The sequence below is a fragment of the Mytilus californianus genome, unplaced genomic scaffold (assembly GCF_021869535.1).
Source record: "Mytilus californianus isolate M0D057914Y unplaced genomic scaffold, xbMytCali1.0.p SCAF_38, whole genome shotgun sequence".
Classification (NCBI taxonomy): domain Eukaryota; kingdom Metazoa; phylum Mollusca; class Bivalvia; order Mytilida; family Mytilidae; genus Mytilus; species Mytilus californianus.
In genome coordinates this window covers 359,844-504,022 of record NW_026262688.1, presented here as the reverse complement: position 1 = coordinate 504,022, position 144,179 = coordinate 359,844, and the positions used below count along the sequence as shown (strand labels likewise).

At 32.1% G+C, this 144,179-nt stretch overlaps 1 protein-coding gene across 1 annotated transcript; it reads right to left on the bottom strand.

Annotated features, from left to right (window-relative positions):
* Positions 1 to 67,678: 67,678 nt before the first annotated feature.
* On the bottom strand, positions 67,679 to 136,129 carry LOC127736830 (uncharacterized). Its single transcript, XM_052247421.1, has 10 exons — positions 136,111 to 136,129; positions 130,173 to 130,520; positions 128,092 to 128,169; positions 127,716 to 127,823; positions 126,674 to 126,736; positions 102,485 to 102,547; positions 86,441 to 86,503; positions 75,597 to 75,635; positions 70,658 to 70,714; positions 67,679 to 68,322 (listed from the first exon to the last, which is right to left on the bottom strand). Exons 2-10 carry the CDS (start codon positions 130,393 to 130,395, stop codon positions 68,204 to 68,206), a joined length of 813 nt encoding a protein of 270 aa, XP_052103381.1. The 5' UTR covers positions 130,396 to 130,520; positions 136,111 to 136,129; the 3' UTR covers positions 67,679 to 68,203.
* Between the last annotated feature and the right edge of the window lie 8,050 nt (positions 136,130 to 144,179).

Sequence of the window (144,179 nt, the reverse complement as noted above, 5' to 3'; positions counted from 1 at the left end):
AAAACGAAAACAAACATTCAAATGCCCGGATGTGTATATCTTTTTCAAGCCGATCGAAAACCATGCATATATATGTCAGGATCGATTATATATCTTAGATTATTTCTTAACGGATAAGTTCCGATGCTTGTTTGAAGTATCAAAAAATGAAAGATATATTAAGCTATCATTTGAGTGCAAATTTCATAACATATATATGGGGGAACCAATAATTAATCGTGATTAAAGTTAGTGTACACTTTAACTCGGTTTGTACCGATTTGGTGCAAAGTGACATATATAGAAAAATGGGGGTATGTCACTTCAGAAATCAATATCTTTCTTATTCCTCAATAGTTTTTTACCACCAAGACCGTTTTGTGATCGCAATATATCGATCCTTCGTGTGGCATTAGTTTGACATTGCTAATATTTATACTTTTTTTTTTACATATACCTAAAGTTAAGGTGTACAGCTCAACTGTACAGTATACTGAGGTGTACAGTTAATGTCCATTTGTACCCCCGAGGTGTGCATCTTACTACCCAAATGTAGGTATATATATATATATATATATATATATATATGAGTTAATGATGACGTTTCCAAAAATGGAAAGAAAGAGAAAAACCAAACATAATTAATGACCATATATACAATATAAAAATAGGAAGATGTGGTATATTTGCCAATGAGACAACTCTCCAGAAGAGATAAAATGACATAGAAATGAATATTATAGATCACCACAAGACCTTCAACAATGAGCAAAATATATATTTTAAGTGCACTGGCTTGAAGTTTTCGCCCTTCACCAAGATCATCTTCTCATTTATCATAATCATCAACCATATAACTATGAGAAATAAAAAACAGTTTACGGATAGCTTGTATTGTTTACTTTATATAGATAGCATAGATTAAAATGAATACATTTCGTTCCTATGTTTAAAGAAATCGGGATGATTTCTAAAGAATATGTTGTGGAAAGATGTACTGTCATTTTTTGTTAAAAAAAGTAAATAAGTTGTGCTTTGTTTTTTTTAAGTGTCGATCGTAAACAACTCTCATTCATATACATATATATCAATACAGTACATGGGTATATGTGCAATTAAAATAACAATCACTTGACATAAGTATGATCTCAAAAACAGACATATATACTAGAAGTATGAATCGAGGAACAAATTGTTTTATCATTTCTGTATGTGCACATATTGTTTTGTTAGTTACTTTTATGTAAAAAGTAAAATAACGAAAATATCGAGCTCCTAGGAAAATTCAAAACGGAGAGTCTTTTATCAAATGACAAAATCAAAATCTCCAACACATCAAGCGAAATGCAAACAACTGTCATTTTCCTGACATATTTATAAAATTACGTTATAATTCACTTGACAACCTTCGACGTTAAATTATAGTCAACCATTATAAAACGGCAATTACCTTTATACGACCAAAATATTGCATCGTGTTTACGTCATATGTTTCCTGAGACCTGCTATTCAAACATCGTCGTCATGCAATTTCACACTAGTCAAAATATCACAATCAGTTATATAACAAAATCGACAGATTTACACACTGTTCAAATATTTTCATATCTTTAATATTAAATAGCACAAATATTTTCGCCCACATTTATATCTGTATAAATATAATGATCATTAATACGAAATTAATTTTATTCAAAGCATGCATTAACATTCTCTTAAACAATTTATATTTTTTAAGACCTTTACTAAATAATAACTTTTGTCGTAAAGTTTTGTTTTCAACCGATCCTCATTGTCAATTTCTAGATGTAAGTCAAGATATGAGTCAGACTTAAATGTATCTGTAGTATCCTTTATCTCTAGTTCGATGGGATAGATTCGTTCAACATAGTCACCAAATGTTGTATTATTTAATGAGGAACATCATCTATATAGCGGAACGTAAAGTTAAAGGATATTGCTAACTTCTTATTTTTCTTCCTAAGAAGTTCCTGTATGAAGTCAGCCTCATAATAATAAAGAAACAAGTCGGCAAGAAGTGGGGCACAATTGGTTCCCATTGGAATTCTGACAGTCTGTTGAAAAATACGTCCTCCAAACGTAACATATATGTTGTCAATCAAGAAATCAAGCATCTTAATAATGTCAGTTTCAGAGAATTTTTTGTTTGAATCAGAGTGATTCTTTACAAAGTAGGATTTATCCCTCCCCAAGACAAGATACTTGTATCTACGTTCGCCATTCTTTTTAATGAAACAAAGTAATACCAACTCTTTCAATTTGTCTTTTAGTTTGGAATGGGGAATACTTGTGTAAAGTGTAGAAAAGTCAAATGTTTTAATACTATTGCAAGATGAGGGAGTCTTAGATTGTATGTACTCTAAAAGATCTTTGGAAATTTTTAGTATCCACATCTGATTCACGCCACCTCTAGAATAGGCAGTTTCACAGTAACCTAGAAAATAACACCTGATTCCACCATTAGACCCTATCAGAAACAATACAGAAATCACAAAACAAAAAAAAAATATATACAAAAATTTAAATCATTCGAATAATCACTTCAACTAGAATTTAGATCGGTTTTGATGATTCGTGTTCTGATATAAGAAAAACACACAGTCACATAATTAATTTTATACATACTTATGAGTCATCATTTGACCTATTGTCTTCTTGTACATGTAGCATCGGTGCTCTATTTTGTCGTTCACAATTACCTTGATATTCGAAAAGAGTTGAATGAGTAATTAAATATTCTCACTATAATGATTTAATTGAAATTGTTTGAGTTTGAGTTGTATTTCTTTCTAATTTTGAAAAAGCATTTCTTCGGAGCTAAACTTGTACGGACAAATTGTATAATTTGAATTCAACCAATGCTAAGTTACTAGCTTTATGGTACTATCTGACACCAGTTGGACTGCATGCATGCATGTAGTATTAAAAAGGTGTAGTATGTACTGAGTATCTAGTCCTCTAAAAAAGTAAATTAAATATTTATCTAAATATTGATAGAAAAATATTTATTTTAAATGAGCATGTGCTTTGTTTCTTGACGTTAACATCTCCCTAATTTACATTTAACGAATAGTCTTTTCATTTCAAGTACAATAAGAATAAGGTTCGCGGAAGTATTCTGTGAATCATATTTATTTAATGTAGAAAGTCTTATAACAACAACACTGGAGGGACTGCTGCAGAAAATTTATTGATCGACATGTTTCGGTGCCTAGGGCACCGTCATCAGGATACAAATAATACATTGAACATACTTAAGTGTACAATCGGGTTGTCTTGTGACAACGTCATAGTATAGTAGTTGTTATGAAAGGGAAGTAATAGTGAAAGTATAAATAGAAAATGTATATAAATAGATTGTCAACATGAAAATGAAAGTAAATTAAAATTTTTACACCATATCCGGATTTCGACAATTAATGTTCAATTTAGGATAGACTATATATAATTACTCTAAATATCAGCACAACAATGTAGAATCTACTTATTTGCTGAAGCAAATTTTTGTTCTTCCCTCGTCGGAATTCGAACTCATGCTATTGGGATATCTAAACAACACCGCCTGCACTGTGTCCAGACCTCTAGACCACACGGCCACCTAGACTGAACTTAATAATTTAGCTTTCGGTGGCCTAGTGTTACCTTTCCTCGTCACTAGAATCTAGAGTTGTAAAACAGTACATGCTATTTTAGGTATGAAGACATATATATATATATATATATATATTCTATGCAGCACTAAAAAAATCTCCACCCCGCTAGTGCATAATTGCAAGTTTAATTTGCAACATAAATAACGTCTTTACTGTTGGTTGCTTATATGTCTAGTGTCAAATATTTCATTCATATTTAGAGCGAACATAGACGTTGCAATTTATTTTGTACAGTTAAATTATTCTAATAATTGAATTCTTGTGCACGAATACACTCCGGTGACGACTAACTTTATTGATTATATATTAGGATATTGCACCAGGAAAGACTACTTGATTTTTTTTTTAAAGAATTCATGAAAAGGATGACACCCTTTCATACGCTCAACCCTTTATATAATAGAGGCCGTTCGAAATAAAAATGGGAACATTTTGACTGCCACTGGAAACTGAGGGTATATGGATAAGGACAAAAAAGTTGCCTTGCGACAAACCACCGACGGACCCCTCAAGGGTTCTTAATGTGCTGAGAGAGGGATAGGACACTCTCCCTACACGATGTATCAGATTGAATGTTCCCATTCTAACAGGACATAGCTGCGTACTTTTATATCCCGTGTACCAAAAAGGACACCCCATTTCGACAAAGGTTCTACTACCGGTCAGAAAAAGACCATATTGCTATTCTCCAGTCAATCTTTGGGGATTGGAATATAGATGAAAGAGTGAAAAGAGTAGTCTTCAATGAAATAGCGATAACTAAATTTGATTTGTTATTAAATAACATTATGTAATTACGAATCACTTTTAAATAATGGTGGACACGTTTGTTGCCCTAGCTTATGTGTCGAAAACTTCATTTTGATGCGTGCAGGAACAGATTGATCTTCAAAGAGAGGTAGCACTTGTATTATGATGTGATTTGCCATGTTTGAGGGAATCGGGCACGTTTAGGGGATTGAACACGGTTAAGCACTTTGTTTTTTTTAAATGAACACGATTTGGTGTTCTTAAAAAGGCCAGGTTTTTGAGCTCTATAGCACCTAGATATGTTTTGCAGTTCCGTAACATCATATGTACACGTTTAGGGGAATCGGACACATTTGGCGGGACAGACACGTTTGTGCGTGTTTAATAAATTCTAGACATAGTTTGCGTAATTAGTTCATTTACCGTCCTTCCCTTCGCTTGTATCTACCAACCTCCTCAGCCGCTCCGTAATTTTCGTATCAAGGCTTTGAGATGTGAGCAGATATTATCAGTGAAGTCACAATGTGTGACACGATAAAGCTTACTTTCATACGTAAAACCTTCTGTTGATTATGTTAAAGACTAGAAATAGTACGATTAACAGATTATCGGATTTACTTCGTATACATTGTAGATATATTCAAATATAACCCGCTCGACACAATATGAAGCATTTTTGCTCGTTCGCTATGCTCACTCGATGTAAAGGTTCACATTGTGAATTGCGGCTAATATTTTGCGATGCCAATATGTATAAAACACAGTCATCTATACATAGCTAGTGAATAATCTAGTATCCTTGTTAATCCTGGTTAACTGTGTAAACTCGGCGTGACAGTATGCAAGTACAAATATTAAAATCCAACATTGATATTTTAAATTCGGTTATTTTGTTTACCTTTCTTGATATTTTCTTTTTTTTTGTATTTTGACTTCAAGTTGGAAGAGGCTTTAAGAGGCTTTTTCGAGCCGATTGTTATTTGCTAGAATTTTTTTTTGTGTGGATTCTTTTGGAAAAGTTAACTAAAATATGTGTACCAACCGATAAAACTACACATCACAAAAACAGCAGTCATGATGAAACCGAAAGGTATGAAAACTTCTTTCTCTGCAATAAAAAGAACAGCATCATTAGAATATATGAACATAAATAAAATAAAACACTTATATTATACATTTTTTCCAATTGTTTCGGATCTGATGTTACAATTTCGGTCTCTTTAGGAAGTGGACATGGTGATGACATCAAACAAGCAATCTAAAAACAGGGAAGCAGTCTACAAAACACTCATATGAAATCTAATACTTAGCAACACGAACCCATAAAAAATAGAAGTTGAACTCAAATGCATTGGGAGTACTAGTAACTGGTTTTAGCTCGACCAGCACCATCTGACGTGTTATGTTAAGGGTTTGTTTTACTTAAATCAGATCATGCCATCTGAGTTTTTGTTTGAATTGTCCAACTTGTTGTCTTGTCATGGCCTTTAATAGCTTTCTATACTGTATGGATTTTGTTTATTGTTCAATGAAGTATGTTAGCCTATAGATGCTTACAAACAGCCTTTCGACTCTGGTGCGTAGTTATTCCATTGACAAGCATACTATCTTCTTTTTTTGAAATATGTGTTATAATATTGTGAAATGAAACAGACATTGTGATCTTAACCTATCTAAAACAATTGAACACTGGAGACAGGGAAAGAAGAAAAAGAAGGAATCAAATAATATCAATATTTGGACAAATCAATCGCATAAAATGTGGTAGAATCTAGACACTTTGTTTGCAGCCATGTCGGTCTGCTTGTTTTATTTTCATATAGCCATATAAAAAGTGAAATATAACAATAATTGCAGAACTTTTACTAATAAATGAATTTTAGACAGAAACAGTCATTTTGATCTTAAAATCACCTGAAAAGTCTGAACAAAATATTATGGAGTTATTATGTTCAGTCTTTCAGTCAAGTTTGAGACTTATCAACTGCGTTAAATTCAGTCCTTTCTGGCAATTTGCTTACAGTAAAGTCAAGGTATTACCCTCGAAGAAGAAAAACAAACCTTGCCAGTAGTGGCATCGACACAGTGTGTGTAAAAACCTTTAAAGATATCAGAATTTTGTACTCCAGATGCGCCTTTCGTTTATATAGAACTTGTAGCTATGTGCTCTTAATCATATAATTATATTTGGAATTGCTTACATACATCCACTTCACTTTAACTGTAGCGGAAAGTTGTTTCATTGGCAATCATACCACATCACTTTATTTTTATGTATGATGTCAAAAGATCTTTTTGTCGACGTTTGCGCATAATGATTCCAAATTTGTGCTATATGTGACGTCCTTTAAGGATTGATGATTAATCTTTGTTAAGTTTTACCAAAGATAAATATCACCTTCTAAGTTATTGTTATAGCGGTGCATTATATATTATGTATTATACATGTTATAATGGATAATAAATATTAATTTTAAATGTAAGCTAGATATACATAGCTTCTTTTACCTTATCGAACCTTCCCATTCTAGGAAAACAATAAAGCGGTAGATATATGTGTGAAATCCTGGGAATAATCAGCAATAACAACATCAGATTTAAACAAACATAAAGTGAATCGCTATGTGTCTTGTTCGGTGACTATCTCTCTATGGTACATAGATTAAACATATACCACTTTCTCGTTTCCATTCTTTTGTGGGTGATGCTAAATTAAGATTCTACCATTTGCTTTTACTTATATTCAAATTTTAAATTAAAAAAACAAATATTTGCCTTTACAATCTTGTTCATCTCTTCCCCAAAAATACGGAATTAAGATAACAGTAAACAACAAAACCACTCTCAAAATTAGCTTCAGACAGTCTGAAAAATTAAGGTATTCTTGGTTAGTGAAATTAAAAAAAAAATAAATTGTTCTTTGATGATATTTTGTATTTTTGTCTTTCATTTTTGCTTATGTCCTTTCTCTATAGTTTGTCTTTGTGCCTTTTTGTTTTCCTTTGTTGAAGTAGTTATTTTGCTTTATAGTGATTAAGATTAAACCACAATGTTGACTGCTTTCCCCATTTTTTGACATTTTCACCTTATGTCTGTGTTTTGTTCACACATTGCTGTCAATATAATAGAACTATATGCTACTGTCTTACTAGTGAGCGATTTAGCTAGCTATAAAAACATGAGGAAATGCCTGTACCAAGTCAGGAATATGACAGATGTTTTCATTCGTTTGATGTGTTTAAGCTTTTGCTTTTACCTTTAGATATTTTGGAACTTTTGTTATTTTACTTTTTAGATATCAGTACCTTCAAATTATTTTCACACTTATTTTTTTTCTAATATTAGCATATCTAAGAATTACAAATAATGTTATCTGTAAACCGTGACAGAATGTAAACAAGCTTTGTTTGCACACATTCGAGTTTTATTTATGTCGTCAAAGATCACTTCACTATAATCCTAGCTCCGAAAATAAACTTGAATATAGGATAACTGATTACTTACTGTAAAACAGTTTTTGTTCTGCAAAGTTATAACAATCCTATACCTTGTCGTGTTTCCGTCTGAAAGCCTACAGACTGAAGCAATGATTTATGATTAAATGAATGGCAATATAATTATGAAATAAAAATATTAGAATACAATATAACCAGGGTGAAGTAATATATAAAATGTTTTAACTTAAACTTGATTCACTTCTTTTATTCATTTCTTGTTCTGTTGTCATTGTTTTGTTCTTGTTACGTTTACACCCTTCCTATTTATTCCTTAATTTTATCCATAAACGATTACAATAGATCAATAGAAAATAATGTTTATAAGACGTGTTTAGTAGACTTTTAAACACTATCGATTTGTGTTACTGGTTAGGCTCATTACTATCAAAAATTAAAATGTGGGTAACCATACTGATTAAGATAACAGTTTCAAATGATATCGTATTCAAAAATATTTCAGCAGATTTTTGTGGAGTAGCGACAGTTCTAGACGATCCGATATTAATGAAATATGCTGGTTAATCAGGCCTGTTATAAAGTTAATCTCTATTAAGGTAAAACTTGTCCTGTCAAATTCCTCTCCATCCTTTTTTAACCTCTATTTTAAATGAGGTTAGTCTTGATTGATCCCAAGCGTTACTTTTATATACATAGGCTAATGTGTGTCTTTGTGTCTTTAAAAAAGCGTCTAATTACACGTATTCCATATGGGCCACAAAACAGAACATATCAGCGTACAAATCATAGAACCAATGAACGTCCAAGCTAAAAATATTTCAGAGCAGGTACCTAAAAAAAATATGTTAAGATAATTGTTAGGCAGTACATAAATTTGAATAGACTATGTCATTCACCGCAGTAATAAGTTGTCCATAAGCATTATTATATCAGTAAGTATGCATAAATGTTTATGAAGACCTGTTGGTGACCTTCTGCTGTTGCCTTTTCTATGGTCGGGTTGTTGTCTCTTTGACACATTCCCCATTTCCATTCTGAATTTTATACTTTACAAGGATAAATGGAAAAGGTGAAACATACAATACAAGGAAAAAGGATACGAGTCGACAAACCCAAAGAACAAATAACGAAGATACCGTTTAATCGGAAAATAAATATAAAGGTCGAAGATATATCCGAATTCCAAATGATAAAACATTCGTAAAGAAAACACAACTAGTTTTGACGTCTATATGTAAGAGGCAAATTCATTTCCATATTTATGATTCAGTTTTTCTTACATTATATATTTATGTTCGAAATATCCCAGAACCAAAGTAGCATCTGTAGCCGCCATTTTAGTACACATAGTTGTTCCTTTTTCTGATGATAGTAGGCTCCGTCTTTGTGGAAAGACTGACAACATCAAAAGTATTGAGTTCTGAATTTGCATTTATTGTTTTCGGTAGATGATTGACAATTCAAAATCGTTTCGTATAAAATGTGGAACTTCGCGATGTTGAAGTATAATGTCTATGAAATTGCTTTAATTCTGTGACACCTTATTTGATCCGCCAACATAGGTTGAAATTTTAAATGATCTGGATTTGAAGTTTACGTACTTTTGTGAATTTTGGTAAACCATAGAAATAGGTTTCTGAAAATTTTAGTTCGAAATAAAATGCATCTTTGCTTTACGTTATTATGTCTTATGTTTATCTAGTGATTTTTTAATTCTGTTACATGTTTCTTTGTCCACTTTATTGTCTGTTACCTCATAAAGTATTTCATCTTGTAACTTATTAAAAGTGTAATGTGATCTGATTTATTTCTTATCAGTAGTTTATTTTCTCCTTCCTCTTTGTCTCCCTTATCCTCGTATGAAATATAACATATTCTCAATCTTCTGTTAAAAAATCATTAATGTTGGCTCCAAATTGTGTTTTACTCTTATTCGGAGTTAGTGTAAATCTTAATGAATCAATACCTGTGTAAAGGAGAATAGAAACACATTGACAATGTCATCACTTTTTGTTTAAGATAAGTACATAATGTATAAACCTCCTTTGTATGTTAATAAATAAAACAATGACCCAATGCGATTATCCTTTGTATTCTTGTATTTCCTATCATGATTTCCTTGATAGAGGGTTGCTTCTCACAAGGAAGCTTTGAAACCAAGAGTTCGAAATGGTGAAGTTGAAATCATCCCTTCGTAAATTTTACGGACGCCATCACGAGTTGGTTGACCGTTATGGAATATCCGTTTCACAGATGATATCGGATATGTTCCTTATGTCGTAACTACAATCCCGTTCCCTTTTCACGAATATGACCTACTGAATAAGACTATTTAGCGGGTTTGTAATAACATGAGCAACACGACGGGTGCCACATGTAAAGCAGGATCTGCTTACCCTTCCGGAGCACCTGAGACCACCCCCAGTTTTTAGTGGGGTTCGTGTTGCTTAGTCTTTAGTTTTCTATGATGTATTTTATATACTTATATTTATCTGTTTGTCTTTTTCTTTTTTAGCCATAGCGTTGTCATTTTATTTTTAGATCTATGAGTTCGACTGTCCCTCTGGTATCTTTCGCCCCTCTTTTATAATCTTTTTCTTCTTTTACAGGTTGTGAAACTAATCCTCATGCCATAGGTTTTATGCCTATTTTAGACAAACTTATATTATTGTGTTCATACAATCTAAAACAAAGGGAGTGACAGAGGGTAAATATTCAGCATTATTATACAAAAGCGACGGGCAAATAATCATTTTTTACCGTCCGTTTATTTCTTTCTTTCCTGATATAAGAGTACAAGGTAATATAGTCATCATACCTTTTTAATAACCGGTGTATACTATTCAATGGCTGGCGATCCCTTTAATATTTGGCGGTTAGAAAGCAAAAACAGAATGGGCATGCGCATGTATTTTGAAGAACAGAAATCCTGACGTGGCTACGTATTGATAAATCCTTTATTGATACGAACGCTAGAATTTAACAAGGGTTTGACAGCCAGAACAGGAATGACAATATTTCTATACTACAGTCAACCCCTTCAGTAGCACATTCTTTAAATGAAGTTCATGACGGTATAGTGTGAACAGTCCAGAGCATAAAGTATCAATTGAGACATGTAAACGCAAAACATCTGCTAAAGTTGAGAACTAGAAATATTTGTTTATAGATCCTAGCTCAAAGTCTTTAAAATGTGCTTGATATTTGACGGCGTACCTCATATTTATCGCAAATAGATGATAAAGCGTCCACAAATTTGAGCTTTTTAACATAAAAGTTTTATCAAAACAAATTAGAGAAAGGGCATACATGTCGTTAGTTAAACCTAGGCATGAGTACATCTCTTGTGTCTGGGATCCTCACGACAAAAAATCAAATCAATCAAATTGAGATGGTCTAGCGAAGAGGTGCTCGCTATACATGTAAAAGATACCACAATACCAGCTCTATCTCAAATATGCTTAAACACCTTTAGTGGCCTATATTACAAATGAGACGAATACAAACAAGACGAGAGGTTTCCTATGAAATTATAAACCAACATTTAGCAGTCTACCCTAACGATCTTCTCATTAAATCAGTAAGAAGAATAAGACATAAGCAAACCGACCACTATAAATAAATTCAAACTAATAAAGATTCTTACAAATTCTCATATTATCCGCATACAATAGTACAATGGAACCTACTTCCAACCTCAGCAAGCCTTTGTACAACAGTTGAAGGATTTAACGAGCAGATTTCTATATCTGCTCTTTCAGAAATATTCTATATACTGCATAACATTTACATAGTTTTACAAAGAAATATACATGGGTTAACAATCTTCAAATTAAATCACTGTAATATTTTGACTCTGTCTCTAATATGCTTGAACACCTATAGTGTTTATTTTTAATTTATGTTTTCTGTTCACCAATGCAATGTAACGTAAATGTTACTGAAAAGTTCATGTCTTAATTTGTAAATAAGTCACGCATGCAACGGCACGTTATAGTCAAAGTTGAATGCGGAAATACGAAGATAAATAGACATTTTCACACTCTTGGAACTTCAAATACATGGATGTGCTCCTTACGCTTAATTTTCTCCTATAAAGTTTTGAAGAACAACGTTTGAAATCGACGCCGGACGAGTTAACCGTACGGTTACCGATACAATTTGATGGTGTCTTAACTCTATATTGACATGTTTTTGCAGGCGTTGATCGTTACATACATTGTACCAGTTGACATGTAGAGTAGTTTGACCTGTAAATTTTACCGATTTTGTCGTATTTTCCATGGTGAATTTTTGAGTGTGTTTAATCATGGCTGACGATTTGCTAAACCCTTGAAATCTCATCCATTTTCTATTAATGCTTTATTACCCACTAAACGTCGTCTTTCGCGTATTTTTTTATTATTCAAATAAAAAAAAAAATCCTTCTTGGCTCATAATGTAAAAATATGTCAACGGCCTTTCAACCCCATTCATTTACAATAATTCTAAAGAGAAAGGTTATGTGTCTTGATTCTAAAATTGTGTCTAGCGATTATGTTCCCTGTAATCCTAACACATACAAATATGGCAACAACAGTATTTTTATGTGTCTTAAACATTCTTAATTAAAACGCACTTACCGATTCCAACTAACTTCTTCTGAGGGACTGAAAAATAGATAATTGTCATGTCAATATTAAGATAGAAGACATATTTTGGCGGGATGATGATAAACTGTTAAAATGAAATGTGTAGTAGACACATATTTTAAAGTACGTTTGAAATATCATGGTAACATTTGTAGCCTGCATGTCAATTAATGGTTATAGATTATTGATAAGTTGATCGGCCAGAGCAGATAACGCACATTATTTTTCAAACTTTGCAAGAAAAATGAATCGTTAAATTCTTTAAAACAATGCGAAAACAATTTTTTCAGCGGGGGACGAATACCCTTAGGAGGAATTGACATATCAACATTACGTATTGGATCTTCTTTCCAGACTACAAGATGCCCCAGTCATCAGTAATCAGAAGCTATTAAATTTCGATATTTTGACAGTCCCTAAGTACTATATTTGTGCCAATGTAAATTGTCTGTTAGCACTAGCTTGTACAAGGATGGATGTTCAAATCGTATTCTCTAAAATAGTGCAGTTTATATTTAAAAACCAAAGACATACACTTAAATACAGCCGATTTACTAATACAGTTATAGGACAAACGCCAAATTTCATCCTAAAATTTAGGAGATATCAAATTGCGCCATTTATTGATGTTAATTAATCCATTCAACATATTACAACCTTTTATCAGACTCCCTGCTGGTAGAGATTAGAAAGTCAGATGAATGGGAATGAAACTTTTATCTGTGACCATGGTAATCAGACCACTGACCATAGAGACAAATAGATTATGTCGGAAATAATATATTAGATCAGAATTTGTAGAAGAACACTATTTTATAGAACCTTAAAGAGTGAAATTTGTTCCAGGAATACAACATATGTGTATATAATATATATTTGAAATAATTAGTTACAGAAATGAATTACTAAATTAATAGTGACACAAGCATGTCAATTGCGATTCAAGGATTTTGAAAAGGGGAGACACCAAGGCATCTTTAGGAGTATCTGAATGTGAACCTGTTTAAGTCTTGAATTCAAATTATTGGAAAATATTTTTTATTTACATCATTATTTAAAAAATAATTCAAAATCGCTCGAATAAAAAAAGTTGAAAGACCAAAATAAAGTACAAAATTGAAGAGTAAAATTCAAAGTTCTGTAAACAGTTTATTTATAATAACATTAGTGCAAAAAAAAACTTATAACAGTAAAATATTGAAAAAAGAAAAAAAAATAATTCTCTGGATGCTGTCATTGTATAAAAGACGTGTCTGTCATTTAATAAATTCCGTGAAGGTTTAACAAAAATGTTGACATTTTAAAAAAGAAAATAACCAAAGAATGAATCTAAATGTTGATGACATGACTAGAGAAGGATTAGTTTAGTTTCAAAACAATATTTTATTTTTAATTTTTCAAAAGTGCACAAACGACAATTATACAATAGAAATACAGGGATTTGGAAACAAGAAGAACTTATATAAATCCTTTTCCCATAGAAGGATTGTTATGGTGTTATACCACAAAATCATAGTACGTCACATCGAAAAAGGGTTGAACAAAAATATTCCCTTGAATTTGACAGTTGTAGGAAATTAATCCTATATTAAAAAATTATGAGTCATAAACATATACATTTTGTTGTATCTTGGGTGTTTCAAAGCACCATTATTTTTTTTTTAGTGTTTCTATAGAATATTTTGGGAACTTGAGGTTACATGGTTACTAAAGGTGGTACACAGGAAAAAAAGGGGTGAAAATTTGATTGGTTAACTTCCAGTGATGGTTATTTTCTTATATGCAATGAAAGGTTATGTGAAATTTTGTCAGTAGTACTGGACAGGATAAAACTTTACTCATGCCAAGTATTTCTTTATTTGAAACAAAGATAAATTCTGCACAATTTTTTGAATAGTGCAAATTTAACAAAGACTAATAGGGGAAAAACAATGTGGTATAACACCTTATGTATAGCTTTGGCGACTTTAGTTGCAGGCTAGACAAATAGTAAATTGTAAAACTGGAAATATTGAAAATGTCAAGATTTCTTTTGGTGAAAGACATATTTGTAATGAATTTTGAACTACTTTATAAATTTTCATTATTTAGAGAAAACATTTTCAAAGTGTGTCTGTGGTACGAGAACATTAAATTCGATAACTTCTCAAGTTTCATTCCAGTATACAAAAAATATTTTACAAAATCAGTTATTTCTTAATCATATTTATATTGTAGATTAAGTTATACGCTTAAATATAAAAATAAAATACTAAACACAAATACTCTGTTTTCAAATGTTTGCATTGCCTTGTATTAACTTTAACTAAAAAAGGGGGGAGGGGGCCCTTGTGTATATAAAATTCAAAAGTCAGAAGAGTTTGCCACTAGCTGATTCTGATAATAATCTATTTATGTGGAACAGTACTTTTACAATCTATAGTACACATGTGGTCATTTCTGGTCAGTCATCTAAAATATTGTGGTAATCAGACGGTTTCCTGCTGTGAAGACAAATAAACAAGTGTTTGAATAAATGATTTATCAATAAGCTGTTAATTGGTTAATGTTCTGGCTATTTTGCTGAAGAAACTCAAAATCTGGCGTTTGTCCTATAACTGAATAGTATAACCTTCAACAACGCCGGTTTTCAATTCATTTTTTCTAAATTCTTCCACGATTTTATCTAAATGATCACAAGACACTGAAGTAGTTCAAACCATTAATTAAAAGTATTTGATCAAACAAAAAGTAAAGGCAACAGTAGTTTACCGCTGTTCAAAAGTAATAAATCGATTGCGAAAAAAAAACCAAATCCGGGCTACAAACTAAAACCAAGGGAAACACATCAACAGGAAAACAGCGAAACAACAGAAACTCAGATGTGCAACAAAAAACAAACGACAATGCAACATACCCAGAAACGAACTATAAGATAACAACTGCCATTTTCCTGACTTGGTACAGGACATTTTAAGAAAAAATGGTGGGTTGAACCTGGTTTTGTTGCTAGCAAAACCTCGCGCTTTTATGGCAATGTTAAATATACCACTAAAATGACAACATTACATGACCGGAATATTACATGACATGACTGTGGATACCTTGTCATTGAATATCAACGATTTGTTTCATAGGCTGTACCCTCTTATCTTAGATTTATTGTAGGTTATATTTATGGTTTGATTGTTGCTGTTAGTTAAGTACAAACACTTTAAATCTGATATAATACCTTTTAAAAAAGTTACATTTACAACTGCAACATCTATGTTTGTTCCATGGCAGCATGTCCACGGTCCATTTATGTTGTCATCAAGATTCTTTTTTACAATAAAGATTGTTGTATTTGTTTCCAAATCCTGGGTCATGATATTATTTGACGAAGTATGACAAGTTGAGACCGGAATAGATTGCTGGCAAAATCCCACCTCCTTGTTCAATGGGTTTTTAAATGTTACACCAAATTTAAGATAATTCACTCTACATTTAAAAGTAATATTATGACTTTGGACATCCCAAGTAAAACAGATTTTAAATATAAATAAAAATTTGAATTATACGTAAAATTATTTGTTAACGACACAAACATATCTTATATTTATGATGCAGAAATTAATAAAAAAAAAGAACACTTGAGTCACACATGCATCATGTGATGCGTTGCCATTAGCATGCTTAGTGGTATTTACTCCGTTGTTTCAAATTAGTAGCTCATGCTATCTACGGGCATGGTTTTAATGATACCTAATGGAGACAGGTCATAACTAATATGATGTCATTCACACTTACGATACAACTCGATTAGAAGCAATTTGTTTTTTTTTCCTGATAGTTTTGCAGTAACTTTTTTCGTATTGATGCTATACGATGATTCAATATGCCGCATACCAATGGATCAGTGTACAAAAATAATACACAGACCCTTAACCATACATAATCGATCACGGACATGATTGGAAAGGACAACATTACTTTTTTCATATTAAATCAGTCATTGCTAAATTTTATATATAAACGATGCGACGAGGATGAGCAAAACTGTTAAGATACGTCATTTTTAAAATCAAGAACAATTCTTCGGGTTTCCTAGAAAAGATGATTGGTGTTAAATTTAGCCAACGTTTATTGATTTCGGCTTTGCTATCATTCTTTACCATGTTCCAAAATTTAAATAAGAAATACCGTCCTTTATTAAATTGATAAAAAAAGAATCCGAAGGCGTTTCTATATATCATGTACCTTCACTTTCGTTTTCAGTACCTTAGATATATTATATTATAATGTTTAGGATTTAATAATGATGTCGCTAATTCCTAATAGCCCTTGAAGACATCGTCGCAAGCAACCATATCCATTAGTATCTGTGAAACAATGAAACCGGAAATTATGGAGACCATTTTAGAACAATTTGATGTCTAAATAGACAAAATGTGAATATGAATTTTTAGTGCAATTTCAGTCGTATTTCTTTTCCTATTTCCTGCATTACGTGGAAAAATTTATTAACGTTTTTTAAAAGGCTTAAGGTTAGTGCAACGGCACTATATGAATATATTATATAGAAAAGGATGTTGTAAAATCGTATTGACAAAATGTCAGCAGGACAAATTGCCTGCTTTTGTCAATTTGTATATCAAATGTATGGAAAACTATTTAGTTTATGTTAAGAATAGCTCAGTAAAACAGTTAAATATTAGACTATCAATTACAGCAGATAGAAAGTTGCTTCTTGGTGACATCATTCGTATAGCCATTCATACATCGACAACGCATCTAAACACGGAATATTGACATTAACACTAAACAAGGTTATTGTTTTAGCCGAATTATATTTTTCGTATAGTACTATCGTATATCAGTGTTCTTCAAAAATCTTTATTTTCATTATCTTTGAAGTGTATATTTATTGTATACCAGTACTCTTGCACAAATTGCTTTTTTGCAGTATCGCATATATTCTAGACGGACTGATATATATTGAATATGCTGGTATGTCTTTTTTATTTTAAAAAAACTAAATATTTTCTACCCCTGGGATAGGTTACTATAGCTGTATTTGGCAAAACCTTTTGGCATTTTGGGCCCTAAACGCATTTAAACTTCTTGTTAGGCCTTTTTAACATTTTTGGTTCCAGTGCGTCTTGCGTACAAAATTGTAATCGTAGAATCTATGATGACTTCTTTTTATAAATTCATAACGACATTTATATTGGTTTATCATTCCGTTGAACTATACCTTTCTAGTGTTCCAATCTTGATATAATCGGTGTTACAATAATAATTGATTGTATGTCCTATGAAAATGTATCCATTACATAAATTATAAAAACGTTTCTTAAACAAGATATTTCATGTCAACATTTCAAGTGACTCTAATAATCATTCAGGGCATGTAAACAGGCATAATTAATGAAGCTAAATATATATAATCTCATTTCATGTTGTGCATTTGAATAAACAATATATCAAAAGCTATCAAATCGTACAGATGGGTGCAGTCCTAACCTGTACAAAAGTTAACCTTAAGCCGACTTTTTGACTGCTTTTCAAGTTATTTAAGAAATTTTAAGCAGACAACCAAGTTAACTTCGTCGTGGGTAGACCAGACCCAGACCAGACCTGTGGACAAGTCTGCTATGAACCAATCCGGAGGACAGGTCTGCCCTAGACCAGACCTGAGGACAGGGCTGCCCAGAACAGACCTGTGGACATGTCTGCTTCAGACCGGATCTGAGGACAGGTCTGCTTATGGCAGATTATCGTGTTTAAGACTTTTCATATTAGACCTGAACTATTATTATGTATACAATAATCGCATTGTTCTTTTTCCCAGAATAGCAAATTATTTTACTCGTTAGACTGTATAGATAGTATACGCATTAAATATATATTTTTTTTCATTTCATATTTTTATATACATCAAACAATGGCTATAAAATTACACACTTGTGATCACATGCAGCTATCATAAAAGAAAGGAAAGTTTTCTTAAATTAGAAGATAGAAAGGTTATCCTACGCATTGGAAAAATATTTTTATATGATGGGATATCAACATAATTTTTTACAGACTCTTCCATAATATAACTCTATGCACTACATGGATATTTTTATGTTTGCCTTGGATTTACCAGTCTGTTTTAGAAAAATATGTTCAAATGAAAATTGTACAGTGTCCGGATACATAGGGTGTTGTATAATTATGAGCAATCATGTCAATTTCGACAGAATTGTCTTTACCGATTAAAAATGATATCTGGGACGTCCGAAAAAATATACTCGTTGTGAACATGAATGAAATATTTGCCACTTGACGTTTCGAAATCAACAAAATCAATCAACCGACATAATATACTAACAGTATACTATTCCCAGAAGATAACTTCTCATACTTTTCATTATGAAGGACACATGAAATCAGTCATGTCAGTGTTGGATAATGTCAAATAGTGAACTACCAACTTTAGTGACAGTTCAGTATTATGAATACAGAGATTTTTGAATGCTGCTATATATATAAACATAAAAAAATGCAATTATGTTCAGTTTTTGGTTGATGCGATCAAAAAAGTTTGTTATACAATTCAGCCTGAGGTATCAAAACTACTAAAATTGTGTTGCGAGGCAATATTTTTAACAAAAAGAGGACATGCTGGCAATTTTAATTAATACGGACAACATTTTGTAGTCATTGTGTTCAAATATTGCCATCATTAGTATTATACAATCTATCTTTACATGAAAATATTTCTGATTTTTTTATGCTGCTATATAAATAAACAAATAAACATTAAAAAAATGCAATTATGGTCAGTTTTTGGTTGATGCGATCAATAAAGTTTGTTATACGAGTCAGTCTGAGGTATCAAAACAAATCAAATTTTGTTGCGTATCAATATATCGAACAAAAGGAGGACAAGCAACCACTCTAAATTGATGCGGACAAAATTTGGTAGTCATTGTGTTCCAATAGTGCTGTCATTTATAATATACAAGCCTCCCTTACATAAAAATATAACAGATTTACTATGCGGTTACATGTATATAGATGTACATAATAAGTGCAAAAAGGGTCAGTTTTGGTTGATACATTCAAATAATTTTGTTATATTTGAGCCAGTCTGAGATGTGAAAACTGCTGATTTTTTGTTAATGTTTCAATTATTTGAATAAAAAAGGACATGCTTGCTCTGTTGATTGGTGCAGAAAAAAGAAATATTAGCAAGCCGACCATAAACATGATAAAAATCAGTAACTGTACACCAATATTGCTTTCAATTATCAGGATCATTTAAGTACTATTCGTTATTGGCATTGTTTATCGTTGTTTCTGATAGCAAAATTTATAAGATTGATGCTACATTTCAAATCCGATCAGAACTACGGATGTTAAGTTGGTTAAATATTCAACATTCATGATTAACATTTAACATTCATTTTTTTTTTATCTTATTTTTTTTTTTTAGCATTTATTTTCAACATTCCACATTCGATTTCAACATTAAAAATTCAATTTTTTTTTTGTTAAATCTTTTTTCCTTTTTTTTTCCCTTTTTTTTCAACATTCGTTTTCAACATTTTACATTCGTTTTCAACATTCAATATTCAACTTTCAACATTAGTTTTCAACTTTCAGCATTCGTTTTCAACATTCTACACTCGTTTTCAACATTCATTTTTAACTTTCAACGATTGTCTTCAACATTCCACATTCGTTTTCAACATTCGATGTTCAACTTTCAACATTCGTTTTCAATATTCAACATTCATTTTCAACTTTCAACATTCGTTTTCAACATTCAACATTCGTTTTCAACATTCGATTTACAACTTTCAACATTCATTTTCAACATTCAGCAATAGTTTTAAACATTCAACATTCGTTTTCAACATTCGGTTTTCAACTTTTAACATTCATTTTCAACATTCAACATTCATTTTCAACATTCGATTTTTAACTTTCAACATTCGTTTTCAACATTCAACATTCCTTTTCAACATTCAACATTGGTTTTCAACATTCACCTTTCGATTTTCAACTTTCAACAGTCTTTTCAACATTCAACATTCGTTTTTAACATTCGATTTTCAACATTCAACACTCGTTTTCATCATTCATAATTCGTTTTCATCAATCATAATTCGTTTTCAACATTCGTATTTTCAACTTTCAACATTCGATTTTCAACTTTCAATATTCGTTTTCAACATTCAACATTCGTTTTCAACATTCAACATTCTTTATAACATTCATAATTTGTCTTGACGTTTTGATAAAGAAAATGTAAATACCCGATCAATTCCCGGCTGACCATACGACCCCTATACGATGAGGTCGATCTTGTTTTGTCGAGATCGGGCTAAGTTCAATTATTGTTTATTTGGTCTAGCTAATCGAGTTAAGATCTTGTAGAGATCGTGAATTGGTCGCAATTGTCGAATATGCATTCAAGTAGTGCTCGGGTTGGAGTCGTGAAGGAGTCACAAAGGAGTCGTGAATTGTCGAGTTAAAGTCGTGTACAGCCGGATATCGGTCGGGTAGAAGTCGTTAACAGTCCCGATCAAGAATTTAGTTACGCTTGGTCGGGGAAATTTAGGCAATCGGGATCATCGAATTGATCTGATCGGCAGTGTGAACCTAGCTTAAATGACATTTGCGCTTCAAACACTTTATGGACATTTGCGCTTTAAACTGCGTTACACCTGAACTAAACTGACAAGACATTTGTGCTTTTACCTTTAATAGTTGTCTACCTGTAATCTTAAAAACAATTACTAAAATCTTCGTAAGATGTTCACATTTTCTTTGAAAGTTCTTCCAAACAAACGACAAAATGAGGAAAAACTATTCGGGTAAACCAGAAATATTATAAGAAATATAGTATACGTTTCTGAGAAAAACGATAGAGAAAATGAATCTTTTGTGGATGGAAAATTGAAATTGGAAACTATATTCCTCTTGTGGTTATTCTGTTGAACGAATAGTCCAAGGAACTGTACCTGTACCATTATAGTTTGTCTAAGATAGTTTTCATTTGTGAAATTTCTTTTTTAAACCAACTGCTGTACCTTTTAGAAATAGTCGTGATTGTTATACGAAACTTGCTCTACTCCTCACTCTTGGAGTGTTATATTCCGTCAGATACAAGCATGATGGAAAGGTTGATGATTGTAGCTATATATAAATGTATTTTTCTTTTACATTAATTGATTTTTTATATGTTATGTTGATAAAGCGCAATTGATCTTTTTTTGTGCGCAAATGTCTAAAATTTTAAGTGCACATAACCACTAAAAAGTGCAAATCAAAAAGCATAAACGTCCCAAGACGAACCAAACTTTATAACCAGAAAACAATGTTTATTTTACCAATTGATATACTTGCAACTAGTTGAAGTATGTTATCAGTTTAATAAGAACGGACATTAATGCTTTCATTTTTTTTCAAATTTATCAAAATAACTAAAAACGTGACTAAATAAGTGGATTTCCAAGATAAAACGACCTTCAGTAGCGTAACTTTTTGAATGTAAAAGTATAAATGTATTTGTAATGCTTAATGCATCCGCCCTGGATATATATGCATGTGTACGGATTTTTTTTAACTTAAAGTCAGAAACCTGTAAGTCAGTGGTTGTCGTTTGTTGCTGTGTTACATATTTTTTTTTTGTTCATTATTTTTTACATAAATTTATAGGCTGTTAATTTTCTCGTTTGATTTGTTTTACATTTGTCATTTCGGGGTCTTTTATAGTTGACTTTGCGGTATGGACTTTCCTCCTTCTTGAAGGCCGTACCATGACCTATAGTTGTTAATTTCAGTGTCATTTGTTCTCTTGTGAAGGATTGTCTCAATGACAATCATACCTTTTTTTTTATAATCAAAGGGTTGCTACCTTCAGTTTAAAGAAGCGTTGTTCTAGTGTACATCGTATGACAATGTTGGACTAATGCATGACTGTGCTGACATACACTAAAAATGTACCAAGATGACGTTATTTTTACTCGATTGTTCGATCACAACTGTTAAAACTTAGCTATTACATCTTATTGTACCAACTTAAGTGGAGAAATTACCAATCCAATATCGTGCCTCGCGATCGAATGCATGATGTCCAGCTTGAACTGTAATTTAGCCGATTAGGTTCTATTCTCAATCTTAAATTTGTATAAGAAATCAAAGCTTACGAAGGACAGACAAATAGACTGATATTGCAATAAAGCACCTAGTCGACGTGGTCCTATAAGATAATCAGATCCAATGGATTAAATGAACGATTAAAGTCCCATTCACAAAAAAAAAAAAGGGAACCTGAATGGGTCATCAAACTAAGAATTTAAATTAGCATATGATCACGTGTGTAATTCGGTTTATCGAGAGACAAGATCGTGAAGGAATACCTAACGGTGGTCAAACATTGCGATAGGATCGTGGAAGATCAGGTATCGGGTCGTGAATGTAATTAATTGAAATTTTACATCAAAATCTCTGAAAAATCTGTTGTGTTTTCAAAACGCAGAACAAATTCGAAAAAAAAATTATGTCTGTCAAAATGATTCAACTTTCTCAAAAATACTGTGCAGAAAGATAATTAAAATTTAGGAGAAAACACAAAAGGCCCAACACAAGGTTTATTAAAAAATAACACGTTTGAACCTATAATGACTGCTTTCCAATATATGATGATATATTTGAAGTTGAATCTTTGGTGTCACCGATAATACAATAAAGTAAAAGTTTTTTTTTTCCCTTGAAACCGTTCATTTTGTTTTTAAAAACACTGAATTTTGTAGAGTTATCATAAAAATTGATCGTGAAAGATCGGGCAACGCATTATCTCGATCGTGAAAGACAATGCGTGACCAGATAGACGCAGGACGTTTGTGTGTTTTTTTTTTTATATCTGTAACACTACAGGACATTTGCGCTTTTAACTGTGATACACCTGAACAAAAATGACAAGAAATTTGCGCTTTTTACCTGTAATAGTTATATTCCTGTAATCTTCAGAAAATTTACCAAAGTTATGAAAAGATGTTCACATATTCTTTGAAAGTTCATCCGAACAAACGAGAAAATCAGAAAAAAAATAATTTGGTAAACCAGACATATAAAAAAGAATATATACTATACGTTTCATGGGGTGCATTACATTTGCGCGCATTTGGGGATTATTTTCTGTTTACGTATGCGCGCAGTTTTTGCCTACATTTGCGAATATTTCAAAGTGAATAGCATTCTTTTTCATTACTTCACCGAATTGCAATTTAATGAATAATTTAACTCAGTTTGTATAATTACACCAAGTCACGGAGTTTCGCTTGTCAGGGGGGGGGGGGGGGGGGGGGGGGGGGAGGGGGTGATTTGTGTACGATGGAATTACTTTCCGTATAAACAAACACTATAGGTTGCATTTCTGTAAATTAAATATCATCAAAGCAATTTTCCATAGGAACTCCTTTCACGGCTAAAACTGTACCACTTTTATGAAGTTTTGAAAAAAATATATCCTAGAATGGAAAGTTCATATGCACTACTATTCTTTTCAAAGGTCAAAATATAGGGCTGTGCGGCATATTTTCAACGTGTATATGCCCCGAACTTCTAAGAGTTTAAACTTACATTAAATTGCTATACTACCCCAACCTTGACTTAAAGATTTCCACACACTTCAACTTGATCACTATGAATATGTATATTTACTGGTAACATTTCCAAGTTATGTCTCTACGAGATGAAACATGGAGATGATATCCGGGAACCAGTAGGTAAACAAAATTAATTGTCTATGAATAATATATATTTCCCCAAAAGAGGCGTGGTTTGAAAAAACAGCTGTATTTACAAAGATCAACCTTAAGTGAGGGGATATTTCATAGAGATGAATCGTAAATAATTTCAAAGGTATTTCGCCGGATTCCCATTTTCCTTCAAGTCTTTGAGAATCCAGCAGAATCCAAGCGTACTACGTATAATTTTGAGCATGTTACGACGTTTGAAAATAATACATTTAATCTTAAGATATACTATTTTACTAAAAAATAGTTAAATTAATAAATAAGTATAATCTACCTTATTTACCTTAGTTAATTCTAGAAGAATGCGCGCAAATACACTCGAAAGCTGTGCGCAAACTTGTTGATTTTTTTCGCGCAAATGTAATGGTAATGCACGCAAGTGTAATGCACCGGTTTCTCGGTAATCGATAGAGAAATGAAACTTTTATGGATGTAACAATTAAATTCTTGCCGAAATTCTTCAATAAGCTTTCTTATTAGTTGGTTAAAATTTGAAATTTAGTTTCTCTTGTGGTTATTCTGTTACATGGATAGTCCAATGAACTGTACCATCATAGTTTATATATCTAAGATTGTTTAAATTTGTGAAGACCGACATTTAATTTTTAAACCACCTGCTGTACCTGTTGAATTTTAGAAAGAGTCATGGTTGTTATAAGGTCTTTGTTCCCATCAACCATGGAAGTGTTATATTGACAGGAACAACAACGATTAATTAGTACTTATTTATAACCCAGGTAGCACTGTAGAAAAGATATGGAAGCTAATTAGTACGCTGTCGTTTATTTCTTTTGTGACTATCTGCGATGCCGCGGTCATAAATTGACAAATAGATACTTCTTATCAATCACGTGGTTTTTATCCAGATAGATCAATATCTGTCGGAAAACACCTTTACTTATTTCAACGGAGTCGGTTGAACTTTATTCATGAACAATTTATTTTGAACAAATCGACTGATGCATAAAATTGAAAATCGGCCTAGAATTAATTATTCTACAACAATTTAAAGTAGTGAATGACATTATTTTATTTCTTCAGGGGTTTAGTAAAACCTGTCAAAAGGGTGTGTTCCGGTTACTGCCGGGTCACGAAAATTTTCCTAATAAATATACACGGTGACGAACAGAGTAATGTATATAGCAAAGGACCTGGATTACCTTTGAAAGTAGAAAATTTTAGTTTTAAATGCGAAAATTAATCGATCATGGACTTAATAAAAATTATATAGAACAATATATATATTTGTTTAGGGGCCAGCTGAAGGACGCCTCCGGGTGCGGGAATTTCTCGCTGCATTGATGACCTGTTGGTGACCTTCTGCTGTTGTCTGTTCTATGGTCGGGTTGTTGTCTCTTTGACACATTCCCCATTTCCATTCTCAATTTTAAATATAGCTAAAAAAAAGACGCAGTTCGTTATTTATACATATATAAGTGCGTTTCAATTTTTTGACGTTTGTGAAATTCAAAACTGCTAAAAAATTCGTATTTCAACGAATTTTGTCCGATAATAAGCAGCCGGTGTCAATATTTCTATTTGTCATTTAAGAATGTGCCAATCATGACTTATAATTTGACACGTATTTATCAATTTGAGAAAAAAATACGAGACTTATAAAATGTTATGGAATAGCTGAAGCATCTCTGTCCCATAAAATATTTTATTACTATCTGTCCAAATGATAGCAGTAAATATTATTGAACAGTTGCAGTACTCAAAATATTTCAACACATCGGGCTCAGCTGAAACATTCGTATACCCACCAATGATCTTATCCTGGATTTAGAGCGGCGCTTAATAATTCCTACCGTTACATCTATTTCAAATTTCTCAGGACAATCATTTTAAAATTGTCTTAAATATGCATGAAATGTGTGCCACTGGAGTAAACAGTAATCATATAATCACAACTTGCAATTTCTTCCGAAAAATAAATCAATAAACATGGGACATTTATTCAATTAATATGGTACAAATTTCCATCGTCAATGAGTTTTTCTAAAGAATTAATGATGTCTCGCACAAATCCATCAATATATAAATCGGCACACTTATGCAGGTGTATAGGGTAACGTAATCTGCCGAGGTTTGCCGATTGCTTTTTTCTTAAGAATTTATCACAACTTTCTATTTCTTCGTTTATTTCCATAATCGCGGTAGCAACCGAGAATGGCGATATCGTAGGGCACCATACGCTAGTGTGTAAATAACGTGCTATGTTTCAAGTTAATAAACAACTTTTGAGTTCGATGCATATCCGTCCAAAATTTTGGTTTTAGTGAACATCATTCGTGCGTTTGGGGCCATCGTCACTTACGTTCCCATGTTAAGCGAATGGTTGGAAAAGTGTTGAAATTACTTTCGAAAGCATCTACTAACATTGTTCGCAGCTATCCCCATTACTGGACACTCCTATATCGTATTCTACATTTAAGACGAGTTGTTGTGATATGTTGTGGAAGTTGTTTTTTTAAAGGAAAACTCGACTCGTGATTTACAATGGTTTTACTGTTTGATAGACTTGAAAATGTATAACGGTATGGCCAATTTTACAATTTGTTATCATTTTTAAGACTTTTATTGTAACATGTGTAACAAAACACAAACAAAACGATATTTATAAATCAAAACCATGTCCATCACGTCATATCGAAGAAGCCCGCAAAAACAACGTTAACGTTTTCCTGAACTGTACGGACATTTAATAATGGAAGTGTACATTGATGTAGCATGCAAGAATAACGGCAAGCCATTGGCAATGGCCAGTTATGGTATATTTTGGGAACCAAATAACATCACAAATATAAATTGACCAGTTCCTGAATCTTACAAGCAAACAAACAATACTGGGGAACTGTATGCTGTCGTAAAATGCCTTCAACAAATACACGATAATCAAATATCAAACATTAGCATTAAAACAGACAGTGAATATTTAGTTAGAGGTATAACAAGTGACATTGTTTATTGGAAAAGCAACAACTGGAAACTTAAATCTTCCGGAAAAGATTTGAAAAACAAGGAGCTCTGGTCAGAAATAGATCATTTGTTATCGAATACAAGCGTATCGTGGGTGCACGTTGCTCGTGATTCTGAAATCGGTCAGAATGAAGCCGATAAACTCGCAAAACTTGCGTTAAACATAAAAACGTCGTCTGGAAACACCGGTCAAGCAAATAATCAGGGTACCGTAAATGGGTGTAACGACATTGAACTATAACAATAAACTACGCAAAACTAGTACTAAGGCAAACTCTCCGTCTTTCTGTACAATGTCAGAACGGATTTAACTGTCAACATCTGAGGAAGTTTTAAACTTAAATGATGCCCTTAACTGTCGTATTGACTCGTCAAACAGGCAGTTTTTAGAGATAAAAGACAAATTTGCATCATTAACAAACATAGTTAAAGCTCAAACCTATTCAGCTTTAACCTCCGTTCAAGAAGTCTTTACAGAAACACAGCTCATTAAATCAGAAATCGAGATAAACAATAAGGCATTTTTAAATAACTTTACAGCTTGTGGGACAAATTAAATGCCGTTTCTAATGAGATTAAATCTGTTAATTTAAAATCATTTCACATCAACGTAATAACAGAAACTGTGACAGAAACACCAAATCGAAAAAGAGAGGAAAGAATTTCTGCTACAAATAAAACCACACCTGGAACATACAGCAACGCTGTTAAAAGTGGATTACCAAGTAGCTAAAATAAGCCAGTTTCTTTAAATAGGACAAACCTCGGGGACAACCGTAATACGCCAAATCATACGTATATGGAAAAACAAAGGTCACAAACAAATTCTAAATACACGGACAGTGAAGTCAACTCTACTTATCCGCGTTTTCTTCGTTCTAGTGAGAAGAAAAACTTATTTCTTGTTGGGAGTTCAACTCTCAAAAATATGTCTCCAAGGAAAATGTCAACTGAACAAATCAGCACCAAAGTAAAGACTATTCGGGGATGACGGATCAGAGACATTGAAGACTGCCTCATTCAGTACAGCTCAGGAGGTAAACTTGATTGTGTAGATGTCATTGTTGTTCATGTGGGCACTAACAACGTATCAGATGGAGACTCTGTTCGCGCTATCATTGACGACTATAGAAATTTAATTTGAACAATTAGACGGAGCTTACCAAGAACTAAGCTGGTAATTTCCTCAATTCTACCGAGGCTAACTCATTATCAAGCTTACCGTACAATTTCTGATGTCAGCAACCGTCTTTTATTTCATTAGAGGAACAGCTTGTGGAAATTCTAGACAATACTTTAGACTTTCTATATGGAGACCATCCTAATCTTACTTTATTTGCAGACCATGTTCATACAAATGTTGCTGGTGCCAAAGTTTTAACATGTTTAAGTCATAACATTATCTCGTGCGTGAACACGTTGCTTAATGTGTCAGATTGTACATAAGAACCTCAATCAAGTTTTCAACCGGTGAGGTCAACAGGGAAGAGATTTATCCCATTCAACACCACAACAGTGTTCAGTCAAACGTACTGGTGGTAACTTCATTTTGGAAAATCTTATCAGTATTGTTATTTTGTATTGATGTACTGCAACTCATATTCGATTTTCTAACTCCAAATCATCTCCTTTTAAAAACCCTTTTATATTTCCACACAAGTCACTTAATATATGTCACTTAAACATAAATCATATATTGCCAAAAATTTCTGAAATTAAATATTTGCTATCAAAATCTAACACAGATATGCTGTGTTTAAGTGAAACATTTTATGTCAAATTCTGTCCAAAACAAAGAAATAGATGTTAAGTGTTATGATACTAACAGAAAAGACAGAAATGGAAAATCTGGGGGTGGGCTTTTAATTTATATTTCTAACATGTTAACCACAATTAGACGATATGATTTGGAAAAGGATGATATAGAGTTAATTTGGGTCGAAATTATTTTTGTTCATCAAAAACCTATCTTACTTGGTTACATATATAGACCACCAAATAATAATGCAGAGTGGATTACAAAATTGGAATCAATATTGACAAATGTTGATATTGAAGATAAGGAAATAATTATTTTGGGTGACCTTAATATTGATTTGGCGTCGGGAAAAATTCCAGCTAAATGGTCCCATTTGAAAAACATTTTTAATTTGTCTCAAATAGTCTCAGTTCCCACTCGAGTTACACAAACATCTTCCACTTTGGTAGACTATATTTAAAGTAATGAACCAGATACATATTCATTTTATTTCTGTTCAAAGTATTCTATCAGTGACCACTATCCAGTATGCATTTTTCACAAAAGAGGGTTAAAATCGAAAAAGAAAATTCACGAGTATATTACGTTCAGGTCTACTAAACATTTTAATGAAAATGATTTTATCAATCACATATCACAGTGTTCAATTAATAGTGTATTCGAAATTGATGACCCGGAAGAAGTATTGCTGTCATTTTTAAATATTTTTACTAAAGTATTAAATCATCATGCTCCATTCATTAAAAAGAGAGTAAAACGTTTGTATCAAAATGAGTGGATGAATGATGAAATTCTAGATAGCATGAGAAAACGTGATTTTTATAATAAGAAAAAAAAAATATGTATAGTTATAGACTCTGGAGAAACAAAATCAAATATCTCATCGAAAACTCGAAACAAAATTATTAAACCAATATCATAGAACACAAAAAGCGCAAAGTAGTAAATTATGGAAAAAACTTCATACTGTCAGCGGAAACGACAATCATACCAGTATTAAAATCATAAGTGTTTGTACCAAAAAGGAAATTACAGATCCAAAAAGCATTGCTGGTGTTTTAAGGCTTATTTCACAAATATCACAGATAATCTTAATATAAATCAAAACATCAGCAATAGTTGTGTTTTAACAAACTTGATGACTTCATATTGGGACATGTACCAGATAACGTGTATTTTTCTATACCACTTATGAGTTATGATTTTGTGTTTTTACAACTAAAAGCACTTGATGAAACAAAAGCAACAGGTCTTAATATCATAAGTGCAAAATTTTTAAAGATGTCTTCTCATGCTATTTCACTACCACTTTGTAACATTTTTAACTTAAGTATTAAAAAAATGTATTTTTACATCTTCATTTAAACTGGCAAAAGTCATACCAGTTTATAAAAACAAAGTATCAATACAGGAGGATGTTTTTAATTACAGACCAATTGCAATTTTACCTATCATTTCTAAAATCCTTGAAAAACATGTGAAAACACACTTAGTAAATTATCTTAATAAATACAACTTATTGTATAGAAAGCAGTCAGGCTTTCGCGCAAACCATTCTTTTCAAACTACGTTAACAGCTTTATTGGATCAATGGCTTAAAGCCATAGATGATGGCAATCGTGTTGGAGCATTGTTTCTAGATCTATCAAAAGCCTATGATCTTCTCAATCATGAACTGTTTATTCAAAAATTAAACAAATACAAATTTGCTTATACTTCGCTACGTTGGTTTAAATCATATTTGGCTGACAGATATCAGATGGTATCTATTTCATACCATTTTCAGACGTACAAAAACAAAAAAAACGGGTGTGCCTCAAGGATCCGTTTTAGGACCTGTGTTGTTTTTTTTTTTTTTATAAATGACCTTCCTTTATCTAATCCTAATCATAACACCGATTTATTTGCTGTTGATAGCACCATATCAGTCACTGGACAAAACAAAAGTTGCATCAGTCAAAAACCTAATACGGTTTTACATGATATTTGCCGCCGGTGTGATGACAATAAAATGGCTGTAAATGTATCTAAAACGAAAGCTATATATATTGGCTGTAAACAGAAGCTTTCAGTTACATCAAATGAAAACATTAATCTTGCCATAAATGGACAACAAATAAAAGAAAGTTCATGTGAAAAGTTTCTAGGTATTTTTGTTGATACATCTCTATCTTGGTCTTCTCATATTGATTATATAATAAAAAAAAAGTTAATTCTTCTTTAGCTTTACTAAAAAGGATAAAGAAATACTTAAATCACAAAGCTAGACAAATGTTCTATAACGCTTACGTTTTACCTCATTTAGATTATTGTTGTTCAATATGGGGAAACTGCAATAATTTTCTATTAGATAGTTTACTAAAACTGCAAAAGAGGGCAGCAAGAATAATTTTAGACGAACATGATTACACCAAACCTTCAAGCGAATTATTTCATGAATGTAACATTTTGCCGATTACACAAAGAATACATTGTCATGAATCATTACTAATGTATAAGGCAAAACAGGGCTTAGCTCCGGAATATATGCCCAGTCTTATTTTATCAGCTTCTGCAAATAAAAAAAAAAACAATACGAGATTTTCGTCTTCAGATAATTTCATAATTTCAAAACCAAATACAGAGCTGTATAAGTCTAGTTTTTCGTACAGTGGACCAAAAGTACGAAATGCTCTTCCTAAATTCCTTTTTTTTTAATGTCATTATTATGGTATGAAGAGAGCTTTATTGAAAATTGGTGTAATCCAAATGAGTTACTCTCTCTAAAAAAGATATTATTATTATTATTATTATTATTATTATGCTATATTGCACGAATAATTCAGCAAATTGAATTCTCATAATTGACAATCAGCCTTGCTATCATTAAGGAATGTCGTTAAATTGCGCGCGGCATCGCAGATGAAATGTTTGAATCGGTTCGTAGTAGTTCCTGTCAATATAATACTTCCATGCATCAACTATCTTGGAGTGTTGTCGTTTTCATCCGACAAAAGTAGATGGGGAAAGGTTGTTGCTTTTAGCTGTATATAAATGTATGAATGTGTTTTTTTTTTTTTATATAAACTGACTTTTTATGTTATGTTGAGAAAGCGCAAATGTCCTATTGAAAACGCGCAAATGTTCTCTTTTATAAAGTGCAAATGTCCATAACATTTTAGCGCATATGTCCTTTTAAAAAGTACAAATGTCCTCTCAAAAAGCGCAAAGCGCAAACGTCCCGCGCCGGACCAGACTTAATAATTAGAAAACAATAATTATATTTCTTTTACCAATTGATATACCTGCAATTAGTTGAAGCGTGCAATTATTTTGATAAGAATTGACATTAATGTTTCGTTTTGTTTCACTTTTTTTTTTTAATTTAACACTTTTCCTTCAATGTTTTTAAAATATCTAAATACGTGTCTCGAATAGTAGATCTCCAAGATAAAAGGACCTGCAGGAGCGTAATTGTTGGAAAAAGTAAAAGTAAAAATGAATCTGTAATGGTTAATGCATCCGCCATAGAAATATATGCATGTGTACGTTATTTTTTGTTTTTTTGTGTGCAAGAGATGTTACCTTCAGTAATAAGGAGTATCGTTCATGCGAACATCGTATGTCACTATTGGCCAATTTATTGTTTGTTTCGTGGCTGCGCTGACATAAACTAAAAAGGTACCAAGATAACATTCTTTATGCTCAATTGTTTGATCTGTCTGTTCCCAATAGATATACGTCATTATACCAACTTAGTGGAGTAATTACCAATCAACGTACCTCGCGATCGATTGTGCATGATGCCCAACTTGAACAGCAATTTAGCAAATTAGGTTCTATTCTTAATCTTAAATTTGTAGAAGAAATCAAAACTGATGAAGGGCGGAAAATAGGACCGATATTGCTATAAGGCACTTAGTCGGCTTGGTATTATAAGATAATCAGATCCAATGGCATTAAATGATTCACCAACAAAAGAGAACCGGAATGTGTCTTGCAAATCAAATATTCGCTATACCAATTAAAAGTATAAATTACCATATAATTAAATAATGAGTTGAACGTTATCGTAGCATCAGATCTTTCAAGATCCTCTTCACGATCTTCAAAAAGCGGTACACGATCTTTCACGATCAACAAAATAAGTTTTTTGTAAATATTTCCATTTTTGCAAAATTTCTGATTATAATAACACAAAATAAATGTAAGAACCATTTGAATCATTAAAATGGACTGACATTTTCCAAAAAAAATGCTGTTTAGTGTTTCGAATATTGAAAAAAATCTCGATTATTTACATATTTAATGTCATTGAAATGTCGAGTAGCAATCTGCCTTTTGTTGTTTTGTAAGATCGGTTTACTTTTAAACCTTGATTTTTCTCAGATACTGATCATTATGTTGAACCATTAATTTGACAGACAGCTTTATTTTTTTTTTGTAAATTTGTCCGTATAATTCATTATATTAGATTATTAATTGGTTTTGCATACGTCATCTCGATAAGATTCAATTCACGATCCTATGCTAGAGCTTTCACGATCTAGTCGTATTACTTGACTACCGTTAGGTATTCTTTCACGATCTTTTTTCCCGATAAACCGATTAAATATTGAGTTAAACGTTTTCGTAGCATTAGATCTTTCACGATCCTTTTCACGATCTTTTAATGTCATAGAAATGTCAAGCAGCAATCTGCCTTTTGTAGTTTTGTTAAAACGGTTTACTTTTAAACCTTGATTTTTCTAAGATACTGATCATGATGTTAAACCATTTGGCAGACAGTTTTATTTTTTTTTTTGTTAATTTGTCCGTGTTGTTCATCAAATTATACAAATAATTGACCTAGCAAATGTCTTATCGATAAGATTTCCTTCACGATCCAAACCAGAGCTTTCACGATACTTGACCACCGTTAGTATATATAAAAAATGAAGATGTGGTATGACTGCCAATGAGACAACTCTCCACAAGTGACTTAATGACACAGAAATTAACAACTATAGGTCACCGTACGGCCTTCAACAATGAGAAAAGCCCATACCGCATAGTCAGCTATAAAAGGCCCCGAAATGACAAATGTAAAACAATTCAAACGAGAAAACTAACGGCCTAATTTATGTACAAAAAAATGAACGAAAAACAAATATTTAACACATCAACGAACGACAACGACTGAATTACAGTCTCCGGACTTGGGACAGGCACATACATACAGAATGTGGCGGGGTTAAACCCTCCCCTATCCTGGAACTATAGAACGCCATGACTGCCTTATGTTGATGATCATCATTATATGCAGTGGTCACAGCATTTTATGCAGTGGTCACAACATTATATGCAGTGGTTAAAACATTATATAAAGTGGTCACAACATTATATGCAGTCGTGCCAACATTATATGCAGTTGTCGGAACATTATATGCAGTTGTCGGAACATTATATGCAGTGATCACAACTTTATATGCAGTAGTCACAACATTATATGCAGTCGTGATAGCATTATATGCAGTTGTCGGAACATTATATGCAGTGGTCACAACATTATACGTGTTTTGTTGATGAAGGTGATGATCAGTGATGGTGATGATGATGATTGATGTATGTGATGGTGGTGGTTCAGATTCAGTAAACTTCGGAAATTTTTTAATCGGAAATTACCGAATCCAGTCATAATTGATAATGCCCTGCAAACAAATTGAAACAGTTTTTGAAGTCATGCTATTAATAAAGTAATTCGATTAAAAACTTTAGAAGAAAAAAATTACACCTGCCATTGTCTGCAAATTGGACAGATATAATTTTATCAGTTTAGGGGATGTTCATTCTGAGGAAATTATGGAACTAAGAGTTGGATGGATTAACTCGTTCTGTTCGTCGTAAGAAATACGCATGGCATAATGTATGTAAAATAATGATAAATAATAATGAAATATCGAAGGAAAGTTTGTATGATATATGCCTCGAGTTCATTTCCTACTGAAGAACTTTAGATAGGTGCAACTTTATAGTGAGTTCTCAGTTTAAAAAAGCATGAATACACTGAAAATCGAATGTTGAAGACGAATGTTGAATGTTGAAAATGAATGTTGAATGTTGAAAACGAATTTTGGATGATGAATGTTGAAAACGAATGTTGAATGTTGAAAACGAATGTTGAAAGTTGAATGCTGAATGTTAAATGTTGAAAACTAATGTTGAATGTTGAAAACGAATGTTGAAATGTGAAAATCGAATGTTGAAAACGAATGTTGAATGTTGAAAACGAAAGTTGAATGTTGAAAACGAATGTTGAATGTTTAAAACGAATGTTGAAAGTTGAAAATCGAATGTTGAAAACGAATATTGAATGTTGAAAACGAATGTTGAATGTTGAAAACGAATGTTGAATGTTGAGAACGAATGCTGAAAGTTAAAAATTGAACGTTGAAAACGAATGTTGGATGTTTAAAACGAATGTTGAAAGTTGAAAATCGAATGTTGAAAGTTGAAAATTGAATGTTGAAAACGAATGGTTGAATGTTGAAAACGAAAGTTGGATGTTTAAAACGAATGTTGAAAGTTGAAAATCGAATGTTGAAAGTTGAAAATTGAATGTTGAAAACGAATGGTTGAATGTTGAAAACGAATATTGCCCGTTGAAAACGAATGTTGAAAATTGAAAATTGAATGTTGAAAACGAATGTTCAATTTTGAAAGTTCAAAATCGAATGTTGAAAACGAATGTTGAATGTTGAAAACGAATGTTGAGAGTTGAAAACGAATGTTAAAAGTTGAAAATCGAATGTTGAAAACTAATTTTGAATGCTGAAGTCGAATGTTAAAAGTTGAAAATTGAATGTTGAAAACGAATGTTGAATGTTGAAAATCGAATGTTGAAAACGAATGTTGAAAGCGAATGTTGACAAAAATAAAATAAAAGAATGACAGACAGAAAAACAGTCATAGGACCAAGTTTACTTGATTATGGTCCCGGGACTGGTCAGAGCAGTCCTTAATCCTGTCACATGTTAACTTTGAGCAGTCAAAATTACTGGCTATCAAAATAACTTGATGTACAGGTTAGGACTGCACCCATCTGTAGTTTTCACATTCGTGATTTAACATATCAAATTATTACCAATGTGGTATTGTAATTGACATTTGAATGTATTCTGGAAAAATAAAACATTATTAAGTTTAAAAACATATTCTAATATAACATACACTTACCTGTCGTGTTTATTTGTACCATTATAAGTAGAACTACGAACATATTCATTTTGATAACGAAATTTCATACCAATTATAAATAATTTGTAACGTTTTAAAGTCCATTTTATTATTATCACAGATGCACAGTTACAACAAAGAGATAGCACATTAAACTTGTTTTATGATAACATTTATAATCAGTAGTTAAACATTTGACACTATAAAGATTTATTTTCCCATTGATGTAAGTATACTATGTATAATACTTTGTTTTTTAATTTTCATATAATTTGATCTAACAAACAATACACTGATGATAATAAAAAAAAATACTGGACGTTTTGATCGAAAAAACAAATTTGAGTTTGACTAATGCTATGTCAATAGGCGGTCATTTATTTAAATTTTTAAATGTACTTGAGTTGTACTCATATAAAGCAGAAGCTGTACAAAACCTTCTGAAAGGCTGAAAGAAAAGGGCATCTTGTGAACTTCTAAAATGTCCCTTTCGAATATCTAGATGGTTTCCTGTAATTCAAATACTAACATGTATTATTTGATTGCATCTCGTATAACCAAGTAAACTCGACATTAAGAATTAAACTAAAACCCTAATGTCTTCTTCAGATATCAATATTTTCATTGATATAGATATAGTCGGACGATTTCAAATTAAAATCAATGACAATACGTTATGATTTTAATAAACAGTATTGATATTGTCATACTAATGAGTCAACTGTTTATAAAAAAAGAAATATTCATAATACTAAAGATTTCCTATCCCCGGCAAAGATAACCTAAGCAGTATGTAGCTAAAACTTGAGGGATTGCTAGTTCTGAATGCTCTTTAACTTCGTACCTTATTTGGCCTTTTTACTTTTTTGATTCGATCGTCACTGATAAGTCTTTTGTTGACGAAACGCACGTCTGTCGTACACAATTGTAATCCTAGTTTTATGATGATTTTATTATAATTGTCAACTTCCCATTTCACAGCATCTTATCGTACTCTTTGTATCATTGTATGGTTTTTACATATTCTGAATAATGTTTTACACGTCATACACTCTTGCAACATCACACAATACGGATGTCATTTAAAGGGGTATACTTTGACGAAAATGCTGTTCCAACAGTTCTAATAAGGAGGATGACTGCTTAGATAGGATATTGATATTCTACGGTAATTTGGCTATCTATTTCTGAAAGTTTATAGGAATTTGAAATACTTCGTATTTTACTCTACAATATCTTATACCCAGAATTAATTTTTACCATCCTCTCTAACGCCAACGATTTTACTATCTTGTGTCTTTAGACGTTCGACATGGTTATGGATGACTATAAGATGGCGTTTGACATGTTTGAACATTGAACTTCAAAAGCTCGTAATACCTTAAAAAAACTACCCCAACACATACAAGTCAAGTTGTTTTTTGTTTATAAAGATCTTATATTTCCTGAAACATATGTTACTATCTTGAAAAATAAAATAACTGACATACAACCCTCCCAAAGCCTATAACAAAAGCCAACTGCACGGGGTAGGCTAATGCAATATTGATAAATACTTTTATAAACATGTTCTATTGTGGTGACAATTGAACACTAAATTAATTTAAGATTAATTGCTGTGAATGAAATTAATGACATTTTGTAATCTTTTGATTTGAAATAAAACAATTAAAAATCTTTATTTTTCTTCGTTTTTTCCTTATTTTCTATATACATATTTTAATGTTTCTAAATTTATTTTGTAAAGTTGTTCCTCGAAAAAAAAGCAAGGAACAAATTACCAATTTACGTCAATAATTTTACTGTTTAGGCTATTTTTGGTAATATTCATTTGATGTGTTTCGGCACTTATACATTCCGTCATTGCGTATTGTGCTATGGTAAATTTTGTATTTCGTTTTGCTAATGTGCTTTGTCTGGATGGCTTTTTGGTTTTCTTTGTTGGCATATTTTTTTTATAGTGATTAAGATTATAAAACAATGTTGACTGCTGAACCCGTACTTTTTACCTATTATATCTGTTTGTTTTGATCACACATTGTTGTCAATATAAACGAAGTTTATGCGATCGACATACAAGTGCGAGGTTTAGCTAGCTATAAAATCAAGTTTTCTACATGCGAAAATGTCTGTACCAAGTCAAAGAATTCGACAGTTGTGATCCATTCATTTGATGTGTTTGTGATTTTGATATTGCCATTTGCTTATATAGTATTTTTTTATTTTAATTTTTTTTTAAAACTATTTCATTTTAATCTCGGCAATTCGATATTTCTAAATGATTGTCGTTCTCCTTTATCAGATCAAAGAGGACCTCTAGTATCATGTGAATGGAATAATAAGGCATGTTTCATTAGAAATACAAATCTTCTGGTACTGGTGTTTATGAAATCTTCTTAAATGTACTGAAATTATTGTAGATAAGAAAACTGTCACATGTGTAAACAGATCCTTTTAGAAACCATATCTGCTTTGAGCTAGAATTGTTCTATGTATTTTTTGTTGAACATGGCTTGATCAATCTGTGTTGCTTCTTCAGTGTAAAACACATCCAATCAACTCGTTTAAAAACAATCCATTGATCCGCGTTTAAATCCGACAAAACAGTTGTATTAAAAAGTAAATAGTTATATATTTTTATTGTTATAGAAACAAATATATAAAAAGAGGTGAATATATTAGTAAAGTATTATGCAAGTGAAAGCATTTTCTTCTTTTCATTATTAAGACTATCAATTAATTAATAGTCGTATGTAATGTCTCCTTGTGAAATATCTGGTATTCTTTTATTCTTTTCTAAATATTTATCTCAGACATAAGATGCCATTGTGACATTAAACTTATAATCCTTATAACAATAAATACAATACTTTACATTCTGTCGGTTTTTAATAGTCCTTAATTAATGTTGGCATGTATCATCCTTTTCATTTTAATTTGTTGTTGTAATGTCAGTATTTGTATTTATTTTATTTCAATTGTAGCCTACTAAATAATATCTTATATACATGTATTATATTGGTTTTTCTGCAATATATAGCAGTAATCACATACGTTTTTCGGCCTACCCAAAATGATATTATGATTACAAACCTCATGTATCTCACACAAATATTTTAACATTTCACTTCTTTTGCATAGCTCCAAAATTATCTTACAACTCACTTGTTTATGAAGTGACCATTTTCTTTGATGTGCTTAACTCAAACGGAATTTCAAAGATCAAGATTATAAGTGACCATTGACCATTTGATCTGACAGTAGGCTATTTAATCCCACGGTTGTTAACGAAGACCAAACATGTATATCACTGACTGTTTTCAAGTTGTAATCATTGGGAAATAAAACATCCCATTCTGTGGTAATAGATGAGCAAAAACAATAATTCTCCAAACTTTGTTTAGGAGAACAGATATGTTTCATTTGCAATTAGTCTTATGTCTTGAAAGGCTTGATTTTTGTTGCTTTGAACATACATTCACCATTTCGAAGAGGAAGACATGTAGCGTAGTGTCTAGAAAGTATATTACTTTGTACTTTGTACTTTATTTACCAATTATAGAATTTATGAATATATCTTCAGCTTTCGAAATTTGACAAATTGTTGTATTTATATATTTTTCTGTTTACTTCGAATGTTTGATATCGTTTTTTTTTTCCAACATTGTTGTCCTTTCTTTCAATAATTACAATGGAGGTAAGCTATTTCTCTTTCGGTTTATTCCAGATAAAAATGCCGATTACCTTCTTTATGTTTTTGATCGCAGATTACTTCATCCTGAAGATAGCTGGTAAGTAATATTCAGTGTAGCAATACAAATTATATCCTTGCATGCAAGTTATTGAATGTGAACCTATAGATGAAAGCATATCTACCAAAAGACGGTTAAAAGGTTAACATATCTTCCCTTAAATCTCGTTATATGCTATACCTCAGAATAAACTATAAACTTTACTAATAATTAATCAAATACAGATTGCATGAAGTCATTTGATATGACATGGTATGAAGATGACATAAAACACTTTGCTTAAACAGCGGTGTCTAAACTCGTTGATATATAAATGATACAGAATCTAATTTTTGCGACGTTTTCCATGTACTATGTTAATATTCCTAGGATTTTTGAATAAAGAAATCACTTATCATTACCATTAATTTGTAAATTTTTAGTTTACTTTAGCGCAAGGTAAACTATAAAAAATGTATACAATGTCCTTAGCTTTTTGGTCAAAAGTAATCAGACTGTCCGTAACTTTATGTTCCGGTGTGGTTAATTGTTGTTTTCAAAGTTTTAAGATTGATAATTTCAACAATTAAAGAACAACAAACACTATTGAATTATTTATTACCTTGTTTTATACAATTATGATATGCGTCAAAATTACCAAAAGAAAATAGAACATAGCTATTATACCCGAGTTTAACAGATTAACGGTTATATCTTTAGCATTATTCCCGATTTTTGGACACTTTGTTGATATATTAATCCAGTAAACCTGGTTAAGCAGCATTCAAAGTATACGTTGCAGAGAGTTTACATAAACGGATTATGATGGTGCTGCGAACTTTATCTTACATTCTTCTGGCTTTTTACATTGTTCCCTGTTTGTAGCCACAGAATATTTGACACGCGTTCCTCTAAACAATTTCTGAATTGTTAGACAAAAAAGTATGGTCTCTCCACCATACCTTTTAACATTACATCCACGAACATCGATTATTTGAAATTTACGACTGGGACTATTATACTGTAATATAGTATGTCCCAAGTTACGGAAATCATGTTTTAATTTCGGACATCCCAATTGGTATTATGAAAAAAAAACGAATAGTCGTTTTTTCAAGTTTCAGACATCCTAAGTGTTTTTACAAATCGTAATGTCATCGTATATTTAAGAAATAGTTCATGGGGGCTTGAATATATCGTGATTTTACCACGGGTTGGCCCTTTATGACAAATATTTTACCCTGAGCGATAGCGAGGGGTAAAATATCTGCATAAAGGGACAACCCGTGGTAAAATCACGATATATTCAAGCCCCCATGAATTATTTCGATTCTAATAGGATAAATACGGCAATTGTTTTGGATCGAAGCGCTCTAGATGAAGGATTCTTTTGCCGTTCCCATAAATAAACGCACTATTAAATTGACGTAAAAGACCGGAGCAAACTGAATAAATGACATGCTTAAACTTTTAACAATAACATATTTAGATAGGTTTGTATGAATGTAAATGATAATTGTACTTATATGTCTTATATGTATACAAAAAATGGCTTAAATAACACATTTTAGCATCGTTTGTTTACGTTTCCTTGTTGTGATGATTTTCGGTTTTACAAGCGTGTATTTTCCCGTAAAATGCTTATATTCTTACGTCATCGTTCTATGACGTCGGGTAGCTCATTCATAAAAAAGCATATGACGCGGGAGTACGATCGAAACAGCCCAAACAATATATTCATATTTTACCACGGGTTTGTACTCAAAGCGTTTGTAGAACGTCATGTTAAAATTTGGAATAATTAATTGAAAAGCGGTATACTACTGTTGCATTTATTAAATAACATTTTACGTTAAGAAGTTTCCGTTGAAGATAGTTAAATGTTTAGTAACGGAACATTTTTCTGGTATACAGGATATTGTTATTATATTGGACAGAAGGCTCCATTTTAGGCTGTGGGTAACTTAGGTTAATGCAGAGTGGTATAAGATATGACTTTTGTTTCTTTATGATATATATTACAATTCCATTGTATGATATCACTAATTTATTTAGTGTGTGTCTTGTTTGAAATGTATAATTATGCAGTTGTTAATGTATAACTGTTATCCTCATGTATCACTATACGTGTGTCTAAGTTGTAATATATTGGTCTTGTCTTGTCCTGTCTTGTCTTGAAACAACATTATTATTTCAATGCATTCAAATGAGAAGAAAAACACATCTTGAGTTAACATCTTAGAATCTATGTTGAGGCAAGACAAAGACAAGGCAGATCTTCAACATACAACTGTGATATAAGTGACAGGTTAAGGTAGCTATAAAAACAGGTGTAATCCACCATTTTCTACATAAGAAAATGCCTGTATCAAGTCAGGAATATGACAGTTGTTATCCATTCGTTGAAATGTGTTTCATCTTTTGATTTTGCCATTTGATAAAGGACTTTTAATTTTGAAATTTCATAAGAGTTCGATAATTGTATGTTATTTTACTTGAAACATGACATTCATCAATAAGACATTTTTAAAAGAAAATATTTTCATCTTAACATTTAACGTGGTAATTTATATAATATAAATGCATTCACGACACATTTTAAGACTACCTGGTATATAGCAGTTAAACTATTCATTAGATGTATGCCCTTAACTTTTAATATTGTTATATATTTAGGTACAAAGCCTGATTTATATCTACATGTTAACAGATATATAAACCTGGATGACATTGTATATCAATTCACATGCTCATCGAATTTTGCTTTTACGTCGTGTTCAATTGAAAGCATTTTTGACAATCAAACTCATGACCATATTAGTTTGCTACAATACAAATGGTGTATGCGATCCACAAATGTGTACGTGCTCAAATAACTGTATGGCTTTCACATGGAATATAACTGTGAAACAACAACTTGTATTGGCATCACCAATTTGCGGATGTGTTTCAAGAATTGAAGCAGATGGCAGCATATATTTTGCAACAATATTGATAAAACTTACATCTAAGGGTAAGTAATATTGCGCTCTGTTTAATGTCCTTCCTTTAACTAATACATCATTATTTCGTTTTTTGCATCTATGTATGATATTATTCGAACAGTAACCAAGTTGCAGAAATAGAAAAACATGTTAACAAAGCAATACTATAAGAAAGTAAATGGACAACACCATGACCAGAAGGAAAACACTACTAAAGACAAACTGTCCCCTACATACTACACATACTACACATAGAACTAAAGATTGATCAACAAGAACCCCGCGGTGAGCTCAATTGATTTGAAACGATTTGAAATGGTTATAAAACTATAATGTAATGATAAGTCTTAAAATCGATGAACTTAAATTGTCTATTAATTTTACTCAAACTATATTTTCCACATCAACTTTGTTGGTTATATGTGGAAATAAAAAACATGAAAATCATAATACCCCGGTCAAGGGCGTACATCGGTTTAGCGAGGATTCAGTCAGTTTATCTCCGTTTGCATAAAGTTACATACAAGAAAAGTCCATTGATCTTTGTTTGTATAAACCTACATAATCGAAGAGTCTGTTAATCTCTCATATACAATGCTGTTACATATATTGATTACTTAAGGACGAAATTGATAAAAACTAGAAGGTGGAAATTGTGAATATACAAAACATGCTATTTAAAGTTATCTTTGCTAAAATGTGTAAAATTATGTGTACATATGTGTTTCTACTACAATAAATAGGCTTTTGAACTAGAACTACAAGTGTTGGTGATATATAACCTGATGATGTTTATTTATATAAAAATAAGGAGATGTGGTATGATTGCCAACTGGATAACTATCCACCAAAGTTCAAATGAAGTGGATTTAGGCAATTATAGGCAACCGTACGGCCTTCAACAATGAGAAAATCCCATACCTTATAGTCGGCTATAACAGGTCCCGACATGAAAAATATGAAACAATTCATTTGAGAAAACTAACGGCCTAATTTATAACAAAACAATTAACACGTTTAACGTTATTATTGTAGAGAAACTTATTGTTCATGTTACAGTAGGTCTTTTAATTTAAATGCATAATTAACATGAATACTTTCTACATTCAAGTTTTTCATGTTTATGATTTGTGTGAAAATGAGGTTACGTTTTTTTTTTATTTTATTGTGTTTCTTTTTTTATTTTTGCGAAACTCTTACGATCATCCAAAGATTAAATAATTGAATTAACAGAATACATGAAATATGTTTGAAATATGTTGCATTACCAAATGTATGCTTCTGCTCTAACTGCCTAGTTGATGCAAGTGAGAAATAAAGATCTGTGTGCATACACATTTTTTTTTTAATTTTAATAGTATGAAAAGAATATTTATTAACGATCTTATCACTTAATAAATCATTTTGTGTCTAACCTTTGATTTTATCAGTTGGAAATCTATATATATGACCAATGATGCTAAATGTCATGCAAGTTTTCCACAGCAGGTTGTTTGCCTCATACTATAATGTCTACAGCAAAAGTCAAAGAAAGTCCTATTGTATTTATTTGTTCTTACCGTGACATCCGAACATAGAATGAAGTAAAAATAAACTATTTTATTTTCACCTGTATGGATATTGAATACAAGTAAATATATATTATAGTATAACCTGGCCCCAAAATATGTTCGTTGACAATTTTATACTCATCGTGTACGCTATTGGTACATTTTCTTTTCATTTAAAGCACGGTAATGTAGACAGATATTTTATGATAATGCATAAAATTAATATTGATTTCGAAATTCATCACATATAGATATTTAAGGGAAGAGCCTCAAAGTTCGAACTTCTTACGTGTAAACCAGTATGATTTTCACTGTACAAAGATAATGAAGAAATGTTTAACGTTGATTGATAGAGTATTACGTTTGATTTAATCAGGTTTCATGGACTTCACCCTTTTTGAATTTCCTATGGAGTTTGGTATTTCTGTTTATACTTTCTAACATGCTCCTGTCTTCGGACATGAACAAATAAAAAGAAGATGGCGGGGTTAAACATGTTTGAAACTCCTCAACCCTTCACCTATACGTGTTGTCTTGCTACAAACTAACTAAACAACCAATTGCAAAACAAATTGCATTGTTTGTTTTATCTTACCCTATAAAGTAAGTGTGTAGAATATTTTCAATCAATAAAAACTTTTCCAAAATGTGAATACAATCCGATAAAATCATTGGAATCTTGTTATATAGATAACAATGATTTCATACAAACCGATTACTATATATCAATAATTGTAGGTTTCGATAAAAATATCCACTGATCATTTGCAGTTATATGTAATAATCGTGCTACCTTAAACAATTATATATGTGTTAAATCATCTGTGAGATGAACATCATTGAGTCATCAGCTTTATACATATAAATCGATTTAACATATTTAGGAATACTGTTATCGAGACTACTAAAGATCTGCCATCAACACAAAATTCTCTAGACTAAATGTCTATATTCGGTGAATTTCTTTTGTTGCAGTATATCATATATGTTTTTCGTTTATAGATTACGCATATTATACACGAATCAGGCCGTTGGTTTTCTCGTTTGAATCGTTACTATACAAAATGATTGTTGCTCATTGTTGAAGGCTGTACAGTGACCTGTTGTCCCATAAATCTTTTTAATCTGGTATTTGAAGGATACTTTTTGACAATCATACCATATCTTCTTATTTGAACTACTTCTATCATTATCTTATGGCTGGAAAAGCATTTCTGATTTATCAAATGTGTTTTTACACTTTTCTGGTCTACATTAAAATAACTGCATATAAGTATGAATATGAATTTAAGCCAATGTTGGATATGCGTTAAAATACAAACCAGATATAAAATGTCATAGAAAAACAATCTTAAGGGGCTAGCTGAAGCCTACCTACGGGTGCGGGATTTTCCCGCTGCGTTGAAGACCAAATGGTGGCCTTTGGCTGTGTTCTGCTCTTTGGTCGGGTTGTTGTCTACTTGACACATTCTCGGATTCCATTCTCAATTCTATTAAACAATTGGTCATTCATTGAGCTATCATAAAATATAGTAATGTCAAACAATAATGTATATCTTTAGACAATAGGCAGATAGACACATATTAAACAGAAAACTAGATGATTAACAAACATCCCAAGCAATTGAATATTTCGTTTTCTTTTCACTTGTTAGGTTTATTTCAAAAGTGCGTTTACTTATGCCAATACGTGCACGTTTCAATTGCTACTACTCTTATAAATTAATATTTTATAAAAAAAAATCTGGTCGGAAGTAGAATGTGATTTGATAAGTGTGTTATGTTTATTTGTAGGTGTCACAGATTTCAACAAGACAATTCTTGCCATTTAAAGTTCAGATAATCTACCAGAAAAATCAACGATGACGAATACTTCCAATGAAACATCTTTTACAATAGGTATTACTCCTGTTAATTTCACCATTTTTGTAACAAAATATATGCAAATAAACACATTTTACACATAAATTATTGATAATGTCGAGTATATGTCACAATAACCAAAAAAACAATGGACACAATATATCGAACGAACAATACGAGCGCAATACGACAGAGGTAGGAGCAATTCTCTTAATTTGATCAACTATTTTGTTTCTGCATGAATTTTTGAATTAAAGCCATAAACCTTCATACATAACATTTTAAAAAGTACTGCAAAGTTAATCCTGATCGGCAAACTTACCTCATTGTCATATTATGTATCTCCGAAATGAGTTCAAAAAGTACAAAGCTCTCAGCTAATTATTCAAATCATGCATCTTCTTGTCCAATTATTGAATTTTCCCCAAAATATATGACTACATATATTACAGCTAAATCAAATGTAATAGTATTGATATTTGATAAAATAGGAAGTGTTCTGTATCATAAAAGGTCAGGGTAATGGTAAAAAATAACCGTTAATGTCAATGAACACAGGTTGACCATCAACATGTTCAATGGAAAGTGATTTGAATTATCAAAAACTATAAAAACAAGTTTGTATTATTCCCACTACAAACCAGTAAAAGTCTGAAATGGCCTTAATCTGTACTCCACTATATTGATTGATTTTGTACTTGACCAATACTCGACAGGTTCTCGACCTATTTTTTTCGTGCTGAACCATACTCGACCGAAGTCTGAAACAGTACTTGACTAGTCTGAACCATACCTGACCAAATAACCTCTACCTTTTAGTTAAATTTTAAATGTTTATATAACTATCTTTTTAACTGACATGACAGGTCTCAATAAAATAAAGATATTTTAACAGATTTTTACATCTTTACATGATTATCAGATTTATCAAATCCAAAAAGTCAAATTATCTAATTTTAAAGTTTGAGTCTTGGTAAAAAAAAAAGATTTTTTTTACCTGAAAAACACATCTGTACTGAGGGTAATAAAACCTAAATAATTTTCACATAAATTCATACATAAAAACTATATAGGCGTCATGGTTACATACAATAGTTATATAACTATCTTTTAAACAAAGGTAACAGGTAAACGGACAGAAAGTCACAAAATTGATAGGACAAAAAGTCACAAATAATTTGTTTAAAATTGTTTGAATATATAAGAGAAATTTCTTGAAATCATTTCCTTTTATCGCATATATTCATTCTACAGTTCAGGAAATTGTTCAAAAGCCTTGATAATTCCTTTTTTATTGCATATATTCATTCTACAGTTAAGGAAATTGTTCAAAAGCCTTGATAAATGAAGATTTATCAAATTTTAAACATGCCAAGGATATATTTCTTGACACCACGAAACCATTTAAGTACCAAGCCACTTTGACAAATTGTTTTCTAAACAATTATATGATCATTATTGATTGTTTTAGAAGAAATTTTGTTTACAAAGTTGCTTTATATATAATAATTCAAAACAATACAATACATGTTTTTAAAAATAAGTGTTTTCTTATACACAGAACATTTTTTCAAAACTGCATTATGACTTTTTGTCCTTTGACTTTTTGTCCTGTGACTTTCTGTCCTACATTGATGTAAAAACAGCCAACAAAATCAATGAAGTTGTTTAACCTTATATCAGAAATAAATCTATTCTATAACTAAAAGGGATAAACAATTAAAGAAATGATAAAAACTGTTCTTCTGATCAGGGGTAAACTATAAAGTAATTCCTCCTGCCTGGGGCACGGTCATTAAAAAGAGCACACCTGGTCATAGACTAATAAATTTTAAATAACATCCTTTTAAAATTAAACAGCACCCTGTTAAACTTAAATCACAAGGTCTTTTGAATTCACTAGAAAAAGAATACACGAGTTCAAAGGAAAAAAGAGTTTTATTTTTACCTGTAAAACACATCTGTACTGAGGTAATTAAACCTTATTAAAGTGGTTCTTGTGTGCCATGTCTTTCATTTTGACAAAACTCAATTAATCAACTTAAACTGCAACTTTGGCACACAATTCCTTTTTAAAAGGTTATCAATGATTGCTACTGAAGTTCTATAATATTAAATTCTTTGTGCTACAAAACAAAGGTGTCATTTTTTAAAAATTTATTAAGTTGCTTTATATACAATATTAAAAAAAAAATGTTGACTGCGTTATTAACTAAACTAGACCGACACCCTAAAAATTTATACCAGGCTTAAGTAAGTGTTGAAAACTTTCCAGTAACCATAAATATATCTGAAACATTCAAAAAAATTGAATACCATTGAAGATATTTAAATAATGGTCGAAAGTTTTATTTTTGATGTATATAATGCAATGTGAACATGATCGTGTATATAAACATTCATTTAATTGAAAACTAGATTCATTACATGATAGCTATTATTTTCAAAGTCCCTTTTAGTCATATTGTTCTTCACGTGTCTGGTTCTTTAAAATCATGGGCTTTCACTTATTTGGCTTTAATCGTTCCTGACGGTAAAAAAAGACTGCTTCGGACGTACCAAAATTTTTAGAGTTAGTTTCATATCGTGTAGCACTTGGTCGATACCGCTGCCGAATGGTTTCATCATATTGGTAGTCAATGCTTCGGTACATGATTTGTAACATACCTTTCTTAAGTTGTCAGATAATTAATTCAAAAATAATTAAGAAACTTAGATTATAACTTCCTCACACAAGTTTGACCATAAAATGGTTTGGTTATTTCTTCAAGTTCATTTTTTTGTTCAATAGCTTTTCACGTGTTTCGGTACTTTTACACCCTTGGCTGTTAAACATTTGACTGTGAGCGTTCCTGATTAAGATAAAAAAAAGCACATCGGGCGCATAAATCTTAAAAAAAGTTATTTTCATATCTAATAGCAATGGGTCAAAACCGCTGCTTGTGTACTATTAGTCACCGTTGGCATCATCAGCTCAGTAGCCGGTGCGGCGTTACTGACATGGCCCAAGAAATCTATTATTTATTTATTCATGTAAATTCACACCTCCCCTCCCCCCATATCCTACTTACAATTCTATGCATAAGAAATGCAAGATGGACCTTGTCCACACTATGGACTATATTTGTAGACAACGAAAATCAAAGGACGATAACTGTGTCCCCGGACCTCATGATTTATTACATACCTTTCTTTAATTGTCCATTGATGAATTTAAAATTTGTTAAGACACTTTGGTTCCAACTCCCTCAGTCTAATTTAACCTACGACGGATTTAGCGCTTAATTTTTAATTAACTATTGGTCAAATATCTCTAAGGTTTTTCGATACTAACACATCCTTGGCTTTTAAAGATTTGGCTATGCGCGGCCTAATGATGCTAAATCAAGAAATGCGGTTCCAATACATAAACTTTATAAAGTATTTTTTTTCATATTTTATATCACTGGGTCAGTATTATCAATCTCCGAATTTGTCATCAGCTAAGTCTTCAGTGCTTTGTTACTGTCATGAATTGGCAGCACAACTGCATAAATTGTCTTTTTATGAATTTAGAAATTATTTGGAAATTAAGGTTCCACCTACCTCAGGCAAAATTGACCTCAGATAATTTGAATTATTTTTAGTTCTCTCTAGGTCATACACCTCTTCGTGTGTTTCGGTACTTAAACATCTTTGGCCTTAAATGTGTGGATGTGAACTGTCCTGCTGAATTTAAATCCAGAAAAGCAAAATCGGACGCATACGATTTATCGATTGTAAACTATTATTGCCCGAGGGTACATGCATCATCAGTTCAGTGGTCAGTGCTTTGGCACTTGCATGATTTATAGTAATCCTTTCTTTTTTTCCGTTTGTGAATCAAGAAATTATAAAGGAATTAAGATTCAAACTCCCTCAGTCAAATTTGAATTTAGAAATTATGATGACAATTAGGTTACAACTCCCTAAAGCAAAAGTGACCACATATATATTTGGCTATTATTTTTAAGTTATATAGCTCTTCACGTGTTAAGGAACTCATCAAAGACGCTTTAATCAAAAAAGGAGGTAAAAAGCGCCAAATAAAGTTCAAAGTTGGAGAGCATTGATGAACCAAATTCCGAAAGGATTTGTCCAAAACGTAGTGCTTGCATGTGCCAAGTAAAGATATCTGGACGATGTATTGTTTGTTAGTGTACGTGTTTGTTTGTACTTTACATGGGAGGTAACGACATGGCTAACGTAAAATGTTATTTGTCGGGACGTCAAACTGCGAAATATCTGACATGTCTGACAAAAAGACATTTTTTGACTGATTTTAATCATTAGCTTGAAAACAAGTACATTGTCACCTTTTTTAAATGACATTTGTCTTAATAATGTGTAAAAATTATTTGTATTGATTGTTTTGAAGAAATCATCGATGAATTTTTAATTTGATGAGATAAATAAATAGCAAAAAATGTATATTTTTTTCTAAAATTATCCAAAAATTAATGAAAATGATCATTGCAAAAGTTTCGATCATACCTATGTTAACAAGACATTCTAAATGTGTTTACAAAATTCAGTAATTGCTTATCTTTTGAAACAAAAACGTAATATGAAGTTTGTCTGTCTAAATAATAGAAATTTCCATCAAACCGAGACATTGAGAAAATGTATACATTTACGGCCCCATTTTTCTTTAAAAGTACATGTAGCAGATACAGATATCCTTGTTTATTGTCTGCAAAATGTTACCGTGGGAATAAACTGTATCGTGTGCCCTTCAATGCACTCGATAAGAAAATGTATATCAATATTATAAATGTGTTTAATTGATAACTGATGTCTGCTAAAAACAATTAACAGTTTTCACAAACCTTTAAAACAGTTACAGTTCCCAAAAAAAAATAATATATAATAAACTTTTAATCATGACGCCAATGAAACAGTACAAGCAATACGAAAATGTTGCAAATAATTGCAAAAGATCTCTATATTTATCAACTTGTTAGCTAGCTCTTGACTATGAAAATTACATATGATGTGCGCATACTTATTTTTAAATATGAACACTGTTTTAATTAATATGAGCGTTAACACTTTTCATAAATTAAATTGTTTTTATTTAATTTATTACAGGATTGAAAATCATGACTTTGGTTTTATCTCAATTCTTTTTGATTTTACTCGGAGTATTGGTTAAACTATTAGTATCATTTTGTTGGCGTACAGTGAAAAGTCAAAATGGTAAGCTTAACATAGGAACTACAAAATGTATCATTACCAGAATCATTATGGCTATTCCTGACAAAACTAATATTTCCCCAATGACTTATGAAATCTGGTATATTGTATATTAAAAACAGCGACTTTACATTTCATTTTTAAGCTTCCCTAAAGTGATCCTATAAAGAAGAGAGAAATACCAAGGGGAAGTCATAAAGCTTAATGTAAAGAAAAGAAATATTATGCTCAAATAGAAGTAGGATCGTGGAAAAGTAGTCTACAAAATACACATATATAACCCCAAAAAACCGTATCCGTCAGTGACACCCGTTTGATTCGTCTTGCAGATAAAGCATATGTTATACAAATGTTAACCTAATAATGAAAGCGTCCATAAACATGTTAAAGCTTCCAGAGAGGAGACTTTTACTTTACCATTTTGGAGCTGTGGTTCAATTCCTTCATTGCAATTAGCAACCCACTTTGAAGAAAATTGCAGTATGACACGAATAAAAATTGTTTTCATTTGAGTAAGGACTTAACAAATTTTATATAAGGCAATTCCAAAATCACTGTTGCATGGGGTCTCAATGGTTATATCGTTGTCACCAATAATCATCAGCCGGGATAACTAAAACATTTTCAAATCATATTTTGTTTTAATTAACACCATGGAAATAAAATAAAGATTTCGTGTGTCTTAAGCAGTTGTCTGGATTTACCTTCAGGGACGCTCTAGCCTTAACATTTGAGAGCAAAGGATATATAGATACGTAAATAAATTAGAAGCTTAAAGCAAAAAGGGCCTTACAGGAATAGCCCAATGAATTTAATGTCAACTTTGCCTGAAAAAGATAAAGATGAATAACATATGCAAAATTGGGCATTTTTGCACATCTTGTAGCTTTAAAAAGTAGCACGGAGACCAATACTTTTGATTCTAATTTTGAAAAAAAACAAGGTTAAACTACAGCTTGGCAGAGTAAAAAAAAAAATTTCTGAGGAAAAATAATAACGATGATCCACCTACAATATTGTTTTTATTGATACTTACATTAATTTTGTTTCATTGAAATTAAGGTCAACGTCGACACAAATATCTTGTTTTAGGAGGAGATAACTCTGGGACTGAAATAATCAGGAAGTTTGAATTTTTTAATCGACAACATATGTATTACGATTAGAGGACTAGTTTTTCAACAAACGATAGGAATTCCTGTGAAAAACAACTGTGCTCCTTTGCCTGCTGGCTTGTTCTTTTATTAACATAAGGCAAACTTCATTAAGAAGCTTTATAATTATCCATGTTGTCCTATAACTACACTTTCCGCTAAATGATGTACCCTCACTAAAAAATTCAGGGTTCGTTGATTATGTTGAAACAAACTGTCTCATCAAACTTGATATAGACGAGACTAGACATAGAGTTACGTCTGTCCCACATCTTGACCAGCATCTACAAATTAACAGCGAGGGTCGGCTTAGAACAAAACTTTAACACAAAAGGAATGATTCCAAGTGTGTAGTTTTAGTTGTTCAATCCATGGTTTTCTATGTTGTGTTTTGTGAACTTGCTTGTCTTTTTGTCATCTTTTCTTTATACAACGGCGTTGTAAGTTTTTATCGTCTTAAGAGACATGATTGTGCTTTTGATATTTTCCGTTTATAGCATGATTTTGTATTTGACGACAAAAGACACAAAGTTAAGAACAGCCTAACACAATATCAGTATAACATTCTAAACCTTCGGAATTTGATCAAATTTATGTCACCAAGAGTCACTCTCACACTTTCGTAGCAACTTTGAAGCCTTCAACTTTCATAATCATTGTAATAAACCCCCCTTGTTCAAAACGCACGAGTAGTTTTTTTTCGTTTGCATCGTGTCGATCTGATGAGTCAAGCCCTTTTCATCTGCTTTTTGTTAAGTGTTCTTAAATGTGTCATATTTGTATGTCCCTGGCCCAAGTCTATAATTCAGTGGTTGTCGCCGGTCGCTTTCTGACAATAATTTTCCATTTATTATTTCCAAAAGAAAAATAAGGTTGGTCTTTCTCGTTTGAATATTTCACGTTTTGAAATTTCTGGGCTTTTAACAGCTTTTTATGCGGTTAATGTTTTGCTCGCTTTAAGCACTGTTGACTCACCTATTATCTTTGATGATATTTTACCCTGTCGATGCACCAAGTGTTGCTTCTTTGGAGTTTATGCGATTCCAAGAAGTTTGTGTTGATATTGATCTGTATATTGTGCATGGGTTTATGAAAAAAAGATAGGCAAAACTACCAAAGCGATTTTCAAACTAATATTTCAAAAACAAACTGACAATGCCTTGCAAAACAATTTTCTTTTCACGAATTATCAATTCAGAATGAATACACAAAAAAATTATAGTTTCCGTTTCAGCCTCTTGTTCATTTTTTGTTTCGTAAATAACTGGTAGAAATGTTTACATCAGTTAACTATTGTTACTTTTAATTTGTGGACCTTAAGACATTGTCTATTCATCAAATTAACGGTTAATCAAGTAATACCTAATTAAGACCGGCAATAGCATTTTTAGTAGTTTAATTTTGTATGGTGATTGTGCATGTCTGTATGTTCGTGTTGTAAGACAAATGATAGCCAAGAGCGAAACCGTTGGAAGGAAAATTCGGAAAGAAAGCCCAAACAAAATTATAAAACTAGGGATGATAATAATATGTCCCGGGTAAGTATTTCAAGCTCCACCAGTTGCATCTGTCGTTTTTCTCATGACAATCAAAATGTCTACATAGGAAGAAAGGATGAAGAGACCATAGTATGGTCATAGTCTAACGTGGTAATAAACGCCATTTAGAAGTTTCTACCATTAATTTACGAACATAATAATGAACAGGAGGTCGAACCGTACACTATTTGTTTTATTATTTATTTAATTCTGGAATAGTCATTCGTAAAAAGCACATTGTTTTTCAAGTCATTCTGTGTCGCCTTAAGAGTGTGTGCTTTCTGTATGCATCTAAATTTATCTGGGTCATCACTATTATTGCTCTGTACGAGAAATTAAGAAAACATAAAATACATGATATGTGCACACGTGTCTTTAAAGACTTTTAAGCATGCAAAGGAACGGATTTTTTTTTCAGCTCAAGTAAATGGTTTGGCAGATAGAAGAAATAATTTTGATATAAGCATTCTCGCGAAGAAAAAAGGTATGCTACTTTTACATGCAATACATGATTCTTATATGTATTTATTTATCATTTTTATTTTGATAAGATATATCTACTTGCATTATTTTAAGGTCATTTTGATTGATCATGGAATAAAACAATTTTGGATTCTTTTTGCATTTAAAGAAATACAAAGCAAACTACACATGCTACATGAATATAACTTTTATGAAACTTCTGCCACAGCAACAAATTAAGTCAACCAAGATAGGAGTCAGTCGCCCCTGCTACGTTTTAACTCATTGTGTCATTGACGTATGCATTTTGAATAATGAGAAAACAAACCCAGGAAATTTTGATAAGATTTTATCATTAATATGTGTTCTTTAACTCAATATAGGGGCCTCGTTGGACGAGTGATCTAAGTTGTTAAACAATAACAATCAATCAAATAATTAAGTCAGTAGATTAAAATGATTGATAATTCTAAAATACCCAAAAAAAAGAAATCGACGAAATTAACACAAAGTATGAAATCCAACATCAACCACAAACATCCGACTACTCTACAACAACTCAGTCATACAACCAAAGACAATCAACAACTTATGATTCAGATAACCTGATTGGTACCTTAAAGAAATGTGATGGTGGTTAACCAGATATCTGAGGCGAGCGTAAATCATGTAGTAATACATCATTGAACTTTATCGCAATATCCATTCACTAATTTTGTATTTTTTGAAAGCAATAGTATAGCCACTGCAAACAATCATCAATGTCTCTTCTCCTGTGTTTTGGTCATACACTTTTCTCGTTCCTTTCGGTACAGGATTCTAAACACGTAGTTTAAATCAACGTTTATATTATGTGAACAGATATGAATACAATCACAATATTTGTAAAGGCATAACACTTCTTTCGTATGTTAAGTACAAACAATGACATAAGCCGTAGTCGTTTTAATCCTTAAACTAAAGATATCAACAACACTACAAATGAGTAAAAAGCCAAACAAAAATATAGGTCAATAATAATATATTTTAAAAATGCTAAAAGCAGAAAACTAAAATAATTTTTTAAAACGAAAAGAATATGTGAAGTCCTTAATTTGATCGTTTTGTTCTTAGATTTTAGAACGATGAAACAGTGATGTTGTTTATATTGACTAGATTTATTTTAATCTTAATGAGTCGTTGAACACTAATAAAACATCCATATTCAAAGACCCAAAAATGCTGTTAAGCACCTATTCTACCACCTAAATAAATATGTTGTTGTTCATGCAGACAAATCCCCAAAACAACACAGTTCTAAACTGCATTACATTAACTGCTTGATAAATGGAAAAGGTATTAATAATTCATTTGACTACTCACAGATACTCACCATCAGTACGATTTCTACGGAAAACAACTATGCTCCTTTTCTTGCCGACTTGTTCTTATTTATGCAGGAGTTGTCATGTGGAAGCAATAGAAGCTAGCATTTCCTATAATTTCACGTTCCGCTATATAAATAATGTTCTCGCATCCAACACAGTTGGGTTACTATATTGAACGCATCTATCACATTTTGAAAAATATGTATTGATAACTAGAAAACTCATTCATGGATTCGGGCATGCTTCATTAGAATAACAAGATGCAATTAAGACCATAAAATGAAAAACATAAAGCAATGGCTTGATTCATTAACGGTACAAATCTATCTGCGTCAGATACCCATTTCGACAACTAAGGTCTCTTCAGTGATGCTCGTTGCCAACATAATTAAAAGTCTAAAACTTAAGACAAACGTGGAAAAGCTAATAAAACTAAAACTAAACAATCAATCAAGCAAAACTAGAGCTATGCATGAGGGTGAAACCTTTCTCAAAAAGATAGAGAAACAACAAGCAGTCCATAGTTACTAAACATAAAAAGTAATATTGAGCAACACGAATCAAATTAAAAGCCGTGGAGGAACTCAAAAGGATAAGCAATTATTATTGACAACTGACACGCTACTCGTACTTGATAAAATGAAGGAAAATATAGCAAGGGGGAAATTAAAATCACCTTTCCAGTTCCGACGGACTCTACAATAGAACAAAAAAACAACAGAACACGACGAAAAAGATAGCAGCAATGACAAAACACTACACATAAAGCTAACAACCGAGTAACCCACACCAAACCAAAAACCGGAGGGGACTTCAGATGCTCCAAAAGTGCAAGCAGATCCTTCTCTCCTAGTTGCATTTATCGTGCTACTCATTGCAAGTAAACATACGGTGTTAATGTACATAGATACATTCTGTAATGTCACAGTTGGTGTAAAGAAGACGGAGTAGTTAAAAATTAGAACATGGCAGTGGTGATCTGGGAAACGAATATAATAAAATAGTCAACCAAATGATAATGGCATCCAAACCGTCTAAGGGGTTACCATATGTTGACCAATTGGAACTCCTAATGTAACACATGCGTTACGTTTGGAGGACGTGTTTTTCAACAAACAATATGCATTTTCATCGGTACCAACTGTACTCCTCTTCTTGTCGACTTGTTCCTTTATTCATAAGAGGCTGATTTTATACAGAAGCTTCTTATGAATAACGAAAAGAAGCTAGCATTATCCGTTAACTTCACGTTCCAGTATATAGATGATGTCCTATCGCTAAACTTTGGTGACTATGCTGAACGCATCTATCCCATGGAACTTAAAATCAAGGATAAAACAGGTATAGTTAAGTGTGGCTTATATCTTGAAATACATCTAGAAATGGACAATGAGTATCGGTTGTAAAACAAAACTTTGCGAGAAAATAGATGATTTCAGATTCCCAGTTATGAACTTTCCATTTCTATGTAGCAACATTCCAGCATCACCTGCATGTTGACTATGTTGACTGAGTTTAATTGTGCGTATTGCTGTGTGATTGTTTATTCTTCATTGGCCAGAGGTATAGGGGAGGTTGAGATATCACAAAACATGTTTAACTCCGCCGCTTGTTTGCGCCTGTCCAAAGTCAGGAGCCTCTGGCCTTTGTTAGTCTTGTATGTTTTTTTAATTTTAGTTCATTTTCAATGAACTAGAACACTTTCTAATTCAGGGGCCAGCTGAAGCCTTCCTCATTGTGCGGATTTTCTTGCTGTTTTGAAGACCCATTGGTGGCCTTTGGCTGTTTTCTGCTCTTTGGTCGGGTTGTTGTCTCTTTGGCATATTCCCCATTTTCATTCTCAGTTTTATGTATCGCTCAGTTGATACAAATTTCCATTTCTAGCATGATTTCCCTGATAGACAGTTGCTGCCTACAAGGAAACTATTGAAACAAGAGTTCCAAGTTTTACGGACGCCATCTCGAGGTGGCTAGCCGGTATGGAACGGTTGACGATATTTTCCAATTGTTATAGCCATTATTCCGTGATCTTTTCCTCGAATGTACCGTAACGAATGATCACCAGGTTTGTTCTTAATGAGCAACACGACAGGTATCAGACGTGGAACTGAATCTGCTTACCCTTCCTAAGCACATTTGATCACCCTTTGTTTTGATGGGGTTCCTGTTGCTCAGTCTAAAGTTTTATATGTTTTGTTTTGTGTACTGTTGTTTGTCTTTTCGTCGTTTTTATACCATGACATTGTCAGTTTGTTTTCGACTTATGAGTTTGAATATCCCTTTGGTATCTTTCGCCTCTCTTTTAATGCACATGTTTTCTTGAAAGCAAAACAACTTCTATCAGCATGCAATGATTTAGTCAATGGAGTACTGTTCATTACTGTTTCAGACAATTCAGTATGTTGTTGATAAGTGCAGGTAAAGAAAAAGTACTGAACAGTCTAAACACAGACTGAAAAGATCTGTATTGGCTATAAGCAAATTATAAACACAGAACTGAATATAGCGCAATATATAAGTCTGAAAATTGAATAAATGACTGAAAATGGCTCAAAAATATATAAGTCAGTCGTTTTAGAGCTGTTTAGATCAAAATTACCGTTTCATATCGAAACTCGTTTACTAAAACACTATGGCACGTAGATAAAACGGAAGGGAAAACGGCAGTCTGAAAAACATCAAACTGAAATTAATTATTAAATTACAACAACATATCTATTAACTTGGCTAACCCACATAAACCCTGATATTAAGCGATACCGACTGTTAACCCGTGTTAGAATACGCATGTTCGATTTTATTGTGAGAAAACTATGGATAAACCATTTCCCCCTTAGTCACACAAAAAAAAAGACCCATAAAAACATATATGTCTAACAGTCTAATGATTAATGATGTGTATAATTTTCAGACAAAGAAAAGAAACATCGCATAACTAGCTGTTTGATAGTTAGGCTTTTTTTTTGGAATAAGCAGGGAAAATCCGAGCCTTATCGAACAAAAGGCAATGCGCAAGCAACGAATATGACAAGATCATAAAATTTGAAAAAGAGACAGGATCAACTCAACAGACATTTATTAACTTATATAGTTTAATATGTCAATTGTCCTTTCTATTTTATCTATAATTAGTTAAATCTTCTGAAATTTCGGTTAAATCATTATCATGATTTTGCACTTATGTATGAAGAGAAAAAAAATGATTGTCATCCTATATAAAAAACAAGAAGATGTCATTAGATTGTCAATGAGACAACTTTCAACCAATGTTTAAAGAAAATGTATGTAAGCAATTAAAGGCAACTGTACGGCCTTCAATAATGAGGAAAACCCCATACCGTATAGTAGTCTATAAAGGGCTCCGACTTGATTGGTTATAAAATTTGAAAATTTAATTACTCAAAAACAACTTATTGTAAATACACAATTTTTTCACAGAGTTAAGTTTGATTATAATGTTTTTTAAATTCATTGATATTTTCCACTTGTATCACATGTTTTGGAAATAATTCCAGAACGAGATTTCAACGAGACTGAAACGCACATGACGTAAGTGATTTCAATCAAACTCGATGTTGTCCAAGGGGATAATAACATCAGTACTTTAGAGGTAGGACAGGTGTTTAACAAATGAAAGTCTTTTAAGTAGAATGTAGCATTAATGTTTATAGACCCATTTATCTAATGATATACTGATTTAAAGAATATTCGGTATCAACAACCTAACAGCATTAACTCATTCACGCTGAGCCCATTACCTGACATCATTTCCGACTTAATTCTTTATAAAAATGAGAAGATAGGGTATGATTGCCAACGAGACGACTCTCTAATAGAGACCAAAAAAATATTAACAAAAAAAGACTTAAAAGGCAAATTCGAAAAGGTTGAAGTCAATGAAACCTGACAAAATCAAACGCTCGACTACATCAAATAATGAAACGACCATCACATTTCTGAAATGGTACATTGTAAAATTGTGGGTTACAGCTGGTTTTTAGTTCCGTAATATTGACAGAGCTGGTTAACGTGACAACAACAGCAAGCTGTGCAAACATCAGTCACAGACATACAACACAACTGAGTATAACATCCGGCCAAACCTACAAAACAAATCGGAAAAAAGAAACCAGTAAAATTTGCTTGTAGCCATAATGAAATATGATAAAATACTTCCCGATAAAGAGCAAGTACAATATAGATACAGGGGTTTACAAAAGGAAAACAGCACTCTTAAAACCTCATGCATCCGAATCTCATCTCAGCGAACACCAAAAGCCAAAAACCCGAAAGCTGGATGCACAAATACAGAGCCACCGTAACTCTATTGTCCGCAAATTGTCAAATATATCACCAGGAACCATAAGAGCTACGGATCTGCAAAAAAAAAAAATTGATCATTAAAAACCACTGGCTTTGTCTGAGTTGTCCATAGATATATATTCTACCCTAGAAATAAATGATATTTGCTATATTTGGCAAAACCTTTTGGAATTTTTGGTCCACAATGCCCTTCAACTTTGAACTTATATTGGTCTTTGAACTTTTATGAATCGAGCGTCACTAATGAGTTTTTTGTAGACGAAACGCGTTTGTAGTTTAAAAAAAGATAAGCCTAGTATATTTGATGACTTTTTTCTCGGGGCCCTTTATAGACTACTATACGGTATGGGGTTTTCCTCATTATTGAAGGCCGTACTGTTGCCTTTAATTGCTTACATACATTTTATTTTAACATTTTGATAGACGAAAGCCTCAATCATTTAAATACAGTTCCAGTATTACCTATTTCATTGTAGAACAAGCTTTATATGAGTTGCAGCAAATAAATCTGCAACACGATTTTTCATAGGACCATTTCATTAAATGAGAGAACTTCTGTTTGATAAGATTGTGTGGTAGTGTAGTGTACAGAGTCGAAAAACATAACTGTAAACGGACCATCAAAAGCACGTCATTTATCCAAAACATTCAAAGAGTTGTTGCCATTTCATATAGTTAATTCCACTATTTTTATGTGTTATATTATAAAAATTAATAAGTTCTTCAATAGAAGTAAGGCAACTAGTTTACAGCACAGAAAGATAAGGAGTAAAACACTAGCTAGAAGCTGAGATGAAACGAGATTTGCATTCATTGCATATTATGGTTTATATCTTTTTAAACATATTAATTTAAGAATTAAACACACATACACACACACACACACACACACACTCACACACACACACACACACACAGAGAGAGAGAGAGAGAGAGAGAGAGAGAGAGAGAGAGAGAGAGAGAGAGAGAGATAAGAATTATGAACAAATAAAATCAAAAAGGTACCTGGTATATAGTTTTGCAAGCCACAAAACGCGTTTCTTCTGCAAAAGAATCACCAGCGACACTCAAATAGAAAACTTTAAAAAGCCTAATCAAGAAAAAGTTAAAGAAAAAAGTCATCAAAGATACTAGGCTTATCTTTGTTTAAACTACAAACGCGTTTCGTCTACAAAAAACTCATTAGTGACGCTCGATTCATAAAAGTTCAAAGACAAATATAAGTTCAAAGTTGAAGGGCATTGTGGACCAAAAATTCCAAAAGGTTTTGCCAAATATAGCAAATATCATTTATTTCTAGGGTAGAATATATATCTATGGACAACTCAGACAAAGCCAGTGGTTTTTAATGATCAATTTTTTTTTTTTTGCAGATCCGTAGCTCTTATGGTTCCTGGTGATATATTTGACAATTTGCGGACAATAGAGTTACGGTGGCTCTGTATTTGTGCATCCAGCTTTCGGGTTTTTGGCTTTTGGTGTTCGCTGAGATGAGATTCGGATGCATGAGGTTTTAAGAGTGCTGTTTTCCTTTTGTAAACCCCTGTATCTATATTGTACTTGCTCTTTATCGGGAAGTATTTTATCATATTTCATTATGGCTACAAACAAATTTTACTGGTTTCTTTTTTCCGATTTGTTTTGTAGGTTTGGCCGGATGTTATACTCAGTTGTGTTGTATGTCTGTGACTGATGTTTGCACAGCTTGCTGTTGTTGTCACGTTAACCAGCTCTGTCAATATTACGGAACTAAAAACCAGCTGTAACCCACAATTTTACAATGTACCATTTCAGAAATGTGATGGTCGTTTCATTATTTGATGTAGTCGAGCGTTTGATTTTGTCAGGTTTCATTGACTTCAACTTTTCGAATTTGCCTTTTAAGTCTTTTTTTGTTAATATTTTTTTGGTCTCTATTAGAGAGTCGTCTCGTTGGCAATCATACCCTATCTTCTCATTTTTATAAAGAATTAAGTCGGAAATGATGTCAGGTAATGGGCTCAGCGTGAATGAGTTAATGCTGTTAGGTTGTTGATACCGAATATTCTTTAAATCAGTATATCATTAGATAAATGGGTCTATAAACATTAATGCTACATTCTACTTAAAAGACTTTCATTTGTTAAACACCTGTCCTACCTCTAAAGTACTGATGTTATTATCCCCTTGGACAACATCGAGTTTGATTGAAATCACTTACGTCATGTGCGTTTCAGTCTCGTTGAAATCTCGTTCTGGAATTATTTCCAAAACATGTTATACAAGTGGAAAATATCAATGAATTTAAAAAACATTATAATCAAACTTAACTCTGTGAAAAAAATGTGTATTTACTATAAGTAGTTTTTGAGTAATTAAATTTTCAAATTTTATAACCAATCAAGTGAGTCGCATTAGCCAAAATGTTAAAAAAAAAGGGTGAGGGGTACAAGAAATGATTTTACCAGATACATGTACATCCCATATCAATTTATTCTTTTCAAATTTCTTAGATATATTTTTTTTCAATCATTTATAACAAAGAAGTTGAAATAATATGCTTTTTGTTCTAAAAAAGAGGAAAAATCCCAAATTGACAAAATTAACAACATGGTAAATTTGACACGAAAAAGCAACAAAATGTTATAAAAATTTCTTATATTAACACCTACCCATATTTTTTGTAAGTTAAATTTATTCAGATTGATCCATTTCATCTTCAGTGAAAGTATAAAAAAACGTTTAATTGTGAAATGATAATATCCAAAAATGGGTAAAAATTGATGAAAAATGGGAAAATCATCAAATTTGGGTACTTTCAAATGGCTGTAGCAAAAAAAGAAGTGCACCACCATGTGATTTGTTCTTCACCAATTATATTTTTACAGTCATATAAACTCAAAAATCATATGCATGTTAAGAAAAAAAGTTTAATTCTAGAAATTTTTGGCTCCTCAATAGTGTACATCCTTAAATACAGATAGAAAGACCAATTCTAACTTTGTTTCAGGAAAAAAGAATTTCCATCGTAAACGCGAATTGTTTGTTCTATGAAGAAATACATTTAACTTTGTTAAAAAATACCTCTGATTCTAATACAAAATTCGCTGAAACTGACATCATAACGATGCCAGATTTTTATGATCAACATATTTGTCATGTTTGTAAATTGTTTTTATGTTCTCCAGACAATCGGCACTGATATAGGAAGAAATTGTGTGACCCTTCTTATCGACTTATTTCTTTATTTGTATGAAGCAGACTTCATAATGTAGCTTCTAAGGAAAAATAAAATAAGCTGGTATCAGTCTTAAACTCCGCTATCCTCTAAATATAATAATTCAGAATGCGGTGACTACGTAGCTTTCAAATTGAACCAATGATTGGAAAACAACAAAAAGAGTCAAGTTTGCATCATGGTGTGACTTACATCTATAAATTGAGTCATTTTTTTTCAAATCTTGCTTTTTTTTTCTAGATTAACCTTCAAAGCTCAAAACTTTATATTGGAAACCCAGGGATCCGTAAATAAGCTGATACTTTAAGAGCTATATGCCACAAAGGAAATAAACAGAATAACCAAATTCTTCTAATATCAACTTTCTCTGTGTTGTAACCTCAGTTTCCCAATCATTTCGTGTCTTAGAAATTGGCAAGATACCGTCAGGGAATAACTGTACATCAATAACGGTACCACTAGTACTGTATATTGACATTGAGCCTTTTCTTAAAATATTTTACCACAGAAAGGATGATATCAGCTTTCTAATTAAAGACTTTCCATCTCTCTGTAGCAACATTCCTGCAGCGCCTACAAATTCAGCAACATTCCTGCATCGCCTACACATGCAGTATATATATATATATCTTACTTGAAACGACATTGATATCTAATTTGACCTATTATAATGTTCTTGATAGAAGGTTGCTGCTCACAAGAACGCTTGGAACTAAGTGGTTCGTAGTGGTAAAGTTGATGTCGTCTCTCCGAAATATTTACGGGTACCACTATAAGTTGTTATATCTGTATCACAGATGATCGCGGATGTTTGGTGGGGTTCGTGTCACTCAGTCGTTTGGCTTTTTTATGTAGTGTACTGCAGACTGTCGTTTCGTCGATTTTTGGTTTTTTTGTGATGCTTCTGTAGATCTCTTCAATCGATGATTCTATCTTTGGTATATACAGTTTTTTTTATCCTTTTAATCAAATATATGATCATGGGGATCTTTCACAGAAAAAAAATGCATATGTGACACTAAAAGTTACGGATGTAATTTTTAAAGTATTTTAACTGTTCTTTGGTAGCTGTCTCATTATGTTTTACCAGCGTGTGCCTTTTTCATATTCTACTTATTTTAACAGTTTATTGATACAACACCTACATTTTTTTGTACAAAGGTTACAGAAAGATTAAAGGACTTATTTTATGACTGCACAAAGTTATCGTTAGACAGGTCCGCTATTGCAATTATTTCCGAAACAAAACCTGCACAATCTTAATTTCGACTGGACAAATCTGTTTGAACAAGACATGTTCTAATGTTAACGGGTGGATGGTCTGTTTTCCAATGAGCTCGCTTGTGACGTCTTAGAATTGTTCGTTTATCAATTTGTAAGTTATTAAGAAACTTATGTTTCAACTCCCTCAGGCACAGTTGACCTCATATGTGTTTAGCTGTTAATTATATGTCCGTTTTGGTCAAATATCTCTTCAAATGTGTCGGTAAAGTAAATCCAGAAAAGCACTTTGGGCGCATGAAATTGATTAAGTGTGGTTTTCATTTCTAAAAATGTTGGCATCGATTAACAATAGACACATGCGTTCTTAAAATTGAAAAAATATTGAATATGATGGCATATTTAACTTGGTAACGCATGGTAGAGTGTGTAAAATAAACATGATAAATGACAACTTTTAGTGGTATACAGTTACTAGAATTTATCATCGGCTTTAATTCAGAGTGCAATCATTTCTCCTTTTTTTTAAATTCTGAATAGTCACTAAAATCAGTTGTCTTGTATCACAAGGTGGTTTGTATATCAGCAATGTTTGCTAACAGCGATCAGTACTGGACATATTTGTACTTTATCATGAAAAGTATATGCCTATATCAAAATCAGTAACTTTGATAACTGAGGATGGATTGTTGATGGTGGTATAATAAATAAGTAAAAATAGCAACTCAAGATATATTGTTTGATATAGACGAAAGCAATATTGGTCCTCAATGACACCACAATTATGTCAACTTTGATTTAAAGTGCAAACATTTCTTCTTTATTAAATACTGAACCGTCGTTAAGAATCAATTGTAGATATTGGTAGGAATCTGATGTTCAGTAGTTGTCGTTTGTTGATGTGGTTCATAAGTGTTTCTCGTTTCTCGTTTTTTATATAGATTAGAACGTTGGTTTTCCCGTTTGAATGGTTTTACACTAGTAATTTTTGGAGCCCATTACAGCTTACTGTTCGATGTGAGCCAAGGCTCCGTGTTGAAGACCGTACTTTGACCTATAATGGTTTAATTTTATAAATTTTGACTTGGATGGAGAGTTGTCTCATTGGCTCTCATACCACATCTTCTTATATCTATAGAACAAACATGTTTTCTTTTATAAATCGACACTGGCCATATTTGTATTGCCCGCATCAATAATTACTGCAATATTTGTACTTTATAAATACATTAAATGGTAGTTTAAACAAGTAAATATGGTAACTCGGGATGGATTTTATGATATAAAGGACAGCAATACTGGTACACAATGACTACATAATTTTCAAGTTTCAAATTTAAGAGTACAATATTTCCTCTTCTATACTGAACTGTCATTAAAAATCAGTATTTTTGATATCTTAGAATGGTTTTATCATATGTGATTACATTAATCAACACTCGCCATACTCATTTATATTAGTATTGTAAAATGAAAGACAAATGTCCGTATTATAAAGCAGTAAATTTGGTAACACAGGATCAATTGTATAATATAAATGACATCACTATTGGTCAGGCATGGGGCGAATTACATTACAATGTAATGCATTATATTACAATTACTTTGACAAAACCATGCATTAAATTACAATTACAATTACATTCATTTATCAAAGTAATGCATTACATTACAATTACTTTTGCAAAGTAATGCATTGAATTACACATTACATTTGTAAATTTTATTATTAGGTGAATAGAAAAATCAAACATTTTGAAAAACAACACGAAGTCACAAAAGATTCTAGCATATTCAGTAACTGTTCCATGCATTGAATTTAAGTATACATGTAAACAGACTATTAAATTCGGCTATTACATTTTTAATTATTTAAACTTAATGTTGACTTTACTTTTATAAATATACTTTTGTTTTTTTTTAATTTCAATCAAAATATTTAATTACTGAGAATTTCTTTCCTAATTATATAATAAACATAGAGCTTAATTAATGAACAATTGTCCAAATTATGAAAATATTGATTGTAAAACAAACTTATTAGTGTTTTATAACAAACTTCAATAATCTTTTATTTAATCAAGACAAGGTATTCTTTGATCTTATGACAACAATACAGTAATGCTTTTCAAATATCAATCTTGTTATGCAGGAAAATGTATGAAATAAAATGAAATAAAGAATATAATATTCAAATAATTAATATATTCTTAGTTAATCAAGAAATCTTAAATTCTGCTTTAGTTAAATCTCCAACAATATTTTGAAGATTTAATATGTGAAAACAGTAATGCCATGTAATGCAATGTAATGCATGAAATTACACAACTTTTTGCTAAAGTAATGCATTATATCACAATTACATGTAATGTAAAAATTGCTGCATTACACATTACATGCAATTACTTGGAAACATTTGCATTACAATTACAAATTTGCATTACCCCATGCCTGCTATTGGTACACAATGAGTACAAACATTTTGTAGGGTTTAAATTTAAAGAGTGCAAACATTTCCGAACTCCAAGGAAAATTCAAAACGGAAAATCCCTGATCATAGGGCAAAATCAAAAACTCAAACACATCAACGAATGGATAAACTGTCATATTCCTGACTTGGTACAGGCATTTCCTAATGTAGAAAATGGTAAATCAAACCTGGTTTTATAGCTAGCTACACCTCTCACTTGTATGACAGTCGCATAAAATTCCATAATATTGACAACAATGTGTGAAAAAAACAAACAGACATAATAGGCTAAAATGTCCTAAATAAGGGTACATCAGTCAACATTGTGTTATAATCTTAATCACTATAGAAACAAACAAATATGTCAACAAAGAAAACAAAAATGAAGGACAAGAATGCAAAAAAAAGACCATTGTACAAAAACACAATGACAGGATGTATAAGTACCGAGCCACGCCAAAAGGATATTACCAAAAATGGACTAAACAGTAAAGGTTAATAGTTTACAAATAAGAAAGAAAAGTAATTCGCAAGTTAAGTTCAAAAAGTAAATGCAATTGTCTTTACAAACTTCGCGTTGTGTTTTAGAATTTAAGAAATTGTACCAAAATGTTGACAATGTTGTTGCTAATAATTAATATCTTTATATTTCAGCATGACTAAATCAAATAAAACATAAATAAACATTTAATTAAGTGTAGATAGTACTCTGTAACTGATAATGGGAGACTATCCAATTCACATCCATATATATATTATGCAGACTCTCTCTCTCTCTCTCTCTCTCTCTCTCTCTCTCTCTCTCCATTGTTAAATGTACTTTTTGTTGAGACAATTAAAAGAAAAAAAAATTCTAACAATATTATGCACAAGTTATTTCAGTAAACTGTCACAGTTCAATGCCAAATCTATGCATTACTTTCATCTATTGTATTGCCTAATTGTATGTTTTGATAGTTGACTACAGAATGCATTCTTTCTCCTTCTCCTGAAGCACTATTTTCTGTTCTGGTCGAATTTCTATGCCCTATAATTACAATAAAGCCTTAAAGATTGTATAAAAGTCTACTGGTTTGTATTGTTTATAAATGATTTGATTAAACGAATTGAAATAAAATATACTTGTGTAGAAAACATACAGATATTGTCAAGATGTATCATTTTAATGACAAGAACAAACAAAGAGAATCTTAAATGTAACGCTATATACTATATACCCGTATAGATTCAATTAATACGCCGATATCATAGTGTTAAAATATATTATTTAATCAAAGTTATTACCAATTGTATTTTGCTATTATTATTATTCTATTACTATTATTAATGATTATTATTATTATCATTATTATTATCATTATTTTTAGTAGTAGTAGTAGTAGTAGGAGAAGTATTTATTATTATTATTATTATTATAACTTTTTGTATTGCAGTTTCAGAGAAGATCTTAGTAGGTCTGTTCCAGTTTTTACGGGGTCCGTAATTCTCATTTGACGCTAGTAGTGATTGTTTTGTCCCAAGTTTAGTCTTTGTCTTTTAATTTCCTTTTTTCTTGACTGAAGCTACTTTTTCGGCCTTTTACTCGGGACAGATCGATTCAGTTAGATCATCCTACGCCCTTACGTGAGAATTCAAAATACGTAGACGCCATACACTGTCATTTTCATTTTATGTTACATTATAGCTTAAAGTCTTTTGCTTAAAAGGTAGCTTAAAGACACCGTAATTTCCATTGTATCATTTTTCACCGGTTTGCCCAATAAAAAGATGGGGATCTCTGGATCAATACATGTCATATATTTCAAAATATTTCGCATTGTAATTTCAGAGAAAATCTTATCCGTTCGACCAGCCTTTCAAACAGTCTTTAAAGTCTCACTGTCATATATCTTCTTGTGTATGTATTACTATTGTTTATTTCCTTTCAACTTCGTCTTTAAAAATGAAAAAAAAATCAAATTTCCCTAATAAGATTACTATTAAAAATGGGAGTCATTGTTCGTCAGTATTACATTTTTTACATATTCCTCCATGTTGCTCTTTAACGGGCACAGATCAGTGTTCATTGGGAAAAACTACGCTCTATATATTTCTTGGCCGACCGTAGACTATTTACTCTAGGCACCAGCACTGACATTGCATACATACGCAGGTGATTGTGGACAATATGAATCATATAAGATTCATTTGCAGTGGTTTTCTCCGACACCAGAATGCTGCTTAACAATTTGATGTATTGCCTTCAAGATATACCTATGTCTTATGTTGCCCTTTATACACGTCATACCCAAGAACAAAAAAAAGAAGTAAAAAAATCAACTTGCGATTTTCGGATCATTTAAAGTCTAATTTGTCAATCTCAGCGTCAAGAATTTACTTTTTCGTTACACGTCTAGTAGGAAACTAATCGCTACAGACACCTTACATCTACATGACCTAGGCTTAGGACGATACGTAACTTTGAAAAGCAGTTATCTATAGTATAACATAATAACATTTATTTTTTTAAGTGATTAAATATATTTCATAAAATAATACATGAATTGATCCAGTTTTAATTGTGTGTTCAATAACATGAAACTGTCGATGCTCATAATGTACTTTGTGAAAATTTAAAAAAAAAGCGAAATTAAAAAAGTGCAACATTCAACTGAATAGGAAAGTTTGAAGTACTTTATTATTTGAAAACTTGTGGAATTTATCATATTTAGAAAAGCAAATGACTTCAATTATCAACACAGCCTGCAAAGTGGGGAAAAACATGTCCCGAGCATTATTTTTTAGTTGATATCCACTTAGCAAAATAAAATTTGTCCCTTATTAGATACTCCGGTCGTAAAATTTGGCATTTGTACATTTCTTTAACCTTGTAAATCAACTTCGTTTTCACTTATATCATAATTATCCAAATTTCCTAACACACTTTTTAAATGATTATATTCTAAGCAGAAACTTTACTTTGATTACACATTTATTAGACACTGATAGAAAAACATACAAAGACAAGAATATCTTTTAAAAACTACAATTTTCGAATGATTTTTACATGAACTTGAACTAAAGACAAGTGGTCATAACACAACAGTTATTGTATTATTGAATTGTTCTGTTTAGTTAACATATATACAATACATTAAGATTACAATGTGGCTACTTTGAAACTATGTCAGTTATGCTTCAGATTTCCTGCTAACAGCATTTCGAGTAACTTAAATATTCTTTTACACTCTGATCTGTTTCAAATTATTGCGCATGATAGATTGTGTTAGTATTTCATTTTTACGGCGATACGTTTATTCGTTGTTGTTTGGTAAACCAAAATTATATAATTTTTTAGATAAATAAGCAACAAAGAAACAAACCTGGCAAAGGTGAATAACGAACTGCATTATATGATGTGGTTGTACTTTGTTTTAGATCTATAAAAAAATATATAAATAAACAACCGATTGGTATTTATCATTTACCATTTAAATACATGTACAATTAATTCTAATCCATGGAATTTCATATCTTGAATTTTGTTGCTTGCTACAATATTCTTTTAACTTTCTCGACATATTAAACTCACAACTTTATCTTAAGAAATACAGTTGTTTGGTATTTGTCATTGTATTTGATTTAAAAAAAAAAGCATGGATGAGTTATATTTAGGGCTAATAAGTTCATTTCAGAAAGGGGGAATACATGTGTATTTTTAAAATTGTTCAAACAATATCAAATGCATAAGTACTTGATCATAATCCATTTGCCATTTATTTGTCATGATGGCTTTATATCTTCACTCAAATCTTGAAATTTACAGTTACTATAGGGTGGGAACTGAATTTTTCGACTAAAGAGATAATTTCAATTACCCATTGTAAACTTTCTATTTCTATGTATCTACATTCTAACACAGCCTTGATATGGAGTACCTATTTCCAATATGATTCCATATTCCATTAATCGTTCAAGTCTTATCATTCTTTTTTTCTTTTCTTGTTTAAGACATTTTACTTGAAATGGATAAATTGATAGAACAAAATATACGGAATAAATGTAAAAACATTAGAATACAGATTGTTAAAAGCGTTTGTTTAAACTCTTTTCCGACCCGTTATTTGAAAACCGTTTATATCGCAAGAGTAATAATAAAAGAGAGGCGAAATAGGCAGAGGGACATTCAAACTCATAAGTCGAAAATAAACTGACAACGCCATGGCTAAAAATGAAAAAGAACATCATACAAACAACAGTACATAAAAACACAACACAGAAAACTAAAGACTAAGAACACGAACCCCACCTACAACTGGGGGTGATCCCTGCTGCTCTGGAAGGGTAAGCAGATCCTGCTTCACATATGGTACCCGTCGTGTTGCTCATGTTAGTACAAACCTGGTAATAAGTCTAATTCGGAAGATCACATACGGGAAAAGGGGACGGGATTGTAGTTACGATATAATGAACATATCCGTTATCATCTGTGAAACAGATATTCTATAACGGTCAAGTAACTCGTGATAGCGTCCGTAAAACTTACGAAGGGATGATTTCAACTTCACCACTTGTAACTCTTAGTTTAATAGCTTCATTGTGAGTAGGAACCCTCTATCAAGGAATCATGATAGGAAATACAAGACCTGGAATATCGTATCAAGTGGGAGATATATATTGCGTATGCAGGCAATAAACGATAGGACATTTGATTGATAGACAAATAATTTTCTAAGCATACGTGATATTCCCATCAATTAACGATAATTCAACTAATCCATTAGAACAGAATTAAATTTGGCTTTGATTTATTTCTAAGTGTTTATTTGCATAAAACTGTCTTTAAGTACCAATCAGACATTTTAGATTTACTCTTTATTTCTTTTCTATTCTACCCATCCAATGTGAGGATAAGATAAAGCGTTTAAAGACATGTTTACCCGGAACTTTCTCAATGAACTGTTTCAGGTCAAGATCCAGTAATCCAGTGCTTGCTGTTTGGTAAATTTGGTTTGACAACCGAAAAACAAATGGAACAACCAAATGACTTTAGAGATAAAAGGAAGTGTCTAAAGGTTTATTATCATATCAATTTGGCAGTACATTAAATAATAGTGCATACACCTTATTGATGAATAATTGTGTGATTGATGATTGTAAAATTGAAATATTTTTTGTCTGCATTGATTACATTTTAACGAAATTTTAAAAGTTTGTTTTATTCTGTGTCTATTTTTCCTTTCAGTAGTATAAGTTTTCATCAATTTTGTTTGAATCAATAGCTTTTCTTAAGAATTAGACAGAATACGTCATGTTCCAAGAAATACTGAGTGAGCAATTAAGGAAAGGAACAATGAATAACAAAAAAGATTTTAAAAAACTTAAAAAAAAAAAAAAAAATTCATTGAGAGACTTGAACTCAACTCCTTCCCACCCCAATTTCTCTACAACAGTAACATAACAAATAATGTTAAAAGACGTATGCATTCGTTAACATGCCAATCCACGATTAACGTCTGTCTCACAGTGTTTGAAATTTTGAAAATCGGGCAAATAAGAAATGTTCGAGTACAAACTTTTTTCCCTGAATTTACCAGAAGGTTGTCAGTTCCCTTTTGATTTTGTTTTAAAACTCGACACTGTTAAGATCTCACTTTCAATACATGCAATTATAAATGTTTATCGTAGATATCACATTTAAGTTGTAACGAAAATTAATGTTATAGTACGAAGAAAAGGCTACCGTTGTTGTACCCAATGTATACCGGAAATCATCTCTGGTCCCAATTCGTTTAAATATTTTAATAATCCAATGAAAACTACGACGATTTTTTTCTTTCTTTTTTTTTTCATTTCCAACTATAAACCTACTTACGGCCTACTAAGATACTTGAACGGCATCAGTATTTATATACAAGGAATGTCAGGTATGAATATGATCAAGGGCCGCAGGAATGCTCATACATGTAGCAACAAATGATGAAAACATTTGGAAACAGTCATTTTTCTACACTTTTCGTGAATCTGGATGTGTTTACACCAACAACACATGGATCAAATCAGCGGAAGTTGACAAACCATTGAGGTTTGCAAAAATATAGGTTTCAAACTTTAGAATTACAGTATTACAATTTATGGCAAGTCACTTTAAATTGGAACTAAATATTGGGGGCCGTTCTCTGATAATTATTTTACTTTGTCCATTGATTCTAGACTATATTTATTTAGAAGTTGGTATACTTACTATTTTTATTTGTATAGCTATGAAGCAGTAAAATATTCTTGTGTGTGTTTGTACATAATTGGGAAGTTCGTGTTATCAGATACACAGATACAATAAGGTTGTTAAATGAATTAGTTACAGACTGTAATGTGTCCTGTAACGTCGTTAGAAAAATGCTGTGCGGTTCGTGGGTTGACAGAAGAATTCAGAAAACGCATTTTTTCCCCCATAAAACAATATACTTGTAGTAGTCCGAAAAAGCATTGGAGGGATAATTTTAGAACATAGAAGCTCTAAAGAGCCAGTGTCCCTCAAGAAGGTATGTGTGCATATTCAACGATGGAGACTACAATGTTGTAGACGAGAATAGAATTGTTGACAAATATATCTCTTTTTCATGATTTTGTATTGCTGATCATTTTTCTGTTAAGTTTCTTTCTTTTTTCTTATTTTTTTCCCACAACACAAAATAGGGTAAAACAATCTTCTTTTAAGGGCAATCACTCCCACAAAACGTCTACTAACTATATAACAAAAATTGACTAATTTGTAGATCTTGCTTTGCTTAACATTTTTTTTTTATTTTAAGTTTCCTTCTATCTTTTAAAGTTAAAAAGGTAATGGGCAATGACGACAAAAATTAAAAAATACGAGTCGACTTACGATTTGGACTATGCTGCTTTATTTATAGATCTTGTCTTGTTGATAATTGTTGCTATTTTAAGATCTACAGATGGGTGCAGTCCTAAACTGTACAGCTAGTTCACTTAATAAGCAGACTTTATGACTGGTTAAAGTTAACATAGGACAGGTGTTATGACTGCTGTGACCGGTCCTAGGACAGAATTTGTGTTAACTTAAAAAGCAGACTTGGTCCTAGGAATGTTTAATGATTGCCCGAAAAGTTAACTTCAGGACAGGTCCATGGCCAGTATTGAAGTTAACTTTGGACGAAGTTAACTTTGCCACAAGCAGTCCTACACACAAGTTAACTTATGACCAGGTCTGCTATCATAAGTCAAACCAGACCTGTTCTTATAAAAGTTAACTTTGGTTTGGTCCATGAAAAAGTTAACATGATCCAAAGTTAACTTTGGTCTGGTCTGCTCCTCTTAGATAAAGTTTACTTGATCCAAAGTTAACTTTGGTCTGGTCTGCTCCTCCAAGAGAAAGTTAACATGATCCAAAGTTAACTTGTAAACAGGACTGCTTTGATTGATGAATGTCATATGAGTATCGACCTCCGATCAGTGAAAATCATACGATCTTTGTCTTTTTTATGTGAAAACAAATATCAACTATGCTACAAGTAAAATCTGTTAAATAGCAAACTTGTCCACAGGTCTTGTCAGGTCAAGCAGACCTGTCCACAGGTCTGGTCTGGTCAAGCAGACCTGTCCACAGGTCTGGTCTGGTCAGGCAAACCTGTCCACAGGTCTGGTCTGGTCGAGCAGACCTGTCCACAGGTCTGGTCTGGTCAAGCAAACCTGTCCGCAGGTCTGGTCTGGTCTAGCTGACCTGTCCTGGGAACAGGTCTGCTCTATCAAACTTGTCCTCAGGACTGGTCTGCAGCAGTCCTAAAAAGCAGACATGAGGTCTGGTCTGCTAGGGATAAAGTTAACTTACAGGTCTGCTAAAATGTTCCCAAGTTAACCTATAGAGCAGTCGTAAGGACTGCTTTAAGTTAACTTGTGTACAGGTTAGGACTGCACCCATCTGTATCCCTGTCTTAAAGTTTTTAAGATAATTGGGAAAAGGAAAACATTGCAAAAAGTCTTCGTTGAAGGGCAATAACTCCCATTAGAAGTCATCTGACATTTTGACGTATATAGACGAAAGGTAGACTTCAAAATTCTGAATATTTCTGATCCTGTCAGATCTTCTCTATTTATAGCTGTTTATCAAACAAAATTTTTAGACAAAACTTGCATTTTACTCTTTTGTTCCATGTTTAGCCATGTCGGCCATCTCGTTGGTCGGCGGGATCATCGGACGCACTGTAGTTACCTATACCGTAGCAAATTCTATGGTTGAGCAAATTATGATAATAAACAAGGTACAAGTAGTTTTGAGAATCTCTATTAAAACTTAAAACTTACTTGTCGTGCTTGGACGGAAATCCCAAAATCGAAAGTCATCTGTAAACAATATTATTTCTATGAAATAATTGATACTGTTTAAAATAATCAGCAATATTTATATTTAATTCGCCTTTATCGTATTAAAGGTGTTTGATAAAAATGGTGTAATGCTATTTAATAAAAGGGATGTGTTGTTATTTTTGCGCCACATTTACGCATTGCGAAAAAAAAACACTCAATTTGTGAAAGCGCTGTTGCATATAATAGCTGGAGCTGATATTCCCCTAACCCATGGATCCCAATTATGGTCCCATTAGCCTAGTACACGGTGGGTAAGGTTGTCCTGCGAGAGAACGTTCTGTGCTGGTGATTCGGTCCTGACTGGTGCTGGTGATCATTAAAAATATGTAAACAAAGACGAAAATGACGAATTTTGACGTTTTCTCGCATAAAAAAATGGAAGGAAACAGTTGAGATGTTTTAATTTTGTTTCTTATCGGTTCATAGGCAAACATTTACAAATGTGACCCTCTAAACTGTTTCAGTAAGCGTAACACAAAAGTGCTCATTTTTAAAAAATCTAGTACTGAAAAATAAAACAAAAATGCTCCTGGAGTCCGCTTTCTCTACCCAAACCCACACGACAAAATTTTTTGTGGAAAACCTGTGCAATTTATTAAAATTGTGCATTTTCTCAGTTTAGACATGTCCTGATTCTGTGCTGGTGGGTCCTGATACGGTGCTGGTGATTTTGGGTAAACAGTTGGTTATGTTTGAAACAAACGTTACAGAATCAATAAAATTGGGCAGATAATTGTATTCAATCGGATTTGTGACTCCTACTTTTACTTTTGTGCATCCATTTGGCTGTTCAATAAGCGTTTTCAAATAATCGTAACTTATATTACATAAAAGGGCAACATCTTCCGTCCAATATCAGATGAAAATATATCTAATTAGAATAGTTTTATTTAAGATATTAAATGCCCTTAAATTGATAACTCTCTACATAATATGTTAACTAAAACAGTTTTAAAAGGTGCTTTAGGTTAAGCGACATGTATATTATAACGACAATAAACGTTTGACTGGTTTATTTCAGTCAAATATACGAGGTTAGATGATCTTACTACTGGTGCCTCTAATTTCTTCCTTAATATATACACTGTCTCCAATACATTTCGACTGGATAAAAAAACGACCTAGACTTGCTTTTCATACATGACTAATAAAAACTTACTAGAATGGAACAAGATGTGAACAATTGCAAGTCAAAGTATGACCTTCAACAACGAGCAAAAACCATAACGAATACTAGCTATAAAAATCACGGTAAACGATTAAAATATGAAGACCTTCGGCCTGATTTAAAATACAACTTTGAACAAAAAACAAACATGACAGATATCAAGCATCGACAACCACTGGTTTTGGGCACTCGTGACAGGGCTTATATAGATATAAGAAGATGTGGTATGAGTGCCAATGAGACAAATCTCCATCCAAGTCAAAATTTATAAAAGTAAACCATTATAGGTCACAGTACGGTTTTCAACACGGAGCCTTGGCTCACACCGAACAGTTAGCTATAAAGGGCTCCAAAAATTACTAGTGTAAAACCATTCAAACGGGAAAACCAACGGTCAAATCTATATAAAAAACGAGAAACGGGAAACACTTATGAACCACACCAACAAACGACAACTACTGATCATGTTTGTTTGCGCTCCACACCCCACCCAACCCCCTCCTCTCCTCCTTCATTGGTACAGTGGTGTAACAACACAACACTTAGCACACACAATAATAACATAAAGGCACAAATTATTGAACCACGAGTACTCGCAGCTACTGAAAGCTAGTTCAACTAATAGATAAACCATGTTCTCTTAGATTAAAATCTCAATCGGTAGACATCAAACAAATTTCGCAAAACTTAAGTTTACATTTTTAATTTTTGTTTTAGCAAAACTTTAAAACTGTGCAGTGAATCTTGTGCTCACAACAGTTATTGTCATAAATATGTATACATCAGACATTATAAAGGCATGTGGAAGATACTAAGTAGTATTTTACAGTTCAATTTATTGATCATAAAGGGATGGAGATTGCATGGAGGTTAACATAGGATAAGAAGAAATTGATAGTATTTTTGGCGAAAGACTTTAAACCTTCTCTGCATTAAATTCTGAAAGTTTTCTTGTTGCCGTATTTTACGATATCAATGTGTAGAAAACCCGATAATCTATACACATATATAAATAAACAAACTAAAGGCTGCAACTGGTATTTTTGCATTTAAAATGATTCATTGCAACAAGAATATTTGTATTGAATGGAAACTGTGTGGATCAAAATCTTGTATTGCTGATAAATGTTGCTGGACCAAGTTTCGGCATCTGATCTGAATTTTCTGAAAAGTGCAAGGTAGATAGACATTGGCCTGTTGAATATTTTTACTCGGTAAGTTTTGCTCTAACCATGCTAACTGCTTGAACTTTTGCGATATAAACTAAAAACTCAAATATATTTTAACAAACAGTGGTCATGTTTGTTGATGAATATTGTTTTACCTAGATTCACTCAGGAAAATTCATTTGGTAACATTTGGTCAAGCAATTTCAGAGAAGATTTTTTTTAATTACGGACGCCAAGTCAATAGCTCAGACGGCCCTTTGACACAGGTGAGCTTAGAGCGAAACGGGTTGATAACCAGTTGAAATTAAACCAAGTTTTGTAAAGTTTGTATATTTGGATAATTTAAAACTGTTTTTATGGCTTTTCAAAGTTAAATGTAGGTGTATAATTTGCATCTTATATACTTGTTTATACTCAATTGGTAGTATGAAGCTACGAGATATTGTAATTTTTGCACAATTAACAAAGCAGCCGATTTCGGTAGGTGCAAATACTTCTGGGTTTTTAAGATGCATAAGCATAAATTCAACTGAAAAAAAAACATGCACGAAATGATAAAATATTGATCTTAAAAAGCATTAATTTGCATCTCTGCCCTCGGCAACAGTATTTTTTTTTGGGGGGGGGGGGGGTGTCTAAAAATGGGCAATTATCTTATCGTAAAGAGACAGTCGAGTACACATTTTACGTTCAAGGCGTGTTTGCGTTGATTGTTTTTTCCTGAAAACGTATAAAATAAAAATAAAATGTTTGATATATCTGGCTTTAGATTCGATTTTTTCTTTATATTAAGGCTACATGTTAATATAATAATACTGAGAATTCACAGTACTTACCAAAAAATGAAATAAATGGATGAAGTGAAATACCTTTGTAACGAGTCATTACTACAGAGAAGGTGTGTTTGAAACACAAAAATTAAAAGCTTCGTGCTATTACAAATATTTAACTAAAAGTGTATTTCTTAGTGTGGTATTTGTTTTATCGTTCACTCATTTTTCACTCATTTTCAATTAAAATTTAGGCATATTTTATTTTTATTCAGGAAATATATTTAAAAATAGAAAATTAGGACACATCGTTCACTTACTCCCCCTTAATTCTTTATTAAAAATCCTTGACAACAGACTTGACTTTTGGATCTTTAAAATGCATAACTTAAAAAAATCTTATTTTTGTGTGTGTTTTCTAGGTTATCTAGTCTTCATTTTCTGACAAATTCTAGTCTGCCCTTCCATGAAATATTTAAATATTTTTTTTAATGTTTTATTGAACTTTCAAAAATTCCCCCTGACAACCAATCAGACAATAATTTTATGTTGACCAGAGGCTTACAGGTACAGCAAATGATGCTTAATAGCTAATCGATACATGTTTCTTTTAAAGTACAACTTTTAAATCTTACGGGAACCCCCCTTCCCCTCTTGGGAAATGTTTTTATGGTAAAATTATCAACTTCAGTAATAAAATCGTTCTTGATCATCAGCATCAAATTATTTTTTATCAACAATTTTAGAATTTCAAAACTATTCCAAGCTTAATAACTTTCACCGTGACCTCCCTCTTCCTTATTCCAAAAAAAAAAAATTCGCAATATTATTGTCATCCTTTTAGTAAACACTAAATTGTTACAAAGAAATCTGATTTCAGCTGCTAAGGACACATGATTCTTACGCGCAGAAACAAGGCTGAGATTCATTTGGTTGAATAAAAAGAAAAGTATCTACAGTATCGTACAAATTAGTCAGAGAAACAATATCCAGAATGCTTAGGCTACACTGCATGTATTATCTAAACTCATCTAAGAAATGTTCAGACTCACCTGATAGTTTGCCGTGATCAACTTAGGTTGTGCTTGATTTTCATATTATGAAGACATAATCTTTCAATCAGTTTAATTGAGGTCTCGAGCTGGCATGGGAGTAACTGTTAGTAGTCCCTTGTTAATTTATGTATCATTGTCATTTTTCTTAGTTTCTTTAGTTACCTTTTCTGATACGGACTCGGACTTCTTTTAAACTGAGTTTTACTGTGCGTATTGCTGTGTGTTTGTTTATTCTACATTGGCTAGAGGTATAGTGGAGGGTTGACATCTCACAAAGCATGTTTAACCCCGCCGCATGTTTGCGCCTGTCCCAAGTCAGGAGCCTCTTGCCTTTGTTAGTCTTGTATGTTTTTTTAATTTTAGTTCATTTATATGCTATGGAGTTTAGTGTGACGTCCATTTTCATTGAAGTGGTACATTTTTTTTAGGGACCAGCTGAAGCCCGCCTCCGGGTGCGGGATTTTCTCACTGTGTTGAAGACCCATTGGTGTCCGTCGGCTGTTTTCTGCTCTTTGGTCGGGTTGTTGTCTCTGACAAATTCCCCATTTCCATTCTCAATTTTATAAGAAAAAAAAGTCCTTTATTCTATATTTATGCTCTCCATTTTTATGCAAAACCTTTTACATTTTGATTTTTCGGGTCATTGTTGAAAGTCGTACGGTGACGTATAGTTGTTAACACCTAGATCATTTGGTTTCTAATTGAAATTTGTCCATTGGCAAACATACCAGATAATCTTTTTTATATAGGCATTGGATATTTTACACCGTATTTTTATGGTCATGCAAAAGGATCGTAATCCCGCAAATCGTATGCATATTTTCTTATCTCAAAAGGGGGCAAGAGGGGTTCAATTAACAGGTCAATATCTTTTTTATTTCGCTCATATCAGATTACAGTAAATTTAAAATATTGATAACCGATAACAGCATTTTAAATCATCTTAAATGAGAAAACAGTGAATTCAAAAATCAAAAAACAGTAAACAGGGGTATTTTTTTCCTAATAACAGTTCACAACAATGTCAATTTTAAGAAAACAGATAACAGCTAATTAGTCAATAACAGTTAACAGCACATATATCTTCAAAATAACAGTTAACAAAAGTTTAAAAATGCCAAAACACCTCAACAGAAAGATCTTGCACCCCCTCTCAAAAATCAAATAAAAAAAAACAGACTCAACTTTGCTCATATGAAATATCCACCAAATATATGCTAGGTATATTTTCTATCAATTATACAAATTTTCTGCATCAATGATCTTGAATATTTGCAACTTTTAACTAAAATATAAAGGCACAGAAACAGGACATAGGTGCACAGAACCAGGACCGTTTTTCTAATCACCAGCACATCGTCAGGACAATTTCGTTTGGCGAATTTACACGACTTTTTCAATAAAAACTCGTTGTAATATTCCTCGCATGGTACTTAGGAAGTATCAGAGAAACATTAAGCAACAGATCGGTTGTTTTATTGCTGTTCTTGTACAATGTAAACAAACCCACCAGCACAGAATCAGGACCCACCAGCACCAGTCAAGACCGAATCACCAGCACAGAACGTTCTCTCGCAGGACAACCTTACCCACCGTGTAGTATATCTGTTCGATTACACGCCAAATTTTATCAATAAAACGGAACTATAAACAACTGTCATACAAGTGGAAAGTTTAACTAGCTACAAAACATGGTCTTACCAACCACTTACAGCGGAAAATACTTGTTCCAAGTCAGGAATACAGCAGTTGTTTTTCACTTATTCCGTTAATTGATAGAGTTTTTTTTTGTCCGTTTTTATGGACTTCTCCTTCTTGAATTTGCATTGGAGTTCGGTATTTTTGTTTTACTTTTTTACTAGTTAAAACAACAACGCTTATCTTAAGCTTTTAAAGGCTTAAGTTAAATAAATTGTAAGAAAAACATGTCGAATTTTGTATTGTATTCGACGTATTTTGAATTTCATTGTTTGCTAATCGTGCATATTTGATATTAATATTGCAGAATTAAAGGCAAAGTAAAAAGAACGTTAGTGTAATCAAAGTGAACATCGTTCAAATGGAACTTATCAAAAACCTTCCATTTATTTTGTACGGGAACGGAAGGTAGTTTTGGATGATACAAAAACACAAAGATTGCAAACATCATGAACATGTGCAATCTTGAAGTAAATATTGAAAGGTCTTCAACGATTGTATTTAAATGCTTTGGTCTCAAAAAGAGAAATTGTCCTTCAAAATACGAATCTTGTGTAGATAATTTGAATTCGTTAATGTTATATCCTAAATCGTTGTGAATTTTACGACATAGATATTAAAAACAAAACGGCACCTGAAAAGTCTGATTTACTGAATTCCAGGACGTGGCATTGTCAATTTATTTTCGGTTTATTAGTTTGAATGTCCCTTTGTTAAATTTCGACTTTCTTTTTCATTAGAAATCAAATTTATAAGCATCAAAAGAAGTATTTTTTATATAATGTCAATATTAGCCACTTTTTTTTTTATCAAAAATCGCTAAATCAAAAAAGAATACACTTGTCGATCAGATATCATTTTAAAAGCGAATAAAAGAACACACTCATTATTTAAACATATTTTACTTATCTTTCGGCAACGGTCGTGTTGTCTTTTTTAAAAGTATACACAAGTCAACATGTCAAGCTGCGGAGTTATATTACTGAACTCACTCTCGTTTATTAAACTTAATCACAAATGACAAGAATCAAAAGAACAACGTTTTATCAAAGAACATTCATTCAGCATATTATTCTGATTATCCGAGATAGCTGGGTACATATCTTATCATAGTTCCAATAATGCAACAATCGTAGTTTTACCTCAATATTGAATATTTATTTTCAAATTGATAATCAGCAGGAAGCAATTGTCAAATAAGAATTGTTCACATGTCACTGGCACAAAAGATTATCTCATGTTGTAGCTTCCTATATAAAACATGCATTGTTATTTCACAACAATAGTATATATTTTTGGTGACAAATTGTCTACACTGAACAATGCTGTCCAAAACGAAAGCCGAATATGAAAAGTATGAGTGGGTGGCAGAATGTCCTCTGCTTCATACATGTATATGTAGGAAGCTTAAAATGTTTGGTAGTTAAAGCAAAGTACAACTGATTATCAATTATAAATTTCAACTTTAACTACGCGACAATCTTTGTTTTCTCTGTTGAAAGGCATCTGTAAATCATACGGCTTTATAAACAATAGCAGATAAAATTTTGAATTTGTTTTCATCAAAAACATTCTATTTCATTGACATAACACAAAATAGCAGAATGCAGGGTTGTCTATGATGTAAAATCAAAAGTTGATTGCGAATTAGCATTCAATATAATTTTTCACATAAATCATAATTTTATTCTCGAAGCATGTAAAATGAATATTAATATATATTTCTGTATACAAGGACATTTATTGCAACAATGGTGCCAATACTTAATAGACGCAAATCTGTGGTAGGAGACATAACAGCAACAAATAAAAAGCTGCGTCGTGAGGACATGATAAGCCTGTAGCCTTTTTAGCTAATATGTATGTGTTAAAAAAAAATATATATGTTTGATCAATTACAAATTATGTGCGCATACCTCAAATAGACCCCCCCCCCCCCCCCCCAAAAAAAAAAAAAAAAAAAGACATGCACACACAGTGGAGGTGGTTCCCATAAACACACACCAAGAATGCTTTGCCATAGTTTTGAACGAATAAAATTAGGTAATCGTCCAAAGTGTGAAAAATGTACAGTTTTTGACAATTTTTCAACGAGTGACCTTTTATCTCCGCTAAGTCATATCAGAAAATTATAATAAAAAAATAAAAGAAGCTAATCATTTCAATAGATATAAACAAGTCAACAAGGTTTCATGAGAACTTCTCAAATCGTTTTTGAGCTATTATCAGAAAACTGGAAAGTCCGAATACTCCAAGACATATAAATTAGAAATTTTAAAAAAGAATTGAAAGGAACTTATGCCAAACTATAAAAACAATTCACCACAAAGTTTCATGAAAATTTGTGAAATCTTTTTTAAGTTAGAGTCAGAAAACTGTTTTTCTTTACAAAACCCTATAACTCGGAAATGTAAAATCTAAAATGTATAAATATCGAAAGGGTGCTTACGTCAAAAGATATAAACAATTCACCAAAGTTTCATGATCATTGGTTAACGCGTTTTTTAGTGATTGTCCTAAGAGTTAACTAAGGATGAACGGACGGTATACCATGATACATCCTGTCCTAAGACGTGCGTATAAAAACCAACAAAAACAGTATTATTTGTTCATGCGATACATTGTTTCCCCAAAAATATACTTTCTTGTTCCCTCGATATATATTCTTTTTCTTAAACATATCTTTGCCTTTGCCAAAACTATATTCCATATACAATATACAATTTCATTACAATGTTTTGAGACGGTTCCTTGCATCGTCGATCATTTTACTTCTATGCATAAAAACACTGTAAAAGGAACATCATTAACTTTTAAACACAGAAATAAACAAATAATCCCATAAATTGACAGAAAATACGATTGATTGATGTTCCGTGTTAAACATACAGTTGAAATATCTCATGTAGACGAAAACAATATTATGTCGATTCTGAAAGGTAGGTCGACAACTGCAAATGCATCTTTTAAAAGATAGCGTGTTGGATAGGACAGACATTTTGCTTTGCAACACATTACCAACAGACCCATAATGACGATATTACAAGGAGTATTTAGCGTGCAGAGAGTATGGCATTGGCATCCACGAGGCATCTGATTTACATTTCCAGTCGGAGCGGACGTGGCTGCCTATTAATACATCCAGCACATCCGATGCAACTTCAGTAAGTGTTTTACTTCGTGATGTGGGAAGAATAGGTAGTACAATTTTCGTCTATACCGGTCAATTCAATGGGATCAAAAGAGAGAACGTATAGTTATTTACATACAGCAATTGTTATGACATACATGTAAAAGTACAACAGTATACACCTCATGTTGAAAAACCATTTTACGGACTCAACATATAGCACGAGACAAAAAGTGTAAATATTACCTAAAAGATATTAATAGTGTACATATATAACCTTATAAAACACTTATTCGACGATGAGCTATTTCGCCATAAGGCAAAGGATACACTGTATTCCACAAAAGACTCTTAACTGATTGATTGCTGATGTTGAAATCAACTTTTATTACTCTGTATTATGTCGTGGTATATACAAGCCAATCAAGGTCAGAGTACGATGAATGCACCTGCCACGAGCGGGTTCTAACTGAACCTCAGCGTTAACAGGCTAGTGATCGCTGTAGTTGAACTACTTCAGTACTAACAGAGCTTTGGTCAGAGTACGATGAATGAACCTGCCACGAGCGGGTTCTAACTGAACCTCAGCGTTAACAGGCTAGTGATCGCTGTAGTTGAACTACTTAGACAACCCGTCCACTGAGGCCCTATAACGTTACAAAATCTCTTGAATATTAGTTATGTGTCTGTAGTTTTGTTTGTTGATAGTAATGAATTTTTTTCCATCTTTGACATTTTCCTTCGAGTTTTGTATATTTACAGCATCAATCTACTAGTGTCTTTTATGATTCCAAAGATCTCAAAATTAGAATATAAAAACATTTGCCAAAAAGTATACCCTTAATTTTGTGTAACACTTAAAGAGCATTTCGATTTATAAATGTCCTGTCTGTCATAGAAATGAATTAAGGCTGTCTGTTAAGCATATTTTATACATGTTGCTACGTACATAATAGTGGTTTTTAAAATAAATACAAAGATGTTAAGATATTCCGAAGGTAACAACATGACAAATTAAATGAAAGTGGCGACGGGCAAAAACCCTTGTCCTTATGGTTTCACCCAGATTTCAAGGTCAGTTTTCAAAGAAATGTCAGATATAGCGTGTATGAGATTAAATGTTTGGTATTAAGTAACTTTAAGATGATCTCATTAGTACGCATGTTCATTGTGCAGATAACTGTTTAACAAATATGCAAAATTAACAAAGACATGTAATAGTGTAGGCAGGGATTAGTTTTCCTATGGCCAAAAATTCTTGCACCGATTCTTGTTAATGCATCGATTTATTTATTTAACATTAATGTTTTGGCTACAAATTGCAGGCTTGTCCTGTAATGGAAAAAAATAGTTATATCAGGGTCTACATTAAGTTTACAGAATAGAAAACAAAGGGCTAATATTACAGAAAATGGGTAAACAAATAAAGGAAAGAAAAAAATAGACAAAGTAATGAAGAACAGAAAATAATGTGCAGATTAGAGAATAAATTGCAAAATTTATAAAGAATCGAGAAAAACGGTTGAAAAAAAATTAAAAAAAAAAGATTTGAAGGAAACCCCGCCCAGACCCTTTTATGTTCTTGATATCTCAATCTATTGTTTTAAAGAAATCGAGACAAAGGGGGTCTGAGGATGTACACCAGTGGGATTTTAGATACGCCCTATATAGATACACAAACCAATAATTTCAAATTGATGTTCGTCATTTATATGAATTAGACATTTTAGTAATACTGCCATGCTAACTTTCACTTTCTAACACTAAACATGTATGTTCATAATTATTTACCTGGTTTATGCCTATTTTTCGGGGTATGAACGTGTAAAGACGGATTCTGTCTGATTTTTGGTGCTGCAAAGATAAAATATCATTATGAAATTTATTAAAAAATTCAAAATAAAAGTTACGTAATTTTCTTATAGTCGTTTAAGAAAGTAACATGTGATAATATGAAGAAATGTTTATTGTGTAAGACTTCATTTATATATTGGTATCTTTGTTTGGTTTTGTATGTACTGTATCATGGGCTTTGTGTTAGGTTTATGGTGGGTACTTGTATGACTATGAACAATACTCAAAGTAATCAGATATTTCGAAAGAAGCATATTAAATTATCTCTTCTGTACATTTACCCGTTTACAAGTAAAAGACATATCCTTCCTTGATATAAACGAGTTGGTGTTTTTACAAATCAGGTTTTATAGTACATGTGTTTTTATCTGCATTACGGTTGTTCTTTTTTTTATTATTAATCCTGACATCCCTCGTTGGGTTATACGACAAGACATACTTTGAAATATGGATTATCTATAACATATTTATGTATACATGCTTTTATTGTTTTATACAATCATAGATAAACTTTTATTTTTTCAGGACTCAGGACAATATGGAGCTTGACATAATTGACTGACACTAGCATATAGTTACAACCGGGTGCTGACCTCTAAATTTGGTTATGTTATTCTTCATTATTATCTTACTCGTCAGATAAGGTTACAAAAAAAATTGAATTATAAAGTTCAAATTACAAGAAAAAGAGGGAGATAAATCCCATCAAAACTTTTCATATTTCTTAATGAATATGCACAATTCTGAAAGCAATTTCTAATCTTCATTATTCATAATCAATATCAGTTTTTTAGTAGGGTCACGGTTTAATATCAAGATATTGAAAGCTTCATATATTTGACGAGTTCTACTATTAAATAGAGATAGAACAAAACTAGGCTATTTTAATAACTCTTAAGCTTATACGGGTAGCTCATTACGGAAGGCACGTTTAACACTTCTTTTTCAAATATCTTTTAGGCTAAGTAGAAATGGATCTTATTTCTCAAGCAACAAGTAATAAAACGTACAAAATACGCTAAAATTGCGCATACGGAACATTAGCCAGTGCGCACATAAAACCTAATTAAATATACTATGTTATAATTTGATACACCAGACACCAGTTTCGTCTACAGAAGACTTGTCAGCTGGTCATTATTACAGGTCTAATACAGAAAAGCCGGTTAATACAGAATTTCAACTGTCCTTAATAAAAAAAATTTAACTTTCGCTTTTTTGGTACAAAAAGATGTCAGAAAATAGATGTATTTTTCATATGCTATACTATGTTTTATTTAAGTATATACAATTATGGACGGTAGAAAGTGGGAATATCCAGAAATGTCAACAATGAAATATTATTTCTCTGAGGGCACAGTTCAAAGCGAGAGAAATGTGTAAGGTTGACAATCTAGAATATGCACCACTTTGAATGGGCCACATTTGTTTAATTATACCATAGGACCCTTCGAATCAGTGAAAATACATGTTAAGAAAGCTCTGGTACATGTCTTACTGTAGCAACACATAGTCAACACAATAAGCCTACGTCAAAAAACACTACCTGTGTGACGTCAAACGCGCGATTCTAAGCCAGTACTTAAAACCTTCCATCCTTTATGGGTGGATTTTACATAGAGAAATGGCCCGAGAACACAGTTATTCCGTAGTGCATTTCTTTTAGACAATAAATTAAAATCAAAAACATCGCACCTGCTCAATCTCAAATTTTTTTTTACAGTGTAGTATACTACTTTTGGGACTAATAATATCAAAATTATAGAAAAGTCTACCAGCTTTAACTCAAAATATGGACAATTCTATGTTAAGGGGGTCTATAATTCAAGTTGACAGCTTCAGACATACTAATTTTAGACCTTTTTTAACTGGACCAAATCACTACTGTACATTAAAATTCATCATCCAAATTTTTTTAACATGTAATTTCATCCCCCTACTTAATATTTCATGCATAAAATATAAAGAAATAAATTTCGAAAGTGTTTGAAAAAAATTGGCAAGTTATACACTGTACACACTAGGAAATATATTTGTAGACAACGAAAATCAAAGGACGATAACTGTATCCTCGGACCTAATATGATAGAAAAACTTGGCTAATTCTAATAAAACTTTGCATGACCTAAGCTTAGTAAATTATAAGATAGTTGGCCAAGTTTCATGGCCATAGGATATATATTATAGACACAATGGCCATTTTAATATTGAACTTTGGATGATTATTTTAGACGTTGAAATCGAACAATTTCAACTATTAAGATTGGGGCCTAAAAAATGTAAATATTGCAAAAATTTGCTTTTTAAGTGCCCTTTTATATAATGTATTATGTATTAAAAGCAACTGAACACTCATTTGATTTATCAGATTCATTACAATGATTCAAAAGTCAAATTTATATTAGCCTGTGCCTGAAAATGTAGATTTTCGAATTAAGGGGCCTTACATACACATACATTTTTTTCAACCAATTTAACATTTTTGAAGTTTGTTTACAATAAGTTATTCTTTCATACATATTTAATGAACTTTAATTGGAAAGAAAAGTTACAAAAAGCATACCACATGAGTATAACATGGTCTTAGGCCATGTAAGACTGAAAATTATATTGGGTCAATTTAGGCCGTAGCACAGATTTACATATAAAAAAGCATACTGAAGCTATAAGAAATAGAAGTTTGTTACTTTTTGCTCATTTCTATGTTAGGATGTCATGATACAAGAAGTCTGAATACAACAAGACTCTTGCATTCAACTTTTTTTGCAGACAGTATGGTCTGATGCACAGTTTTTTTCTCTTTTCAATGGAAAACTTGCATGAAGTTTTAGTCTCAACAGGCATATATTTCAACCACTTACTATCCTAATGAAGAAAACAAAGGTAGTATATGAAAGTAATAATAAGCACTTATCATTGTTAAGTGCTTTTATTACAGTTTTAGTGAAATATTATGATGGTCTTTAACTTTTATGTACAATGGTCTTCACATTACACGTGCATCAAACTGGCTGTTTGACCAGGACCATAAAAATAACACATTTTGCATATTTTTTCTGTGATAATCTACTTTTCTCTAGCTTCAGAGTTCACACATTATTAATGAAACTTGAATTAAGCATAGAAACACAAATATCAAAATATAAAAACCTGTCAGATAGAAAATCAGCATGCCTCTTAGGCATAAAAATGAAAACTGCTTTAAAATGCTTATTCTAGCCGTATAATGGCTAATTGGGACATTTTTACAGAATTTCTTTCAAATAAAGATGTAAATCCTTTACTTTTATTCAGTTTGACAAATTGAAACAAGCAAATCATTCAGAAAAGTTGTCAAAGTACAGAATCTACATTTACTGAATTCATCTCTTAGCCCAGAGAACATAGTTATTTCGTATTGCATTTCTTTTAGACAATAAATTAAAATTAAAAAAATCGCACCTGCTCTATCTCAAACAGATTTTCACAGTGTAGTATACTACTTTTGGGACAAATAATATCAAATTTATAGAAAAGGCTACCAGCTTTTACTCAAAATATGGACAATTCTATGTTAAGGGGGTCTATAATTCAAGTTGACAGCTTCAGACATACTAATTTCAGACCTTTTTTAACTGGACCAAATCACTACTGTACATTAAAATTCATCATCCAATTTTTTTTAAACATGTAATTTCATCCCCCTACTTAATATTTCATGCATAAAATATAAAGAAATAAATTTGGAAATTGTTTGAAAAAAAATGGCAAGTTATACACTGTCCACACTAGGGACTATATTTGTAGACAACGAAAATCAAAGGACGATAACTGTGTCCTCGGACCAAATAAAATCGTATAATTAAAAAAGCAAAATGAGGATATTAAATTTGATGTATGCCTTTTTGTGCTTCTTTGTTACATTTGTTTGTTTTGATAGTGATTAAGATGATTACACAATGTTGACTGCTGTACCCCTATTTTTGACATTTTTACCTATTGTGTCTGTTTGTTTTGTTTACGCATCGTTGTCATATAATGGAATTTGATGCGACTGTCATACAAGTGAGAGGTTAAGCTGGCTATAAAACCAGGTTCAATCCACAATTTTCTACATAAGATTATGCCTGTACCAAGTCAGGAATATGACAGTTGTTATCCATTCGTTTGATGTGTTTGAGCTTTTGATTTTGCCATTTGATTAGGGACTTTCCTTTTTTAATTTTTCTCGGAGTTTAGTATTTTTGTGATTTTACTTTTTTGTGACTTATAATGCCTTATATGTAAAACAAATGAAGACACTTTGTTGCCCTGAAAAAGGCCATTTGTGAAAGCTCACATCGGCACCAAATTGATATCAAATACTTGTTTCTTGGTCATTCCAGTCCACGGACCAGTTCTTATCTAGACGTTGCGATATTGTTTACATACGTAAGTGGAGTCATTTTGATAAGATAAAACTCGTGTAAAAATCGAGAGGATCAAATGTTTGTTTTTTTTTTTACCGGTGATTAAACTGTAATTCATCGCACATTATTTTTCTTTATGGGTAAGCGACATTCCTTGCATTAAAATGATAATTAACCGAAATAATTCATATAGATCATGTATGAGTCTTCCTACATTCGTGTTTATCCCCAGTCAGCTTTTGGTAAATAAAGGTGTGATCAAATGTGATCAATTGTGATAAAATTGATGTTTTCATATTAATCCTGTAATATGTCCTCGAACAGTCATATTGGGTCTCGATCAGCTGTATATATACAGCCAATACAGCTTACCTCGAACCAAAACGACCGTTGAACATACTACAGGATTGCAATGAAAACACTCATTTGAGAACACTAAAAGAAAATGTTCGTTGAATCTCGTGTCAACAGTAGAATGAAAATCAATATGGGAATATTTCGAATGAACTTGTTCTCCTCTACAGTATTTGAGATAATCTAAACTGGGCGACCATATGCTTAATTTCCACACAAAATTTGGTGATGATTACATATAAACTCCATTTGAAGAAAACTAAAAAATGAAGATGACCTTAAAATACGGATTCTCTATAATATAGTGATGTGAAGACAAGCGTTTTATGTTTTAAAGAATCAAAGATAAACTTGTATTATTTTTTAGAACTCAGAACGATTAGGAACTTGAAATATTTGGCTGACAATAATAAAGTTGAAATAGATGAAAGATCTTTGAAAAAAGATTAAAAAAAAATTCAAAATATGTTTTAGTTCAATTTATTCTATCTTAAACAAATTTAATTTTAAGTACTTTAAGACTGATCAGCCATTCCCTTTAAACGCTTTTAAACAGCGGGTAATACTTTTTAAACTGTCTTCTTTGTGATTATGCATCAGCGATGACTTAATTAGATTCAACAATTTGAAAAAAAAAACTTGTTAAATTTTGTTAAAAGTTTATTGACATTAAGCTCTTTAAATATTGCTGAATGGTTTTCTTTATTCCTACCGATAACTATATAATATATATATATTATCAATAAAGATTATTATACAAAATTATAATATTTGTGTCTTGCTAAACTGATTTTAGTAATTATTTTTTTGTATATTTATATATAATTTTATTTATGCATTACTCAATGTATCTATTTATTTCACTCTCTACTTTACTTAAGATTTTTGTTAACATTCGGAGGGTTGGGGTTGGGGAGGGGAGTATTTAGAGAAAAAAAATCGTAGTACGACAGTGTGTTTGTGTGTGTGTGTGTGTATTGCAATTTCTTTATACACGAATACGAGTATAGGATGTCATTTGATATGTTTCAATATAGGAATCAAATGAGATCTGGCGTATGTGTCAATAAGACAGCAACTAAATAACAAAAATAAACAAAAGATCGCTAGATGGCAGCAAATAGACTTCAACAAAAGACCGATGACCTATACAAAAATAAGGAATAGTGGTATGAATGCCAATGATAAAACTATCCACCAAAGTTCAAATGAAGTGGATGTAAGCAATTATAAGCAACAGTAGGCCTTCAACAATGAAAAAACATGCCATATAGTCCTTGTGCTTTTCGTTAAATTATTGAGAATAATAATTAATTTTAATGTAATTACCTTAATAGCAGATCAAACCAAATAAGTCAACGCAACAAGTTCAAATACATTATGCTTATTAAGATGTAAGTATGTAATGCGGGCCCGGTCAGAAAGCACATACCAGAAAGTAGTACATTTTTAACCTGAATAGTTCCTACGCATAGGTGTAACTTTTAAAATATGTAGACTATATTGGTAATTTTGGTATCAAATGAAAGCTGAATGACTGGTGATCACTTGTTGACTAATAATTTTGACTCATAAAACAAAATTGTAAAAGAGGTTACATTTTGCCAGTTTGTCGGATCTGATGTACCTGTTTAGGTACATCCAAAGTTCTAGGAAACAGTTCAGTATTATATGCAATTGAAGGTATGTTGAATTTTTCAGTACAAGACGCCATAAGGTGTTGCTTTGACATTTTATGATTGTCACTTTATTTGAACTTCAGAAAAAAGAGATATGCCTGCTTGAAATTTAGGAATTCAGCTTATAAAGCAATTGGGCCATAAATTAGTGGTGAATTTCCTTTTACAGAAAATCATCAGAAGTTTAGAATTTGTAACCATTCTAATAATAATTGGTCATATTTGATGTCAGATATTAAATTGTATCAATTTTGTTAGATGTACAATTCTGTATATTGAAAATTTCAGCTTAGTAAAAAAAAAAATCAAAAAGAGGAAAGTTTAAACTGTGATTATTTGTTGGAGGTATGTTATCGATTTAAAATCAAAAACCTTTTGGAAGGGTAAACGGTAGATTGTTCTGCTTGACTAATATACCTGATACTGATGCGGATACTTTAACGTATAACAAGACTTAATACCATTTTGATTTTGTATAACGGGACATGGCTGATTAGTTTGACTGAGCTTAATCATATATCAAAATAACTAGAATTACCACGATGAAATATATTTAATTGGTATTAAAATAATTTGAATTTGATTGAACATAAACAAATTTAATTTTTTTTTGACAATCGTTTTATTTTAAATTCAGTTATCTGTTTAAAGTGGAGCCAGCTGAAGCTCGCCTACGGGTATAGGATTTTCCAGATGGGTTGAAGACCCATCGGTGGCCTTGGGCTGTTGACTGCTCTTTAGCCGAGTTGGTGTCTCTAAGACACACACCCTTTTCTATTCTTTATTCTATTGATACCTAATTGATTGTCTGATTAATCTAAATCCTGGTGACCAAGTGGTTGTAAAAATTCACTGAATATACCAGGCTTATCATTTGGTACGCGATACGCGTGTGTCGATAACATAAAACTCAGCAGTGGTATAAATAGGCATTGGTAGCCTGTCATACCTTCATTAACTTTCCAAAACTAAAGAATTGTATACAGAACTATTTACATGAATTAGGTCTATGATAAGGATCATGATCATAAGAAGACTCTTTCCTACTGCCTTTTGATGCTGCAATGCTAGCTTTCATCCTGTATTCTATTTTATTATTAAAAAACAAAACAATATATAGTAAAAAACAGATACGTAGTTCTTTTTTATTGTCATTAACAAAAGTTAAAAAAAGATATTACAATAACATGTTTATAGTGTATGATACCATTTGTATGTAAGTATCTTTGTTTTGTTAAGTTTGAATTGTGCAGTAGGATTTATACTAGGTTTATGGTGTGCACTCGTAATAAATATACACGTAGTAAAAAAAAAATCGGAAGCTGTATACTGAATTATTTCTTCTGTACATATCCGTCTTTGACTGTTTAATAAGAAGGCTTATTTCTACTGTCTTGTTGTGTTGCAAAGTTATATATCATCTTACATAGCATTTACCGTTTCAATTAAACTCATCATAGATACCAAGCTTAACCTTATGGCCAGGTGCTCGTTTTGTATAGAAATAGACTCATCAGTGACGCTCAAATACAAACAAATAAAAAGATCAAATAAAGTCAGAAGTTATATAAAACTAAGCAAGTTTTACTTTGACCTCATCACACCTCATCTACACGTGTATATAGATATAAGAAGATGTGGTATGAGTGCCAATGAGACAACTCTCCATCCAAGCTACAATACGTAAAAGTAAACCATTATAAGTCAAAGTACGGCCTTCAACATGGAGACTTGGCTCACACCGAATAGCAAGCTTTAAAGGATTCCAAAAATTACTAGTGTAAAACAACAATTCAAACAGGAAAACCAACGGTCTTATCTATATAAAAAACGAGAAACGAGAAACACTTATGAACCACATCAACAAACGACAACCACTGAACATCAGGGTCCATGTATGTTCAGATTTTGGGATGAATCGGATGGTGATGATTTGTGAAGTCTGCTTTGTGCTTTACAAAATTGATGTAAACAATTCTTTTGATATCTTATACAGTAAGAGATTTACTCTTTTACCTTTTTAGTACTAAGAACGATAAATAGCTTAATATTATTGTTCTAGTTAAAACAGTACGTCGTCCTCTAAATGTCCTTATGGGACTCATAGTAATTATCTTTACACTTTACGAACTTCATATACAGGATTGTGTTCCTTACGCAGAAACTGCTCTAACAGAGTTATGAGGAGGAAAGATTAAAAATGACACTCCGTAAATTTTAGGGACATATACAATGTGTCTGTGTCTTAACTAACTAACTATTTTTTAACCACGTCGTAGATTGTGGTTTACCATCTACGTCGTCTGGACTGTTAAGTACCGAACGGGATCTATTCCCGAATATGACTGTTTTGCCGAGTGTGAATTTGCATTGCTATACGACGTGTCGCGTTATCTATACATCCAATATTCATGTATTTAGTTATGATGTTTCTTTTATAAATCCCGTTGAATATTGTGTTATGTCTTATCGTTTGTGATCTTAATTCTGTATTTTCGGTAGATTTCACATATGTCTTATTTGTCAATACAGTCTAGTTATTTGTTTTCGCTTAGTCGATTTATGACTATTGAATAGCAGTATACTACTTTTGTTTCTATCTAGTTATTTGTGGTTCATCTACCGCGTTTTTGTTTTATGTTGTTTCTTTGTAAGTGTGTTTGATCTAACATAATCTTGCCTTATATGACTGTTATTTTATTTTTAATTTCTATATGTATGTAAAAGTTAAGATACAAAATCAGCTATTTCATTTATATGATTTTAAGTTTAAAGCAACTATAAGCACAGGATGTTTTTGTTTATACACAGTTTTGATTTAGAAGAAAAACCGACATGGTTAAAAAAAACAAATAATAACACCATTACAAACACAGTTCAATTTTAATATTCTTGTAATGGTTAGAACATATATAAAATAACACCATTACACACCCAATCCCAATCTTATATTCTTGTTCGTGTCTATAAATAAAACAAATCTATTTCATTTTTATAAATTTATACTTCGTGTATGCTGTCCTGGTGTGCTGTCGTAAATTTATTGAAGGTGTCCGTTGTTATTCTGCGGTTAACATGTTGTTATGTACTATTATATTATTTATTCATGTATTTCTCTGTCCTGAGTTTCATGCGTTTATTTGTACTGTATTCCTGTCACGAAGTGTTGTCATTTTAGCGGTATTTATAATATTGCCATATAAGAGGGATGTTTTGTTAGCCATAAAACAGGTTCAGACCACCATTTTTTCATAAAATGTCCTATGCCAAGTCGGGAATATTGCAGTTGTTACCAAATAGTCCCTTTCTATGTATGTTAGTGTTTGTTTTTTGTTGCAGTTCTGTGTTTCTGTTTTCCGGCTTTTTCCTCTTATAGTTGATGTCCTTCCCTATGTTCAGTTTGTAATCCGGATTTGTTTTCGCTTAATCGCTTTATCGGCTTACTACTGTTGCTTTTATTTAACTCGTAAAAAGTTATACAAAGATGTTTTCATATCCCGTTTTAGCGTTTACGTCAAATTAGAGATGGAAGTGAATTTATCAACAGTTAGCTATTTTGTAGATTATTGAGCTAACACGAGTAGCTTTTCGCGGAACACATACTAAACACCTTCGGTTTAAAAATATTTGAAGAACAATGGTTATGAATTGATTTTTTTTTTAAAGCAAGGAATAACACGTACAAAATACGTTCAACTGCCTTAACAGAGAACAAGCTGGTGTGCATAAAACATGAAAGAAACCAATGCAAGATACCAAGATTATGGATTTGGAACGCTCGACGCTTGTTTCTACACAAGACTCATTACTGTTGCCCGAATCAGAACAATTGACGAGCAAAATCAAATACTCAAGTAAGCCATTAAACACCTAAAATTCCGAAAAGTTGAAGATGGGAAAACCTTAGCGTTTTAAGTGATTCAACATTCTAATAGAGATTTCCAATTAAATGACATTCCTCGACATAACCATCCTATCTGACCGTATCTCGGTCTATTGCAGTGATGGACGACGGAGGGGAGCATAAACTGCATGATATTTTTTTGCTCTTTCAATACACATACTTTGTTGGAATAGATGTTATTTAAAAATTAGCACACACTAATAGTTTAATTCTTTACAATTTTGTTTTAAAACTTAGGATGATTTCATTGAAAACAATCTTAAAGGGAATAATTAGTTCAGTTACCGTAATCAAATTCACCGAGCATTACTTCGTCATTTCACTTGACCCATATATTTATCTCACAAACGATGAATTTTTAAAGCTCATAAATCAAAATTAAGTTTGAACAAATAAAAATAATGGAATCTGAAGCGTGATTATATTTTCATTTTTAAGTTATTAGATTAAAACAAGAGTTTCAAACACGCCGGAATGTAAAAGGTATACACGACTTGCCTCTTCTTCTTTTTTAGCAGACTTCTATAATTCATTTCAAGATACTTTTGTCAAAGGTAAAAATTCAGATCACTGATGCATCTTTTTTTTCTGTAGAATTTTTTCAAATGGAATTTATGAGGACGCATCTGCAGGAAAAAATATGATTTCACTTTACTGAATCAGTTATTTTGTTTATATCTTGTCTTTAATTATTATATTTATATGATGCATGGATTCTAGCTAGAGCCCGTACAAACGTATGCGTAATTTGAAGTCAATGTTCTTAAATTGTATTTTTATGAAATATTTGGCGTTTAATTATACAAGTACGTATAAAAAACGGACATGCACGGACTATTTAATTCAATTTTGGCTAAGTAAGATGATCGCTTTAGTTTTATGACCAACTTCTGATAGCATGGGAATATTATATTTACTGGTCTGTGCATCCTTCCGTTCTTCCGTTCTTTTCAAAATATAAAACCTTTAAAATTATATATCAACTATGAGTTTGACCCAGATTAAGTAGTGCACTGAACATGGAAATATTATCATGTGGAGGGGCACGGTATCTCTAGGCCACACATTCTTGTTGCAAAAGTTCTGATTAATAAACGTTCATGTATATGTTTCTTCCAGATTCATAACTGTCTCTTTGGTTGCGCGCTCGCCTCGACATTAATCTCTCAAAGGTGTTCAAGGGAATAGAAATATGATCGCTATTGGTCTTGTTCCGATCAGCAGCTTAACCATTGCCAAAGTGGAGAGTTCGTTTAAATGTGCGGGATGTACAAGTACGCAGTCCATTCCGTTCAGAGTGGGGACGTTAAATTCGGTGCCTCTTTTGGATATAATGTCACGCTTTCTTCACGTTAATTATGCAAGAAATGTTTGCCACTGGACGTTAAACAACTAACTGTCAATCAATCGGCAGTAGCGTACTTTGAATTTTATTTCTGGTGAGGCAAATGATTTGATTCTTAGCAGTTACAGCCTCACCTTGGTTTAAAGGCGTCAATGTCAGTAAGGAGTGGACGGTTAGTTGAAAATATGAATCGCAAAATAGGTGTAGGTGATCATACTCTTGATAGGTCACACAGGGCAAAAAAATACTGTCTATGAAAAATCCAGATTTATGGATTCTATCATAAAATTATATTTCTAGTGCGCATTTTATCAATATATTTCAATGAAACTTCTGGTTAAAGGCTTAATTCTCAGTATTCAGTTAGGTATTAGAATTCAGATAGATCCTGATCGAAACAAAATAAAATGACAAAATCATAAGTACGACCTCCTTCACTTTACTGAATCAGTTAATTTGTTTATATCTTGTCTTTAATTATTATATTTATATGATGCATGGATTTTAGGAAGAGCCCGTACAAACGTATGCGTAATTTAAAGTCAATGTTCTTAAATTGTATTTTTCTGAAATATTTGGCGTTTAATTATACAAATACGTATGAAATACGGACATGCACGGACTATTAAATTGAATTTTTGCTAAGTAAGATGACCGCTTTAGTTTTATGACCAACTTATGATAGCATGGGAATATCATATTTACTTGTCTGTGCATCCTTCCGTTCTTCCGTTCTGTTCAAAATATAAAACCTTTAAAATTATATACCAACTATGAGTTTGACCCAGATTAAGTAGTGCACTGAACATGGATATTATCATGTGAAGGGCACGGTGTCTAAAGGCCACACATTCTTGTTGCAAAAGTTCTGATTAATAAACGTTCATGTATATGTATCTTCCAGATTCATAACTGTCTCTTTGGTTGCGCGCTCGCCTCGACATTAATCTCTCAAAAGTGTTCAAGGGAATAGAAATATGATCGCTATTGGTCTTGTTCCGATCAGCAGCTAAACCATTGCCAAAGTGGAGAGTTCGTTTAAATGTGCGGGATGTACAAGTACGCAGTCCATTCCGTTCAGAGTGGGGACGTTAAATTCGGTGCCTCTTTTGGATATAATGTCACGCTTTCTTCACGTTAATTATGCAAGAAATATTTGCCACTGGACGTTAAACAACCAACTGTCAATCAATCGGCAGTAGCGTACTTTGAATTTTATTTCTGGTGAGGCAAATGATTTGATTCTTAGCAGTTACAGCCTCACCTTGGTTTAAAGGCGTCAATGCCAGTAAGGAGTGGACGGTTAGTTGAAAATATGAATCGCAAAATAGTTGTAGGTGATCATACTCTTGATAGGTCACACAGGGCAAAAAAATACTGTCTATGAAAAATCCAGATTTATGGATTCTATCATGAAATAATATTTCTAGTGCGCATTTTATCAATATATTTTAATGAAACTTCTGGTTAAAGGCTTAATTCTCAGTATTCAGTTAGGTATTAGAATTCAGATAGATCCTGATCGAAACAAAATAAAATGACAAAATTATAAGTACGACCTCCTTCACTTTACTGAATCAGTTAATTTGTTTATATCTTGTCTTTAATTATTATATTTATATGATGCATGGATTTTAGGAAGAGCCTGTACAAACGTATGCGTAATTTAAAGTCAATGTTCTTAAATTGTATTTTTCTGAAATATTTGGCGTTTAATTATACAAATACGTATGAAACACGGACATGCACGGACTATTAAATTGAATTTTTGCTAAGTAAGATGACCGCTTTAGTTTTATGACCAACTTATGATAGCATGGGAATATCATATTGACTGGTCTGTGCATCCTTCCGTTCTTCCGTTCTGTTCAAAATATAAAACCTTTAAAATTATATACCAACTATGAGTTTGACCCAGATTAAGTAGTGCACTGAACATGGATATTATCATGTGAAGGGCACGGTGTCTAAAGGCCACACATTCTTGTTGCAAAAGTTCTGATTAATAAACGTTCATGTATATGTATCTTCCAGATTCATAACTGTCTGTTTGGTCGCGCGCTCGTCTCGACAGTAATCTCTCAAAGGTGTTCAAGGGAATAGAAATATGATCGCTATTGGTCTTGTTCCGATCAGCAGCTAAACCATTGCCAAAGTGGAGAGTTCGTTTAGATGTGCGGGATGTACAAGTACGCAGTCCATTCCGTTCAGAGTGGGGACGTTAAATCCGGTGCCTCTTTTTGGATTTAATTTCACGCTTTCTACACGTTAATTATGCATGAAATATTTGTCACTGGACGTTAAACAACCAACTGTCAATCAATCGACAGTAGCGTACTTTGAATTTTATTTCTGGTGAGGCAAATGATTTGAATCTTGGCAGTTACAGCCTCACCTTGGTTTAAAGACGTCAATGCCAGTAGGGAGTGGACGGTTAGTTGAAAATATGAATCGCAAAATAGGTGTAGGTGATCATACTCTTGATAGGTCACACAAGGCAAAAAGATACTGTCTATGAAAAATCCAGATTTGTGGATTCTATCATGAAATAATATTTCTAGTGCGCATTTAATCAATATATTTCAATGGAACTTCTGGTTAAAGGCTTAATTCTCAGTATTCAGTTAGGTATTAGAATTCAGATAGACCCTGATCGAAACAAAATAAAATGACAAAACTATAGGTACGACCTCCTTCACTTTACTGAATCAGTTAATTTGTTTATATCTTGTCTTTAATTATCATATTTATATGATGCATGGATTCTAGGAAGAGCCCGTACAAACGTATGCGTAATTTAAAGTCAATGTTCTTAAATTGTACTTTTTTGAATTATTTGGCGTTTAATTATACAAATACGTGTAAAAAACGGACATGCACGGACTATTTAATTGAATTTTTGCTAAGTAAGATGATCGCTTTAGTTTTATGACCAACTTATGATAGCATGGGAATATTATATATACGGGTCTGTGCATCCTTCCGTTCAGAATATCCTTCTAAATATTTCCCCCCCAACAAATATAATAAAAAGAAAGAGAAACTATTAAGAAAAACAGAAAAAAAAGTATAATGGAGCGTTCATTTGCAAAGTATTTTGAAAAATAATTGTCATAATTGTAAAGATTTGGGGATACTCAGTTTACGATCCACTATGTCTCTTAACTTTATACATTTAGCTTTTGTCAACATGTATGGATGATAATAACTGGAAGAACTATTAAGTAATAAAAAACAGCCAACCATCATATCAGTTTCACAGTTATTACCTCTTGTTTGGATCAGTTTTGTTTGCGAGTTATACTTTGTCTGTTACTTAAAAAAGATATTTGTATCTACTTTGTTCATTTGAGGATCATCCTGGATCCAAATCTTAATAAAATGGATAAAATATTCTAAGTTCACTTCAAGGGATATCAAATATTCCCTGGAAATATCTTTTGTATTTGGACTCCGATAACATTCCCGTTAAACAAATTAATACAAAACAATTCCTAATCGAACACACCTTAATTTAAAAAAAAACAAACATATATAGGGATTTCTTTATCAATACATTTTATAATAAATGAAAAATAGTTTTGTTTCTACATTAAATGGAAGCGATAGTTTTATTTGAATTTCCAACCATTATAAAGAGACAGATTCAGACAAATTCTGCTTTCGATATTTCTGAAATTGTCAGAAACATATCCTTCTAAATATTTCCCCCCAACAAATATAATAAAAAGATAGAGAAACTATAAAGAAAGACAGAAAAAAAAGTATAATGGGGCGTTCATCTGCAAAGTATTTTGAAAAAAAATTGTCATAATCAAAATCATGAAAGATAACTCGAATCGTATGTATGATAGGTATGGGATACGTGTGTTAATACGTGATCTTATGTCAGTAAAATAAGGCAGGAATCCGGAAAACCACGTGTGCAATATTTCTGTCATTTTTCGTCATGATAAAAAAAAATTATAATGACGAAAGTTCAAGTGTTTGATTTTAAAAGTCTTGAAATACTTTGTTTAAACTTAAGCGACGTATTTAATCAAATTCGATGATTGGCAATAACCCGTCCCATTAGGTCCGTTCGTAGAGTTACGTACGTATTTCATTTTATTTGAAATCTCTATTAGCATTTAATTACCGAAAATTACCATATCAATGTTTTTTTAATGTCACCATCGAATTCTGAATATTGAGTCAGTGTAACCTTCCGGGACTAAACGTCCAATATCGGTCGCATCGACCCGGTAGTTGCAAACGCATTGTTTTGGAATGCCAGAAGCGTGTTTCGTAAATAAACAAATAAATATTTACCTTGATTATGCTTGTAATTAATATTTTGATCGTTAGAAGGTTTATTCCTACTGTTTTGTTGATCTGCAAAGTGATATATCTAATTTAAAAAATATTCAAATTTAAGAAAACAAAATAAGTCTGTTGTTCAGTGGTTTTCGTTTCTTGGTGTGGTTTATAGGTGTTTTCTCGGTTTTTTTTTATATAGATTAGACTGTTGGTTTACCTGTTTGAATTGCTTTGAATTTCACTAGTCATTTTGAGGCCCTAGCTTGCTGTTCAGCGTGAGTCAAGGCTCCGTGTTGACGGCCGTACTTTGACCTATAATTGTTAACTTTTTATACATTGTGACTTGGATGGAGAGTTGTCTCATTGGCACTCATACCGCATCTTCTTATTCATATAAATTTTCTAATTCTCATCAAAGAAAGTTACAAGTGATAATAAAATAACTTTTATACATGCCAAGAATTCATTTATATATTAGTATCTTTGTTTTGTTTTATCTGTATTGTATAATTGGGTATATGCTGAGATTTGTTTGCATTGTATAATAATGTTTCTGATTCGTTTATTATTAGTACTTGGTATGCTATAAATATCAACATCAAAGGTCACTAACCGTTTTCAAGGAAAAACAAAATTGATTTGTAATATGTAATTCCAATTTAAATACCCTTTTTGCAGTAGATTGATTGCAAACTTGCATCTATTTTCTACCTAATTCAATATTTCATCAAAAAAGTGGAAACCCATCATTAAATGAATTTCCCGAGTAAATGTATGCGACTTAAAAAAAAAAGGGGGGGGGGGGTTCCATTTTAAAAAGATTTTTTTCAAATAATAAGAACAACGACTGTCAAAACTATACAAAATGTATAGCCAAATATGAAAAAAATATGTTTTTGTTAATATAACTATCTATTGTACCCCAATAAAAGTCTAACATTGTGTTTTGGGCATATATGTTGAATTCGGTACATGCAAAACTGCCAACAAAATTTCTTTCAAAACAGACTAATATTGGAGTTTAAACAGTGTCATGACATTTTGTTTTCAAAAAAATGTATAAATAGGAACATAAATCTTTAAACAAAAAAGTTTATAAAATAGATCTTTAACATCTTTAAGAAGACATTTTTTATAAATAGGACCACCTTTTATCTGTTTAAAAACTGAAAAAAGTTTCTGTTGTTCAATCCCAACTAAGTGACACAAAATAAGAAATTTTCTTCTATGCAGGATAGATTAACATTGCAATAAACATATGTTACTTTAATAAGAAACAACTTTAAAAAGATATTTTTGATGAATAGAACCGCCTTTTATCCGTTTAAGAATTGAGAAAGTTTCGGTTGTTCAATCCCAATCTAAGTGACACAAGATGAGACATTTTCTTCTATGCAGGATAATTTAAACTCACACTAGACATACGTTACTTTAACAAGTAATTCAGACTTCAAATGACTTTTGTATTGTGGGAACGTTATAACAAGGTTCTGACACTTGGCTGGAATATATATGTTCGTACATGCAAGGCTAAGCAACAAGATCTCGAATATCAACATTGGTCCAAAGTTTCACTATCGCGGTTAACGAACACGACACAATTTTTAAACCACAAGTCCTAATAATATTGCGAATATAAATGTTAAGCTTCGGACATTTGACTTGGTGTGCTGGTCGAATGTGTGTGTTCAACATGTAGCGTGCTTTTATTCAGCATCATAGGACATTTCAAAACAGTTTGTCATTGCAGAATACACTTTGGCCTTATCAATCTAAAATCGGGGACATAAAACAACTGTTACATTCTCCAACAAATGTCAAATGAACCCTGTCTAGAAAGGAATAGTCTAGGACGCTGCTTGCAACTCAATATCCTTCAACAAAAGTCAAGAAAAAACCATCTCTGGTCGACAGTATATACTTGCCATGATCACCTGATTGCAGTTTCTGGAAACTTGCCGATTGTCGTGATTGTTTTGCCCTACGGTCTGGTCTGTATGAATTGATTTGATATCTGAACTAGGGTTAGCATTGATATCTCACTGCTGATGGGTAAAAAATAGTTTCTGTAAATTTGTAATTAATGAATAAATAAAATTGAGAATGGAAATGGGAAATGTGTCAAAGAGACAACAACCCGATCAAAGAGCAGAAAACAGCAGAAGGCCACCAATGGGTCTTCAACACAGCGAGATAATCCCGCATCCGGAGGCGGACTTCAGCTGGCTCTTAAACAAAAATGTGTACTAGTTCAGTAAAAATGGACGTCACACTAAACTCCAAAACATGAGAAATGAACTAAAATTAAAAAAACATACAAGACTGACAAAGGCCAGAGGCTCCTGACTTGGGACAGGCGCAAAAATGCGGCGGGGTTAAACATGTTTTGTGTGATCTAAACCATCACCCTATACATCTAGCCAATGTAGAATAAACAAACACACAGCAGTACGCACAGTAAAACTCAGTTAAAAGAAGTCCGAGTCCGATGTCAGAATAGGTGACAAAAAAACTAAGCAAAATGACAAGGATACATAAATTAACAAAGACTACTAGCATTTACTGACATGCCAGCTCCAGACGTCAATTAAACTGACTGAAAGATTATGTCTTCATCGTATGAAAATCAAGCACAAATCCAGCACAATCCCTCCCGAAAAAACTAGGGGTTTAGTATCATATCATCATAAAATATATGAGAAGAACATAGCCCGTATCATGCCAACAACTGGTTTTAGAATAAATGTGTTTATTTCCGATGCAAAGACCATATGAGTGAATCAATATTACTACCAAAATATGCCATCTTTAATAACCTGACAACAGTATCATAACTATATCCATTTTGAAAAAGTCTGTTTAAAGGTTTGATTAGCTTTTGAGGTGAATCCCTGTAAAGGTTTACAATGGTTGTATGATAAGCTAACCTTTATCTAAATCTATGGTCTAGAGTATGTAATCCCTTGTCTTCCTTGAAGCTTTCTTATTACAATATGACAAATAATAAATCGATTTAAACTTTGACACCCATGACTTCGATTTCTGTTTTTTAGCCGGCAGCTATTTTGTCTTTTAATTATGTCTCTACGAAAAAGTTAAAGGCAACAGTAGTTTACAGATGTTCAATTTTTCAAACAATAACTGAGAGAATCCCATGAACTTCAAAAAGAGTTCAGATTGGTTGCGTCAACATCATGCAACACACGCCATGCGAATAAAAAATCGTCAAATTGTTACAAACTGGAATGGGACACAAATGGTAAATTTTTAGATCTGATCTGGTCCTAAGTATTTAGATATCTTAAACCACGAAAAGATGTTGCTAGTGAGTTGAGACACGATAAAGCCTAAAAGTAACACCATTCGTGATGGTGACCTTAAAACTTATTTTGTGTCTATTTCATTCGCCGGTTCTTCCTCATAAGTCAGTACTTATCTCCATATATGTATTTACACGTTCGACACACGGGTCTCACATGTGGAGCAGAATCTGCTACACTTTCCTGGAAACACTAGATAAACCTCGGTTTTCAGTAAAGTTCGTGTTGATTTTTAGTTTTCTATGCAGTGTTTTGTAGAATTTTGTTTGTCTCTACGTCGTTCTTCGTCTTTTGCCATGACGTTGTGATATTGTCTTTTATGAAGTCTGTACTGTGTCAACATGCACGAGCGTAAGGTATTAATTGAGATATGTAAACACCAAACGATAGATATAGTACTATTGTGAAATGGGAAATTGACATTTGGAAAGAAAAAATCGTCATGCGACATGTGACATAGATTTTTTTTTAAGTCGTCAACCAACAAAAGGTCTCTATATGAAGCTTATATTCTAGTTTCGGTAGTATCCTTTATCACAACTCGATGGGGTACAGCTACTGAACCACTCAATTTCCCGTTTTTCCGTTTTCGTTCCGTTTTTCATTCATTCCGTTTGCGTGTTTCATTCATTCCATTCATTTCGTTCATTTCGTTTGAGTTCATTCCGTGTTCCACTCTGTTCATACACGAAATTGCCTGATAACAAGCGTGATGTTCGGTAAACGTGTGAAGCTAATCATTTCGTTTTTGAACGTTTACAGCGTGTGTGAACGATAATATCATTCTGAAACAAAAGGTAATTTGATTCGCTTCACAAACAAATTTCGTATTTTATAATCACATCATCACATGTATTTTTCTTCATCAACAAAACCTACGACAACCACAACGTTCATACTAGTGTCATGAGTCATTATGATGGTTTAAATATTAAATGATAAATATGTTTGTATGATTTATCAATTTAAAAACTACAATTATAAGGTGACCGTAGAAAAATTGTCAGAAGGAATAAAAAAGCACACTTCATACAATACAATAAATGTTTGGTTTTAGAGTTAATTTTGAAAGAAAATACCATTAAAAAGTTGGCAAGGAAAAGTTAGGTCGGATAATTGTGTAACCATATACAGTACAAGTAACACTGGATTAGGAATGAGTTTAATAGGAATAAACATTCTAGTATATTCATTTTAAGAATATATGTTACGATTTACAAATTTCAAGAAATAAGATTTTTTAAAACTTAAGTTACACGGGAATTCTGCAGATATAACAATTTTTATCAAAATTAACAAATTGTACCTTAAATTTTGCTTAAAAGAGTGGAAACAATTGTGTGTCCTTTCTTCTCAGGCGATCTTGCGTAACTGAGATATTGACGGTAATACTACCTCGGATGATGGTTAGGACGGAAAAGGTTATCATTTCAGTCAGATATCTTTACATTTATCCGTTAAAATACATGCAAAAAAATGCAGTTCACATCACGTGCGTTCAACATATAAATTTTAGAAGTTAAAATTGTAAGAAAAGTTGCGATCACGATCTTTGTACACAAGTGAGTAATAAATATATATTCTTTATGTAAGTATACTGCATACTGAAATATGACGAAGTCTTCCATCAAAAACCTAGCTGTAGGGCAGTTTGATTTAATTTGTTTAAATACTAAATCAATTTAGATGGGTCGTAAAAAAATAAAGTCATCCCTGGAATTGTCCGGTTCCAACAGTAAAACCCTTCTTACAAGTGCGGGATGTATACATGAATAGCAGACGCGCCATTTCGGAGGAGGGACTTTAAATCCAGTACTTCGCGTATTCAGGATGCATTGTACAATCCCTGATGTTAAATAACACTTGTGACAACATTTTGATGGGATGTGCATGATATATTTGCCACTCAACGTTTAACTAGCAGCACACGATAAATCTAAACTCTAATCCGTATGATCTACAAATGTCTTAGTCTTGTGAGTTTAAAACGACAAAAAAAAAAAGAATATTACACGTTGCAATACTGACTCACGTATATATATATACATCTTATGATGGAGAACGTAATGACGGACAAACAGGAGAGACATATGTCTCTTAATTAAAAATAGCTAAAAAAAAAAAAAAACAAGTCAGAGACTTTTAAAACTCGAAATTGTATTGAAGTCAGCTGAATCAACAAATGGTCGGATATTTTTGACAAAAGTATTTCGGTAGAAGCGAAGAAAAAACCCGTCTTTTTTTTATACATCACCGTATATAGCTTCCTTGATGCCGTAAATAGCCGTCAACACAACGTTCTATTTAAAAAAAAGAGGCAATTATGACTATATTTTGACAAAAAACAACTATATCTTTTAAATAGAAAATACATGTTTAGTCCGACAAGTCAGATTTTATAGTTCTCATTTGCCTTTGCGCGATGAAAAATGGTACCAATGTATTCGTTTATAAAATTTTATATCATTTTCTGAATGTTGAATTAAAACAAAGTAAGATAACTGGCAATAAGAAACCACCGCACTAAGTCGGCTCACTTTATTTACAACAAACTGATAATTAATCAAACACTCGACAAGACTAATTAGCAGTTATCTGTTTGATGATGATATTTTAACCATGATTCCATAGTTATAAAACGAGATTTGGGAGGACCACCTATGGGGCTTTCCACTGATAAAGGGGACATCGTGATCGCCTTACTATATAGTACAGCTTGCACACTTGGTCTAGTAATGGACTTCTGGTATTAGTTATTATAGGTCACCGTACGGCCTTCAACCATGCATGAGCAAAACCCATACTGCATAGCAAACTATGAAAAGCTGCGACATAACAACACGTAAAAAATTTAAACCTCTTCATTTGTGCAGTATTAAATGGAAAAAGAAAGATACATTCAATAATCGTCAATAAGTCAGCAACCCAACAATAAATCACAATAAAGAGAAATACATAGGTCTTTACTGAGTTCCGTATGAAAGGTTTTAAACTTTACCGAGTCCAAAAAAATTAATGCACCAAAGATCTGTCATCAAAATTGTTGAATTAAAAAATGTACAAGCTAGTTATAAACTTTCACAGACATAGCTTTTGGTACTGCCAATTTTTTCACACAACGCTCAATATAAAAACCCTACAAATTTTGATTCAATAATCACTTTCATAGCAAATGCATTCTTTTAATTTGAAGAACTTCTTACATTATAATGCCGATTCTCTGAAATTTAACCTAATCAAAAATATATTAGGATTTTTCAATACTTCCAACTTTATTAGATTCTGAACAAATTTGAGTAATTCTCAAACCAAACGAAAACATGAGAACGGTTGTTACCTTAGCTAAAATGTCGATCGGCAGCAATACATTCTGACTTTCGGAAACAAGTCGATTCATTGGGATAATTTTTACATTAAGATATACAGATAAGGAAGTCTATAAGTTACCCCTGTACGTATTTTTTACTAGGACCATTTTCAAAATAAAAGTCCCTTAATCTTTATTAAATCATCACATGTACGTGAGTTACTTGACGAGTACAAGATTTCGTCTTTGCCGTATTACTAAACATACAGCTTATCAATTATTACTGCCAAACATCACTATATTGCATATTAGATATATCCCCCCCCCCAAAAAAAAAAAAAGAAAAAGAAAACAACCAACCACCACCATCATTACAACCCCCAACCATTCCTCATGAAGATATTGCGCTAAAAACAAGAGGCTCTCAAGAGCCTGAATCGCTCACCTGTATTTCAGAGAAGATTTTTAAATGTTAGCAAACTTGATGAACAAATTGTGTAAAATTGTCTTTAAAGGGCAATAACTCCTTAAGGGGTCAATTGACAATTTTGGTCATATTAACTTTTTTGTAGATCTTACTTTGCTGAACATTATTGCTGCTTACAGTTTATATATATCTATAATAATATTCAAAATAATAACAAAAAACTGCAAAATTTTGTTAAAACTACCAATTCGGTGGCAGCAACCCAACAATGGGTTGTTCGATTCATCTGAAAATTTCAGGGCCGATAGATCTTTACCAATTAAACAATTTTACCCCATGTCACATTTGCTCTAAAGATTTAGTTTTTGAGATATAAGCCAAAATATGCATTTGACCCATATGTTCTATTTTTAGCCATGGCGGACATGTTTGTCAATGGATACAAACTTCAGATACAATTTATAAACAAGATACCCTAAGGAACATTTAGTTAAAGTTTGAAGGTAATTGGCCCAGTAGTTTCAGAGGAGAAGATTTTTAAATGTTAGCAAACTTGATGAACAAATTGTGTAAAATTGTCTTTAAAGGGCAAAAACTCCTTAAGGGGTCAATTGACAATTATGGTCATATAACTCTTTTGTAGATCTTACTTTGCTGAACATTATTGCTGCTTATAGTTTATATATATCTATAATAATATTCAAAATAATAACAAAAAACTGCAAAATTTTGTTAAACTACCAATTCGGTGGCAGCAACCCAACAATGGGTTGTTCGATTCGTCTGAAAATTTCAAAGCTGATAGATCTTGACCAATTGAACAATTTGATCTCATGTCAGATTTGCTCTAAAAGCTTTAGTTTTTGAGATATAAGCCAAAAACTGCATTTGACCCCTATGTTCTATTTTTAGCCATGGCGGCCATGTTTGTTGATGGATCAAAACTTCGGATACAATTTATAAACTAGATACCCTAAGGAACATTTAGTTAAAGTTTAAAGGTATTTGGCCCAGTAGTTTCAGAGGAGAAGATTTTTGAAATAGTTTACGACGACAGACGACGACAGACGACGACGACAGACGACGGACGACGACAGACGCCAAGTGATGGCATAAGCTCACATGGGGCCCTTCGGGCCACGGTAAGCTAAAAAGTGGGGCGAAAGATACCAGAGGAACATTCAAACTCATAAATTGAAAATAAACTGACATTGCCATGGCTAAAAAGAAACAGACAAACCGACAAACAATAGTACACAGAACACAACATAGAAAAATAAAGACTAAGCAACACGAACCCCACCAAAAACTGTGGTGCTTTCAAGTGTTCCGCATGTGGCACCCGTTGTGTTCTCATTTTACCCACAATTTCCATTGGTAGCTTTGTTTTAATTTGTGTGTCAGATGCGAATTATTTAGTTTGGTTTTGAATGCACATTAAAGATTTGTTTTACAAAAATGTTTTAAAAGAGAAGAAAAAGAATGAATCCGTAGGCATATTTGCTTAAAATATAGAAAATATAATATGAATTAAAAAAATGTACAATATCATTATTTCACAATTACGTTTGGATAAAGAGGTTAAACTAGTATATAAGAGTATAAAAACAAAATACGATGCAACTATTATAATTTCACCGAGCGGAGCGAGACGAAACACACTTAAATCAATTGTATGCCAAAAACAAAACATTCTTGACGGTACCTCCTCCTTTTCATTTAATCCTGTTAATGTTTGTATAGTAATGAATTAATGTTTTTACTTTAAATAGTACTAGAATAATCAATATAATTATTTAGAGGAGTGTACCAATTTCAATGTATTTTGACCTTCTGTATATACTACGTTACGGTAGATGATTTTTTTCTTTATCGTAGGCGAATAATCATGATAATGTTATAAAAACAAAGGTGTTTATAATTTATATAATTTATATAACCTTTTTGTTTACCTACGAAAGTTTGAATTTGGAAGAATATTACTTAAATTTGAACTCTTTAAATTTCAAATTCCAGTTTTAATTTAAAAATAAAGAGATGCGTATTGATCGCCAATAAGACAATTACCGCCAGTGAACGCAAAGACATATAAATGAAATGGGACATGTGGGATGTGGTCAATACGTAAATGAGACGGCACCCGACCAACAAAATGACATCCTATAGGTGGCAAGATACAGTCTTCAACAATAACGTATGAGTGAAACAAATACAGATCCTAGAGTAAATAGTCAAGTTTCTTTATTACTTCGTAACTGACATTGCCAACCTTACACGCATACGAGTAATTTTATAACTTATAACATGGAATTGTACATGTTATAACAACAATGGTCTTTTGTGCTCACAATTTCAAAAATTAACTGGAAGGTGTACTTTTTATCTTTCATAAAAAACATCATTGGACCTTCCATCCAACAGTAAAACCAAGTATGGGTGAGCAGGCAGTATAGGTATCCAAATTCTGTTGAACACGGACGCTAAAGCCGATGCCTCGTGTAACATCGTGTAGGTACATTACTGTGCACTCTGCGAGTTAAAGAACGATTACAACAACACTTTGAATGATCGTATATATGTGGCCCGTTGTACTGGTCAAAATGTCTGCCCCTTATTAATATATCTTCATTGTCCAGTAGCTGTCAAAATTCTTGCCCTTCGACCCAACTTTGACGAACACACATAATTGAATTGTATGGTTTTTTTTTTCATTATTATTATTTCGTCCGGAATATAATGAAATATTTGCCACTGGACAATAGGAAAACATAACAAAATAAGCTAAGAATTGATCCACAAAGCTATCATATATTATCGTACTAAACAAAATTTAAAAAAAAATATGATAGTTTGTTACTATATAAGTATTTTTTTCGAAGTAATATGTAATATTTTGAATAAATACCTATTTTGTCGAAAATATAACGGTGTCGTTCAAATATTATTCAGTGGCACATCCAAAGGAAGGATGTTACGGGTGTTGGAACCCCCTTTTTGACGATCAATGCTTTTGAACGGGGACATATGATTGGAACCTCCCTTTATCCTGGGTTGGAACCCCCTTTTTAAAAAATGGCTGGATCCGCCCATGAATATTTCCTATTTTCATCATAGATATATACTAGTCAACAAAAGAAACGATACACAAGTTTGAATTCCAATCTATCATAAAATATAATAAAAATGAAAAACTGTTAAATTATCCAATGAAAAACATTCATTTACAAAGCAAATGCAAACGATATATGCATATGATTAAAAAAAAAATCTGACCAAATTGGAAAGTTAAAAATATCGATTTATTGAACACAGGGGTAAAATTTATTTTGCGGAAAATGATGAATTTCGAAGATGAGAATTAAGTTTTCAAATATCTGCAAAGGCATTCAAAAATCATTTTAAGCAGACCATGTTTACTGTGTATCATCGCCATCGGAAATTGGGTACCAACGAAGCGGAGAAAAAGGAAAAAAATAAATAAACAAGTTGTGAATTCCTTTAATTTAAACCATTTCTACCGTTTTGATGGGGTTGTCGCCTTTGAAACGAAATACTCATATATTTAGCTTTAATTTTGTATACCAACAAGTAGCAAACAAAGACAAGATTTTGTGTTATACTCCAAAACTGTGCACTTGGTACCAGAAAATTTCGAGGTCAATCACACTCCGTCGCCCCGTTGGCCTGATACTCAACCGTTTTTCAATTTTTTTCTAGACACATTTCTAGATTATGATAGTATGTCTTCAATTTTACGGAAATTCGCTATCAAAAAGACGTTTTCTAAATAATATGAACAAACAAGTTTTTGTCCATTGTACGGCAACTTGTATGACGTTGTACGGCGAATTGCAAAATAACAATTTTGTGTTGTACGGCGTCTTGTAATATATTGTAATGTAAAGATGATATTTATCACTACTATATGAGTATATCATCATAATACAGGGGTTATATGGTGTACATATAAATGAGTTACCAGGTTATAAATATACGAAATAACCTACATAGCTAAAAATGTTAAAAAAATATGCCGTTAACCTGATTCGGATGTCATTATTACGTACCGTTATTGGAAGTCAATTGAAGTGGTGTTTTGAAAGACAAAAATGCTTTCTTCGTCCTTCTTATGCTAAATGTATTCATATATCGTTTATTAATTGCTTACAACTGTAGTAAGATTTGTTGTAAGAAAATGTTTTCGAAAGTTCAAGACAACACCTACCATTGATCTTTTTTGGGCTGTTTTTCCTTAGATACCATGTTTTGATTTTAAATTTCTTCAATGAATAATATAATGAATTCCTTCTTTTAGAAGGAAAGTGAACAAAACACTTTGTTTCCATTGCAAATAAGGGGGAAATAGATAATAATGCATTGCGTTTCGAACTAATTTTCTAGTTTCTGTAAATCGATAAATTACTCTTTTTTTTTATTAAAGACGAAAAAAGTGTCTCAATAAGGAAAACTCAGAAGATGAACGGTAAGTGTCTAAATATAATTCTAAAAAATATCCGCAAAGGAACCAGCTTAGAGGATTTAGTTCGTTTGTAATACGTTTAACATCCAAACTACTATTTCGGCAACTATATATGTGTGGTTTCCAAAGACATATAGTCACAGCTTGTGTGCTTGAGGTGTATGCTCTTATGTATTTTTTTTTTTTTTAAAGTTATGTCGTATTTGTTCCTGAGACAACTTTTCGTATGTGTGCTACTGGTATATCATTATCTCACTTTGAGGCCAGTTTTGTACTAAAATTTTAAGAAGACGCACACCACAAATTCTTGGTCCAATTGTTTTCTATGTTAATTTTTTCAATTGATAGCATATTTGGGGTTTGGGTCAACATATCAGAGCGTACTGGTTACCGGAACATGTACTCCTTCCATGAGAAACAGGCAATACGCAATATAGGTCCTCCGTTTTAGATTTCATTCATACATTTTTTTCTGCAAAAGTTATCAGTCAAAGTGTTCTACCAGGATCAGCAGTCTTTCACCTTTCATTTGATACCTAAATTACCAATATATAGTTTACATAGTTTGATCCTTTCGGTAGTAAAAATTTTGTTTTAAATATTTTTGACCGGGTTCGAGTTGGTGTAACATCTTACAAAGACTTAACGAATTATTTGTCACTAGTATACGTACGTTCATCCCAAGTTATCTAACATATATATATCGATGTGCCCAGTGGTTATCTTAATGTTTGGGTAAATCATGACAGTAAATGTTTGATTTTTTTGCAAAATTTATTTTATTGATACAAATCCATGGCTCGTCAATTTACAAAGAATTCCGCAGCTAGGGGCCGTCTTAAAATTGAATTGCGGTGATAGTTATTGTTCCTTGTTGAAGGTATCGCTGTGACCCTGAGATGATTAGCAGCAATGGAAGCGCTGTGCCATTGTTTTTTGTGTGTTTTGCTGTGAATGTACATTTTGTACTGATTTACTGTTAATGACAAGGACTATCTATACTAAAAGTTAAAAACCTAGAATAGAAAGTGTCTGTTGATGGATACCCAATATACTTTCTTTTCTATTACAGATTTTTTTTTCAAATTTGCAACTTTTAATATTATGATACAAAAATGAAAGACTGTTGTTATTGCTGTTTGGCCTGAATTAGAATAAGTTCATGGAGAGATAGTGCGTGTGTGTGTGTGTGTGTGAGTGGGAAAGGGGGGAGGGGATATATTCGACCGAGTCCTCTGCTTGTAGTACTTTATCACGAATAAGATGTTTTATACATGATGTATTTCTAAATTTAACTTTTATATTGTGTCAAATAAAATGATACAATTCAATACTATAGCAAAACCTATATATTTGGTTTTATAGAACTACCTTAAAAATAAACATTTAACCTTTAAATATATGAAAATAATCAAATCTGTGAATCTAAACCATATTTTATTAATTTGTTAATTGAAAGTAATTACTGGTCAACATTTATACAATGTAAACGATCTATAAAGGAGCCTGTTGTTCAGTGATTGTCGTTTGGTGTTGTGGTTTATAAGTTTTCTCGTTTTCGTTTTTTATATAGACTAGACCATTGGTTTTCCTATTTGAGTTGATTTACACTAGTCATTTTGAGGCTCTTTATAGCTTTCATTTCGGTGTGAGCCAAGGCTCGGTTTTGCAGGCCGTACTTTGACCTATAATTGTTTACTTTTTATACATTGTGACTTGGATGGAGAGTTGTCTCATTGGCACTCATGCTACATCTTATTTATATATAAGGACATTTCTAAGTATTTTTATAACCTTTATAGATCACGTGTTCTTGTATGATTCTTTCTTTTTTTACGATACTAACTGCAATATTGCAGAATCTGTTGAAACAGAAATGAGGGGCATAGATCTTGTCTTCATGAGATTTTAGAAATAAGGGGAGTCCCATTTCATTGTCGTGTGGGGGAGGGATTTGAAAATAAATAACTTCGATTGGGAAGAGTTGAAAAAAAATATTCTGCAACAAAAAATGCAGGAAACAATTGTTTACAAAAGTGAAAAAAAAATCACGAAAAAATTAGCAGTCGTAGCAAAGTAGGAAAATAAATATTAATTCTGGATACAATTCTCCTGATTATTCATTTGAAAATAAAGTAATGTGGTATGATTGCCAATAAGACAACTATCCACCAAAGTTCAAATAAATTAAATGGATGTAAGCAATCATAGGCATCCTTACGGTCTTTAACAATGAGATAAACCCACACCGTATATATATATATATATAGTCTGTTATAAGGGCAATTGACTACATTAATACATTGCATCGCATATTTGACGAAAACTCTGATATTTAAGAAATATAATGTAATCTATAAAACAAATCGATAGTTATAGATAAAATTAAAAGGGTTTTATTCATGGACACTTCATGGATTTTTTGTTTATGTTGAACGGTTAAAATATTGACATAACATAAAATTGAGATGTGAAATGGGGAATGTGTCAAAGAGACAACAATCCGACCAAAAAGCAGAAAACATGTTTACACCTGGAAAAACCTGTACTTTTCTTTATGATGCTGGAGATCTAATAGGACCATGTAGCTAAAATATTGTGTATACCATGATCTATTGTGCCGTTAGACGAATTATATTTCTATTAACACTAATTTTTTAAAAGGACGGCATATAAATAAAATAAAACTAACAAGTTGCCATACAGTTGGAAAACAAGTTGCCGTACTGTAAATATGTCAACAGTAGCAAGTTGCCGTACCCTAGGCTGGATTCCTTTTTACCGATATTCTTTAGAAAACGTCTTTTTGATAGCGAATTTTAGTAAATATGAAGTCATACTATCATAATCTAAAGATTTGTCGGGAAAAAGAATGAAAAACAGTTGAGTATCTTGCTAACAGGGCGACGTAGGGCGATTGACCTCGAAATTTTCTAGTACCAAGCTAAGTGCACAGTTTGGGAGTATAACACAAAATCTTGTATTTGTTTGCTACTTGTTGGTATACAAAATTAAAGCTATATATATCAGTAATTCGTTTCAAAAGCGACAACCCCATCAAAACGGTAGAAATGGTTTAAATTAAAGGAATTCTTAACTTGTTTATTTATTTTTTCCTTTTTCTCCGCTTCGTTGGTACCCAATTTCCGGTGGCGATGATACATGTACACAATGATGTTTAAGTTTTAAATTTTAAGTTCTAATATCAATTTTTGAATTTTTTGAAAGAACAAAAATTTAAAAAAAATCTCGTTTTTGCCTTAAATCAATGGTTTTGATAAGAAAATAGCACTCTGTAAAAATTAGACCAATTGGGCAATAATTTACCGTGGTACAGTGTATCCAATTTCTTTGTATAAGGAAAATTTCCCTTGTATCGTTTCTTTTGTTGACTAGTATATATATGATAATGATTTGAATATCCCAGACATTTCCAACTTTACATCAAGGTATATAGAAAAAAGAAAGAAGAAAGAAATGATAATAAATCTGAATACAACTATAAAGATATGAAATAAAATATCAAAGCTAACGAAGAAAACGGCAAGATGTGTTGTACATGTATTAACATTTTGGCAATTTATGAGAAGGAGAGTGAACACTCTGCTTGATATAAAATTAGCATCCCCAGGATAGCAATTCGAATAGAAGAAAACTATAAAATTATAAAGAAACCGAAATGTTAATCACCCACTTGATATGGCCCACTGATGTACTAGGCTGTAACCGCGAACAGGCCATGTGACAAAGAGAATCGCTAATGTCACGTGATTATAATCAATGACTGGGTAATTAAAATATAGGTGTAATTATCTATACTAAAATGTGTGTTTATTGTACAATATAATTTGACGTGAAATTCGAAATTCGAAAGTATATCGTCTAAAGTACGGTTAAAATCGATTAACAAATGACAAAGTTATAAGGGTTTAAGGAAATTTAAGAATGCAATTTCTGCTGAACCCACCTTGCTTTAAACAAGGATTAATTTTCGCTTCACCTACATGACGTTGCCAATGATAATTAAGAAATAATTCACGGAAGCCATAATTTGTTGGACATTTACACATGGCCTTGGCCGTGATATTCGAATTTTATCATGAGCGTTAGCAAGGGATAAAATTAACGAATATCACGGCCAAGGCCATGTGTAAATGTCCAACAAATTATGGCTTCCGTGAATTATTTCGATTCTAATAGGACAAATACGGTAATTTAAAAACTGAAGCGAAGGTAGGATTGCCGTGTGTATGGCTGTTCTATTTTACCCCCTGTTAGATAAAAGCTACAAATTTCAAATAAATCTAAGTCTTACATGAATTATTTCTTAAATAAGCACTAGAAAAATGTGTTCAATTCTCATAATTCTTAACCCAAACATTTTTTTTCCGTTGGTTACTTTACTGTCAAATCCAGAGTTGACATGTCGTAACTAAGGAGTGAGCCGCCATGTTGACTTGCTGAAATCCACAAATGTGCGAATAATGCAATAGAATAGAAAATGAAACAACACTTAACTCAAAACTCCATTTTAATGCAATATTATCCGAACTTAGGGCGTATACGTAACGGAAAACGTTCAGCTTGAGAGTTTTCATTCGTATGTGACATCATGTTATGACATTATAATAGGAATAACGGTTCTGTAGTTTCTTTTTCAATTTCAATTTGAACACAACGAAATCGACATAGTGTTTGCACATAGGTTACGATATATGTGGATTTACGTAGGAGGTAAATAGTAACAGCCACCAATATGCACATCTCTGAGTCTGCGCTAAGTATAGATATATCGAGAATTTTATCACGGTGTTGTTTACAAAGCGAAAGAAGCACGTCATATTAGAATTGCTATTTAATATCATAGAAAATGGACGAATATGTGAGGTACTTTCGTTACGGTGACCGGTTGCGACCGGAGCGAATATCTGTAATTGAAACGAAGAGAAATTTATCGAGAGCTAGCGACAAGTTTGTTTCTCATTGCGTTAGGTTGTAGATATAGGCATGTGCGCTTATATTTTCACTTCCCATGTTGGTTCTGGGAAATGGTAGGTTATACCCTCGAAAGAAATATGTGAGGAACCTTTGTTTAATGGACCGGTTGCATTCGGAGAGAGGAATTCATCCGAGAACCACCATATTGAAAATGTTTCAGTAGTTATGCTATAGACATCAGAACATGGCAGTTCTTTTCTCTCATAAAATTGTTTCTGTGTAAAAAAAATTAATGCTTTTGCATCGGTTTATTTTATTCTGTAATATTTTAATTTTGGTTCCCTTTAAATTGACCGGCTCTCACAAAAAGCAAAGGAAAAAAAACCCTATTTTTTATAAAATTCTCAACGTGACCAAGCCAAATCTTTACTTTGGCATTGTATATATACACTGAGTTTAATCAATATTTTGTTAAAACCGGTAATTTATTGGCTTTATAAAACGGTCAAATGTTAGAAAATTAACACATGCGTTTTGTACATTAATACTAGGATTTCCCATAGATATAATAGCCACTATTATTATATCTATGGACTGCCAGACATGTAGATTAGTACCTCTCCATATGTGATTTTTCCCGACAATACACATGGTATGTGTAGTTTTTCTTCTAATTCAATACTTTTTTTCCAGGCCATAAACGGTTGTAATTTTATAAAATTAATCTTTTAGAAAATATGTCAAAATGTTAGTAAAGATACCACGACAGAAAAGCGTGTATATTCATTTATTTACGGACATTTTCCCTGCACATTTTTATAAGTATTTTATGTTTTAAATCTTGATTCAATATATATATATATATATATAATATATAATTTTTATAATATATATATACACCATAAACAAAGCAATTCAGGTCGTTTGAGTCGTTTGTCTTGCAGATAGAGAATTTTTCTAGATGATTATTTCTTTTTCGAGCTCCAAACTTAGGCATCGTTTATAAATAAATCGTCGACTATGATCAAATGACGTCTGAAATACGTCTATAGAAAACATACGGTGTGTATTTTTTGAATAGCCTAGGATCCTGGCCAACCTTCTCTTCTCGTAAGTAAGGCTATATATAAACTGTCGAGAATTTGGCCAAGATCTCAGGCGTGTTTTGTAAAATCTCGATCGGTTTATACACTTCGGGTGTTTCCGTTCTCATTCGGATGTGTATAATTAGGACAAAGTCTCCCTCTGCGACCGAATCGATCTCAACTTATTTACACCCACTTACAGAAAAAGCGGTACCATTTTATGTGTAATTAGCGTATTTCGTCCTGCTTCTTATATAACCTTACAAGTTTGCCATCGATTAAATCTAAATGAAACAAGTGTACAACAATTATCAATTTTCATATTTATTACAGTTTAAACTAAATCATAATATTGGTGAATTATCGATGATAAACATGATTAAACTGTATAACATTAATACGATTTTTTAATGACTGGTCAAACACTTGAAAAGTTCCGATTGCGAAATGGATAACGACTTGTTATTTTCTCCCTATATGTAAAACTTCAAAGAGTGAAGATGTGATAGATGGATGCTAACACTCATCTAAATTATATGGACGAGTAATAAAAAAGGTGTTACATGTATGAAGTTATTCTGAAAACTGTAATCAATTAACGAGATTCAGATCCAGGATTTGTATTTTCGTTCTTCGAGGCGCAAAAAAAAAGGCACAAATAATGAGTGATGTTACTAATGTAAAAGTTCATAAAGTTTATTTTAGAAATTCACATGTATACCTATCTCTATTTCCAAGCCAATGGTCACTTACTCGCATTTACATAAAAACGAATAGTTTTAAAAGTATTTTTAAGGATATTTTTTTTTTCATATTTGGTCTTAATTCTACTGTCCAAGCTTAAGACAATTCCAATATTTTCATAAGTAGATTTTCATTTTTTTTAGATATACTTTCGAAGCAGTTGTATTACTTTTTCCATATTTTTTAGAATGACTTCCTTCTCTTATTTCTAGTTAATTTTCTTTTTTTTATAAACGTTTTTTTTTATTTGTGTTAGATAGATTTTCTAAGTATATCATCCGTTTTTGTTGAACCATTTAGGTAAACAGAAAGCATCATATAATAAATGATTATTTTCTTCACTGGATATTCTTGCTTAGTATATTAGTGAGCATAAGTCGTCCTGAACATGCATGGTATATGTGCCACTGGACCGTAAGAAACCATAAATTAGTGTTTTTACTTAAATGAAAACATCTACACTGTACATGTATATGATACTGGACTAGTCTTTTGCAAATATATTGACATATTTTGGTGGATGGTTTAATTAATTGAAGAATGTCGTTTGCAGTATTAGGTATGAAAACGGTTAAATATACCGTTCATACACTAATGTGAAAGATGGGAAAATGTTTACACGAAAATCATCGTAAAAATGTTTTTCCCTACGTGAAACGAGATAAGAATATTTTGTATCTAACTTGTGAAAAACTTAATAGGCGTTTAATAATTTACAAACATGAATAAAGTCATTCCGATGATTACTTTAATAAAGAAAACTTTGCAAATCGTTTGATGCGGATAATGGAAAAGATTGACACACAAATGTTTTTAAAGCTTAAAATAATATATTCTTTTTTTATTTTAACCAGGAATAGCGACTGCCAGTAAATTATGTTTCTGAGATACTTCTTAAATTTGTTCACGTCTTTTCCGATGTACAGCTCACTAATTAGTATGAAGATCACTAAAGAAAAATAAATAGACACAAATGACAATAGTGATAACTTTAATAATAAAAAAGAATAATAAAATAAATAATGTTCGTGTCAATATTTTTTTTTACAAGTAATATATATTTTTTAAAGAACTCGTATGACTAGCCGGCAAAAGTAGAGCAGATATTTTGATATTTAGATTGATTTTGTTAGTCTTTCTTAATTTCTCATTATGGTGTTTATGTATCTATTTATCTATTCATTTCAGACTTATCATTTTTATTTTAAATGCAAAAACGAAATAGTGCTATGAATAAAAGTATCATAATATCGTAAACAATTATGAGTAGTATAATCTACCGATTAATTTGAGTACATTTATTCGTCTCATTTGGAAATCCGAAAACTAGCATAATCGCCAAACAACCAATCATGTGAGATAGTATCGTTTCTGAACGGGACACGTTTGTTTACACGAAATATATTGATCGTTTCGTTCACACACGACTTGAGCGGCAAAAAACGATTTGACTTCAATAAACGAAATGAGTGGAGATACACGATGCTGACTGATTTAAATCGTTCGTTCTCGTTTCATTCCATTCTCGTGTTCGTTCCGTGTTCATTCCGTGTAAGAGGGAACGTTGAGTGGTTTAGTAGCTGTATATGAAATATAGGACTGCAATGTGGGTTATAGAGTGACAGGAAATCTTCAGTATATTTGAATTTGAAATCAAAGCTATGCAAAATGGTGTTCTTTTGGTCTTTGAAAAGGGTCTGCATTTTCAATTGGAATGCGGACCGTAAACACCGTAATGTTGTGTTGACTAATGCACCAGTCGTATAGACTTTTATAGTAAACAATTTCCAAACGAATCGAATGAACCAAAGTCACAATCATCCGCGCACTTTCAAGTAAATTTCATCTTTACACCTATCAATTGTGTCAAAATACCGCGCTTAACTGTAAGTGGAAAATAAAACAATTATTCCACTTCTGCTTTTTGAGGAAATAACACTATTTAAGGATTTAACTTAATGTATGCTTCTTTGAAATGTTAAAGCCAAGTTTCAACGGACTTCCCAGTTTTGTCATATTTTTTAGATTTTGTCGGAACTCCATTTCTTAAACATACGACTGAAAAACTTAGTTTGCCTCTTCTAAAAATACCGCTTTATCAACACAACCTCAAAAGAGAATTACGGACACCAAAAAAAACAACTAACCAATAAAAAGTAAAAAAAATTAAAAATACCGAACTCCGAGGAAAATTCAAAACGGAAAGTCCGTAATCAAATGGCAAAATCAAAGACTCAGACACATCAAACGAATGGATAATAAATGTCATATTCCTGACTTGGTACAGACATTTTCTTATGTAGAAAATGGTGCATTAAACCTTGTTTTATAGCTAGCTAAACCTCTCACTTGTATGACAGTCGCATAAATCTTCATTATATTGACAACGATGTGTGAACAAAACAAACATACATAATAGGTAAAAATGTCAAAAATAGGGGTACAGCAGTCAACATTGTGTTATAATCTCAATCACAATCACTATAAAAACAAACAAATATGTAACAAAGAAACACAAAAAGGCATATAGACAAAGCACATTAGCAAAAATGAAAGACAAGAATACACAAATTTACCATAGCACAATAACACAATGACGGAGAAGTACAGAGCCACGTCAAATGGACATCACCAAGAATAGACTAAACAGTAAAAGTAATATCCATAAAGAGAAAGAAAAGAATACTAGAACACGTTATTAAGATGATAAACAACGTCAGTACCAAGAATCTATACTTCAAGACCACCGTGTATTATTTGTGAAGTTGATACGGAATATCTATCAACAAGGTCTTGGTATCTTCCGATGAACTTTTTTTAGAAAAAGGACGAGACGTTCTTTGACATACCACTGGTTCATCAACTTTCTAGTCAGACACTGGTGACGTTTTACAGAGTCTGAGTAGCAGCTGCAAGCTCTTGAATACCGAATCAGTTGGAAAATATATATCCCATATGCAGGTGAAGTTGGTAGATTGCTACTAAGTTGGGGGAAATTGATAATTTCAAAATTAAAATCGTCTCGTTTGCCATAGATTCTGGTACTGAGATGACCTCGTATGTCAAATTCGAGGTATAAGTCTAAAAATGAGGCGGAGGAAGGCGTGTCTGTTGTTTCTTTAATTTCTAGTTCTGGGGGGATATATTAATGGAATCCAATTAGAAAAGTTAGGATTGTGAATGGGAAGAACATCATCAATTTATCTGAATGTGAAATTAAATGATCTGGCTTCTTTGATCTTCTTGTTTTTGACAAGTGTCTGAAGGAACTCCGACTCATATGAAAATAAGAAGAGGTCGGCAAGGAGAGGCGCACAGTTCGTTCCCATAGAAATGCCGACAATTTGTTAAAAATGTCTACCTCCAAATTCAACAAATATGTTGTCAATAAAAAAACTCCAGCATACTGATCACTTGTTCTTTTGTGTAGCATTTTTTAACTTTTTGTTCACTAAATATGCCGTATGGTATCCAAAAGTAGAAAATTTTTGGGTATGCTACCATTTTTATGTTGAAAAGCATTGTGAATTATTTCTTTTAGACGATTTTTCAATTTCAAATAGGGAATGGTGGTATACAGGGTTGAAAAATTAAAAGTTTTGATAGAACTAATTTCAGAAAAAGATCGAGATTTAGAATTATCCAGAAGTTCTTTCGAGTTTTTTAGAATCCACATATGGTTTATACCACTACGCGAGTAAACAGTTTCACTGTATTTCTGAAGACCCTCTTTCACTGCGGACAGAATTTTTGTCAATCTAATGGACAATTCTTTAGTCGAACAAGCAGATGAGCCGCAATATACAGTTAATTGTACGGAAATTTGTGAAGTTTAGGTATCAAATACAAACAAGGTAAGTCCTCCGATTTGCTGTTCAATGTAATGTTCATTCAATCCATGAAGAACTTATGATTCGCCAAAATCTCATCCTTGTCAAATGATATGTTTTTTGTATGTGGGATTACCTGAGTGCTCATTTATTCCTTATTCTTTTACAAGACACTCGTGGTAGTATGATTTACATACAAAGACAATATTATTTGAAGCTTTGTCCGCAGGAACAACAACATACTTATCGTGAAGAGATGATAGACATTTCACAGCCTCTTTGTCTCTGAAAACGGACTTTGGTCGATCATTCACACAGTTTTTCAACTTATGAATGTGACGTTTAATCAGAGATCTGATTGTTTTGACCCATTCTGACAAAGTGTCCAGTTCAACTTCTTCTCGTTTAGCCCATGCTCTGGCGTAATCCCCAATGGAATCCATAATTATTTTGAAGTTATGGTTCCAATTGATGTGTTGGGGTTCTCTAAACTTAGGAACATGAGATATCACCTTTCGGAGATGTTCATGTTGTATAATGTTTAGATCTCCAGTAATAACATGGCCATAATGGCTGTAAATATAAGGTGAGTGGGAACAGTCACATATCAGAGGGTTTTTATACTTTGGGTGCGAAACATCAACAAATACAGGTAATATCAAGTCCTAAATATATGCAGAAAACTAGGTATTCAGCCCAATCAGAACGGGACACAACTTTCCAGAAATTTAATGATTGAATAGTAGAAATTTTGAAAGTTTAAAAAATATCGTTTTAAAGAATCTTACCTTATATCTTGTGTATATGAAAAGAAAACTTGCAGTTTTATATTTATAGTAGTAACGACGATACAATTTATTCATCAGTGCTTTATTGTATGATGTTGGAATCCGGGTGAACACAAAATGTCCCAGTTTACAGTAATTTATACCTTCATAATTTGTCATCAACAGGCTTTTATGATGACATTTTTCGCCTAATAAATACAGCATTATGTGTGATGCTTGAATGAAATAAAAAAAGAAATATATTTGAGTGCGTTCTTTGAATAACAAGTCAAACTGCATGCCACTTAGGATCTGCAGTTCAAGTCAAGTTTGCTACCCAAACGCCAAAATAAAAATAAATGCACCATACGACTTTTTGACGACCAATCTTAAATTCAAGTAAAATAATTTTTCTAGAACTGTGCAAATGTTTAGCCGTGTATTATTAAGGGAAATTAAACTCTTTTAATATTCGACTTTTTTTCTATTCCGTCACCGCACTATCAGATTATCTATTCTTGGGGTAAACTATCCTAAGTATTGTGTAAATTCAAAGTTAATCGTTAGATAAAGCTTCAGTATGTGCTGTTCAATTTTGTTGGCATAATAAAGTCAAATTAGAGGTTTTTCTTTTGTGTTTAGTATTTATAACAAATGTTCTTCTAGATAAATGTGATGCCGTGCGAAATAAAGTTTGGTTTGCGTCATTACAATTGATGCTTTATCTCACTGTCTTCTTGTGTTGCAAGACGTTATATATATTGAAATTTTAAGAAAAATATCACTTATGTTTTGAGTAAACGTATATGCTTTTTATATGTTATATACTAAATTAACATGTATTCCTTTTTCAGGGCGAAAAATTTCTTTTTTCTAAATAGCTAATAAATAACATTTAAAAAATATAATAAAATTGCGCTTATAGAGCATAACATTCATCAAAGACACTTAATTTTGAATTGGTAATCCATCCGATTGCTTCGTCTGCCTTATTTGCAGTAATAGTAATATACTTTTTTCCAACACAATCTTTAAAAATTTCCTTAACATGCTTTGCGTGAAATATCCTAATAAGTATATATATTCCTATTGCAAACCATAATTCCTGAACGACATTTAGTCAATAAAATAGAATTTATTGCAACATTCCAAATTTTGATATATTATAAACTGTTATGGTCAATAAAATGCTTTTGTTTTTGACATCGAAAAAGCTACATATGGAACACAAACCTGTACGGTGATTAATTAAACATGAAATATTGTTTAACTTTTCCGTTTCAAACCTGACACAATTACAAACCTGAAAAATGGCTTTGGTCAGGAATTACATAGATTGGAATCTCCGTTTCACTGCCTTGTGGTGCTGAAATATAAATGATCTTCAATTACTTATTTCTTAAAAGAAAAAGTTGATATATATTTTCACTTAACACTTGCAAATGGTAATAAAAATTATTTCATTGTGTTTGAATTCATTCATTTATTTGTGTCTTTGTATGTGTGGGTATTGTGTGAATGCATTGGTGGTAGAATTAGGGGGGTTATGGAATTTAGGATAGTGATTGGGTACGATTTATGCATGAACAACAATGCTATACTATGCTATAATATTCAGCCAATCACTTTACCTAGATATTTTTAGTAAGAATATTTGTCTCTATAATGTCAACACGTTTCACTTCCACTCATCTTGTGCTAATACCAGGTGAGACTAATTGGACAGCGAGTTAAGGGTTGTTGTTTCCCTTCATATATACATTTTTAGAAGGAATCGTGAGAAATAGGAAATTGGCAATCTAAATCATTACGTTTGCAATAGTCGTCAATCTTTGCTGATATATAGGAACGGATCAAGATATGAAGCATATATTATTGTTTCGGTAGCATCCTTACGGTTCGTTTGCTTATAAAGGTTAAACAAGAATGTAAATTCAATTAACAGGACTACACTCTTAGTGTTTACTCGTATACTGACTTCCTGTTGGAATATACATTCATCAAATTGTTGCGGACAACAAATGCTAGTTATTATCTTATATTTTGTTGTAAAACAAAACTTACTGAAAAGTATTATATAAGTTGAAAACCCTTATTTACTGAAATTGTGATGTCTGATATTTGGCGGAACTTCGATACATTACTGTTTATTGTAAATTCGCATGGCGAATCGTGTATGTATACATGTACCAGGAAACGCGTGTTTTTTCGACACACCTGGTCTTTCCCTGTTGGATTCCTTGCACTTGCCTCAGTTTTTGATAGTTACATTGGTTTGTTTAATCTTAATCCACCTACGAGATTTGAACTGCGGTAAACTACTTTTGCTTTAATTTATATTATACCTTTGTGTCGTTTTGAACGGCAAATCTTCCGGCATTTTAAGGACAACACAATAAATACACAAATGCATGTAACTGATCCAACTGTAATTGATATGATGATCCATTTAACTATAAAATATGCAAATAAACCTGTATTTAGGCATGTTATTACAATTGTTTTCCTTTTTTGTTGAAATATATAGAGCATCGAAGTCATTTTAAACCGTTAAAACAGATTGAATGATCTCAGACAAAAAACTTGTTGAGATAAGCTGTAGACTTCATTGTCAAACTGTGAAAAACTTTGTTAATTTATGTGTGTAGACTTGCTGAATTTCTTACGTGACCTTTCTACCTTATTCGTTCATTAGTTTTATCTTATATCTATTATTCTCACCAGAATCTGACTTTGGAGTAGTTGGCTGCCGAGTCACAATATCAACAGGAACAACAATCTTCTGAAGAGTTTGAAATCCTAAGACAAAAAAGATAGACACGAAATGATATGAAGCAATTTTGTATGTAATACAAATTGTTATGACATTGTACGGTTGAAGTACACTGGAAATGTTTTTGTTTACAAATTTGTATTAAAACATGGTTTGTTAAATATGTTACATCATCTGAGTTGTTACTATTTCCATTATCATCTTATATAAGTATATACCAATTGAAAATATATAATAATTGAATATAACTTCGTTATAACAGAAATATCGAAACAGGAAAAAAGATGAAGATTTATTACCATTTTGGTTAAAGTGAAATCATAACTTCTTACCAGAACAACTTTTAGATTGCTTACCTTTACGCGGTATTTTTCAAATAAGGTTACCATCAACCACAGTAGTAAATATCTTTACAAACGTATACTTTAAACACTTCTTTTTAGTTCGAAAAGGAAAATCACAAAAATGTTTAAGTAGATTATTATATAAGCTAGGACTGAACTGAAATATTTATAGTAATCGTTGATTGATGTCTATAAAGAAAAATTACACCGTCTACTTTTTATCATGATAACGTCATGTATTTCATCCGAGAAAGCGTAAAACAAAATTGCATTGATCATGTCAATTCCGAGCATTTCAGGAAAGCATGGTGCTAACCTTACTAAGTAATAATACGTGGCATGTGAAATCAATCGCTTAATATACAAGCTTTGAGTGCATAAGAAAATGTCTGTACCAAGTCAGAAATATGACAGTTGTTATCCATTCGTTTAATGTGTTTGAGCTTTTGATTTTGGCTTTTTTAGGGACTTTCCGTTTTAAATTTTTCCCGGATTTCGGTTTTGTTTTTTTTACTTTTTATAGGACTTTGTACAAAATAGAAATATATTAATTTTATCTTTTTTGTGGTCTTTTTTACAATATGGAAAATTTGATGTAGTTGACACTATTTACAATAGGATCGAATAAGAACTTGACAAATGGCATAATCTCCTGTCTACTGGTGAAGACCTTTGTTGAACTGTTACTTAAAATATATGTTGTGATGTTTGGTTGATGTTTTATTAACGTATACTATACATCTCCTGTCAAGAGGCATATGCTATCAAATTCCTGTTCACCGATTTGAACTATAACATGATTAAACGCATATCAAGATTAAAAAAAGTCCAGAAGAAACAATTAACAATACGTGGGACTCGTTAGAATGAATCAGAAATCGTGCGTATTGTAGATTAAATGCCATCTTATTGGTGATCGAGGTGACCTCCGAAGACTGACGGCGGTCATATTACCCCAAACAAACATAAATATAAACGAAGACAAACAGACAAGTACGTGCTATCGTTTAATGACGATTTTTCTAGGTCTGTTTTGTTTCATGATTTTGATCTTAAATGTATGTATAGGATAGTTTTATCTGTTTAAAGTGATTTTTTAGGATCATTCAACGAAATGGTTATTCTTTGTTTAATGTGACATTTCTAACATAAAGCTACACGAATTTAAAAGTCTGACTGCGATTCAATTCACTTAAACATGTTAGGACTTATTATCCGAATTGAAATAAGCAGAGTGATTTGTTATAAATACTTCAATATCAAGTTCACAAGTTGTTATCGAGAATATTCGTCAGAAATGGAGAAACCTATAGAAAGTAAACGGACATTTTTTTTTTAATTCAGTTGATATCCTTGTTGTCAAAGATGAGATGTGGCATGATTGCCCCTGGCACAAGTTCAAATAACGGTAGTAATTGTTGATCACCGTACGGCATTCAACAATAAGCATAACCCATACCGTATAGTCAACTATTATAGTTCTCGACATGACAAAAGGTTAAACAATTCAAAGATCCTCTTGTTATATGTACCTTGTTTTCTTTGATACAGTTTTTTTGTTTTATAAAGTTGTGTTGATACAGTTTAGTTCCCCTCTGTACATTGTTAAGTTTAATAGAAGTAAGATTTTATAGAAACAGTGCAAAGATATTGTTTAATTGAAAAAAAATATAATGAATACTTACCATCATTGCCGTTCCATTTGACTGTTATATTTCCTAAATACTTTGCTTCCCCTGTAACCATTCTAGTTACACAACTATATGAATGGTTCTTCATATCTTCTTTTACTGTAACATTCCATGTGAATGATTTGCAGCTCTCAGAACATGAACATATATTTGGAGAGCATATCCAATTTGTATGGTAACACGTGTTATTTACATATCGAATATCATTATGTGTCATCTTCTCTATTAGAAACTCTACGGAGCACTGCCAAACTGCGATGTTGGTTGAGCAAATAAATTGAAACACTGTTAAGTTATTGTTCTTGAAGGACTTTCCTTTAAGCAATATATCAGGTGATAAATCTAAAATGATTATTGAGATGTTTTTCTTATTATCATTATCTTTTTAGAGCAGCATTTGGTATAAATTCATGCTACAAATTGTTATATTAAAATACCAAGATAAGAACAAGTTTTTATTAGTTTTGAGCTTTTAGATATGTTTATTGACGTATCTTAATATTTAAATGAGCTTAAAGACCAAGTTTTTTTTAATCCTGATATCTTTTATGAATTTTTATTAACTAATGGGTCGAGGCAACTGCTGTGCCTTCATGGTGTTGTTTTGTAAGTTTCCATTTCATCAGATTTTAAATCATTTGAAAGAGTAAGGTTTCTTTACCTATGCATAGCAGGGCTTAGCCAGATTTTTCACTATGCTTTAATTTTTTTGTTTTAAATGGTCTTGAAATTTCTAGTTACACAGTATTGATTCGAACGCCTCTGATGAATCTTGTATAGCAAAAACAAGCATTTCTTGTACAAAATTATAAACAAGATATATTTGATGAATTTCTGAATAAAAAAAGTAGGTATGTTTTCCATTCGTTTGATGTGTTTGAGCCATTCTATAAGCAATTTTCCGTTTTAGTTTTCCTTGGAGTTCATTATTTTTGTAATTTTACTTTTTCTACGAATTCAATTCTGTCGTTGATCCCAAAATACAGTGAAACGAAAAAATTCGTATCGAGATGACTTTCAAAATATTGCATGTTAAACTTATACATGTTATATTCAGTAACGATGGGGAGGGGTCCGTTTGTTATAAATAATCGTTTTTTTTTTTAAGTTTTGTTTTCTTAAATAAAATAAATTCTTCAATACAACATGGAATCAATCGGTAGTATGAGAATGCATCGATTGGGTTTGCAATTGAAGAAGTTAGATCTGTAACTGCATCTGACATATCTCGCTGTATAAATCTGGACGCAGTTTGTAAAACAATATCTTTATTACTAATTGATCTATATATTTTATGATTTTGCCTTTATATTATATTTGTCTTATTTTCAAATGAGTTGATACGGTATGTTTTTTTTCTTTTCGAATATATCACTTATCTAATGTTTTTTTTCGTGACGCTATTCCACCAACACGACATATGAATTCCTACTTTAGGAACATCTAATTTTGTGTCCTTTTTGCCACAAAAAATACTTTACATAAAATCGACCCACTGTCCCTGGTTACGGGAAGGATTTGGCGCAAGTAAATATGTTTAACCCCGCCACATTCTGAGCCTGTCGCTAGTTAGGAGCCTGTAAATCAGTGGTTGTCCTTTGTTGTTGTATATCACATTTGTTTTTCGCGGCTTTTTATAGCTTACTATGCGGTATGGGTATTGCTAACTGTTGAAGTAGTAAGGTGACCTATACTGTGGATTCATTATTATTAGTTGGATACCAATTTTCTTGGCTTTCGTCGGTAAGGATGATCCTAGATGTTCAATGTTCAACGAAGTACAACTTTCTATAAACTGCATGGCCTGCAGACATCGGCAAAACCCATAAAAAGAAATATTTGTTCCTCAATTTTTCCTCAATCCATGATAATTATTTCTCACGAAAATGATTGAATCCACATTCGTTGGGAACTTCTATGGCATTGTCACTGGTGGTGAGTTATCTCTTTGGCCATCATACCACATCCTTTTATCTTTTTGATATATGTATTATTGGAAATGTTTACTCGTCAGACTATTTACACGAAACATGATAAACACTTTTTGTATACGTCTAAAACGCCTGAAATCACCCCAGGTTTTTTGTGATTTTGTCACATTCTGTAGATCTCAACATTGTGCATGTTGGGGTTTGTATATTGTTGTTTATCGTTTGGTCTTTTGGTCGTTTTCGTTTTTTATGTTTCTTCTTTTATTGTAAGAATAAAAAGTATGCATTTTGTTTATTTTCTTTTGTTTCCTATTCTGACATCGGACTCGGACTTCTCTTGAACTGATTTTTACTGTGCGTACTGTTGTACGTTTGTTTTTTCCACATTGGCTAGAGGTATAGGGGGAGGGTTGAGATCTCAGAAAAACATGTTTAACCCCGCCGCATTTTTGCGCCAGTCCCAAGTCGGGAGCCTCTGGCCTTTGTTAGTCTTGTATCATTTTTAATTTTAGTTTCTTGTGTATAATTTGGAGTTTAGTATGGCGTCCATTATCACTGAACTAGTATACATATTTGTTTAGGGGCCAGCTGAAGGACGCCCCCGGGTGCGGGAGTTTATAGCTACATTGAAGACCCATTGGTGGCCTTCGGCTGTTGTCTGATCTATGGTCGGGTTGTTGTCTCTTTGACACATTCCCCATTTCCATTCTCAATTTTAAGTTTAATATTCAAAATAATGTTAGAATATTTCTAAACGCATTATTTATATTTTCTTTTGTAATGTCACAGGCTTTATAAGATTGAATTTTTTTAATCATAATATATAAGTTATCATAATAATGTTCTGGGTATAATCCAATTATTGTTATTTCATATGTTTATAGGCAAAATTTTCTCACAAATGGATTGCAACCGAAAGATTCCTGTGCTAAAGAAATAAAACAAATAAAAAATAAGTTCATGCCTTAATCATTGGAATGTCTTATAAAACCTCTAATAAGTACTAGAAGATATATGATAGTATGCACGTGACTTACACTGCTTATTAGCCAACTGATTGCTAACTAGTTGAACAATTCTTGACAAACATGTTGAACAATAATCAGCCTGAGTAGACTTCGAAAGTGCTACTCAGGAAAACAAATGACTAATTAATATTCCTAATTGAATTGCATCAGTCCGGAAATCAGATTGTGGTGGACATTAGAATTAGCGTTAACTCATTGTCATATTGTGCAATGGTCTTACACAATACAATATTATCAATACGCCACAAAATGATTATATAAGATGTCGAGATGCAGTTGCTAAATGCCATTGAATATTAAGGACTATATCAACAGTATCTCTGTTACTTTTACCGTGTTACAGATTAGTATTATCAACTGAAAGGTGAACAAAACCTTTATACAGAAAAGGTTTTAAATCATTCAAAAGACATGGAGTCACAACATTTTCTTCTTCAAGGTCTAATGAAGTTAGTTATGTGTCAACCATATTAACCTGTTCAATCAAAGAGACATTTTCCTTTATTCCTCTATTCCCCTCTTAGGGAGCCATCATTTCGATAAAACAAGCCGGTTTTTCCTTACAATCACAGCAATAAAATTGAGAATGGAAACGGAAAAGAGACAAACACCCGACCAAAGACCAGACAATAGCATAAAGCCACCAATGGGTATTCAACACAGCGAGAAAATCCCACATCCGAAGCGGGCTTCAGCAACCTCTAAACAAAAATATGTACTAGTTCATCGAATATTATATTTCAGTGTTTAAATGACTTTTTCTGCTTATAAGAATTCGGGTTTCTAGATCTTACTTTATGTATTAATGTTTTCGGACGGTTGTTGGGTCATTAGAGGTATTTTCAAATTTAAAAGAAAATAAGAAACGTTGATTTTTTCTGAAAACTTGTTTCTTCATTTGAGATTCTATTAGTTAGAGCAAAGTATGCAGATTTTAAATAGAGGCAATAGAGAGTATACCGCTGTTCACTAGTCATGAATCGATTAAGCAAAAACAAATTATGGTTTTAAATTATTTAGCACCTGAATAAGAATACGTCGTCTTAAATTTTCATATTTTGAATCAATATATTTTTTCAACTACACCATCTGTTTAAACAAACGTTCTTTTTTACTTGTAAATTCTATTAAAAAGTTGGAATCTGTCATGTTTTGTCTGTATGATTATCGGACAAGTTCACAGCCTTTCCATGTCATAATTTTACTTTTGATACCAAACTTACAACTATTTTGTATCAAATTTTGACGATTTCCCTGTTTTTTTCTCCCTGATGGGGCCCATATTATCGGTTAAACACCTGCACAAAAATAAGGTATATGTTATCTTATAACATATTATACAAGTGTAAGGACAACTTATATCAAATATCATATGTTGACCATATATATTTAAAAATACATTACTGTCATGTGGGAAAAAAACAATGACATCGATTTTATCAAAACTTGCTTACCCCAAAATTCATCATAAAACCAGAGAATATACGTATCAAAAATATTTTGATGCAGAATTTGCGCAAATTCATTCGTTCACAATGGTAGTAGAAACTTATAAACATAAGATGATGAGACAAAAGCCAGAAAAGCCTAACATTAATTTAGTTATGATGATTTTATGTTTCATTTTGTTCATTGAAAGTTCTTATACTGTCATTTAAAAGTGTCACACTTCACCTATTTTTGGTTTTAAGAAATATTTTCCATTAAGATTTATTAGACAATGCATCAGTTATTTAATTTTAGACGAAAAAGGTGTTTTGGATTTTAATATATGCTTTAAATCTGTGTCTGAAAACGTAATTTCTTGTTATTGTAAATTATGTTCGAATTTCAGATATTTCATGTAATGTTGTACAAAAAATATTGCTTTCCATGAAATACTGGATTAGAAATTCTGACATCTGCCTGCCTTTAAGCGTAAAAGAGAGTTTTTTTTGTGATGTGTCTGAGGATTTTGTAAACAGTAAAACAGTAAATACTATTTTTCGCTATCTAAATACTATATTTGAAAATTCAAATGTAAGAAAACAATGCCAACAAAATATTGTGGGACTGGGACAGAATATTCAAAATATTGGATAAGAATATAAAGATATTATGTATAATTCTTGATACCTGCACAGACAATTGAAATAGATCTGAAGCTGGCAATTGTGAGAAGCAGCATTTAATTAATCATATCAATTGTACTATATTTTCTTATATCCATATAGCTTTAATCCTGGTACCTATAATGAGTTTACTTACAAGCGTGACTTAATTTTGATAATGTATGTCGAATATTGTATTATATAATTTCATATGTTTTATCATGAACAGTAACAAAATTACAAAACAAATTATCAGACACTTCGCTTGCAGTCAATACAGTACTCTTCACTAGCTATCCGTACAATTTAGAACTGAATTGATTTATTTAGATCAATAATAACTACAACTCATAAACACTGCAAAGAATGTTAATGACCAATACTTATTTACCACAGGGGATAATTCGGAAAATTGACTGAAAAATTGGACATTACTTACTTATTAATTATTTTGGAAATTCTTAAATACAAATGTTTTGATTGTTTGTTTGAAGACGCATTGTTCAGTCATTTTTGTTTTAACACAGTAAAAATTTATCTAAATTTCAGAATATGAGTATTTCAAATACTGTTGAAACATGAGGCAATCGAAAAAAGATCGAAAAAAGATCAGTTATATCATACAGTATACACACAGCCAAATTACAATAGAATAGACCCAAAATGCATGCATTTAATTGAATCTAGGTACTCCAACGAAAAAGAAATGACTTTTAATTTGAATAATGCTATGCTATAAATTACATGGTCTTAGAAAAACGGTAAACCAATGGTTGAATAAATTTTTATGTTTTTGTTATTCTATATATTTGTTGGTGTTATTGTTGTGATGTTATATTCGTGTGTGCTTTTCCTATTTTTATTCCTTCGAAATAATACTTACCACCTTCTACAGAATACAGTTTTGCCACAACAAACAATAAAAGAGTATACTCCATCTCAATCTGAAACATAATAAAATAATAGTTGTTATCAGTTGACAAATGCATTCCACATTTCCCTTAAAGGATGGTAAATCCAAATTTTATGATTATTCGTGTGAATCGTTCTCATACAAAATAATACAATTGACGGTTTTCACCATGGAGCATTTCAATAAATAACTAAAAGAGCTTAAAGGTTGTAGCTGCTCAATTATCTCTTCACCATTTTTGGTCCATCTGAAAATCTGGAAAAAAATTTGAAGAAAAAGATGTCGGAATTCAGAACAAATCTTGGAAACCACCTTCATCAATATCAGTCAGCAAAATAATCGAAGAAAATGTCCTTCCTTTTTTACCGAAACCAAAGCTTTACAAAAGGCATTACAAAGTATTATATTAAACCGGCTCTTCTTTATATTCAACAAAACATATTTCTAAAATTATGTACTTTCACTCTTTCTGCTGTATAAGTTTGCCTTCCCAAGTATTACTTAACCAGCGATATCAATATGTGGATTGTTAAAGATTCTATATATCAAATCAAAATACTTCAATCTAAACACAACAATTTTGCAGTCATATCACATTCTACATAATGTGTCTTTCCCTGTTGGAGGATCCATAACATTGTCTCAATAAAGGTGTCTTTTTACAAACAGGTAGATAGCAATTGATTGTTTTTGTCACACAAAATATCATTTGCAATGTGATTAACTACACAATTTTTTTAATAATTCAATAAAATGGAAGTTAAGGATACTACGGAAACTAAAATATTTGCTAAACATCTGGATTGTTTCTTCATATAAGCAGACTTAATTTGGACATTTCAATCTCTAAAGGGAAACTCCATACGAAAATTTACGACAAAAGAGACGATGTTTCATTCCCTATTGTTAATTTTCCTTTTTTAGAAGGCGATGTTCCTTTGGCTCCATCATACGGTGTTTATATATCCCAACTCGTTCGTTATGCCCGTGTGTGTAGTGATGTCATAGATTTTAACGAACGTAATCAATGCATCACTGGTAAATTATTAAGTCAAGGATTTCGTTACCATAAATTACGTAAAACTTTTGCTAAGTTCTTTCATAGATACAAAGATTTGATAGGTAAATTTGGCTGTACTAGTAGAAAACTGATTAAAAACGGTATTTCACATCCTAAATTTTACTGTAATATTGTACTTAAAGCGCGGAAATCACTATGTGATCCGTGTAAACTCATCGAACCTTTAAACAAACTTATTAGTAAAGGTTATCTTACCAATGTTGTAATTAGATCTTTGAATATAGTTTACATTGGCACTTATATCGATTTTGTCATCAGCAAATTAAAACATAAATAAATTTGTATTCTTTTCAAACGGGATGTTTAAAGACACACCCACGTTCGTTTTGATCTATAAAGAGGTTAAACTCCTAACTATCCTACTGTCTGTCGATACATTTATTTTTGGCATTGCACTAGTCATGTCTTCTTTGACTGTCCATGACGTTAAAATACTAAATCCCTGGGATGTGTTTTAGTTGATTTTGGTCTCTGATGCATGATTTTTTTTTATTATTGATTGTTTCTGTAACTGCTAGTACTCTCAAATCGTACTTTCTTGTTTATTTGACCTGTTGATACTAATTGTATTGCTTTTTTGTTATTTAATGTTATTCAGGGTTATATCTGGTCTATATACCAGCTTTGATAAGTGTTTTGTATTACTATAAATTTTCACTTCGTACTATGAACATCAAAATTATTTATTTTGTAAAAATATTTCCTTTCTCTATTGGAACTGTACACGTATACCTAACAACAAAATTATTTGCATTTACCTGTGTTTAAAGTTTTTGCAAATGGCTGATTTTTTTGTTCGAGCATATTGTTTTTTCTTTAATTGTTTAACATTTCATACCGATATAACATGTTACTTTTATTATTATTCCCTTAGTTTATTTATTTTGTATTTACATTGTATCATAGGTCAAATTTATTTGTTCAGTGTATGTTCAATGGTGTTAATATGTCCTTTGATTGAGTTAAGCTATTTCAGTTGATATTTTATAGTGTGTCTTTCTATGTTGTGATGTTACACTATTGTTTCAGAAAGAGGGTGAAGGTTTGGTACCATTAAAACGTTTAAACCCGCTGCATTTGTTTGCACCTGTCCTAAGTCAGGAATCTGATGTTCAGTAGTTGTCGTTTGTTGATGTGGTTAATAAGTGTTTCTCGTTTCTCGTTTTTTATATAGATTAGACCGTTAGTTTTCCCGTTTGAATGGTTTTACACTAGTAACTTTTGGGGCCCTTTATAGCTTACTGTTCGGTGTGAGCCAAGGCTCCGTGTTGAAGACCGTATTGTGACCTATAATGGTTTACTTTTATAAATTTTGACTTGGATGGAGAGTTGTCTCATTGGCACTCATACCACATCTTCTTATATCTATTACATACGGATCTATGACAAATAGTTTCAGTTTATCAAGGTCTAATAAATATTTTTTAGAAATTAAATACTATTTGCTCAACCACACCGCGCATACTTATATTAAATAGTATGTTCATATGCAGACTTGTTAACATTATTCGAAAATTCATTAACCAGCTATCTTTTATAAAAAGTAAAATAATGAAAATACCGAACTCAAAGGAAAATTCAATTCGGAAAGTCCCTTATCAAATGGCAAAATCAAAAGCTCAAACACATCAAAGGAATGGGAATCACCTGTCATATTCGTGACTTGGTACAGGCATTTCCTTATGTAGAAAATGGTGGCTTAAACCTATACCTTAGGATGAATATTGACGATTGTTGATTCGGTGATGTAAAAGGATTTTTATGTGGGTAAGGACAAGCAAAAGTAGAATAAAAAAAATGAATGATGTTAATTAATGATATCATATCATTTGTAAATGAATATATAGGCATATCAAATGATATATATAACCGCATAAAATGAAATTTTGCACTTCTGTAATTATAGACAATGCAATTTTCCATAGGAACTTCTTTTACGACTGAAACTGTACCATTTTAACCCTGCAGTTTCGTAAAATATGATATCCTAGAATGGAAAGAACTACTATTTTTTTTCAAAGGTCAAAACATAGGGCTGTGCGGCATATTTTCAACATTTATATGCTCCGAACTTCTTAGAGTTTAAACTTATAATGAAATTCTGTACCACACAGCTCTTTACTTTGGGTCTTCATCAGAATTCAATTTCGCCGCTATTCATGTGTATTCATACTGGTAGCATTCCCAAGTTATGTCTCTACGAGATAAAACATAGATGCTTTATTATGCTATGATTCTGATAAATACATTTGTAAGTATGGATGTGAGAAAAGGTTTTTTTCAAGAGTTTTCTATTTGCATAAATGTAAGTATAGGTTGCACTTTGTAAATACAGCTGTTTCACAAACCTCGCCTCTTCTGGGGAGATTTATAATATTAATAGATATTTTGTTTTGATTCCGTACTGGTTTTTAGATATGATCTCTATGTTTCATCTCATAGAGACATAACTTAGAAATCTTACCAGTATAAATACACATGGTAGCGGTGAAATTGAATTCTGAGGAAGACCTAAAGTAAAGGAAGGGGTAGTACAGAATTTTAGTATAAGTTTAAACTCTTAGAAGTTCGGGGCATATAAATGTTGAAAATATGCCGCACTGCCCTATGTTTTGACCATTGAATAAAATAGTAGTGCATATCAACTTTCAGTTCTAGGATATAATTTTTTACGAAACTTCATAGTAAAAGTGGCACAGTTTTAGCCGTAAAGAGAGTTCCCATGGGAAATGGCATTGTCTATACTAACAGAAGTGCAACCTATGAGTTCCTGTACTCGGTTCTCAAGGCCGTTTTATAGAGGATTCAGTTATTTCTAATATGTCTGTATACTGCAAGGTTCGTGATTGGTAAGCTATTGCGAATACATAATACTGTCCTTTACCAAATTACATTTTTAAACCTAGTCCATTGAGAAAAAAACTCGGAAATATTAAATGTTAATTTTAAACAACCTGGATAATGTGATATACTGAACGTTTTATCAAATAAAGGGACATTGTGCGACGTTTGAGCTATGTATAGTATTCAGAAAAAATGAACAGTATGAATACAAAATATACAAGAAATAATTGTAACAGGGTGCTGTTACGAAGTCTCCCAAACAAAGCTCCCATAATTCGTCATTCACATGGTCGCCAGACATTGGGCAAAGTCCTTTATTTCATTTGATTTGTTTTTTTTTTGTCCTATACAAGAATATATATGGTTTAGGGGTGGGGATCTCGACCGTTTAAAAGTTTTCAAAAAGAAGGGGGTGGGCGTGACCCAGGGGACTCGCCTTTTATTTCATTTGATTTTTTTTATTATCCCATACAAGAATATTTATGGTTTCGGGGTGGGGATCTCGACCGTTTAAAAGTTTTCAAAAAGAAGGGGGTGGGGTAAGCCCCGCGGACTTCCCCTATATTTCATTTGATTTGTTTTATTGTCCCATAGAAGATTATATATGGTTTAGGGGTGGGGAACTCGACCGTTTACAAGTTCTTATATAGGAGGGGGGTGGGGTGACAACCAGGGACTCCCCCTATATTTCATTTGATTTGTTTTATTGTCTCATACAGGAATATTTATGGTTTAGGGGTGGGAATCTCGACCGTTTACAAGTTCTCAAACAGAAGAGGGTGGGGTAGGGGGTGACCCCGGGGACTCCCCCAATATTTCATTTGATTTGTTTTATTGTCCCATACAAGAATATATATGGTTTAGGAGTGGGGATCTCGACCGTTTACAAGATAAAAACACATTCTCAAATTGAAGGGGGGGGGGGGGGGGGAGCCCCATGGACTCACCCTATATTTTGTTTTATTTGTTTTATTGTCCTGTGATCATTACTGAAGACTGCGTGTCTATCACTTACTGTTTTCAAGTTATAGTCATTTGAAAATTAAAAAAAAATAAAATCCCATAGGGTTCTATAGTTAATCCCTTCCATCTTTAGGACCCTCAATATACCTCTAAATAGACCCCAATGCACAAACGAAAGGTTGATGGCTCCCTTAGACATGTTATTCTTACATTTTATGAAACCCTAAGTAAAACTGACAAGCGGTTTTGGAGAACCGCTGCGGACAAATTCATCTTTTAAGCGGCGGAAGAAGAAGAAGAAGAAGAAGAAGAAGAAGAAGAAGAAGAAGAAGAAGAAGAAGAAGAAGAAGAAGAAGAAGAAGAAGAAGAAATTTCAATTTAATCGCATGTAATATCACTAGAAAAAGTGGACTAATTGACTCGAGAATACGAACTAAGCCATACAGTATACATAACCTAGAAAATACGCTTGAAAGTACAAAATAAAACGCGTAACAGTAAGTAAGTAAAAAAATTTAACAAGAGGGTGGATTTAATTGCATTCAATCTGATAAATAAATGAACGATTAAATGCAAAACATAGCCTCAAAAGTATAATTTAATAAAATTGTATTCCGAAGGACACATATTCGCTCCCATGTTGGGTTGCTGTCTCTTCACAATTATTCTTTGAAATATTCATTCTGTCAGAGGAAAATGAAAAGTGGTTAATTTAACATATACGTTCTTTGATTCGGTTGTAATTGAATCCTATATAAAAATGTCAATTATGTTAAAAAAGAGGGACGAAAGATACCAGAGGGACAGTCAAACTCATAGATCGAAAACAAACTGACAACGCCATGGCCAAAAATAAAAAGACAAACAGACAAATAATAGTACAGATGACACAACATAGAAAAAAAAGACTAAGCAACACGAACCCCACCAAAAACTGGGGGTGATCTCAGGTGCTCCGGAAGGGTAAGCAGATCCTGCTCCACATGTGGCACCCGTCGTGTTGCTTATGTTATTACAAATCCGGTAAATAGTCTAATTCGGTAAGTCACATTCGTGAAAAGGGAAGGGTATTGTAGTTACGACATAAGGAACATATCCGATATCATCTGTGAAACGGTTATTCCATAACGGTCAACCAACTCGTGATGGCGTCCGTAAAATTTTAAATTAAAAGGTATGACTCACTTTATGAATATAAGAATACAATTTGTTCTGGGGGAAGGTTTGATTATTAGAGTGATATTTCCCACTAACCTGGTTTTTGAAATTGATTTAGAGTTTAAGATGCTTAAGGGAAAAAGTAAAAGAAGCCCAAACTGCGTTTTCAAAAGAAAAAAAAAAATGTCATTACATTAAAATGTGAATCACACCTTTAAAATGATAATGTCTTTCTCACATAAACTCGTATTTTAAAAAGATCTCAGGGTATTTCATTTTCTTTATGATATGAACCTTTACAAAAGCGTACCTTTAAAATGTAAAGACGAATAAACTAGTTCGAATCGAATATCAAGATTGTCTGACATAATAATGAATAACATAATCATTTTTTCTCATTGTCACCTTAGTATTCTATAAATATTTACCATTTCTTTTTAATTAAGTTTTGCATGAGGAGTTAGATCTAATCAAAGTAATATACACTTCAAAAATATCCATTTGAATTTAAATATTTCCTTTAAGCGTATTCAAACAAATGTCTCCTCTCCTTTCAAAACAGTAAAAAAAAGTCACGTACGATACGATATTTTAATCAAAATAGAATATTGTAAAAAAATGATAGAAGTTAAACCAATAAAGATTCTTATATCGAAATAAATACAAGACAAATGTAAAATTTTAATTGAAAATAAGTTGAATAGTTATGATGAAAAAGTAATTAATCTTTATTCAAAAACATACAACTCGGTCAAGATAAATAATTTTACTTAAGGTTCAACGATTTTACTATAAGAGGGCGTTTCACCGAACTCCGTAAAAGTGACCACAATCTTGAAATTGATAAGGGTAGATATTTTTAAATTCCTCGAGAAAATAGATTTTGTAAACTATGTCATGTTCTTGAAAACCAAGAACATTTTCTCTTGGAGTGTAATAAAACTAATAAAATAAGTTTTGGTCTATTTGAAAAGTGAAAATGGGAAGACGACTGTATATCACTTCCAAAAGACCAAAATCTTATTTAATAATTAAACCTATATAAACATAAACTAGTCATTTATCTTTTTAACTGTCATTAGAAGTGAGGACAAAAGCAGCTTAATTTGTTCATATTTTTATAGAAAATATATATATTTCTTGACTATATCTATGATTCATGTTCAATTTATATTACATTGTTACGGGACTTTCCGTTTGAATTTTTCTGGAAGTTCGGTATTTTTTTTTTTTTTTTTTTTTTTATTTATAAGTTTTTGTCACAAACATTTTTGTTTGTTCAAATTACATTAAAGATTATTATAAGATATTGTCAAATCAGAGAAGTTACCTGGATATTATTTATCATATTATTTGGAATGCCATGCAAATTTATGTATTTATTGCATTAATTTCAAAACATCTTGCCCTACTTCTTTGTGAGGTCGCATGCTATCACCTTGGTCAAAATGTACCATTTCACATAAAATAACGAATTTGACGACCCGATAAACGGTGAATTTAACATTTTATTGTATGTCGTTTATCATGGAAATTGTACAGGTACTTTTCGTGCCAAAAATAAAAAATGAAACTGATTATAAATAAGATAACTCATAAACGGCACAAGGGTCTACAATTATTACTAAGTTTATCATAGAAAAATAAATCAGTGACCACTCAGAAAAATAAAAACCAATACCTTATTCGAATTAAAAGCACTGATGCTTTTTTCAGTTTGAAAACGACAGTAGATTTGATGAAGGCCTTCTATACCTTGGGATATAAAAACTATACATCCTACCGATCCATAGGGGAGAAGACTTTATAAGTTTTATCAATTTGTGCCTCATACCTTTTGCATAATTAAGCTAACAAATAAAATTGAGAAGTAAGTTTCAACTACAGTTCACCACGTTACAGCGTTAAACCAATCACATCGTCACTAATATGTCCGAGGTGCGATAATCTAAATTGTCCGTAGACTTTTCTTCAAAAACTTGATTAATGCCAT

What these genes read in the sequence shown, in the direction of transcription:
- LOC127736830 (XM_052247421.1), bottom strand. Translation starts at nt 130,395, where the DNA reads ATGACACATAATGATATTCGATATGTAAATAACACGTGTTACCATACA. An exon ending in TACTCCAAAGTCAGATTCTG is followed by an intron (nt 127,824 to 128,091) that starts GTGAGAATAATA and finishes CATATTTTATAG; the next exon opens with TTAAATGGATCATCATATCA. An exon ending in GAAAAATAGGCATAAACCAG is followed by an intron (nt 75,636 to 86,440) that starts GTAAATAATTAT and finishes TATTGTTTACAG; the next exon opens with ATGACTTTCGATTTTGGGAT.